Genomic DNA, 140331 nt, shown 5'->3' with positions numbered 1-140331 from the left:
GCAGCGGCAGCTAGAGACAAGAAAACAATTCCTACATCTTTGAAAGAGACGCTCTATAAGGACTTAAAAGTCCCCCCGCCCCACATCAGCCTTTGAGACCAAGGCTCTCACTGAGGCTGCTGCTCCCATTGCGTCCCCAACACCTCCGTGTTCACATTCAGTGATCCTGCACTGGCCTTTGCCCCTGGCAGCCCTGCTGCCTGGAGGCGACCTCAGCTTAACGCCATTCACCAGCCATGCGTTGGCCATTCTTTCCACTCCACTCTCTCACACGTCTCCCCCATCTGTTTTTTTTCTCTAGAACTTTCTTTGTGGACCTCCTCATCCTCCACATCTCAATTGGGAACAGTCCCTCTGCTCAGATGGGCGAGGTTCCTGGAGGGCCGGGGTGAATTGGGCACCCCCAGACTGCACAGTTCCCAGGAAAAGAGAAAAGCCTCAGAGATGGGGAGACACAGCAAGACAGTCCTGTGCAGCTCCCCACCACTGAACCCCCTCTGTTTAAAAAGTCCCAGTGGCTGTTGCAAAGCAAAGGACTCAAGGAGCCTCCATCCAGTGGGACACTGAGAAGGGGAAGATGGAGAGTGCGCGTTTGTCTAAGCAAGGGAAAACAGGGACTATGTGAGCATCAGGCACAGCCCATGCTTTAGACGTGTGATGGTGTCCACAGATGATGCCGACACCCACATCCACTTAGAGAGAGTGAACTGCTTCTCCCACAAGTGTGCTCCTCCTCACAAGCTGAGAGCCCCAGCCCCACTGTGCAGATGACACTGATGCCCACAGAGCCCCACAAACAACATGGGGTGGAGAGAAGTTCCCAGCCCACAAGGAACAGTCAAGTCCAGGCTTTACATCATTTCTGAAAGATTCCATTATTGACCCAGATAGTCCTGCATGGGTGTGGAGCCACACTCCTGTAGCCCTAGTACTTGGAGATGACAAGAGAAGGCCCCACCCTGGACAGCCCAGTGGGAGCCCATCCCAAGGAAACAAAGCCCTCAAGCTTCAATACCCTAAACTACCCAGTAACAAAACACATTCTTCGAATGTCAGAACTGTAAGAGACAGGGAGATCTGATTTGATTTTGGTGAGCCGTTTTAGTTCCCTGATACCCTTGTGAAATAGTAAGCAAACGGAAACAAGTGCTAGATGGACAGGCAGGATCACCAGGCAGCATCTGTCACTGTACCCACGAGGCGGAAGCACACCATTTGGACAAGGCCCACCAAGCATCTTTACCAGCCCCTCCTGCGGTCAGCTGTGGAGAAATGTCAAAAGCAAATGGCTCGAATGGCTCTTTCATAGACCAGTCCTAACCACAATATGATAAAGTTGGGAGCAAGCGCTTTGTAGAAACGGGAAGACGGGCTGGGGAAAGGCTCAGTGGGTTAGGAGCCTGGATCCCTGGCACCCATAGAAATGCTGGGTAGGTGTGGCCTGTAATTCCTGCACTCTGGAGGCAGAGACTGGGATCAGATGGAGATCCCCAAAGCAGGCTGGCTAGCTACACTAACCAAACCAGCAAGCTTTGGGTTAAAGTAAAAGACCCTGCCTGAAATAGCAAGCTAGAGGGAGGCCCTTACTGCCAAGCCCTACGACCTGAGTTCTATCCCTGGGGCCCACATGGTGGAAGGAGAGAGCTGGCTCCAGTGAGTTGTCTTCTGTCCTCCACATGTGTGCATCGGTACATAAGCGTGAATGCACCCGTGTACATACACACACACACACAGATACACGTGTACATTCATACACACACACACACACAGATAGATAGAATTAGCTGGACAACAATAAGGAAGATACCTGGACTTTGACCTCTGGCATGTGCAGATGTGTGTACCCACATTACCAAATGTATGAACACACACTTGCACACACATGCCAAACAAAAAAGCAGAAAGAAAATAGGAAGTTTTAAAGTGACTTTTCCAAATAACACATATGTCAAGGAAGAAATAAAGCAGAATAACAGACTTCTCATGCAGCAAGCAGAGCAGAGCCCCACTCACCAAACTGTGTGGCCCCAGAGGGTCCATCTCCCCAAGGAAACCCCAAGTTCCAGGATTTTCTTGTCTAGCTTTTTAATGCTTGTACAAAAGAGACAGATGAGACTTCCAACCTCAGAAAGTTAAGAAAAGGACAAGTCACAGAAAGTAATAGAGAGGTGATCACAAAGATAAAAGCAAATAAATAAATTAAAGAACTTAAAAGATCCAGCAATAATAAATAAATGTCAGACCCGGTTCTTTGAAACTAATAAAACAGGAAAAAAGTTGCAAGGCTAATGAAGATGCTGAGAATGTGAGAATGGGGAGGTCTTTCACTTCCTGCTCAACATTTTTCCAAGTACACAGACCGGTATAATAAGAAAGTTTCCCCAAGGTGTCAGGGAGGGGCCGACATCTGCACAGGGTTCTCTTGGAAGCTTCTGGGGACAGGGATGTGAAATTCTTCAAACCTGACTCAGGAAGTCAGACTTCTGCCCCTTCTGGGCCACGTCCTTCCTCTAGAAGGTGGGGCCCACCCCACTGCAGGCTCTGAGTGTGTGGAATGTGGAACAAGTGTCCTCATGGCCTCCAGAGCCTCTTCACGAATACAACTCTTGGACTTAGGCCTGATGTGCCTGGCTGTTCTCCCCCACCCCCAGACAAGCCTCCTTGCCCAGCCTGCTTCTTTTCTCTGTCCTGAACTTTCATTTCTGACTAATCTGTGTTCTTTTTCAAAATATTTCATTAGCATATGTCAATTATACAGAATAATGTTTCATTTTGGAATCTTCATACCTAATGTACTTCAAATGCACCACCTCTCCTTTATAATCTTCTCGTCCCCTCCCCACTGGTCCCTGTCTTCCCGATGAGCCTTCAACTCCCCCACCCCTGTGTGTGAGAGATAGAGTGTTGTGTGTATGAATGTGCATGACTGTGAGTGTGTGTGTATGTGAGAGAGACAGTGTGTGGGTTTGGGTGTGACTGTGAGTGTGTGTATGTGAGAGAGTGTGTGTGTGAGAGAGTGTGTGAGTGTGTGTGTGAGAGAGAGTGTGAGTTTATGTATGTGAGAGAGTGTGTGTGAGTGTGTGAGAGTGTGTGTATGTGTGTGAGTATGTGAGAGGGTTGTGTGAGTGTGTGAGAGAGAGTTTGTATGAATATGTGTGTGAGAGAGTGTGTATGTGTATGAGTATGTGAGAGTGTGTGAGAGAGTATGTGTGAGTGTGTGTATGAGTGTGAGTCTGTGAGAGTTTGGGCATGTGAGAGTGTGTGTGAATGTGTGTGTGAGAGGAAGTATGCGTTTGTGTTACTGTGAGTGTGTGTGCATGTGAGTGTGCGCATGTGTGTGTGACTGTGAGTGTATATGTGAGAGTATGTGTGTATGTGTGTGAGTGTGTGACTGTGAGTGTGTATGTGTGTGAATGTGTGACTGTGAGAATATGTGTGTGAGTGTGTGAGTGTGTGACTGTGAGTGTGTGTCCTATTGAGTTTCGCTAGGGTCACTTGCAGGAACATCTGGGAGTTGTATTTACAGATGCATGGGCACTTTGCCAGCATTTGTACCGCTGAAGACAATGTCTCTCCCTCCCCATCAACCATTAGCTTTGCATAAACCCTTCTGAAGGTGTGGGGTCCCACGAGCCCCTCCCCACGAGAAGACAGGATATTGACAGGTCTAGGCTGCTTAGGTGGCTGTAGCTGTTGTATCTCAAGAGTGCAAAAGCCATGTCAGGCTGGGAAGTCAGGACACACAGCCCTTCTCCAGTTTCCTGAGGTTCTCATGCTATTTCTGTCCCCTCTTGCAGGATGTTCCCCGGACATTTCAGGAGATGTTACGATGTCACATTTATGGCTGAGTACTCAGCAGTCACTTAATTCTCGGCACTGACCAGTTAGGAATCTCCACAGTTGCCACTGTCCATTGAAGAAGGAAACTTCTCTGACCACAGCTTACAGCAGCACTAATCTATGGGCACAAACATACCTACCTAGAAGGCAGTTTAATAGGTACAACACATCCCCTTAGCAAAACAACAGCAGTAGTTTCCATACTAGCACCTATGATCTCCCCAACCACGGACTTTTGACTTCATTTATAGGACTAGACCTGAATTTTATCCTGTGGAGCAGGCCTCAGTTCCAATCCGAAAGCAGATGCTTGCCTCCCTAAGAGACTTGCCACTAGTAAGTCTTGCCTGACTGGTCAGTGCTCTGGCATGCAGTGTCCTAAGCTGAGTAAGACAGTTGATGACAATTCTCCCCCAGAAGGCCTCATAGCACCCTCTGGCACTAGGAAGTCTAGCCAGCAGGAAGAGAATTTCCAGTCTATTTCTTTATTTCCTCAACCAAGGTGTCTGGTACTACAACGCCAGGTCTTTTCTCTGACACTCAACTAACATGTGACTTTCATTCTGGAATCAGTCATTCTGCAGCCACTGTGACTGCAGACATGACATGCACACACCTCCAGAAAGCAGGCTGGGTGCAGCTCAGATACATTGCTTATCCAGGGTCCTGGGCCCCACCCTCAGGGAGGGGAAGAAGCAAAGAGGGAGAGAGAGGGAGGGAGAAGAGAAAGACGTACGAGACGTCATAGATTTATCCAGAAAGTCAGGCCCCTGTCGGTCCCAGAACAGTCTCCCTTCCCTCTCATTGGTGAGAAGCAGATCAGGTGACAGCTTCACCCATGAGGAAGCCAGGACACACGGGCTGGCCACTGAAGCAGTTAATGGACTTGGAAGAACAAGAGATGGATCTGGCGCCAGATGTAGCCACAGAGGGAAACTGTGGCCACCTCAGTCAGGAAGGGAAGCAGCTAGAGAGAGAAGAGGGAATTAAAGCCCAAAGAGGGCATGGGGAAAGTCTGCAGACACAGGCAGGGAGCCACCCTGCAGAGGGCATGACCTTGGCCATGTAAGCCTTGGCCCTGCCCACCACAAGCAGGGTGTGCCTGTCCATCTTTCTATTAAAAATAGCAGAGGAAGGAAGGGGTGTGTCAACAGCTGAAGCTCCACCCACATGAGGCCTGGCTGCCCCAGAATACAGGGTAACCCAGAGCCCAGCTGTCTCCACAGGTTGGTTCCATTTTCACCTGAGTGGTGCCACTTCTGAGCACTTTCCCTGGTGGAGCAGGGCCACCAGGGACCAGCAGCTCCAAGTTTGTTCCAATATTGCTTGTTTCCTTTGCTTGACTGGCATCCCGTCTCCCGATCCCCCCCTCACCAAGGCACTTCCAGGCCAGCCGTGGAGAAAAGAGAATGTTTGCAGTCTGTAATGTAAACAAATCTGTGACCTGGCTTCAGTAGCTGGTCTCCTTAGCCACATACCAGCCATTCGCAGCCAAAAATCTGGAGTCTAGAAACGCGTGTGATGCCATCTCCAAGGGGTGCAAGAAGCCAGGCTAAAAGCAGGCGCCCATGTGCCGAGGTCACAGGAGTCAGTATGTGGTCCTCTCCTGTGCAGTGAGATAGTGTCGCCTCTCGGGTCGGAATAAGTGTATTCATGCCTTCTGTTCTCAGCCTGAGGAGCATCTCTGGTTTCTTACCCCTGGCACAAAATGATCTAGTCAAGGCACAGACAGGCTCAAGAATCAGATGACAGAAGACACCCGCAGAGCTCAGAAAAGGGGCCACTGTAGGAGGAGGGGAATATTCGGGAAGTCGCAGGGCATGGTGTCGTGCCCAGAGACTGTGGCATGTTCAGGGTAAAGTAAACCTCTGTGTGGACCAGAAAGCAGGAGCTGAGGCAGGCAAGAGATGATGGTTCAGGCAGAAGAAGCGGAATGCCGCTCTGAGACTGCCTTCCCCCTCGGGTCTGGTGATGGGGCTCCGTCAGCAGAGTGCTTCTGCAGCACACACAAAGGCCTGGGTTCAATCCTTAGCACTCCTTAAACAAAGCATGGTGCACCCCTGTAATTCCAGCACTCGGGAAGTTGAGGCAGGAGGGTCAAAAGGTCAAGGTCATCTTCAGCTACATAGTGCATGTGAGGCAGCCTGGGCTACATGAGACCCCGATTTTAAAAAATTAAAGTTAAAGCTTGGCATTGGTGATGCACACCCTTAATCCTAGCACTCGGGAGACAGATGCAGGTGGATCTCTGAGTTCGAGACTAGCCTGGTCTACAGAGCTGGTTCTAAGACAGCCGAGTTACACAGAGAAGGCCTGACTCAAAACAACAACAACACGTTTTTTAAAGCTCCTGTGACCGCAGAAGGTTGAGTAAAGAGAAGGTTGCACATGGATGTTTTTATGACAAGGCCACTGTTGTAGTCCAGGTGAGAAATGGCCAGCATATGAGCTCAGCTGGACTGGGGATGTCAGGTGACGTGTAAGTGTCCCACCAGTGTCAGTAATAGAAGGGATGAAAGCCAAAGTTACATCTTAAGTTTTAATTACTATGCCTAAGAGATCCATGAAACAAAAATCTGCAAGCCCCTTGTCCAAGGACAGCTAGTTCTTGAAATGCTGGAGGCTACTGCTTATGGGTGATAGCAAGCCACATGTTTTTCATTCCCCTAAACAAGTTTGTTTGACCCACCTATGCTGGATGTGCTTAACCACATATGGGAGGGAGGTTCACAGGCTGGAGGGAAATGCAATGAATTATGGGTTTTCCTTCTTAAGCCACTGCAAAAAGTGGTTCTGGGCCATTTTCCATGAACCTAGGTATGGATCTGGACAGAGCCCATCTACCTGGACAGTATATGATTAAAGCTTTCTTTAAATTTGGCTTTAAACTGTAGTAGTGGTCAAGTTTTCGACTGGTGGGATTAACAAAAGTAGTCTTTCAAGGATGGTGAGACATAATCTAGAGAGAATCAGGGGTCTCTGTCTCCTGGGCCAAACCTCTGCTGCCATCCTAACCTACCCATCCTAATTCATGGTCCTGCCAAGGGCTCTGCCACAGTGCTGGTCAGCAATGAAGTGACAGACTGAGGGCATCTGACAACTTTGACCCTTCTGGCTTCATATCCAGCCTATGCTTGTCTCTGAAGCATCTTGAGAAACCTTGTCACCAAGAAAGGGGTCCCCACTGACACTGATCCTGGCTCACTCAGTGGTCTTTGGAGAGTGTCTTTGCTAAGACCTGGAAGATCTTCATGTCTCTGAAGCCTCAGCACTTAAATCCCATGGATGTCCCAAGCCCTTGCTCTGACCAAGGCCAGTGCCGTAGCTCAGGAGCAATGAGGCCCTTGAGGTGGTGGGGTGGAGGGAATCATGGAAAAGGGAAAGAAAACTAGTAACTGAGATGGCCATGATGGAGTCCACCATTGAGTGGAATGAGGGACGACATGGGAGCTCTGAGGGCTGCAACATGGAAGGCCACAAGGAACCCAGGGTCGTGCCTAAATTCAAATGCAGCCTCACATTCTAGCTGAGACCCATCCCATGGTTTGTTTGCTTGTTTTTCAGTTGGTTTTAGTTTTGAAACAGGCTCTTAACTAGGTAGCCTAGAACTCGCTATGTAGATCAGGCTAGCCTCAAATTCATAAATCCAGATGCCTCTCCTCCCCAAATGCTAAGATCAAAGGGGTGCACCACCACTCCCATCTCTACCCCATTTTTCCCCAGTTGTACCCAGGCTGAGCAGAGCTTGGAGCCACAGGACTGGGGTACAACTAGCATCAAAGTCCAAATAGCAGGAAACAGCAGAGGCCAAAGGTCTACCTTCACCTTTCCAAGCTCCCGTTCTGCCATTGCCTGCTCTTGGCTATGTCCCACCAAAGGCTGTGGCCCCAGGGTGGCTATAGTCAGATAAAGGCACACTATGGACCCAGGGGGGCAAATGCAAATTATCCTGCTGGGTTCATACATGCCTGTGTACTTAGATGTGTGAGTTCAGACAAGAGTCTTAACTTTTCTGTGCTTCGGTTTCCTCGCCTATAAAATGAGAGTAGTGAAGGCCCCATCTCCAACAAGTGTTTGGGATATGAATGAGCCAATGTATGCAGCATGCTCTAGAAGGCACGTGGGCATTGCAGATGCCATGATGAGAAGCAGTCATGATTCTGAAAGGGACAGAAGCTGTAGGAGACTCGTGACAGCTGCAGGTCCTGAAGGTCCACACTATAGTAGTCCCCTGTTGGCCCTTCAGCTGAGCCACCGCTGGCTTCACCCCACTGAGCACACAGAAGACAGAAGCAGCTCCAATTCTCTTTAACAGCCTGAAGAGTCTGCCCTGGCCCAGAGCCAGACAGGACCACTCTCAGCCTCGGTTTTCCTGCGGTGCAGCAGAGAGCAAAGGACTAGCATGTGGTACTTGCCTGTGGGCTGTTCCAAGATGTCACTCTGTCCTCCCAGCACCCCAGAACTGTCTCCTCTGTCCTCAGCCCCAGGAAGCCTGTGAGTGGTCTCCAAGGCAACAGGGCATCAGAACAGCAGAGAGCATGTTGAGGATGCTCGCATTGTTGGGGGTGGAGGAAGACCACAAATTGATACCTACCCATAAGGCAAGCCTGTATCCACTGCCTACATCTGCAAACAGGCAATCACCACGTACCCACCTGACAGAATCCATCTTGCAGGAGCTTCACACCCTCAAGTCAGCTTGCTGATGGCCAAAATGAGACAAAGCAAAGCAGCTCAAACCAAGATTATTCAGCTAGTCCTTGCCTTTCATCGGGTGCTGGCCATAACAGCCAATGGTGTGGCAGCAGAAGGCTGGATTGAATTCAGAGGATTTTCAGAGCTACAAATCTCAGGTGGGTAGCTGACCACAGGCCCAGGAAAATCCTGGCATGCAAGTTCCAATTCCCTTCCCAAGACCACAGCAAGAACCTGAAGGTGGCAACTATAATAGCATGGACCTCAGGCTCTTACATGCCACAGGGGCCAACTCCTTAACTGTCTACCTTAGACGGATTGTGTCCCCTCCAAATTTCACACTGACCCTGTATCCTCACCCCATACTATATTTTCAGATATAACCTACCAGGAATAAACTTCATTAAGTAAGGTTATGACCTTGAGGTGGGCTCTGATCCAACAAACTTAGTGTCTTCATAGGGAAAATTCCCTCTTCAAGTATGTCCAAAGAAGAGATCACAACACACAGCAAGAAGTTAGGGTACCCTGGCTATGCTGCTGGCCTTGTCTCAAACTCAGGGCCTGTACAGCAGAGACAATGAGTCCATCTAAGTTATTAATTTGTGGCAGCTGGTGCCAGCTATGACCCCCAAGTGACAATTCTGCTTGAGTCTTCAGTTTTCAGATGAGGGCACCAGCCCAGGCAAGTGATGCCCAAGAGCACAGCTGTAAGGAAAGATTGAGGACAGCCCAGGTCATCCCTCTACCACCCACACTACACTCCCTGCATGGCTAAGTATGCACAACTGTTCACACCTGGCCTGTTCACACCTGGCCTGTTCACACCAGACCTGGTTTGGTTTGGTTTGGTTTGGTTTGGGTTGGGTTGGGTTGGGTTGGGTTGGGTTGGGTTTGGTGTGTGTGTGTGTGTGTGTGTGTGTGTGTGTGTGTGTTCCAACAGCAATGTCCAGCGTGTTTCAGATACTGCTGCTACTTAACAACATTACACTAAAACACAGTGTATTGGACAAGCCCCATTAGCTTTGCACATGGGTTCTTTGCGGACCACTCCCAGGAGTCAGTCCCACTTGAAGCCTCCTGCACAGTTGCAGACAGACATTGGGCAAGGCCACAGTCTACTGAGGCTGGACAAGGCTAGATGGGACACATCAAGTGCTCTGTCCACAGCCCAGCTGAACTCCTCCAGTGGCTCAGAGATGCCATTCAGAGTATCCCCACAGAGAGCCAGCAGCTGCCTGACTGCATGTCACAACACACAAGTTACAAAAGCCCACACTGAAGAAGATCCAGGTGCACCCAGATCTAAGAGAGGGGAAGGCACTGGTCAGTTTTCCCTCATCATTGTGGCAAAACACCCCACAAAAGCAACTTGGGCTGAGGAGGTACAGTTCTTCCTAGTGGGGGAGGCTTGTCAAAGTTCATGGTGACCAGAGCATGTCACAGGCCACATCAAAGCAGGAGGTGGAAATTGGAGAGGGCTCAGTTAAGAACGGGGACCAGGCCTCAAGTCCACCCTCTTTCACCAACCCTCTTTTCTCAGAAAAACCCCATCTTCCATAGGTTTTACAGCTTGCAGAAACAGGACCACTTGCTGGAGACCAAATGTCAAATCACGTCAAATACATTTCTGACTCAAACAGTAATCAGAAAGTTGAACCATGCCTCTCTGGGGCAAGAGTGTTGCAGTCACAGGCCAGAGGGTCCCATAGGAAGGGGTTATGACTAAAGCCATCTTGGGAAAGCAAAGGCCATACATGGTGCTAAAACCAGATCTGACCTGCTAAGAGAAATGACAAAGAAATTCACTGTGCCTTGTTTCTTTGCTTGTATCCCCATTAATCACCTGTCTGTTGTCATTACGTTGTCATGCCTGAGTTACTGGCAATAAAGACCTAGTGTTTGATCACATTCACAAGGTGGTTTGAGTGGGGCTCAGCTCCTCCATGGGGATGAATAAGAAGAGGGCATTCATGGCTGATGGAAGGGGCAGAGCTAGGACCTCTCAAATGACTGCCAGGGGAACCTCAAGGCTCATTGCAAAGATGCAAGACCAATGCCTGCCAGAACAACTAAAGCAGAAGGTCTGCGCACTGAAATGTATGTGACTGGAAAGTTCAGTCGGTGCCTCCAAGTCCCCAGAGACAGCCGGGGCTGAGGCTGGCATTCTTTTTTGCAGGCACCCACACATCATCTCCACCAGCTCAGGCTGAGTGTGTGATTTAACTGTATCTTTCCACCTTAGGGAGAACACCTCTGCATTCCCAAAGACTCCATTGAGCCAAGCTACTGTAGCTCATCTCATAAGTGCCTACCCCAGCTTCTGTTGGGAGTTAGCGGAACCTCTGGGAGGTAGATGTGAGGAATCAGGTCATTGGAAGTGTGTCCTTGAAGCTATATTGGTCATTTCCTGTCTCTCTTAGCTTCTTGGCCACCATTAAATAACCAACTCTGATCCATCACATGCTCCACCATGAGATCAGTGGCCTCAGTGTGAAGCTGCAAACCTTTTCTCCTTTTAAGTCAACTTTTTAGGTATTTTGCCACAGCAACAAAAGGCTGACTAACACACAAGGGTATTTACTGGGTGAAATAAAATTCACTAAAAGTTTGGGCAGGTAACAAAGGTCATTAAAATCACCTCCTACTGAACAAGACCATCAGGGACCCGAAGCTGCCATTCCCACCACAAGGTACCTCATGCTAGGTGCTCTTCTCTTCCTCTGGAGGCTACACCAAGGAGAATGTTCTTCCCCATCCTCTTCTGCAGGCTGAGACTAAACCATCACAAAGTGCTCCCCACCATAGTCAAAGGTTCTCGCCTCCCACCTCAATGTTTTGTGGCAACATTATCCCACTTAGGAATACCCAGAGCTGTCTTTTCCAAACAAAAGAATCATTGGTTCTCACAATAAGGTGTACTCCATAGACAAAAGAGCTGTTAGGCTTACCCACTGCCCACCATAGAAGGCATACATTTCTGCAAGTTGAAAAGACATCATGCACACTCAGTTCTGGACAATACCAAGCTAGCTCTTTCAATGAGCTCAAACAGAAAACTGTAATGACAAGGTTGATCAAGTATTCTTGAAGGAATAAAATTGTCCAGCAGAGAGTGGAAGCTCATTAAGGTCTGGCTCCCAGGGTGCTGGAAATGTGGAAACAGTAAGGGCACTGGCACGAGTTACTTCTTGGTTGTGTTTACAAGTCCATCAGAAATGGTAGAAAGGGCCAGACTTGGTGATACAATATATCCCTAAAGTTCTAGCACTCAGGAACTGAGACAGGAGTTCTAGGCCAATTTGGGCTACATAGTGACTTACAGGCTAGCCTGAGCTACAGAGCTAGAACCCATCTCAAAAAAACAAAACCTAACAAAATTAGTCTATGTGCTTAACAAAAGAGCCAGCCACAGTTCTCAGTCCATGAAAGCAAGTACTTAGGGGTGAAGCAGGTATTTTATATTTTGAAAGGAAATAACACAATTAGTTTGAAGGCGTTTGTACTTCAGCTTTAAATGGCAATGTTCATTTAGAGGGCATCGTATCTTTGCAAAGCTGGGGTGTTGGAGATTGCTGTGGTTATGTGTGAAAATCAATACAAACAAGAAAGGAAAGTAGCCACGTCCAGCCTGATCCTAGGCTTGACAGGCTGTGTGTGTCTGCAGCGATTAAGTTGTTATGGCATAAATACTTATTTTAAAAATAATAAAGCCACTGGAAATGGTCCTAAGAGAAAACATCAAACAAAGCAACATCTGTTTGTGAAAACTTAGGTGTGGAAGAGTGTGCTATACAATGGGTCCCTTCTACCCCCGTCTCAAGCATTGATACAGACTCTAGCCCTGATGGCTGCATTCCATGGTATAGGGCCCCCTGTCAGCTCAGCTCATGGGGTGGGCCTTTCTTCCCAGAGGAGTAGACCTTCAGAATTTCCCATTCTGTCCCCAGATCCCTGTTGCTGTAACCAAGCTCCAGATGGGGACAGCCAGGAAGTAGAAGTTACCCTCTACTAAGCCAGTCACAAAATAAAAACAAAAACAAAAAATCAAACTGCAACAATAGACCCTTGGGATTATGAGGACCAGAGTCACATAATTATTATTATCCAAAATTGGAAGCTTCCTGTAAAAATTGTAAGATTTGTAAAGAATCATAATTCACATGGCTTTTTAAATCAAGCAATCCAAACTGTGAGAGTCAGCAAAAACTGGAATTAACAGAAAATGACATTAAAGTATCATCTCTATCCTCACAGAACTGAAGGAATGTGTACTTAAGGAAGTATAAAAAGGTGTGGTGATGACAATGTATCAAACAGAGAGTATCAATAAAGAAATATAAAAAAAGTTTGGATTGGGTCTCAGGTTAGTCTCAAACTTGTGATCCTCCCGCCTTGGAGAACTGAGATTGCAGGTGTGTTCCATGTTCATTGAGCAGCGGTTCCCCTCATAGCCAAGCATTCTTTCTGTAGAGAAGAGGATAGGCTCATAAAACTTACAAGGCCCAGGAAGCTCCTAAAATTTACAAAATTCACAAGATTGACTGAGTTTAAGTCCCACATAATGGAAAGAGGGAACTGAAACTTGAAAACTGTCTTCTGACCTCCACACATGCTGGTTCATGTACATATATACACAATAAATAAATAAATGTAATAAAATTTTAAAGAGAAATAAATGTAATTCATGTAACATATCTGTTGACAGCACAAAAATTATGTATAAACAGGCATTGAGCTGCAAGGTCAATGGTGACATTATAGTAATCACAACAACTTTCCCTGGGTTTGTCACAGAAACACATTTAATATGAGAAACAAAGTATCTTAAGAAAAACAGAAACAGAGAGGGAGTCATATGGGAGCAATGACCCCTACACCATTGTAGTTAAGCTAATCTAGGTTTAAGATGATCTGAGCAGTAAGATGCATATGGTAAACTGGACCTGCTGGTGAAAGACTTTAAACCTAGCTATAGAGAAGGCTAAGGCCGGAGGATGATAAGTTCAAGGCCACGTGAACTACAGAGGGAGTCCAAGAACAGCCTGGGAAAGTTACTAAGAATCTGTCTCAAAGAAAAATGCAAAAACAGCTGGGGATGTAGCTCCGTGGTAGAACACTTGCTTAGTATATGCTTGGATTTTGGTTCAATCCCTAGAAAAATATACAATAACTACAAAAATATACAATAACCTACAGTAACTACAAAAAAAAGCCTTTCACATGACTAAAAATGAGCATACACGCCAAGACATACAGGATGCAGGCAAACAGTAGTGCAAGGGAACCGAGCAGCTGCCATGCGTGAGTGAAGAAAGGGAGATCACAAATGAAGTCCCTGTTGGTTTTTGAGACAGGCTCTCATATTACAGTCCTGATTGACCTGGTACTTACAGCAATCCTCCTGCCTCTAAATGCTAGGGTTATGAGCATGTGTCATCATACCTAGCTCTCAAAGTAATAATCTAACTTTCCTCCTAAGATACTGGAAAGAGAAAAGCAAACTAAGCCTGAAGCCCTCATCAGGAAGAGAACAGTAAAGGCTGGAATAGAAATGAATGAAACAGCCGGGCAGTGGTGGCGCACGCCTTTAATCCCAGCATTTGGGAGGCAGAGGCAGGTGGATCTTAATGAGTTCGAGGCCAGCTGGTCTATAAAGTGACTTCCAGGACAGCTAGGACTTGTTACACAGAGAAAACCTGTCTCAGGAGAAAAAAAGAAAAAGAAATGAATGAAACAAAAAATAGAAAACCCCTAGAGAGCAATCAGTGACACCCAAAGCTAGTTCTTAGAAAAGAGCAACAAATTGACAAAATTTTAGCTAAATTGTTTGAGAACAAAGGAAAGGATTCAAACTACTCGAATCAGAAATAAAAGAAGTGACATTACTTATGCCTTGAGAGAAATAAAAATTATAAAGAAATACTATGCCAATACCATATGACAAAAAAATAGATGACTTAGAAAATATATGCATTTCACATAACAAAACTACCAAAACTAATTTATAAATAAATAAACAAGCAGACTAAATTAATTAATTGTCAAAATAACCTACAAAGCAAAGGTTAGGTTCAAATTATAACAAGCTTTCTCAGACCGCCAGCCCCCAAATCATGACTTGGAGACTTATTATTATTTATGAATGTTCAGTCTTGTGTTATGCTTGTCTCACTACCTCTTATAGCTTAATTTAGTGTCTAGCTGGCTGGGCCCTGGCTGCTCCCTGGCTGGCTGGCTCCCCTTTTCTCTCTGCCCACTAGCCTCATCTATCCCTCTGCTGCCTAACTATTGACTTTTTTTTAAAGCAACCAGGTGCCTTAGGTAGGCAAGATGAAACAGCAACACATCTTTACATAGTTAAACAAATGAAGCATAAACAAAAGCTACACATCTTTACATAATCAAACAAATGCAGCAAAAACAGATGCAAAATATCTCTACATGGATGAACAATTATTCTGAAACACAAACAAAAGCAACACATCTTTGCATAGTTAAACAAATATTCCTTTGCACAGCACCAAATAGCTTCATAACTGCCAATAGTTAAAGAGGAAAAGACTTCAAGATGACAGGAGAGGAAGAGGAACCTCACACTGTTTATGGGGGCAGCATTACCTGAGTGAGATAAAGCTGTCACAGGAAAAGAGAATTACAAGTCAGGTGTGAAGGCACACACTTGCAATCTCAGAACTCAGGAATCAGAAGTGGGAAGTTCAAGAGCCCAAGGCCAGCCTTGGCTACATAAGACTCTGTCTCAAACAAACACAAATTAAACAATGACAGACTTATATCTGTAATGACTAAGGATTCAGAAATCCTCAAGAAAAGGTTAGCAAACCAGATCCAAGCATGTACAAAATAAATTATACACTATGGAAAAAGTAGATTTGTTTCAAGAATGCAAGGTTGGTTCAATATCTGAAAATCAATCAAATTAACGTAACAGAAAAATAACAAGTAACTGACATAAAATTGCACCTATTGGTTTAAGGTTTAAGTGTTTTCCCCCTAAGATCATAGAGACAAGAAAGTCCATTCTCTTATCCAATACTATCCTAACAACTATAGCTGGGACAATGTGACAGGACAAGTGACTAGAGGCATCCAGATGGGAAAGGAATAAGTGAAGTTAATCACTATTGCAGAGAACATGTTCTTATCCTAGAAAATCCTGAGAATTCCACTAAAATAAATTAAAAATAAATAAATAACACATGATTATGATACTCAAATAAGAGCTAAGCAAGGTTGCAGGATGTAAGATCAATATACAAATCTCAACTATATCATTATACATTTTCAGTGAGCAATTCAAAAATTAATTTAAGAAAACAATTCTGAAAGCCAGGAGTGATGGCATGTACCTATTGTACAGGGTTCAAAAGACTGGGGCAGGAGGATTGTTACAAATTTGAGGCCAGTCTGGGCTACAGAGCAAGTGCCTGTCTCAAAAAGAAAAAGAAGACAAAGGAGACAGTTGTGTTTATAACAGAATGAAAAGGACTAAAATTCTAAGAAATAAACTTAGCAGAAGGTTTTAAAAGTGGAAACTACAAACTATTATTTAAAGAAAATTTGAAAGATCTAAGTGAGAGATCGCCCAGGCTTGTGGATTGGGGCATACTGCTGTGCGGATATGAATTCCCTCTGTGAGACCACACACCTGCATACTCTCCAGCGGAGTTCCAGCAGCTTTCTTGTAGGAAATTCAAATGGCATTACAAGACTCGGAACAACCAGACAGCACCGGAAAGAAGGAAGTGGAACCTTGGTCTCAGAGCTTATTAAGAAACAAGAATATAATGCAGATGAAAGCAGAAAATGAAAAGACAGAAAGCGGCACAAGAGAGAGGTGGTTTGAGTAGCTAAGGATTTGTGTGTGGTCTTTGAAAAGTTTGAGAAAATAATAAGAGAAGCAGAGGGGGTGGATGCAGAGGCTGGGAGGTGGCTCAGTGATTATGAGTGCTAGCTGCTCTTGCAGAGACCTGAGCTTGGAACCCGGCAACTATACAAGGTGGCTCATAAGCACCTGTAACTAGAGTTATGGGGGATTCAGTGCCCTCTTCTGTCCTCCAAGGTCACCCTCACACATACACACAACCAATCAGACAGTCAATCAAAAATAAAAATAAAACTTTCTTAAAGAGAAAGAGGTAAGCTAAGTATGGTGACACACATCTGTCTATCATCTAGCACTTGGGAGGATCAGACAAGGAAATCTGGAAATCAAGGTTAGCCTGGGCTACTCATGGCCTTGTCTTAGAACACCATTTAGATTCTGTCTACAGTAAAAACTTGAGACACTGAATAAATTTTTATGCCTACATATCTGAAAATTTCTATGAAATTAAAGGACAACTTACCATATCTGGCACAAGAAGAAATATAGACTATTAAAGGATTCTCAACTTTCAAAGAAACTATTACAGAAACTAAAATCATAATTTAACATCTTTTCACAAAGGAAACTCAAGATCCGGGTGGCTTCACCAGCAAATTAGAAATTTGACTTAGAGACAAGAGAGGGGACGCTTCACAGATTGCTTTATGAGGCTAGACTATGCTTGATACCAGAATCCAATAAAGACATTATGAGAAAGGAAATATCACTTGAAAAAAATAAATGGAAAAATCCTGAATTAACTATTACCCAATTGAATCCAATAAATTCAATCGAAATGAATATGATCTGATCATGTTGATGCAGGTTTATTCCAAAAAATAAAGGTTGTCTCATTATGCTAAATTCATTGCATTAACAGAATGAGGTAGAAAACATAGCCCCTCCCCAGAGATGTCCAGTTTAATACACAGTTAGGTCAATTTTGATGTGTATTTAGGGTGTATGTGTACTTATTCATGGAGAGAAGAAGTAGGTGAGCATGTGTGTGGAGGCCAGAGGTGAACATGAGTCACTCTATACCATAGTTTTTAGGCAAGGACTCCCCATGTGCTCCCAGCTCATGGATTACTCTAGACTATCTGGCTAGTAGGTCCCATGATGGGTCCTTCTGCCTGGACACCTCCTCGGCACCAGTATTATAGATGTGTCCTACTACACCTGGCTTTTACATAGATGTTAGAGTTCTGAACTTAGGTTCTAGGGCATGCACTGCAAACATTTTACCAACTGTGACACATCCTCAGCCCTTCTTCTACATATTTTGTAATTCTTAGTGTTTTTCTTAAGCATTAGGCTCATCCCTCAACCCCTAGACAGTATCTAAAGCATTCCAGGTTGACCTCAACTCATTATATAGCTGAGGATGACCTTGAACCTTCAATCTTCCTGCCTCCACCTCCCTAGTGCTGGGATTACAGATGTGGACATCACATCCAGATTATGCAGTGTCAGAGTCTAAATCCAGGGCTTAATCATGCTGGACAGACATTCAGCAAATGAGTATAGCTCCAGGCAGGTTAGGGGATTTCTTGCATCTTATTTTAAACTTTCCCCTGCCTTGAGATTACATATTCCTTTATGTTAGAATATATTGTTTTGTCTTTCATATTTGGATCTTGATTCCACCTAGGACTGATTATTTTTGTGCATGGAATGAGGTTGGATTTTATTTTTAGTGTCTTACTATGTTGACCTGGACCAGCGGATCATTCTTCAGTGACAGGGTAATAGGGGAGGGGAGGACTAGGGATGAGAGAATAAAGAAGACAGGAAAGTTGGGACCAGGATGTCTTGCACAAGCTGATGAACTACACCAAGGAAAGTTTATTAAGAAATGCAGCATCTTTTTTTTTCTTTTTTGTTTCTTTTTATTTATTTATTTTTATTTTTATTTTAAATAGCTTGTTTTACATGTCAATCCCAGTTCCCTCTTCCTCCCCTCCTCCCGCACCCCCCACCATCCCCCCCATCCTCCCACCCTATTGCCAATTCCTTCCACATAGGGGATATCTAGAGTCTGCCATTTCACTCAGGGCATGGTCCAGGCACTCCCCCTAACAGTCCAGACTGAGAGAGCATCCCTCTTTGTGTTATGGACACACGATGTCTGTTAGTATTCGAGGGATAAACACTGATCCACTGCTCAGGACCCCATAGGTAGCCCAGGCCTCCTCATTGACTCTCACATTCAGGGGGTCTGGATCGGTCCCATGCTGGCCTCCCAGCTGTCAGTCTGGGGTCCAAGAGCTCTCCCCTGTTCGGATCAGCTGTCTCTGCTGGTTTTGCCAGCCCATTCTTTGCCAATTTGCTCTTCGCTCCTCTCTCTCTGTCGCTGGGTTCCTTGGGTTCAGTTCAGTGTTTAACTGTGGGTGTTTGCCTCTGCTTCCATCAGTCACTGGATGAAGGCTCCAGGATGGTTAAAGACATCAAGTTCACTATCAGGAATGGTCATTCGAGGTGGTCTCTCCACTATTGCTTAGCTTGCCAATTGGTGTCATCCCTTTAGAGCACTAGAGGTCACACTGGTGCCTGATCTGTCTTCTAACCTATGATTCCCTCTTCCCCCTATTCTACCCCCCCAGTCAACCTTCCTGTTCCCCCATGACCTACTCTCTCTTCCACTTCTCCCCCTCTCTATTTCCCAGGTCCCCTTCCCCCCCACCCCTCGATGTGTTCCCCATCTGTTTAGAGGATCTTGCCTCATTTCTCTTCTCTTGGGTACCATGCATATCTTTTAGGTTCTTTCCTGTTTCCCAGACTCTCTGTCAGTGGAAGTACAGACTGGCACTCTCCTGATCCAGGTCTAAAATCCATATATGAGTGAGTACATACCATGTTTGTCTTTTTGTGGCTGGGTTGTCTTTATATACAGCTTTGAGGAGAGAAATGGGACAAAGTCAGAGAAAACTACAATGGGATGTAGTCAGCAGGAAGCTAATCAAGCTATGGTGCACAAGGGACGCACAGGATAGCTCAAGTGTGCCAGAGACCCAGCACATGGTGGCTTTGGGATGATAACTCCAGTCTCTTTAGTGGGAAAAGCCAAGTTCCTGGAACCAAAGTCTTAACTCCTTCGAGGATCTGGCTCTAGTCCCAGCCCTAACCTTGCAAATCTGCCCCTGAGTAAGGACACAGATTGGGTCCCTTTTGTCCTTTCATCAGGGCCTCTGAGAAGGCCTTGGATCAGTCTGGCTCTAGACACAATGTAGCCCTGGCTGGCCTGGAACTCAAAATGTAGACCAGGCTGGCCTTAAGCTCACAGAGATCTACTTGCCTCTGCCTTCCCAGTGCTGGGCTCAAAAGTGTGGGCTGCCATGCCCGGCTTTATTTTAGATGCTTTTTTTTTATTCCTAGGTGTTTGACATTTATTCAAGTCAATGTAAATAGAATCTTTCAGACATTTTGCCTTGTGTTTGTCTTGCTGTTGGAATGTCCACAGGCATTTTGTTTCTAACCTGGGACTTATGTGAACTGTCTGCCTCACAGGTCCCATGACCCAGGCAACCATTATAATGTAACCCACAGATAACCCCAATTTTAGTGGTTTTCCATTCTTTACATCTTTCATTTCTTTTTTCTTGCCGTAATATGCAGGTCAGAACCTCTCATTAAAGGCCAGTAGAGGTGGCAACCATGAGTAAGCCTGAGGTCGGCGAGCAGGCTCACTAGCCAGTCAGCCTAGCCAAATTGGCGATGTCCAGGTCACTACACCATACACCGTACATGTGAAAATTAAGAATTTTGAAAATATATATGGAGCTCGTCTACAGAGTGAGTTCCAGGACAGCCTCCAAAACAATACAGAGAAATCCTGTCTCGAAAAACCAAAAAAGAAAAAGAAAAAAAATATATATATATATATGGAGCTCATACTGCCCGTAGACAATCTATTATGTAGAATATGTATTGGAATTTTAAAATAAATTTCTTTTAAGAAAAGTTAAAGTTGTTAGAGTTTCTTTCCAGCCTGGTCCCACAGCCAATTAGCCCCAAATAAACACACAGACACTATATTAATTGTTAAACTGTTGGCTGATGGCTAGGGCTTCTTATTGACTAGCTCTGTCTTAATTATTAACTCATTTCCATTGATCTGTGTATTACCATGAGGCTGTAGCTTACCCATAATCCGGCGTGTTACTCCTTTGGCAACATGGCATCTCTTCCCAGCCTCTCTCTCCCCAGCATTCCCCTCATCCCCTAGCCCTGCCTATCTTCCTACCTCTACTGGCCAATTCATCAACCAATAGGAGAAACATATACAGAAGGACCTCCCCCATCAAGTTAAACTACATTGAAAATGAGAAAGTCTATATATCAAAAGGCAGCACAGAATGGGAAACACATATAACAGATGCCGTGGTTAATAGTATAGTATTGTATATAATAGATGCTAACATCAACAATTACATAGTAATGTGTATGCCAGATAAAAGGCTTGCATCTAGAGAATGCACAGAACTCCACTAGAAAAAAGATAGAATAGCAAGACTTGAGCAGGAACTCCACCGAAGATGTTACCCAAATGGCTAACAAGCACAAAAGCTATGAAGACCCTTCAGTAAGCATGGGCATTCTAGGACAAGCCACAGTGAAGTGTCTTTACACACCTATGAGAAGGGACAAAATCAAAATACAAGACAGTAGTGGGTAGCAACCATGATACAGAGACACTAGAATGATTGTTTGGAGAATCTGTGTCTCCTCATCTAAGAAAGGTAAGTCATGTATTGGCAATTCCACTCTGGTTCTGCGCCTCATATGCACAAGAGCTCAGATCACCATGGGCTCTGCATCCATGATGGGCATGAGAAGGGTCGTAAGAGCCCCAAACTCAGCACAGGCTGTGACCCACCAACAGGAAAATAGAAATACAAGATTTATCTGCATAAGTCCTTACTCAGCAAAGAACCCAAGCAAGCTGCAGCTGCACACAGCAGCAGGTGTGGTCTCATTAGTGGGATGGAACTCATGATGCCATGCAGAGAAGGGACAGGCTGAATGCCTGTTAGTTTTTATCTTTGTTTTTGAGACAAGCTCTTATGTGGTCCAGGCTGGCCTTGAACTTGCTACATCCCCAGGGATGACCTTGAACTCTAATTCCTCCTGCCTCCAACTCCCAAAGTGCTGGATTACAGGTATGTAGCACAAATTTTAAGGCAAAATTAGACAATTGATGTTTATCATTTAGCACAGTGACAAACAGAAGGAGGCTCTGACCACCAGAATAAATGCCAGGAGATGAGGGTTGCAAAGGGGGCTGCAGTGGTTCTGTCGGGGGCTCAGGGTCAAACGGTACTGTGTGTGTGTGTGTGTATGTGTTTGTGTCTGTGAGTGTGTGTCTGTGTGTGTGAGTGTGTCTGTGTGTATATCTGTGTGTGTGTCTGTGTTTGTGTGTGTTTGTGTGTGTGTCTGTATGTGTGTCTGTGTGTGGGTTTGTCTGTGTGTCTGTGTGTGTGTCTGTCTGAGTCTGTGTGTGTGTCTGTGTATGTGAGTGTGTGTCTGTGTCTGTTTGTGTGTGTGTTTGTGTCTGTGTGTGTGTCTGTCTGTGTCTGTGTGTGTGTCTATGTGTGTCTGTCTGTGTGTGTGTCTGTCTGTGTGTGTGTGTGTGCGTGCACACGTGTGCACGCACCAGAGGTTGCTATCACTCGAGTGAGCACAGTTACCCTGGAAACATACCACTTGTTTCTTTGGATTCTGTTCTTGTTTGAAGAAGGGTCTGCTAAAGGCCATGTGCCAAGTTTGGTCATCAGCCTGTGGCATTATTGAGAATGGTGTTGCCTTTAAGATTTGACACTGGGAGTATGTCATTGAAAGGGATGTTGGGACCCTGGCCCTCTTTCTCTCTTACTTTTTTTAATGTGTAGGAGTGTTTTGCCTGTCTGTGTCTGAGTATCATATGCAAGCCTGGTGTCTGAGGAGTTCAGAAGAGGGCACTGGATCCCTGAAACTAGACAGTTACTGATGGTTTGTGAACCACCATGTGAATACTGGGAACTGAACCCAGGTCCTTTGCAAGAGCAACAAGTGCTCTTAACTGCTGAGCCACTGCTTCAGCCCCCTTCCTATTTCTTTTTGCTTCCCAGAAGCTACGACGTGAGCAACTCCCTTCACCACATACTCCTGCCTCAATCTGCCCCATCAGATCCAAAGCAACCAGGTCAACCAGCTGTGGACTGAGCCCCAAAACCTATAAGCCAAAACACCAGCTGTGGAATGAGGTCCCCAAACTGTGAGCTAAACAAACTTGAAATTGTTTTTTTTATTAGTTTTTCTTTTATGTGTGTTCATGCACGTACACTTGTGTAGAGCTCAGAGAACAACTCCATTCTTTCCTTCCACCATGTGGGTTCCTGGAGTCAAATTCAGGCACCAGGCTTGGCATCAAGTACAATATCGACTAAGCCATCTTACCAGCCTCACATTTCCTGTTTTACAACTGCTTATCTCATGTATTCAATTGAAGTGATGCAAAGCTATTCATACAGCTTCAACATTTTCATAGTCACTTGATTTTTTTTTCCTTGAGACAAGGTCTTATGTAGCCCAGGCTAGCCTCAAACTCGCTATATAGCTGAGAATGAGCTGGAGCTCCTGATTTTCCTCTACTCCACCTCCAGACTTCTGTGATGACAGATGTTAGACACCGTGTCTGGCCACAGCCACCTGATTGCTAACCTTACGTTGTTACTCTTGGCAGCAGCCCTACACTTTTAAAAAGTGCCACACAAACACTAAAGTACTAAAACAGCAGGCAGTTTGCCTTCTCTCAGTGACACAAACCTAAGATTGGTCACAAGACCCAGGGCAAGGGGCCAGAGCGGTGCAGGAGGAGAGCAGGCACTGGGCCTATCTGCCTATCTGGCCTCTGAGTCACACAGTGGCTCAGCACAGGGTGCAAATTGCAGTTTTGTAAATTGATTTCATTCCCAATGCACCAGGGAGCCTGTCACACAAAGAAACCCCAGAGCAAATTCATTTATTAATTGATTCAGCAAATATTTATCGAGTGCCTGTTTTATTCACAGAGCTGTGAACCCCTTTGGAACCTAAGAATTTATGTCACAGAGTGAGTGAATTCCCTCTCACTGGCCATGGAGGCCTGCGCTTCCAGACATTGACACTTTTTAAATGATGTTTGTTGGTCTTCTTCCTATTTCAAAGATGGTACATATTCTCTATGGAGTATTTAGAAAGGAGGAAAGACAAAGCAGAGAGCCACATTGTTTAGAAGTATGTATTCATACATGTGTGTACGTGTGTGTGTGTGTGTGTGTGTGTGTTTATGAACATGTGGAGGCCAGAAGCTAATGTCGACTTTCTTCCTCAATTGCTTTCTACAGTATTCTTAGTCAGTCAATAAAGACTAAGATGGTTTATCTCAGTACAAATGAAGTGACAGTGATGACTTGAGTTCAATCCCCAGCATCCACAGTGTCTGTGTGTGTGTGTGTGTGTGTGTGTGTGTGTGTGTGTGTGTGTGTGTGTGTGTGTAAACCTGGGCACAGTACTGAGTGCCTATAATCAGAGCATTGGGGTTGCAGACATAGGAGGATCCCTGGGGCTGGCTGACCAGTCAGTCTAAATGCATTGATGGGCTCTAGGTTCAGCTAATGGCCTTGTCTCAAAAACTAAGGTGGAAAGTGATAGAAGACACCTGATAGCAACCTCTGGCCTACATACACACACACACACACACACACACACACACACACCAAACAAATAAATAATTTTTAAAACCAGCCACGAAAGGACAAGTGCCATGTGACTCCACATGTATGTGGTCCCTAGAGACTTGGGTTCAAAGAAAGCAGCATGGTGGGTGGCAGGGCCAGGGAGATGATGGAGTTAGTGCCTAATGAGGACCCAGCTTCAGTTTGGGAAGATGAGATAGCTGCAGGACACTGTGTGCTCCACGCTGCTGCGCTGTGCAGTTAAAACAGTTAATGGGAGCCAGGCAGTGGTGATGCACCTCTTTAATCCCAGCACTCAAGAGGCAGAGGCAGACGCAGAGGCAGGCTGGTCTCTGTGAGTTCGAGGCCAGCCTGGTCTACAGAGCAAGTTCCAGGACAGCTGGGTCTACATAGAGAAACCCTGTGTGGAAACACACACACACACACACACACAGTTAAACAGAAATTGTAATGGGAATCTCATCACAGTTCCAAAGATTTTATTTATTATTTTGCAAACACCTCAAATTGAAGTCAGTTTTTTTTCTTGCAAATAGTTTTCCCAGATCAGGACTTTGTGTGGCCTTGAAAAGTATTTCAATCCTCAACAGCCCATTCTTTGGACTCAGCTGCACTGTTGGCAGCTGATTCTCAGTCTTGTCTTGCCCTTCCCCCACAAACAAAGCAAACGCTAAAGAGATGATGACTGTTATGACCACAGGAGGGTGAAGACCCAACAGAGAAACAGAAGACATAGCCCTTGGTGGGACCCTGAACAAGAGGGATCACCAGCTGTGTCATAGCTCTGAGTTTAAAAGACGCCCATGGCTAGCAAGAGTAGAAGCGGAGGCAGCCAGCCTCAGAGGCTGACTCACATTCCCACCTGGAGGCAAGAGAGACCTCTGGGGAAGCAGGAGGAACTGACCTCAGACAGGTGGTCCAGAGAGTCTGACTCCACAGATACTGCGCATGGGGTTTATACAGACCCAGGTGAGCCTTGATTGGCTGGGTGTATACAAATGAGTAAAGAGTAAGGACCAATCAATAGAGAATTTGCTAAAACTGAGGCGGGTTCTCAGTCCCAGGGGCTTTGTCTCCCCTTTCCTCCCCATTAGTTTGCTGCAAAGAGAGAAAGTCTGGGGTGTAGGGTAGGGCTAAACCTGAGGTTTCTCTGTTCCAGATGCTGCTCTGATCACAGCTACAGTCCCTCCACAGCCATCAGTGGCTGGTCTAAGGACAGCGGTTGGAGTGAGCTAATCATTGTAGAAGTGACTGGACCTAACTGTAGACTCCCTGACCCAAGCTGTCCCCGACTGATGGTTCTCACACAGTTGATGGCATGTCAAAACCCAACCTGGATTCCAGCACCCGCTAAGGCCTGTACTGCCTCTGTAGAAACTTCAAGTTGCCTCTGGGAATGGTGGATGGGGTTCTGAACCCTGTTATCACTCTCTTGGGCACAGAGAATGCTAAAGGCTGGAGGTGGAGGGAGGGTCCCCTCAGAACTGCTGCACCCTGACCCCCTGTCAGACCATTTGCACTTACAGTATTGAAAATACCACTCAAGGGTCTTCTACAGTATTCTAGCGATGCATAGCCTTCCCTTGTATGAGCACAAAGAAAGATGATTTAAGCCCCCCACCTCGTGGTTGTTTTAAACTTTTTGCTATTATAATTGTCCCTACAGGGAACATACGCATAGCTAAATCTTTACTCGCTTAATTACTACCTTGGAATAAATTACTAGATCTGGAATTGATGGTTCAAAAGACACAAGCGTGTAAAGGCTTTTTGATACATATTGCCAAATTGACCTAGCAAAAATGTACTAAAGCCTGCCCTCAGACTTGCAGCAAGGGCCATGCTCCCTTCCCTGCCTACCTCCCAGCACATGTGTGCACACGCGCGCGAACACACACACACACACACACACACACACACACACACACAGGCCCTCAGCTTAGCTTGTGCTTTTCCTTATCTGCCAATCACACAGTTGTTGTTTTTAAGCACCTTATGGTTGTGCTAGGAATGCTCTGGGTTTATTAGCCACTCATGGTTTCAAGTCTTTTGTCGGGGTTCTTTGTCTGTCTCCCTGTGGAGGGGGCTTCCTCTCCTCTCCATAATGGCCTACAGAGCACTGAGAAGTACCTGCCTTCCTGAAGCGGGTCCCAGCTGCAATCCGTACCCTCTCTGGTTGCTATGCAGATGTGCCAGTGGAGGGGACCAGTCACCATGGCCACAGATGCCCGGGTCTCCACGAGGAGCTAGCGGGGAGAGGTTGCCATGGTGATGCTACCCAAGCAGGGCCTGGCTCCCCGCCCACCATGCAAGGCTTTGAGGGCTGTGGGGAGGAAGCAGGGGGTTCCGTAGCCGTGTGCCCACAGCGCCCAGCCTGAGGAGCCAGCGGGCTTAGACTATTCCATCCCTGAACATGGAGATGCATGATAAGATAAAAGATGAAGCTGCTCATCCCAAAACTTAAAAGTCATGTCCCTCGGCCAGACCAGGGAGTCCTCAGGGCGTTAAATGAACGCTTCGTGAATAAAATTGGGATTATCTTGTGCCTGGCACAGTCACGGTGCTGTGAAGTGTGTTTAAAGGGCCGGCTTGTTAGAGTAGCATTCAAAATACACACCAGCTCTCTAAAGCGGGGCGCCTGCCTTGGAGTTGTCATCACCAGCATTCTCAAAATCAATGAGCGGGAAGTGTCAGGCCTCTTGGAGACAACCTGTCCCTCATTTTACAGATGAGTTGTGTACCCCCAAACCCACATGATGAATTTCCACCCCTCATAATTACAGCATGGGACAGCATTTAGAGATAGCCCTTACGGAAATAATTAAGTGAAAATGGGACTTTAGGGTGGCCCTAAGCCACTGGCTGGTGTCCTTCTTAAGAGGAGGTGAGGACATAGACACACAGACAGAAGGTGTCCAGAACCCACATGGGGAGATGACGTCTACCAGACAAGAAAGTCAACCTCAGAAGAAACCAACCATGACAGCTCCCTCCACCCACCTCCCAAAGAACACTCTGAGCTGTCTCCAGGATGTGGACCACAGCTCACTGCTTTGCTTACTTCTTTATTTCTTTGGAGAAACTGAGGTAGTGCTGCTCCACCTCCATAGAGAAGCTAAAAGGAAGATGTCACAACTCCTCAAATGTCCCCAGCTCTGGCTATCTTTGGCAGGCCTGAATTCTTTCTGCCTGAGGTTAGGGATATTTATATCAATTTTTACTCATTATATATTCATTCCATGATCTCACTCACATTCTCCGGATGCCTCTTTGCACTAGGCACTGGGCAAGGTGCGGGATGACAGAGCGTACAGAGTATACAACAGCCTACCCTCACCACGTGTTACCCAGTGACAGCTTCTCAGATGCTCCACGGACAGCATGGCATCTGTCCACAGGACAGATCCAGAAGGACAGGGCAGATGGAAGTAGACAGGAAAAAAAGAAAGAGTGAGCATTTGAGCCAGACACCAGAAAGTAAGAAACAGCCAGAGGGAAGGCTGGGGGCAGAGAGAACCGTGAGTGGCTGTTCCCAGGCTGCGGTGAGTGTAGGCGCCCATGAGACACCCTTGCAGTGCTCTCTGTGGAGGAGTAAAGGTCCAGGGGCCAGGAGGATAATGTCTTCAATTTGTCCCCAAGTATACTGTGCTGAGGGCCCCTCTGTCCCTTGCCAGCACTCTCCACCCCTGGTCTGCAGCAAGCATTGGTAGTAAGTGTGAAAGAGAAAACTAAATTAGAATCTTAGTTTTGATTCAGTATGGTGTGTGACCCTGAGGGAGCTGTGTGCAGCCCTATTCCTGCTTCTGGGCCAAGAGCAGCTGATTCTGTTGAAGCGGATGGGGTATTGATGACTGCCCCTGGGTTCTTGGGAAGGGGCTTCCACCGATGACAGCCCCCCGCCCTGCAAGCTCATGTTCCTTTCAGGGAAGAAGGGACATCAGAAGGAGCCCACCCCACTTAACCACTAACTGGTGTGGGTCTCTCAGACCAGGAACGAGGAACAATGCTGCAGGAATACCCAGGGGAGTCGCTGGAGTTCTCTACTCCAATCCCAGGTCCCCTCCCTAATAGCCTCCTGCAGGCAGCTCCTCTCTCTAACCTCTTTTCCCCCAGAAACTGGCTCCGGGCATATTTGTTCTAATCAGCTCCCACAGATACACAACAGATATTCAGCGTTCAGCATCCCAAGAATGGAGAGACTGTGTTTGCAGACTGCTGGACCAGGACTCGGGTAAGTTCTCTACATGCCACTCTTTCCCTAGCCTGACCTTGGGCCAGATAGGTGTTACCACTTCCCACTGAGCCGAGGATGGCCAGGGCAGCCAGGGCCTGGCAGGATGGGCTCAGCCAGCAGCTCCACCCTGGCTTCTCTGGTTGCTCCTGGTTGCACTTCCTGGGCTGCCACTTACGCTCAAAATGCTGTATGTCTCTCACTCCCATCACTGGCCTGTCTCCAGGAAGATATCCCAGGAGCCAATGCCGCTACAAAGATTTAGGTGCCCATGAAGTGTTTAAAAAGTGTCTCCAGGGAAAGCAGTCGGGGTGGGACGAGCAAGAGAGAAAGTAAAGAGGAGGGCCCTGCAGGAGCCTCCCTGCGTCCATTGCCACAGACCGGGGCAAAGTCTTCCCATGCCTACCCCCATCCCATAGCAGCCAACACCCAGGCTTCCCTGTGGCTACCTGCACTGGAGACTGCTGAAGAACTAGGAAGGGAGACGCTGTTAGTGACAAGGCCTGTGGGGATCTAGGCCAGGTAGAGGCGTTACCCTGTCAATCCTCCTCATAGCCTCCAGACCCAGGAAGGCTGCTTGGCTTGGTGTCCTCTATACCACTCTCCCCACCCCCGGTGATCTGTGCCCCTCAGGACGAGGTGGTGGGTGCTAGACTCGACTTCCCTTAGGAGGTCTGTGGTTCAGGGCTCATTTAGGGTATCGGGAATTTGTTCCTTTGGAGAAAGGTCCATAAGGGACATAGGCATCAATTCCATTCTGCCACACCTGAAGTTCACATTCAAAAACCACCACGAGATCAATCCCTCTAGGCGTAGCTTTAGACAAGCTCCTGAGCCCTGCTTGTGTGAGCTTCACTGCCAGTCGGAGGCTGACTAGAACACAGTCTTGAATCTGTCTCATTAGAAGTCACACCAGTGAGAACAGAAGACCCAGACACTGGTCACCTGCACACTGACTCCCGCATTTCACACAGGCCTGTGGTAACATTGAGCTTGGTGCTGGCTTACATTTCTTTGTCCCAACAGACATCAGCATAGAGCTGACATAGGTGGGGACAGGCAGCTGTTTTCTGTGGGTTCACAAGTGCAGGCCGGCTCCAGGATGAGGCGGGGTGTGCCGCAGGTGCTTCAGCAAGGCTGTGGGCAGGAAGGAACCTTTCTGGCCAGGAGGGATTTTGTCCCCCTCCATTCTTTCTAGAAAATGTTCAGGGCCATTCTTAACACACAATGTGTCAGGCACCCTCTGTAACGGTGGGGCTGGCACTCGGCTCCTCTCTGCCTCCCGTGTAAAATGGAGCCGCGCATTCCTCCTCACTGGGTGCTTGCTCCAGCATAGAGTGAGCTAAAACACTCCAAGGACTCAGCACAGAGCTTGGCACGCAGCAAGTGCTAAATGAGTCTGGCTATTCTTAGATCCCAGGGCTGCTGTTCTGGTGGGTGAGACCGGGAACTAAGAGCGGCTGAGCAATAGGATCACCCCGAGAGGAGCAAGTGCCGCCAACCTAACAAGATAATCCCGAAAGCACGGGGCAGGAGGGGTGCTCCTGTGCACCGGCCAGAACAGACCTGTGTCCAGACTGTTCACCTGGAGCACCATGAAGCAGGAGAGCATCAGAGAGGAGACCCAAAGCCCCAGAAGAGAGTAATGGGCCATGGAGAACCGTGCAGAGGCACGTGAGTTGTCTCCTTCCCACTCCTGGGAGCACTGACCTTCCTGTCTCCTTCTCATGCCTGGGAGCACTGACCCTCCTGTCTCCTTCTCATTCCTGGGAGCACTGACCCTCCTGTCTCCTTCTCATTCCTGGGAACGCTGACCCTCCTTCTCCTTCCCACTCCTGGGGGCGCTGACCCTCCTGTCTCCTTACCACTCCTGGGAGCACTGACCCTCCTGTCTCCTTCCCACTCCTGGGGGCGCTGACCCTCCTGTCTCCTTCCCACTCCTGGGAGCACTGACCCTCCTGTCTCCTTCTCATGCCTGGGGGCACTGACCCTCCTGTCTCCTTCCCACTCCTGGGAGCGCTGACCCTCCTGTCTCCTTCCCACTCCTGGGAGCACTGACCCTCCTGTCTCCTTCCCACTCCTGGGAGCACTGACCCTCCTGTCTCCTTCTCATGCCTGGGGGCACTGACCCTCCTGTCTCCTTACCACTCCTGGGAGCACTGACCCTCCTGTCTCCTTCCCACTCCTGGGAGCACTGACCCTCCTGTCTCCTTCCCACTCCTGGGAGCACTGACCCTCCTGTCTCCTTCTCATTCCTGGGAACGCTGACCCTCCTTCTCCTTCCCATTCCTGGGGGCGCTGACCCTCCTGTCTCCTTCCCACTCCTGGGGGCGCTGACCTTCCTGTCTCCTTACCACTCCTGGGAGCACTGACCCTCCTGTCTCCTTCCCACTCCTGGGAGCACTGACCCTCCTGTCTCCTTCCCACTCCTGGGAGCACTGACCCTCCTGTCTCCTTCTCATTCCTGGGAACGCTGACCCTCCTTCTCCTTCCCATTCCTGGGGGCGCTGACCCTCCTGTCTCCTTCCCACTCCTGGGGGCGCTGACCTTCCTGTCTCCTTACCACTCCTGGGAGCACTGACCCTCCTGTCTCCTTACCACTCCTGGGAGCACTGACCCTCCTGTCTCCTTCTCATGCCTGGGGGCACTGACCCTCCTGTCTCCTTCCCACTCCTGGGAGCACTGACCTTCCTGTCTCCTTACCACTCCTGGGAGCACTGACCCTCCTGTCTCCTTCTCATGCCTGGGGGCACTGACCCTCCTGTCTCCTTACCACTCCTGGGAGCACTGACCCTCCTGTCTCCTTCTCATGCCTGGGGGCACTGACCCTCCTGTCTCCTTCCCACTCCTGGGAGCACTGACCCTCTTCTCCATGGTGCTGGATCCCAGGGAAAGCAATCATAATCCTGGAAGGGAAAATAAGACAAAAACCTCCGCCAAGCCCTGCAGGCTTACCCCTCCCCACACTGAATGGCCTCCAAGGCAGACCTAGATCTTAGACTCTGAGGCCAGGCAGATGGTACACGGTGGCTAGCACCCATGCTGTCCTCTTGTGTTCACCCTGGCCAAAAAGGCTCATGGAGGCCCACAGAGGCTCCTCAGACAGTAGGAGCAGGCTCCGTGGGAAGAGTAAGCATGTTTGAGGACTTAGGACCTCAACAACCCCCTGCCTACCTAGGAAGCTGAGACGAGGAAGGACATACACAGAAGACAGTCCAAGGGTCTGCTGGGCTGACATGAGCTCACAGTAGCAATTTACACAATGCCCCTCCCCCTCCTTCCCATGTTCCCCTCCCCCTTCAAGCTCTCCCCTCAAAAAAAAAACACCTTTTTTTTTTTTGTCTGAAAGGCTACTACTGACTGGAGTCCCTGGTTGCTAGGTGATGAGAACTCAGTCTGGCAGGGAGAATAGGGAATAGGGCAGGGGCTGCTGGGCTTTAGTGCCCCACCCCCCAGCCCTACAGACAGCTGGGCACAGAGACCCATAGGCCCAGTGGCAGGCAGAAGCACACAATGGTAGATGCAGGCACTAGGCCCCTACAGCACAGACACACCATCAAAGAACACCCAAACAATCCCAGGCTTCTGTATATAAACACTCCCCACCACCCAGACAGACACAGCAGGAAGACAGGAGACTTGGATTCACACAAACACAGGCACAGGTGCACCCCAGATGCCTGCCACTCTGCAGAGAAGAGAGGGGCCTCTTCAGGCTGTACCAAAGCACAAAGGGACCCCCCCAGAGCAGGGACAATAGGACACCCAAGGAGAACCACATCCTCTCCCCAAGAATGCTGCCCACCCCATCCATCCCTCTTTCCACATCCTCTAGAAGAATAAAGGCCATCTTCAGTCCAGAGCCCAGACAGGCTTGTGTACCACCTTCTCTTCCTCGTTGGGGATGCTGGAAATGCCCCCTGCTCCTATGGTCCACTGATACCTTCAGCAAATAAAAGCTGTGGGACTACACACACACACACACACACACACACACACACACACACACACACACACGGTACCTGTATGTACCAAGCCTGGCTGGCTTGGAACTTGCTGGCCAGGCTGGCCTCATACTCACAGAGATCTGCCTACCTGTCTCCCAAGTGCTAGGGTTAAAGGTCACCACCACACCCAGTGAGTGACCCTGGGACTTTTACAGAGGAGACAGACACATTGTATGCCAAGAGACCCTCACTTGGGGCAGTGTCCTAAGAGGAGCATTTGAGCAGGAGACTGAAACAGTGGTGGGGAATCATCCAAAACACGGGCAAAGGCTGCAAGAGTGAATGGAACAGGCCTGAGGGAGCGGAGTGTGAGCTAGGACTCTCCTCATTGCTATGAGCAAGTATCCGACAAGAAGCAGGCCAAGGAAGGAAGGGTTTGTTGCGGCTCCCAGTCTGAGGGTGCAGTCCGTCATGGTGGGAAGTCCTGGCGGCAGGAACATGAGGCAGCTGGTCACGTGGCATCCACAGTGAGGAAGCAGGAGAGACGAACACTGGTGCTCAGCTCCCTGCCTCCTGTCCTCAGCCCAGGAGCCTAGCCCACAGGAATGGTACCACCCACCACCAGGGTGGGTTTTCCCTCCTCAGCTGAACTCTGGGAACACCTCCCAGACCTCCCAGAAGTGTGCTCCCATGGTGATTCTAAATCCAGTCACACTGAATGAAGATTGGCCATCACAGGGGAGCCACAGTGGCAGCGCACAGGGACACAACAGCCAACAGGAAGCTGGTACCCTACAAAGCTTGGGGAGTGCCATTAATTCTAGAGGAAGGCATGGGGAGTGCCATTAATTCTAGAGGAAGGCTTGGGGAGTGCCATTAATTCTAGAGGAAGGCTTGGGGAATGCCATTAATTCTAGAGGAAGGCTTGGGGAGTGCCATTAATTCTAGAGGAAGCAGGTCTAGAAGGGAAGCCTGGGTGCAGAAGGCCACAGCCTTAGGGATGGCCTTAAGGACCGAAAGGGAACAGATGTGCAACTTGGCAGGTACAGGACCAGGTGCTAGGCATGGTGGGGTGTCTTCTGTTCCCTGAATAAATCCATTCTTGGTGCCTTCCTTTGGGAGCATGCCCTTGTCTGTCAGCACAACAGTGCTGGGCAGCATGAAGCCGAGATCCACTCCCACCCTCTGAGGCCACTGCTGACAGCTCCTGCCCTGTGACCTACACTGTGGTCGGTGTCTCGCCAGAGCTGGGAAGGATGGGGGCCGTGGACCAGTTGAGGGCTGGCATAGCTGAGCAGTTGGGGCAGACCTCCAGGTAGGCAGTGCCCAGCATGTGCAGGAACTGTCGCCTGGTCAAAAGGCGAAAATACTCTAGTTCAGGAGCCTCAACACTCCATGCAGACCCAGCCACAGCAATTACACTACAAGAAAGTGCTGGAACACACCCACCACAGGCTATGAGGACAAATATTAGAATAAGTTGGCATATCAGATCATCCAAAAGTTCAGCCTCATCAGGAAGCCTGATGTATGACAGAATTGAGCAGGCCTCTCCTGGGCTCATCCTCCTTCACGTGACCTGTAAGTTGATTTGTGGATTATCATCTCCAGATTTAATTAAACTAACCCTAACAAAATGAGCAAGTGGCTTAAGAAGTGTCCTGTTTAGGGAGCAAGGGTGAAGATAAGGGACGCAGATGCTCAGTGAAAGACTCGGGATGTGACATCGGTTCTGCCATTCCCTGTGGTTCATACACATGGATGCTGACGGGCCTGGAGACCCCTGCGGTGGGGGGGGGGGCAGGCAGCTCCACTTTATATCCTACATGGCACAAACAAAATACTGAGAGGAATACATCTTGGCATCCAAGTAAACTTCCCCAGGGCAGCCCACGCTGCAGGTCTCTGGGAGGTCAAATTATTATAGTGAGTCTGTATTACAGCAATGATGAAAGTGCAGTAGAAATGTTAAGCATCTTGGGCTTTTAACTATTTTGAAAACAGTTGTAGGTTTATTACTGAAGAATCACACAGAGAGAGTTCCTGAAAACCCTCCCCTACCTCCCCCTAGTGGTAATATGTCAAATAACCAAGGTGCCCTTGAATTTATAAGAAATGGATGTTGCTATATCATGGGGGAGTAGTTTTAATGGTATCACAGATGCCTAAGAAGACACAGGTCTACCTCACCCCTGTGGTTTCTCAAAGCCCACAACTCCAGTGCAGGAATAAGAAAGCACCAAGTCACCAAACTCTGGGACTTCCCTGAAGAAACCAGCAGTCCTCTTTCAAAGATAAAGATGTAATCAGTAAGGAGAGGCTGAAGAACAGTGCCTGGCAAATCAACAGAGACCTGAACATCACCACTCCTCCTGAGCTACCCCAACTTGCTCTTTGTCCCACCCATGGATACCAATGGGGACCTCAAAGCCTCAGCTGACTGTGTCATGGCATATGCAATGTAGCACCCAGCTTATTCCCTGCACACACACACACACACACACACACACGTACACACACACGTACACACACACACAAACATGAGTGGAAAAACAGGGCATCTTATCACCAATGAACAGGGATGCTGTGGCTTTGTTCTAGACTCTGGGACTTCATGTATGTTCAGGTTGTATCTACCAGGGCAACCAGCTGTCAATCAAGTTGGGGGTTGACTTGTAACTAAGCTAATGGCAAGCTTGAGTCAAGAGACAAGACAGTCTGGGTGGCCTTGACCACAGAGTCTGAAAGGCCTGGTGCAGTCACAGTGAATCTCTGAGCTGCCCTTAGTGTTCATGGGTGGGGCAGGAGGCAAGCTAGGGCAGCTAGGCAGGAATGTTGATGCCTGAGTGACAGGGAGGAGGGAGACAGATGAGCATTATTGAGCCCGTGAATAGAGGTGACAGTGGACTATGAGGGGAGCTTCTGTCCCCCGGAGAGCCAAGCCTGGGCCTCAGAGCTGCTTTCCTGGGAGACAGCATCTTTTGTGCAGCAGAGACCCACCTCACACACTGCATCACATGCATGAGCTAACACAGCAGGAGAGCCAGGGCCCATCGCCACTGTGTCCCTGTGCTTGAGTCATCTTGTTCTGAGCCGCCTGCCTCCTGTTTAATGAATGAAGGAGACCGACTGGGGAAGCGGGGATGCTGCCTGGGGACAGCCCAAGCCTGAGTCCTTTCCCCGCCATGCATGCCCTGAAACAGAGACAGGGAAGCTGTACTCTGGTCCTGAGCTCCCAGCCAGCCAGCTCCCTGTTGGTCGGGCTCTGGGTCAACAGTGTCAGTGATGCAGATCAGGTTGGGGTGGGGGACCAGGAGGAGGGGGCTCCACTGTAGTTACTGCTGCTGTGTGAGGAGCCGCTCCTGACTTCCCAGCATTAAACAGTCCCATTTCCTCTGTGCTCAACCCTGAGGGACAGTACTTCAGACAGAGCCCAGCAGGGTAGCTCACCTCCACCACTGCAGCCCTGGTTGGGAAAGCTGAAGCCTGGTGGTGACTACAGCCACGGAGGGTTAGAGTCACTGGGGGCTTCTTCATCACACATCCCTCAGGGGGCTGGACTGGGATGCAGGCTGGTGGCGGGCGACATGTGACCTTCCTGCTTGGCAGGGGCTTAGAGCCTGCTACAGAGAAGGCAGAACCTGACCCTTGCCTCTGACCAGCATTCTGTCCAAGGAAGGCTGGCCCAGATCCAAATCCGAGGCCAGCCCTTGACAGCGAGAGGGAGGAGAGAGGACACCTTTGCGATGGATCCTGTGGGCTGGGCCATGTCCTGACCCACTTTAGGAAACGCCTCTTCATTCAGGGTCCTGTGTCTGTCCCCAGGTTCACACAGTGACCTTCCTTCTGGCCTTCATCTCCCCTGTAGCCGCCACCACTGCATTGTTGATGCAGCCCATGGCTTGGTCTGCTGGCCTCAGTCTCCCTACCTGACACTTCACTTGACACAGTAACCCGAAGAAGAGACCCGGCTCCTGGCCTGCCACATCCCCCAGAACAAGCCATCTTGTGTGACACTCTGACCTCAGAAACTACTTATGTCATCTATCAGGGATGTGACTTCTCCCTCTGCCCCAGCCCTGCACCCCACCCCTCTATTCAACCCCAGCCTTCACCAACTTGGCCAGTAGCCAATCTAACGTTCTCGGGACCCCTCTATTTCCCTGAGCCCAGACCTGGGGACTCTAGTCCTGCGATCCCAGTCATGCTTCAGTGACTCTACTGAGGGTCTAGCTTCCCTGAAACTTCTCAGAGATGGAGCCAACACCTACCAGCTGCTCATCTTCCCCTCGTGTCATAGGTCCAGGCAAGGATACAGCCTTGTCCCTGTGGAGTGCACATCCCAGGAGACTCATAGTGCATAGGCACCAAACCAGCAGATTGTGGTCGGGGTAAAGTGGCAGGAAAAGGAGCGAATGGCCCCTGTGGCAGGCTGGGAGAGGAATGGAGGAATGAGCAGGGGGTGGGTGCATGCAGAAGGGGGGCAGGACTGGGCTGGGACACTGCACCCTGATCAGTCATCCTCCAGCCCTAGCTGGCCAGTCAGAGCTTGGGAGACAAATACCCCCAGAACTGCCCCTGTGAGGGAGGGGCATACCTCATTCCAGGCAGTTGTCTGCAGCTGATCCTGCGATTTGAGCACCTCCCACAGGTGCTTTGTAATTAAGACTTCCTGGTAGTTAACTCTGGGTCGAGTTAGCCGGGTTAAACCAATACTTAAGCTGAGGTCAGTCTAGATGCTACTGTAAAGGTGTGTTTTAGACAACCTTCACATTTAAATCAATGGACTTGGAGGAACTCCGATCACTGACTACAGCACAGTGGGTCTCCCTTGACCATCAAGGCCAGAAGAGAGCAGAGGCTAATCGCCCCTGAAGGAAGGAAGACTTCAGATGCTCTCACACTGGAACAGTAAGGCACCTCTTTTCAGCTGTCCAGCTGTTGATTCCCTTCTCTGGGGAGCCATCATTTACACAGGCTTGAATAACATGAAGGACACTGACACACAGGTTCGTTCAATTAAGAACGTGAGGCTGCCTGGCAGTGATGGAGCACACATTTAATCCCAGCCCTCGGGAGGCAGAGGCGAGCTTATCTCTATGAATTCGAGGCCAGCCTGGTCTACAGAGGGAGTTCTGGGACACCTAGGGAAACCTCGTTTCAAAAAGAAATAAAAAAAGGAAAGAAAGGAAGGAAGGAGGAAATAAAGAGAGAGAGAGAAAGGGAGGGGGGGAGAAGGAAGGACTTGAGGGCGCCATGCCTGGGAAGCCAGCGATCCCAGCAGATGGGATGGCTGCAGGACCAACCATGTGGGCCTTGTAAAATAAGATCCAGGGCTGCTGTTTATCCTGAGGAGTCAGGAAGGAGGAAACCAGACGGAACATGGAGGGTGGAGGCCTATGAGGAAGGAGATGCTGCGGGCTGTGTGAGCGTTGACAAACAGCTAATAAGGCACTGACCGTGGGCTGAGAGTATGGGTGATCTGATTCTGGATATGTCTGGGAGGCTGATTCTAAAGGCCAGAGTACTGACTGTGAGCTTTGAAGCAATGAGAGAGATCAATTGGGGTGAGGACACGGTCGGAGCTTAAAGAGCTCCAGAGAATCCTGTCACAGCGGATGGCAGGAGTGGGGCAGTCGCGGCCGTCCCCCTGGCAGGGTAAAATCTGGTAACGCATGAGGAGAGGAACCACCTTCATCCTATCCACCCTGAGTCCTGTAGTTGCAGGTACCTACGTTCTAGGCAGAGCCCAGGAGAGCCTCTGGCCCAGTGAGCAAAGAGTGCAAGACCAGAGCCAAGCCAGCCACGGAACAGAGCCTGAGGAACTCAGGCGAGCTAAAGAGAGAGGACTCAAAATAATTAGTGAGCAGAGTGTGTAATTAAGTGCTAAATTGTGTGTTGCAGACTGGTTGAGCTGCAGGAGTATGGGGTGGGGGTGGCTGGGGAAGGAGGGTGCTCCTCAGACGGACAGGGTTTCCAGACGTGTGCATAACGGCAAGGGGTGGGGTCAGGTTACAGTGAGGTGGGGGGGGCGCAGGGGTGCTAAGGAGAGAACTCCCAGAGCCATGGAAGAGGAGCACAGTACATGAGCCAGGAACCCTCGGCACACAGTGCCACACTACTGGGCCTCAGGTGCCATGTCTGTGAAATATGATTGCTTGTACCTAGGGACATTAGTGGCACTCGGCTATGTTCAGGCCCACGGTGGGGTCTGGAACTGGGAATGCCAGCCAGACAAGTGGGTGGGCAGGCAGGCAAGGGAGACCTGGATGGACAGGTAAACAACTCCATTTGGCCCCCTAGACTGACCCCGCAGGACCCCTGGTACAAATCCTACACACTCTTACTGTATACCTTATCCTACTAGAGTATAAGGCTGCATGGTGGCCTGGTTTGATCGAGACTCAAGGACCCTGTATAACCCGGTGACCTCACTGAGGCTCTAAGAAGTTGGGAATGCTGGGAGAAGGCCCTGTGGAAATTACAGGCCCCAGGAAAGCGAACGTGGGAACCTCAAAGCCCAACAAGACTCAAACAATTGGAGTTCACAGTTGGGCAGGAGTGGGCCTGTTTGAAAGGCAAGCCAGGAGGATCAGGCTCCAACAGGGACAGGCAGGGCCTGCCAGGGCACCGAGGCCAGCGGCTAGAAAAGGAATCAGCATGCAGGAAGCCCCCCTTTTCAGTTCTGTGTTTGCAATGTGGCTTAGCACATGCCGCCTGTTAAACAAATGTTATGACAGGACTGCTTGAGCACCCAGAAACAGCAGTGACACTCAGCTGTCACCAAGGGTGGCCTGCAATGGGGCACTCTTCTCTAGCCAGAGCCTCCAAGGTTCACACATGGGCAGAAGGAAGACAGCATCATAGGATTCTTCCATCCCTCCAGGCATGGCCCTACCCATTAACAAGTCTTGGGATCTAAGACACAGAGCTGTCTGGCTGCAAATGATTCCCAAGTACAGTAGGCAAACCAGAGAGGAATAAGAGTTCAACTTGCGCAGGGCCCATGTAAAGACAGAGCATAAAGCCTCAAGGTGAAGAGGTTAAGATGGAGGTTTAGCGATCTGGGACAGACTTGGGGACAGAGACCCAAACAAAATGAAGGAACCAATAGGGATGCGGAAGAAGAAAATAAGCACTGAACAGCACGAGCAAAGGTCCCGGGGCCAAATGATGCCTGGGAGTTTCTGAGACTGTAAAGGAAACAGGAGTGATGGCAGGAGATTGAACACAAGGTGCCAACCTCCTGAGTCCAGTGAGGCACCTGGATCTGTGCATGGGCCACAAGGCCATTGGAACGGATGGAGCAGGAGGAACAGGATCTGAGTTCAGAATGAATATGGCTTCTTTGGGTGCTGGGGGAAAGAGGGGTGACTAAGAGCAGAAAGAGGGAGGCTGGATATCGGGAATGGGTGGCTCTACATGGGAAGTTGCCACGGGATGGGGATCAGTGTGTCTAGGGTAGCCGGAACAGGACCTCTTGACAGAGGAAATGCGGGGTCTCAGGAACAAGGAGGTCTACAGGCTTCCAAAGAACGCCAAGCCTTCTCATTCATTCATTCATTCATCTAGTCTCCACTCATTTCTCTTTTTGGGGGGAATGAGGAGGAAATGATGACGGACGTGAAGATCTGGTAAGAACATTGCTTGTCAGAGTGAGTTACTTACCCCTTTATCAACAGGGTAGTAAACAAACACACCTTCCACAGTCATTCAGAATGAAAGCAGGCAGTTCTGAGACTGGGAGAGATTTCTACCCACCAGACCTTTGATCTCTAGAACAAACACTGCCCAACCGGATGCAGGCCTCTGGGAATGCTGGGAACCAACAGAAACAGTCCAGCCCAGGTTAGCCCTACAGCCCCAGTCCAGCCCAGGCTGGCCCTATAGCACCTGGGCACTGAGTACTCTGATCAGCCAGAGTGTCAAGGGAGGGCCAGGGAGGTATTCTGAAGATGGTGACCTGTGAGCCCAGCTGAAGACGCAGCTGGGACCAGAGATGTCTGGACAACGATGAGGAGAACATGTATAATAAAGCAAACAGGGCTGGCACCAGGAGGCTGTGGGTCCCAAGAGATCTCTTACACCTCTGGGAATGTGAACTTTGCCCACCGGGCTAGGCTAGCACAGGAAAAGAACCATCCTGTCACTCAAGATGACAGAGCTCCCTGAGGCTCCTCCTACTTGGACCCCACCCAGTGCCTTTCTACGGAGTCCTCTGTCCTCTCAGCCCTAGTCCCAACGTTACTTTGAGACCGTGGCAAGTCCCCTGCTTGCTGTGGGCCTCCATGGAAGGTTTAAATTCAATCTGTTCTTTGCAGAGTCAGGGACACAGGCACATGAACCAGCAGCCCTCGGAGGACTGTATCCAAGGCCGTAGCGCAGCTGAACAGCCAATTTCACTATCTTTAAACAAAGCTTCCAGATGGGGCGCTGCTGTCTGTGGGTGCGCTAGCCGGCTGCTTCAGTGATCCACTAATTGGGTCTCCAGGGAAGGGGCTGAGGAAGAGCAGCCTCTACCCCATCCATCGGTCCATCCGCCCGTCCATCCATTCACCGAGAGTCTACCATGTGAATGGGGATACTAAGGGGTTATTGTGGTTAATGGGAAGACAGCATTGCACAGATGGGCCAGCTGGCCCACCGTGCCTACACAGGGAACAGTCCCCAAAGCCCATAGGGCAGAAAGTTAAACTGGATTGATTGGCAAAGAAGGATCATCTCCCAGGAGATAAATTTTAAGCTGAGACCTGGCAGGTGAGATGGGACCAGCGGGCCACCATGGGGAAGGAACTTCCAACAGGCGCCTGTAAAACAAGGTTGAGAACAAATCTAATCTTAGAGGGATTGAAGTGCTGTATTTGGGCTGATGGGTATGGCCAGGAGGAGGAAAAGACAGGATACCAGCAAGTGCCTGTGAATAGGAAGAAAGGCTTGTCACAGCTAAATTGCTCCCCCTGCTGGACAGGGCTGGGTTGACCAACAATGTGTTCAATTGCTGAATTGGGAACCTAAGGGTCAGCTTGGTTGGACCCAACCCAGAAAACTTTTTTCTTCTACCTGAAAAGTCTGGAAAAACCTGGATCTATTGCCAGCTCTCATGAACTGGGCAACTGAAATGGGAGGTTGAAGCAGGATGGAAAAGTCGAGGCCAGCATGAGCTACAAAATGAGCCTGTCGAAGAAACCAAAGTCAATGAGATGAAACTTCATACAAGCGGGTCACTTTCCAGGACCTCTTGCACTGTCTGGCTGAGGTGGTCTGGCATCACACGAGGCCTCATCTGTCTTCTGTGTCCAGCCTCTGGGCCACCTCTCTGGGACCCTCCATGGCCAAGAGTCCCTTTCTAAGCTGAAAAGGGACTCCCACCCCACACACACACACACCATTCCAAGGCTGTCTCTTCATCTCCCTGCCTACAGACCTGGGAACAAAACTCTTTAGGATATGACTAAATTCGGAAACCTCCACAGCCAGGCTCCATGGGCCAACTGAGGCTCAGTGGGACTCAGAATCACCCTGTCAGGCACCCCGGATGACTTGCAAGGCATAAAGAAAAGCATTCTTCCTAAGCCTTGGAGCTCTTCCATTTACCTGTGTGATTCTGGGAGTGGCTGAGCTCTCTGAAGCTCTGGGTCTTCATCCATAAAGACCAGCTCCCAGCAGTGGCCTCAGTGTCTACCTTCCTGGGTGATGAAGCCAGGTCAGGAAGGGCCGTGGAGTGGTGCCAGGGTCTATCTGAAGGTGACAGGCAGCCTAAAGGATTGGAACCCATGCAACAGTGGCCCCCAGCCCATCAGTCCAGGCCACTCGATTCAGCAAGAGAGAAGGACCCAGACTGGAATGACGGAGAGGGGAGAAGCAGCCAGGGAGGGAGGGGCTAAGCAGTAGTATACAGCGCAGGCCAGGCCAGAGCTGGGATGAGAGGGTGGGTGGGGACCAGAGAGCAGATGTGATCTGGCGTCCCAGGAGGGGCATAGGAGGGGTACAGGATAGAGTAAAGACTGAAATCTAGGCAGGGAGCTTGGGCACGACACCGTGAGATGATGGAGGACACAGCTGAGCTCCACAGCATCTGGGCTATGCATCTCAGAGTGGGGCATTCACAAGGGTCTCCCTCTCCCTGCTTCTCTCTCTTCTCCCTGCCCTGCTCTATCCCCTCTTTATGTCTTCTTTTGCTTTGCCTGTCTCCTTGGAGTCTGGTGCCACAGCACCCCCTGCTGTCCTCACACGGCACTGCCTCCAGTCTGTTCAAACCGCCTGCTTTCTGTAACCACATCACCCTCTCTGGATCATGCTTCCTGAGGGACACAGCTCCAAGGCCAGACTGGTGCTGTGGTGGGAGCCCAGCCAGAGCATCTGGTTCTGGAGGACAAGGCCTGGGGTCCCCACCTGTGCACCAGCCACTGTGGTAGGGCAAGCAAAATGCAGGCGCCCCAAGACTCCAACTGTGCTAGATAATTAATCCACTAAACCCTCCTCTTCCTCAGCTTCCCTCCGGCACCTGGAGCAGAGTGCTGCATACAGAAAGAGAGTCTCTGCACGCAGAGGTGGCTTCTCGCTTGGTGTCAGAGCTGGAGAGTGGCCATGGTAAAGCTGGGCTTGGGGAAGGACAGCCCAGGAACTGACTTCAAATTTAAAACACACTTATAAAGCAAAGGAGGAAATAAGTCACTCCGCAGATGGGAAACTGCAGTCCTTCCCAAGCCTAATGCGAGGTCAGCACAGAAAACAGCCCCACAGAGAAAAAACAAAAGCCAAGAACCAGCAGAGACCGGTAGCAGAAGGACTGCAGCCTCCAACAAATGGCCCTGAGTTGGACAATCCCTGTCTCTGCAAATGATGAGTGAACCAAGGGATATGCAGGCACCATTAGTCACCATCAGAACTGCAGAGTGACCTCAGGTGTGCCTAAAACACCATGGAAACAGAGCCCTGCTAGGCTGCCAGGAACCACCAAGGACGGACCCAGCAGAAGCTGACCGCTCCTGCAGACTCCGGCCGCCTCCACACCTGCATCGCAGAAGCTAGGGCATTGTCACCTTGGAAATGCTGACAGCACCCTGCCCGGGAGCTGGTGTTACGTAAGTTCTGCGAGGTCACAGGAGGAGGGCCTCTGGCTGTTGAGGGCCACAAGCACCAAGTACAGCAGAGAACTCCAGGCTCTATGCTCAGAAACCTCTCAGCTGGCTAGAAAACCTCCAGAAATGAGGCCCATCCCTCACAGGGTGGCTAGACTCAAAGCCCTCCTCACACTCAGGGAGGACCCACCTCCCCGCCCCATACCATCCTCAGAGTCCAGTTGCTCTATGCTCCAGCAAAAACCACCAAGACCCCATGGTCTTAGGCTATTCGTTGATGTGGTGGCTCCTACTGAGTGAGTGACACAGCCAGTCCCCTTTCCTCTCTAAATCAACATAAGTAACCTGTCCTCTTTCACACAGAGACGAGGCCAGGATCCCCTAACTCTTCCCTGACTCCATGGTTTAGTCACAGCATTTGGTTTTGCCTAAATTGGGCATTCTGGGCAGACCCTAGGCCTTTACATATTATTCCTTCTGCCTGAGAAGCGCCTATGCCTGCATTTTCTCTCCTCTATCACTTTGGAGAGGCTCGCTGCCTACTCCAGCTAACAGTATCCTCTTTCCACCCCCCACCTTCTCATCCAGTCTATTATTTGCCTATTATCTGTGATCTCTAATAGAACACAAACCCAGAGGACAGGGGCCCTGTCTGTCCCATATACCACCAGAGCCTAGTGTCTAGAACTGTGTCTGGCACATAGTAGTTATTCAGTAAACATATGCAAGGGGGCAGGTCTGACGGGGGCTGCATACAGGACCACAGTGGGGGTCCAGCTGTAAGCTCTGCAATCCCCAGCATCCTTTTAGGCCCCATGCATTGACAGCCCCTGCTTTTGTGTCCCTTCCCCTCCCACCAGCCTCCACGGGCAGAGACGAGACCAAGAGGTCATGTGTCTCCTAGAGACACACTGGGGTGGGGGTGGGGCTCAGTTCAATAGTAAGCAGTGTGATACCTAATCACTCTGATCCTGGTGCAGGACAGTCTCGGGGAGGATCCCCAGTAGTCCAGCTAGCCCCACAGACAACTAGCATTGCAGCCAGACAGAACAAAGAGGCAGAGCCCAGAGGGGGCCACTCACAACCACGGACTCCCGACTCCCTCACACTGTCTCAGCCCTTCTGAAGGCCTGGCTACCCACAGGACTTGGACAGAAGGGGCCTTGAGAACAGAAGCACAGATGCAGGTGCTGTGAGGTATTGGTGAGTGGAGGAGGGGGACGGACGAGCAGGTGCTCGGCTGCTCCTGTGGATGCCTCTGACTGGTGCTCTCCTGAGCATGCCTGTGCTGTCTTGTCTTTTGCTTTTAATGTAGACTCTGCAACAGAGGACACACACCAAGCAAAACAGGTGAGCAGTGGAAAGGACCCCCCCCAGCCTGGATCCCACACTTGGCTCCCATTCCCAAGGATAAGCACACCCACCGGATCCTTGCAAGACGTATTTCTGCATACAGAAAGGCAGGGCCACGCACGGACACATGTGGCTGTGCTCTCCAAGCTCGGTTCTGCTTGTTATATTGCTGCACTTGGTGCATCCGGACACTCTTCGTCATCGGAGTTTATCGTGAACCCCTGTGGTGATTCTCCTGAAAGCCCCTGTTCCACAGCGAATCCCCTCTTGTTGGACATTAAGGATACTTCCAGCTCTAAGCTTTTACAGATCATATCTTGATATGCCAATCTTTACACATGCCTCATTTTGCAAGCTGCTTTTCTTTTTTGCTCAATAATAAACGATGCTTATCTTCCCGGGTAAACAGCCCTGCCATTCCTTTGAGAGCTGAATAACATGCCATTGTGCTTTCTAGCCAAAGCAGATGTAACCACTCCCTTACTGAAGTCTAGACTGTTGCCAGCGTTTTGTTATTACAAGCTGCTCTGCAGGGACATTCCTTCAAGCTAAGCCTTGGCACACGTCCTTAATTCTCTCCTCGGCCATGTGCCCAGAGATGGAATTTATAGGTCAAAGGGTATACACTTATTTTTTTGGTGCCATATTTTTAAATCCTTTGGGAGAGAGAGAGAGAGAGAGAGAGAGAAGGAGGGAGGGAGGGAGGGAGGGAGGGGAGGGGGTGGGAAAGAAAGAGAGAGAGAGGAGAGAAAGGAGGGAGGGAGGGGGAGGGAGGGAGAGAGAGAGGAGAGAGAGGAGGGAGGGAGGGGGGAGGGAGGGAGGGAGGGAGAGGGAGAGGGAGGGAGGGAGAGGAGAGAGAGAGAGAGAGAGAGAGAGAGAGAGAGAGAGAGAGAGAGAGAGAGAGAGATCTTCACATCTTCATGGGCTAGGGTATGCCTCTGTAGAGTCCTGTATTCCTGTAGGTGTGCTAAGCTTTCCTGTGGTTTTGCATAGGGCCTGTGTGTGCTTTCTCTCCCTGCCTTTAAAACTGCTGAGCCATATTCTGCTCCTTCCTCGTGGGTGGGAGCAGACAGAAGTCTTTCCCCAGTCTAGAAGCTTTTTCCCTGAGCAAAATGTGGGTGGAGCTGTAGATCTTCCTGGAGTTCCTGGCTGACCTGAGCAGCCAGAGTGGAAAGCCGTCCCTAGCAGGGAGTGGTGGTATGTCTATAACCACAGCTGCTCAGAGGCTGTGTTGGCCCAAGACCCATGACATACATCTCACCAGGAGGAAACATTACCCATACTCAAGCAGAGGAGCCTGGTTCAAAAACTAGAGGTAGGAGTTCCAGGCCAGCCTGGTCTATAGAGGAAATTCCAGGCCAGACAGTGCTACATAGTGAGACCCTGTTACAAAACAAACAAAAAACCTAGAGGGCAACATCCAAAGGCACCCAAGTCAGGAAAGACTGAAGAATGTTCCAGATTAAAGAGAAGCTGGAGGTGAACCAGCTCAACTCCAAAGGGCCTGACTTGATGCCTTAGGCATTAGAAGCATCACTAGGCCCACTGATCAGGCAGGGCCTGAGGGTTGACCTGGGCGCCTCCCATTGGTGTCACTGCCTGCGGTAGGTGGTGGTATTGGAGTCATTGGAGGGAAGACCCACCTCTCCCTGCACTCTCTGGTCTTCCAGCCTGCCTGCGTGTTCTCTGCTCAAACACAGCCTCCCTTTGGCCCAAGACAGACAGGATAGGACCAGAGGGACTGGATCAATGACACTGTGGCAACCTCAGCCACCAGGTGGGCAGCCTAAATAGTTCTGAGAATAATGAGACAGAGGAGGAGATTCCACTGACCCTGCAGTGCTGGGCAGGTGTCAGGCATTTCTAAAGTCACCATTGTTAATTATAACTCCTCTAGGTTCTTACTGTCAGCACATCCTTCTGATGTCTATGTTCCTGCAATTTGACTCCCTGCTTAGCAGCTTTTAGATTCTCCATGGCTTCTCTGAGCAAAAGGCAAAAAGACTATCAGATTACCCTTATACACTGAGAAAACTTCGCAACAACTGCAGCTGCTTGCTGCAACTCTCGGAAGTGCAGCTTCAACCACAGCTGTTTCAGTATAAGACTTTTGTTATTACAAGTCTTGGTGAACTCTAGGCGACTCTGAAACCATTTCTTCCTAGAGGCCAGAGGAGGAAGACTACTTTCTCTGGTGGCCTGGAAGAGGGACTGCTGTGACTGTGGCTGTGAATGGCCCAGACATAAACTTCCCTAGATGTGATTGGAGCTAAAGGAGTAAGGCCCAAATTCAACCCTTCATCATGTGAGGCTGGCTGTGATTGGTGCTTTTCAACCCTTCATCATGTGAGGCTGGCTGTGATTGGTGCAAACACAAGCTGTCATTTACATGTGAGGTTAGTCTGAGCCATGCACTAGCCTCAATTAAGGTTTTAGAAACAGGCTGTTCAACTCACTTGGCTCAGTGCTAAAAGAACAAAATGTGTGTTCCAATAAGGTGGTTCCCAGTGACAGCCTGTCCTGAGCTCCCCACTCAGGACTAGTGACAACGCCAGAGCTTGCTTGCTTCCACCTGACGAAGCCCCTTTATCAACAGCATCCCAAGAAGCTCTCCTGGATTGAAGAAGCAGGCAGAAGGCACACAGCAGCTTCAGTCTGTACCCTGTGGACTCTGGTGCTGGGTTGTCATGTTCTGGCCCCATGGGTCTAAAGGATAGTTCTACCCTTGGCAATCTTGAAAGGCTTTGATCTCAAGACTCCTTTACATTGTTAAACACTGAGGACCTTGGTGTCCATTCTCACTGTCTACATTCATGACACTCGTTGTTAAACACACTTTTCCTTTTGTTTAAGGAAAGGTCTTATGTAGCCCAAACTGGCCTCAGGCTAGTTATATAGCTGAGGATAACCTTGAATTCTTGATCTTCCGCCTACAGCTCCCAAGTGCTGAGATTACAGGCATGGGTCATCATACCTGGCTTAAAGACTTTTTAAAAATAATTTTTAGGCTGGACAGTGGTGGCACACGCCTTTAATCCCAGCACTTGGGAGGCAGAGGCAGAGGGATACCTGAATTTGAGGCCAGTCTGGTCTACAGAGTGAGTTCCAGTATAGCCAGGGCTACACAGAGAAACCATGTCTTAAAAAATGCTACTACTACTAATAATAACAATAATTTAAAAAATGCATTAGTTGCTGGGCATTGGTGGTGCACACCTTTAATCCCAGCACTCGGAAGGCAGAGGCAGGTGGATCTCTGTGAGTTTGAGGCCAGCCTGGTCTACAGAGCAAGTTCCAGGACAGGCTCCAAAACAATACAGAGAAACCCTGTCTCGAAAAACAAAACAAAACAAAATACATTAGTTAACTAATTAATTTACTTATTGTGTGTGTTTGCAAACATACCATGGTACACATACAGAGGTCAGAGGACAGCTTAGAAGAGTTACTTCTCTCCTTTCACCATGTGAGTCCCAGTGATCCAAATTAGATTGTCCAGCTTGGTGGTAAATATCTACTGACCCATCACAGTATCCTCTAACATAGATTTTAAAATGATTGTTCTGGTGACAGTCTTACTTAGGTAGTCCAGGCTGGTCTTGAATTTGAAATCCTCCTGCCTCAACCTCTCAAGTGCTAGGATTCCTGGTGTGCCACCACACCTAGCCCAAGAGACTTTTAAAGGGCACTCATACATTCTTGCTCATCCTCCTAGCTGCCAGAGTTATGATGTCAACACAGAATGTGCCTAGAAAATTCTACTGGACATCTGTGAGAAAATGAGAAGACAGGGGCTGTCTTACATTATTTAAAAATGGTAATGATTTCAAAAACTCCTTTGAGGGTCTGGAGAGATGGCTCAGCGGTTAAAGAGCACTGGCTGCTGTTTCAGAGGTCTTAAGTTCTTTTCCCAGTAACCACATGGGAGCTCAGTAACCACATGGAAGCTCACAACCATCTATAGTGGGATCAGATGCCCTCTTCTGGGACAAAGTTTTACATGCAGACAGAGCACTCAGACATAAAATAAATAAATACATCTTTTAAAAAAACAATAACTCCTTTGCAAGGTCTCAGGACCCCAGTTTGAGAATTCCTGGTCTGTGTCATGACCCTGCTTCTAAATCTTCAGGGACTGTTAAAACCACTGGGGAGAAAATAGCAGCATAAGTGGCACTCAGATGTGTAAACTATGACCACGGTGACTTTGTTCCTCAGAACAACACCCAGAAGGGCTTTCAAGGAAGTCAGATGCAGAACGTGTGTCACAGCGGTGTCATAGCACCCCTTGTTATCACAGTTACCAAACAACTCAAATTGACAGGAGAATTGACAAGTAAATGATGCCATTTATGTGACAGTGGCACACAGGCGTCTTGAGCGTTAGCACCAGTCCCTAAATCAAAGCCAAATGAGCCAGCAAGTTGTGGGAGGTGATTCAGAACAAACCGGTTAGGTACACTTCAAAAGCAGACATGACAGAGGTGGCATGTTGTGTACACACACGCACACACACACACACACACGAGAGGGGGGTTTCAGTTTCCTGCTGTGGGTCAGATTGGAAAAGAAGGGACAGACACAGGTTTTTCCACTGTACCCATGATGCTTCATTCCTAAAATCACTGCTTCAGGACCCAGTGACAATGGGAAAGTGTAGGACTCCAGGCAGGAGTGGTGTGAACCACACCAGCCTCTGAGCCCATTCCCAGTCCCGACAGCCGGATGCCAGCTGTCTACCTAACTAACATCCATCTCTTTCCTTTCTTATGGAAAATGGCAGTCCCTTAAAACAAGTCAGACAAGCCCAGCTACCTTCATAGTGACTCTTTTAGCCACTTTTGGCCAACAAGGGGTTGTGGCCAAACTCTTCTCATGTACAAGGTGTGATTGGGGTAGCATTCAGACACTGCAGGACTAGACAGTTGGAGTCACTGTCCTGTGCAAGACATTTAGGACTTAGGACAGCAGGGCACAATACAGAGGGGCCTAGGTCATGGGTGACATCATGGGGCCCCTATGCCAGCCTGGACCTCAGGCTGTCTTCTTGACTGGAGTCAGTGTGGTCCAGCTGGGGTCTACTCACAGCCATGCATCCTCGAGCACTGCTCACACGGGAGCACCGCTCACACGGGAACACCGCTCACATCGGAGCACCGCTCACATCGGAGCACCGCTCACACCGAAGCACCGCTCACACCGCCCACGCTGGACTGTACCTCCCAAGCTTATCCCGAATATGTTTGCTCACTGAAGACGCAATGGCATGCCCTCCACCTCACTTCTTCCCCCTTAGCATCTCTAAGGAGGAAGCCTTCCTAGGCACAGCAGAGCTCAACAGGACCTTAGCATGTGAGCCACTCAGCCTGCAAGCAGCAGGATCTAGCTGTGTGCGAACAGGGCACAGTTAGATTTTTTTGGACATCTACAGGCCTCTGGTTTACTTCAAGCCAGCTGGACTTGGGTTCTTGCTCCTCGTATGCAGAGAAGTCCAGCTGATGGGAGAGCAGTAGCAGGGTGGCCTTGGTCCAGGGAAGTCGTTCTCAACCTTCCTAACATTTCAACCCCTCAACACAGCTCCTCAAGGTGTGGTGACCCCCAACCATAAAGCTATTTCATTGCCACTGCATAACTGTCATTTTGCTACTGCTATGTAAATATCTGATATGCGGGATATCTAATATGCCATCCCTATGAAAGTGTCGTTTCAACCCCCAAATGGGTGTGACCCATGGGTTGAGAACCACTGCTCTACAATAAACCTGTCATTGTGCAGTTTGACCCAGAAACCTGCCACCCAGCTCTCCTGTGTTGTAAAAGAAACTGAGAAACACAAATTGGTGAAGGAAATTGATTTCTTTACAGTGTGGCCAAATGGTGAGGGTCTAAGCTCCTCCCTATTCCAGCCTCTGTACCTGTGGCTACATTCAAGTCATGAGTCAAAGGCTGGAGCAGGTGTCTCTAACCTGACAGACAGGGCAACAGGTTCCTTCTTGGGAGGGGACCTAGACATCAGGAAGCCTCCTGCTCTGTTAATTTATTCAAGTACAGGCTGAGGAAATGGGGGTCTTGAAGAGTCCCCATCTAAAAAGAGAAAGGAACTTCAGGGTTTTCAAGGATCCTCTCCACCAATTCCAGGCCTGACAGAGGACTTTGGCCAGAAGTCCCTTCCTTTGATCTAAGTCCACTCAGTGTGAAAGGTGAGCTTGGGGGGGAGGGAAGGCCCAAGGGAGGGCCCCGCAGGGCAGCTGTGTCTGAATATCTCCCTCCCCCAATGGGGGGGGTGGCTGCATCGCAGAGTCTCCGTGCTTGTGCTTTGGAGCCTCTCAACCTTGCCTTAAAAAAAATCTTCCTCAAAAAAAAATCTTCCTCTTGGTGCCAAATAATGGCATTTCAGCATTTAGCCTTGAAAACTCTGAGCCTTTTTTCTTGCTCCTGAAGAATCCACACCAAGATAAGAAAGAAAAAAATTTCCACTTCGCTACAGCTGCAAAAGCAGCCACACTCAAGAGTCACAAAATGGGCTCTGATCAAGCGAATACATATATATATGTATATATTCCCCTTCAGTGTGGAGAACAATGTGAAAGCCCGAAGCCCGTTCTAGTTGTGCTGGAATAGCTTCATCTTGCTGGAAGGGTAATTTGCACAGGGCCTTTAAGATGCCTTCAGTCTCGTCCTCCGAAGCGTGTGATCGTTGAGACATCTCATATGATCATCTCCTGCCCCGCTAATAACATCTAATTTGGCATCTGCTGTTTTCTGAAATCTCTTTGTCAAGTCTTAAGAGGATCACTGCCATTTGCACGGATGGAAATAATTAGTAAATACTGAGATGTTGTTAGTTGCCTTATCTGAGCCAAGACTCCCAGGGTCTTGCCTCATTTAAATCAGCACTGACCTGGGTTCTGCCTCCTGCCCCACCCTGCCCACCCCCATTCCCACCCTTTGCTCACCTTCAAGCCTGCCTCAGTGTTCATGTCTTGTCAGGTGGAGCCGGAATCCTCAGCTTGCTTATCCCTCTCTTCCACACCAGCTGGGCTCGTCCAGGTTCAAGCGGTAAGAGCCCAACTCAAACCAGCTTGTGCTAAAAAGCTGCTATGCTGGTCCTTGTGCCTGACCATCCCAGCTGGGCCCTACTTGGGCACAGGGGGATCCAGGTGTTCAAATGCTGATTGGTTCCTGCGCCCCACCTTTGCCCAGCCCTGGCAGGATTGCTGTGGCCCTGGATGGCTTCCTCCTCCAAGAAGCAAAATTATTCAGCAAACACCTTACATTCTGAAGAAATTTCCAGATGCACCTTGACTGGAAATTTTGATTGGCTGAGCCTGATGTGCCCATCATTCCCTAGGGAGGGATGCCACTGCTTAAGACCGTGGTGATCTCTGTTCAGTTTCCCAGAATCAATTGTGTATACCCCCCTGAGCATGCCGTGACTTCACCTTGCTAACTGGATGTCAGCAACAAGCAGACACTACAGATAAAGGCTTTCTTTGAGCTGGAAATGTAGTTCAATAGAGAGTTTGCCTAGCAAGCACAAAGCTACTGCTACCTCCCACTAGCAGAATTTCTTGGTGAAGTTGGGGCAAGGGTTCCATTGTGGTCAGTCTTCCATAAGAGCAGTCAGCTCTGTGGTGCAGCAGGCTGGAGTGTAGCTTTAGGAGGAAGGAACGAACACACCATTAAAAGCTGCTAGGACAGCTGGTTGGGTTGTACCTTCCCTAAGCCTTTGCTGGCACTGAATGTTTCCTATGAATGGTTGACAATACTGAACAGGTCTGCCCACCCCCTTAGGCTTGTGCCTTGAGCAGAGAAATGTCAGTCAGCTGCACCTCTTGAGCAGCCTGGACTTTGAGTCCTCTGCAGAGGCCTGAAGGAACCACTCTGTGACTGCAGCTACTGACTGCTAAGCACCAAGCCAGCCCTAACAACAGTGTGAAACAGCCTTCCTGGGCACCACCACCCTAGGGTGACCTGAGGAGAGCCTGTAGCCATTTCCATCAAGACCAGAGGGGATGCATTTCCACTGGTGGCCAGCATGAAGGACTTTACACCGATTGATGCAGGGAGCCTGGCAGCCCCCCTTCTGGCTATGGGTTCTCTACCAGCCATGACTGCTCCTCACCTCACAGGAGCAAGTGCTGGTGGAAGCAGAGACACCAGATAGGTCGGTAGAGGGCAGAGCGCCAAGGCCTATGGAAACAGAAGAGAAACTGTTTCTGGTCACTGAAAGACTTCTACACCAGGGCATTCTCTGGCCTCAGGAGCCAAAGGCTGTTAGAACCAAGGCCTCTACTTGGGTGTGAGTCTGGGGGCCCTGTGCCTGATACAGTAGCAGCTATGAGAGCTGAGGGTTCCGATCCCCAAGGCTCACACGGGAGCCACAGCTCCAGTAGATGTCATTAACTATCACCATGAGATGCTGCTTAGAGAGGAAGGAACGTTGAACTCTCAGAACAGAGCAATGAACCTCCGGCCTCAGTACCTGGAGCTACAACCTCTGCCCACTGAGGCTGAAACCATAGGGCTTTTAGTTCTTTGAACTTGTGGCCTCTGGGGATTGTGGGTCTATTCCTGAGCCTTCAGCACCAAGGTCCTAAGTCTGCCAAATACCAGAAACTTCTTTCTTTGTACTCATGACATCCTTCTGAGATGTTCCATGGCTGGACAGTCTGTGGGCCGTGTCCTTGAGGACTGAGTGGTGCCCGGAAGCAGCTGCCTCCAGTGCCAGCAGCCTGGGATGTGTCACCCTAATACCACATGGTGACATTTAAAGCTTACCCATGTACAGGGGCTGCAGGACTGGCCCCAGACAGGTGCAGAGGACATGAGGATTGGGATGGGGATAGAGAATCCCAGTCTGGGGTTCACATTCTGGGAATTTTATTTGGAGGTGGGAAAGGTCTGTTGAAATTCTGAAAGCTGATGGTTTTAAAGGCACTGTACGGGTCTACAACATACAGGGCTAGCCTTTGAACCAAAGAAGAAGGCATGGGAAACTTCCAGAAGGCCCCTTTGCACTGGTGACCCATGAGCTATCATCCTGACTATCTGAGAGTCCTGGGTCTATGGGGCCTATGGAGTGGGGTTTGCATCCCTGTAGTTGGAGATTCATCTCCTTGGGGTGGCTTTGAGTTTTCTAGCTCTATTCAAATTGCCTTCCCCAGAACACCACTGGTCCCAGCCAAATGGAACTGATTCTGTGCTGAGAGGCTACCTAAGGAGATCTGACTGCAGGGGCTCTGCACACACCTCACAGCAGGTTAGCAGCTGAGGCCTCAGAGCCAAGTGATATGAGAAACCAAATGCTAGGCATGCTCTGGAGGCCAGCCCAGGCCCTAGCCTCAGAACCACTCACATAGCTGCTCCCCTTGTCACCCAGGACGAAGCTGCTTGGGAATGGACCATGGAGAGATCTAAACAAAGAAGCCACCCTCTTCAGTCACTCCCCTTCCCCACCTCTGCCCCCCGTCCACCCTCCCCTGGCATGATCAGTCTGAGGGACAGAAAAGGGCCCCTGTCAAGGCCACACTGGAGGAAGTAGAGGTGGAGACTGAGAACCAATCACCTGCTGTCTGCTTCAGTGTGTATATTGGGCTGGGGATGCAGCTCAGTTAGCATAGTGTTTGCCTAATGTGCATGGAGCCCTGGTTTCCATCCCCAGCACTGAATGAAATGGCTGTGGTGTCATACCTGTAATTCCAGCACTTGGAGAAGTAGAGGTAGGAGGACCAGAAGTTCAGGGTCATCTTCTACTGTATAACGAATTCTAACCCAGTCTAGACTGTTTGAGATCCTGTCAATAAGTGAGTGAATGAATGGATGGATAAATAAATAACTAAATAAATGACTGAAGAAATGGTTCAGTGGTTAAGCACACAGGCTGCTCTAGCAGAGGGCCAGAGTTCAGTTACCAGCGCCCTCATGGGACTCACAACAGTCTACAACTTCAGTTCCAGGGCATCCAACATCCTCTTCTGGCCTTCACACGCACTACACACATGTGGCAAACACCCGTACACATAAAATAAAAATAAGTACATATTTAAAAAAGAATAAATAGGACCAGGCATGAGGGCACATGCCTTTAACCCTTCAGTTACTTATGTTACAGCTCTTATACTTACAGTGCTGGGACCCTGGGTACATAGTATCAACTAGTGTTCAGTTCCAGGCCTGTATGGGGATCCCCAGCTCTTAAGAATTGTAGAGCTGAGCTTTGGTGGCACACGCCTTTAATCCCAGCACTAGGGAGGCAGAGGCAGGCGGATCTCTGTGAGTTCGAGTCCAGCCTGGTCTACAGAGTGAGTTCCAGGACAGCCTCCAAAGCAATACAGAGAAACCTTGTCTCAAAAAAGAAAAAAAAGAATTGTAGAGGGGTAGAGGGGCTGGAGAGATGGCTCAGAGATTAAGAGCACTGGCTGCTCTTCCAGAGGCCCTGGTTCAGTTCCCAGTAACCCCTGGTGGCTCACAACCATCTGTATCGTGACCTCGTGTCCTCTTCTAGCTGGCATGCATACATGCCAACAGAACACTGTATACATAACAATAAATAAATCATAAAAAAGGAATTGCAGAGACAGGGACTCCTCCAGTGACGTGGACTTGTAGTTTCTCACAGCCTTCCATCTTCCTTTACTCTCAGCTCTCCACCATGACCACCCTTCTGCCATCTTGTCTCCTCTGCTCTCCACAAGTCCTCAGTTGCCTTCAGAGCTGCTGCTGAAGCTAGTCTTGTAATGACACCAGGGGCAGCACAGGATGCTCACCATACTGAAAGAGTGGCAGCCTTCATAGGTGTGTGTGCTGTCGGCACCAACCACAGCCCAGCCCTTCCTGTTCATAAAGGGCTTTACTCACAACATACAAACGAGGGACCACTTTGTCCCCAGTCATGGAGTCCCTCATACAAATGAGGAACCATTTTTGCACCAATCACTGGCCTTTTGCTGCTTTCCCTCTGGTCTGGATGAAAATGGCTGCTGTGAGGGTAAAAAGCTCTCACACAAGGGACTTCAAACAGTGGCCCTAGCCTTCAGGAGCCTGAGTGATTTGGCAGTGAGCAGCGGCAGTTGGCTTGGAGAATTCATCCGCAGAGAGTTCAAAGCAGTAGGTGCTGGCATAAACCGCAGTCAGGCTGGCTGCTTGGCCGACAGTCTTTGCCCAAGGCAGGCTCTTCAGAAAGACAAGGCAGGCACAGCATGAGACTGGCAGCCTGGTGTGTTGGCTAAGATTAGGTTCAAATGTGAGGGGAGAGCCCAATGTGTTTAAACAAGATAGCCGTTTATCTTGCTCATTCCAAAAGCCATTGGAAAGCTGAATTCCAAGGCCATGGCAGATACATGACTGTGTCAGGGATATCAGTCCCTCTATCTTGTTGCATGAGAGGCTTCTGGTCTCAAGTTAACCTGTGGTTCAAGATGGCTACTGTTACTACAGCCATTACAAGGACATCTCCATGAGCTGGAAAGAGCCCAGTTCCTCTGTTTCAGAGTGTAGCTTGCCCATTCCATCCCACTGGCCAACACTTGGCTGCTGGACCCCAGATCACTCTAGGGCGGCTAGAAAGCACAGGCTTCAATAGGCTTCAATTAGGGACAGTTGTGCATCCACCACCAACCCCCAAAAGAAACATCAGGGCTTCTGTTATAGTAGGGAAGAAAAATAAGACCATATCTGGGAGGATAACGTAGTCCCTGAAGAAGACTGATTAAAACTAATTTAACTGTGAATTCTAGCAACTGCTCATGCATAAATCCCCACAGACCAAATTATAAGGATTTGCAGTTGTACTGTTCATTGTGGCAACATCTAGTCTCTCCAGAGTGCTTGCTGGTCACGAGTGAGCACCCACACGTGGGCTCCCAAGAAGGAGGCCTTCTCCCATCTGCCTGGAAAGACCACCACAGCCCACTGTGATGGGGCGTGAGCAGCTGCGAGCTTTCACGGTACAAAGGTGAAATGGTAGCTTCCTGAAAACCGATGTAGACAGGCTAGCCCCGACACCCGATTCCAGATCACCCAGCCCCTGCCCTGTGTGTGGAGATAAACTCAGGGTCAGAAGGGGAAGGTCACCTCCTGTCAGACATCTCAACCTGCAAAAGTTTGCTTTGTTTTGATCTTCCTTGTGTGAATAGTGTCTGTATTTATTTTTTAAAAAATCTGGAGAGATGGCTCTGGGTTGGAGCACAGGCTACTTTTATAGAGGGCTGATGTCTTAGCCAAGCTTTCTATTGCTGTGATGGACACCATGACCAAAAGCAACTTGGAGAGGAAAGGGTTTATTTTTCTGATACTTCCATATCGAAGTCCATTATCCAAGGAAGTCAAGGCAGGAACTCAAACAGGTCAGGAACCTGGAGGCAGGAGGTTATGCAGATGCCATGGAGGAGTACAGCTGCTTACTGGCTTGTTCAACTTTTTTTTTTATCATTATTATTATTATTACACATACCATGTTCTGCCAGAAGAGGGCACCAGATTGAATTGTAGATGGTTGTGAGCCACCATGTGGTTGCTGGGAATTGAACTCAGGACCTCTGGAAGATCTTAACCTCTGAGCCATCTCTCCAGCCCCCCCCTTTTTAAATTTCAACCTTTTGTTGTTGTTGTTTATAGACCCTCAGCACCACCAGCTGAGGAGAATCTTCACTTACAATGAGCTGAACCCCCTCACATCAACCACAATTAAGAAAAATGCCCTACAGCAGTGATTCTCAACCTGTGGGTCACAACCCCCAAAGGGGTCAAATGACCCTTTCACAGGGGTTGCCTAAGACCATTGGAAAGCACAGATATTTGCACTGTAATTCACAACAGTAGAAAAATTACAGTTATAAAGTAGCAACAAAAGTAATTTTATGATTGGGAGTCACCACATGAGGAACTTTATTAAAGGGTTGCAGGTTAGAAAAGTTGAGAACACTGGTCTACAGGCTTGCCTGCCTACCATCTGATCTCATGGAGGCATTTTCTCAGGTGAGGCTCCTTCCTCTCAGATGACTTTAGCTTATGTCAAGTTGGCATAAAACTAGCCACCACAGCCCATGTTGGTGCACGCCTTTAACCTCCGTACTCAGGAGGCAGAGGTAGGTGGATCTCTGTGAGTTCGAGGCCAGCCTGGTCTACAGAGCGAGTTCCAGGACAGTCTCTAAAAAACAATACAGAGAAACCCTGTCTCGAAAAAACAAAACAAACAAACAAACAAAAAAACTAGGCACCACAACTGAGTTACCCATTTTGAATTTTTCATAAAGCCCTGTAACTCCTCAAGAAAGCCAGTAACAGAGAGGGAGGACTGATGACCAAAGGGATTAAGACTGGGCTGGTTTAACCCCCAGAAACAGCTGACCTGACAAAGGTTAACTCTTGAATCCCAGGCATCAGCCTGGGAATCCAGCATGGGACTGATCAAGACCCCCTGAATGTGAGTGTCAGTGAGGAGGCCTAGGTAATCTATTGAGCCTTGGGCAGCAGATCAGTACCCATCCCGAGTATACACACAGACTTTGGACTCCCATCCAACAATGTGAGGCGCACTCTCACCCTGAACTCTTGGGGAAGGGTCTAGGCCCTGCCCTATATGAAATGACAGACTATGGACACCCCCATGGAGGGCCTCACCCTCCCTGGGGAAATGAGGGGATAATGGGGGAGTTGGGGGGAGGGCACCGGAGGAGGGGAGGAAAAGGGAGAGGGACTTGGAACTGACTTGTGAAGCAACCTTGTTTCTTATCTAAATTTAAATTAAAAAAAAAAAAGCCCTGTAACTCCAGCTCCAAAGAATCCAACGCTCTCTTCTGGTCTCTATGAACACCCCCATTCCCCACCCCCACAGAATATACCCACACAGACATACACACATTCACATAAATAAAAATAAATCATTTTTAAGTTGGCATCTGCCTCAGCTCTGTAGTGGTTCCCTCTGTACTCTAACAGCTTGCTCAGTGACAGCTCTGACAAGCAAAGTTTGCTACTGTGAAATCAAAGCCTACTCCTCCCCACCACACTACACACACACACACACACACACTGGCAGAGATGTGAACCCACCCAGCTCTGGACTTGACTGCAGGATCCTCAATAGTTCCAACAGCTGCCATCATTTCATTAAGAGCAAGCTATCTGTACCTCAGACCAGGCTCCAATGTAAGTCATGGGACTCCATGTAAGCCACCAAGACTCCCAAGCCACAGGGCTCCCATGTAGACCACAGGGCTCCATGTAAGCCACCGGGCTCTCATGTAATCCATGGGGCTCCCATGTAAGTGACGGGACTCCCAAGTAAGCCACCAAGGCTCCCATATAAGCCACGGGGCACACTTCCAATTGTAGCACTTGGAAGAAGTTCCCAGAGATTCTGGCGGTGTGGTCTGTCCTCTCACCAGCAGGATTGAGGCTCACTGAGCATACCAGGTCATCTGCAATGCTCAGACCAGCATTGCCCTTCTGGGCCTGGGTCCCTAGAAATCTTACCACATGACAAGATGTTAGGGACTGTGCCCTTGCCACCCTCATGGCCTGAGGGCCAGAAACTGGGACAGGTAGGGACCCAGCTGAGCTGAGATCCACTCTAGGCTTGACAACGACCTTGGCAGACTCCTGCTCGGGGACAGTTGGAGGTCACCAATCACATTGATCCCTTTTTCCACACCAAGCCTTGTAGAACATCCTACAGATCCAGCACTTTTTTGTGTATTTTTTTTATGTGTATGGGTGCAAGGATGTCTGTGCAACACATGTGTGCCGGGTGCCTAAAGATGTCAGAAGAGGGCAGATGCTCAGGGATTGATGCCAGATGGTTTTGAGTCACCAGAGGTACTGGGAATCAAATCCAGACCCTCTGCGGGAGCAACCAGTGCTCTTAACTGCTGAGCATCATTCTAGCCCACTTCCAGCACTTTCTTCACCTGTTCCTCCCAGTCACCATGATACTCTCAGTCAGTATCAATCAACGCACTGTTCCAGAGACGAAGAATGAGTTTCCGTGGCAGATGACTGGTGGCACACAGGTCAGATGGGTCTCTCTGTCCTTGCTTTACAGATGACATAACTGCAGGGGGTGGCCTGAGATGACAGCTTAAGGAGCCGAGAGTGGTAGGGACCACAGGTTCCACCGTCTGTGCTGAACATGGCAGGGAGACCTCGGCTCCCCAGAACTCCCTCTCCAGGCTGGTCTCCTCACCTCCAACAAATGACAGTGGCTTGCCTCTCCCCTGCCCTGGCAGTCAGTTTTGGGGACATCCCCTGGTGGGGGCCTCCCTGCCACTTGTATGGCCCTGCTAGCGAAAGGCACCAGCCCACGTCTACTATTCTTTTTGCTTTTATTAAAAAATAGATCAAGAAAATATACACACTGAAGCCCTGTGGCTAAAGAGGCTGAGAGCTTTGGGGAAGGGACAGGGGACAGGCAGGCAGGACCCCAGCAGGAATGTAGTGCCGGGAAGGCAGGGGTCCCAAGCTGGAACACAGGTGGCAAAGGGGAACTGGGGGTAGAGAACAGGAAGAAGCCTGTGACCTTGGGTGCAGGGACAGAGTTCCTCAACTGCACTCTGCTCCACGCGGGAGCCCATGTGTCTTACAGGCCTCCCCGATGCCCAGGTGCCCTCAGGCATTGATGGCTTTCCAGCGCTCACTGTCTGTGCTGTTGATGCTGCCTGTGTGGCAGGGCATGGAGGCAATGTCATCTAAGTAAGCCATTCCAGCAGAGTCAAACTGTGTGCTGGAGTAGCTGGCTGCTGAGACCCCCGCAGGTCCTGCAGACTCTATGCCCTCGCGCCGAGCCACTGCGTAGGGTTGGGGCAGGTGCATGTCTGGCTCTTCAGCCTCATCCACTTGGCATTTGTAGGAGAAAAGGATCTTGGGCTCTGAGCTGGTGAGAGTGCAGAAGGTCACTGGAGTCAGGAGGAGCAGAGTCCGGACAGAACCATAGCTCATCCGTAAGAACCTGCAGGAACCCTTGAGCGCACTGAGATTTGCTTTGAAGCTGGTCCCACTCACACCTGAGAGATGGGACAAGTTTCTATACCTCCCCACCCACAGGGTATCAGCCTCGATGGGTGACAATAAACTAGCCTTCACCAAGTCTGGCCAAGTGTGACCCCCATGCCTGCAGTATGACTACCTGCTCATTAACCTGGTCATCAACTTCAGGGTAGGTAGAAGAGGCTCAATAGAACAGCAGCCTGTGCATATGGGAGCAAGCAGCAGCCTGATGTAGCCTCACCTTAGGCTCCCTAGACCTTCCCAGAGACGGTCCATGTCCACCACCCCAGCCCGGACAGGAGAGCAAACTCCTGCCTCACTCCTAGGTGGGCGACAGTCCCTGTCATTGTATCCGAGCCTCTGATGTTCCCCCCATGCACCTATGCACACAATACATCCTCCTTCCAACTGGGGCTCACTGTGAGTTCACTCACACCTGCTTTATTCTCCCGGTGTTTCTGAGGTAGAGCAGGGTCTGTAGTGCTTGCTGACAAAACAGGTAATAGAACAGCACCACTAAACTGCATCCCTATCTCTGGGAGGTGCAGCTGCCTGTGCCGGCTACACATCCGGGGAGAGAGCATCTGCACAGATGCACCAGTGTGCCTGCCACTCAGTGCCCTCTTGTACCCACCTCCCTGCCCATGCACACAGTAGCTGCAGGCTCAGCCACATTCGAGCCCAGAGGTCTGACCATCACTCACCCAAAGAAGCCACGGAGGAAGGCCACATAGATGAGCGGGGCGAAGAAGCTGAAGTATAGGAAGGTAGTGGCATCCACACAGCTGTGGTAGGGAGCAGGTCAGCACGGCCGGGGCTGTGGCCCTGCCCTGACCCAACGCCCTGCCCAAGACAGTGGGGACCCCTTCTGCCACAGTGGTAGCCACTCCACCCCGTACCTAACCCGCTCCCATGGTGGGCACCCTCTTACCAGAGGCCCTCAATGATGTTGGCGCACAGCAGAGCACTCCCCAACCCCTGCAGCAAGTTGAGTGTGGCCAGGATGCCTGCATACACGTAGAAACTCCTCCGTGCTGGGGGGCAAGGGTCATGAGCTTCTGAACCACCCTACACTTAGGGCCCAGGTATGAACCTTGGGGTTCTTCCCCCACCAGGGACCCCCAGCTGCAGGCCGGGAGAAGGCCAGTGTCCTCATGACCCTACTCCAGCAGGTACTCACAGGGCAGGGATACACGCTCCTTCAGTGGGGTCTTGGGGAGAATTACCACCAGTGAGTAGACCTGCAGAGACAGGGGTGACAGGGAGGCCGGGCCAGGCCAGGCTACTTCACCTGCCCCCAGGGAGCACGCTAGACCTCACCAGGAAGAAGAAGCAAGAGCTGACCAGCCAGAACTGGCGGCCACCATGTCCATAGATGTTGAAATCCTCAGCTGAAAGATGGGAGTCGGGGTACAGGATCTCCAGGGTCCCCTGTAGTAGATAAGAAGGTCAAGCCTGCCACTGAAGCCTCTCTTGGCTTTCCCTTGCAGAGCCCAGGGCACTCCAGCGTGCCAAGTCCTGCTCCAGCCATGCTCACCCACATAACTCCAGGTGCAGTTCACCCTGGCAGAGTCCCTTGTGGACAGAGCCTTCAAGGTGCAGCCTACCCAGCCTAAAAAAGGCCCACAGCACATTCTCTCAGGCTGCCAGCTCTCACACGTCTTAGCCTTTCCTAGGCTCACGATGGTCTGTGTCCAAGGGAAGTTGGCCCTGCCTAGTCCATGTGACTCCTTGGGAACACTTACAGTTTAGAAACATGACCCTTGACACCACCACCGCCACCACATACCTGGGTGACCGAGTAGGCCAGAGACAGTACTGTGGTGATAGCCAGCACCCGCTTGATGCTGGACTTGCTCTCTAGGTGACCTGTAAGGCACAAGGGTGAGTCAGTCTCTCCTCCTAAGAGCCATCTCTAGACAATTGCAGGAAGGAAGGGTAGGGAGAGCAGGCCCAGGTTAGAAGACAACCCTGCAGCATACATACCAAAGGCAAGGCCCAGGATGATCACACTCAGCTCAATGGCTAGCAGGAAGAAGCGGGTGATCTCCCACAGGATCTGAGCAGAGAGGCACAGGGTCAGCTGGGGGAAGGCTCCACACAGCCAGACATCCCTGAGTCTCTCCAGCAGAACCAGGGTACAGAGAATACATCATAGCCTCCACCAGGCTGGCCTCCACCCTCTACCCCGCACCTTGTCAGCAACTGTCGCAGCATCAGAGGCACTGACTGTCATAGAAACCACAGCCCTGGCAATGCCTACCAGAGCTACCACAAACACCTGCAGGGCAAGAGAAGAAGAGAGCGTGGTGTCGGAACCCACAAGGCTTCACTTCTGCAGCATCCACTCGAGATGGGGAGGCTTCAGCTAGACAAGGGATGGGACACGGTGGGTCAGTGAGACATACAAAGGCATGTTTTAGCACAGGGCTCAGGCACGGAAAACTCCACTGCTGCCCATCCCAAACCCTTCCAGTTCCCTGTGGTTAGAGAACCAGGCAGCTGGGGCTCAGACCTAGCCCTACTGCTCTCCTGCTGTGACCTTAGGCGAGTGACAGCCATGTCTCCTTGAGTGCTCACCACTCATCTTTAGTGGGAATCTCAGAGTCTAACCACAGAGGGACCAGGGAGCCACTCAGCTCTCAGATGACATCTCAGAGTCTCCATATGGTGTATTCCAGGCAATCAGGCTCCTCTCCATATGGAGAAAAGAACCCCACACCCTGGAGTGGGAGATACACCCAGGGAGGTCACCCTTAGACCCTCTGCCTCATGTACAACCTTGGTCCATATCCCCAAAGCAGCATACACAGGGCCCACCAAGGGCTGAGACTAGAGGCTGTCTCCTCAGGTAAGCCTGCTGCAAAGACAGTGTGTAAGTGGAAGAATGGAAGGCTGTGTGGGGCTGCTGTGGACACTTTTCCTCACCCAGCATTCATTCTATCCCGCTAGTAACAGTTTGCCATTTTCCCATAGGGATCACTTGCCTCCCTCAGTCAGCATGGTCTGCTGGCCTGACTCAACCTTTCCCTTTCTGTGCTAGCCTATTATTGGCTCAGGTATGAACGTGGGATCCTAGTGGACCAATCCAAGGACAGGCTAGCAGCCTGGAAAGAGGGACTCCCTAGTGCAGCTGGAAAAGCCAGGTGAGTTCCCAGCTGTCCTTGGCATCATCTCTGTGGGGAGAACCAACTGCTGTAGAGAGAACGAGGTACAGCTCCTGGATCCAGCCATGTCTGAAGCCATTTCCATTATGGAAGCAATCCATTCATTTCCCTTTGGTGCTTAAATCAGAGACAGGCTTTCTGTCACTGATTAGGGGAAACTCACCAAGATGTAGAAGGTGATAAAAATGGGGCTGGAGGTGACACGGATCTTGGCCCGAGCTAAAGGAAGCTTCCAGAGCAGGAAGATGAAGAAGAGCACATTGGGAATCAGCAGCAGGAGGTCCCAGTACCGGACCCTGGCAGGGGCACAGAAGCTGGCTCACTGATGAGGTAGGTACACAGTTCCCCCAGGCCATAACAGCCCCTGATAGCGCACCCACAGCCTGCCCTCAGTAGGGCCAGGAACCTACCTGGAGGAGCCGATATCCTCATAGAGCAGTAGCAGGCATTGGTGGGGCTCACTGATATTGGATGCTGCAGGCGGTGGCCACGCTGTGCTTCCATTGGCCTCCTGCAGGCTGGCCATTCCACCGGCAGTGGCCCTGAAAACAAGCCCATGTAGTTAGGGCACAGGGCCCTGGCCCTCCTCTCTCAGACTAAGGCTTCCAGGGAAAACCAAAGTGGCAGTGCCACCTACAGGCCACATTTGGGACTCGCTGACAGGAGACTAGAAGGCTGAGGGGGCCTCTTGCTCTGGACAGAACCTGGAGCCTCCTCCCAGTTTTACCCAGATAGTCCCTCCAGGTTCCAGAGATGAAGGAGCTCAGAGCATGGCCTCCTCCTGCTCTTGCTGCTTGGCCTCCTGGTGCTTCGGTGTCCTCTCTGGAGTGACACTGAGAATAGTATTCTCTTGGTGAGGCCACGCAATGCAGACTGCCTCCAGCAGGACTGTATTGGGAAGGCTGAATGACGTGACTGCAGCTCCACCTTGCAAAACCCACCCACCATCTGATCTCTGAGGCAATGCGGCCACTAAGGTCCTCAGGGGAACCTCTCTGCTGCACTGGAAAGGGAGATGCAGTTGGAGAGGACCCCTGGACGCATAAGGAGGTCTCTAGGATAAGGCCTGGAACAGTGGTACAAAGAAGGCCGAGGCAGTCATTTGAGGCCAGGCTACAAGGAGAAGCTGGAGGCCAGAAGAGCCCAGAGGCCAGTGTCTTTGTGGCCACCTGGTAGGAAAGTCTGGCATTCGGCCTGGAGGACCAGAGAGCTAAAGGGCCTGGGGTCCCTAGAATGCCTTGGAAGAAAGGGACTAATGGTGGCCAGAAAACCCTAAATAAGGAATCTTGGTGAGAAGATTCTCTGGGGATGGCAGTAGGGCTTCCTGCAGGACAAGCTGAGCCCCAGGACTCATGGGTGGCAGTATTAGGTCAGTGATCTGAAGAAAATTTCCTCTTTCCAAAACAGTCAGCAGTCAGGCAGGAGGTGTGCACAGGTGAAGCAGTGTCAGCCTTTGACCACAAGATGGCAGTAAGAGAAATGAGCATGAACTGCTGGCAAATGAATGGGCCTCCCAAATGAGATGTGGGTGGATCCAGACTCAATAGCGCCACGCCTAACCAACGCCGAAACATAGCTGGGATTGACTTCGTAGACTGGGGTGGCACACTAGCCCCAGGCACTCCACCTAGGCGTGGGTGCACAAGCGTGTACACTACCAGAAAAGCTTTGGAAAGCTTTTCACAGAAAGACTGTGTCCTGGTGACCGATCTGTGGCAGGAGTGGCCAAGAGCTTGGCACGCCTGTGGGTTCACTAATAGGGGCAGGGCTTGGGGAACTCGGGTGTATTCTCATTTTCAGGGCCTTTACACTCCAGTGCTACTTCTGTTGAAGGGACAGGAAACCCCTGTGCCCAGGTCCCCCACTCTTCTCTGCAACAGGCCAGCCCCTGGCTCTCTGATTTGGTACACCCCCAGCTTGCAGATGGGGAAACTAAGGAGGTAAGTGGAGACCCCCAAAAGAAGCTGGCTTCTTCCTGACCGTGACAAAGGTGAACGGAGCCGCCATCCTTTCTCTTGGGCCCTGCCACTTGCCCAGATCTGACCAGGCATGCATCTGGTATGCCTAGCGACTCACTGGGTTGCTCAGACATGACAGGGACACTACCCTCTTGAGGTCTTCCTCCCAGGGACGGGAGGAGAGCAGGCACAGACGCTTGTCCTTAAAAAGCAAACGTCTGCTGGAGACAAGCGTTGAGAAGACAGCAGAGCGGGACACAATGACAACAACGCAGCACAGACAGGGCAGTCCCCGGTGTCCACACGTCTTACCAGCAGAGCCCTGGATTTCAGGCTGCTCTCCCCAGCTTCCCTTGCAGGAGGGACTGGCCACGTGGACACCAGCAGAGTGTGACTCGCCAGTTTCAGGTCGTGCCCTTCTTCCTTCCTGTTGGCTGGAATATGGATGTGAGGGTGGGAGCACCAGCAGCCATGTTAGACATTAGAAGCGTGTATTGAAGTCAAAAGCTAGCAAGGAAGATATTCCATGGGTCCCTCCACGCACGCCCTAGGCTGCTTCCACAGGCTGACAAACAAGTAGAATGGCCCTCTACCCAGTTATCATGGGCTTGCTTCATAGCTAAGGCTGAATCCCAGAGCACATAACAAAGTTGATTTAGGTCAGTCAATATGATATGCAACTGAGTAGTCAGTCTTGGAAAACTCTGGAAAAAGAGCAATCCTTGGAGAGAACAGCAAATACAAAAGCCCTGCGGTAAAACTGGACTTGGTCTAGGATGAAAAGGAATAGGCCGGGCAGCTGGGAAGATGGGCACAGTTGGCAGAGCTGGATCAGATGGAGTAGCACACCTACAAGCAATGTAATTTCACTCCCTGAGGACTGGAAAGGGCAGAGCGCGGAGAGCCAGCAAGAGGGCCCCACTTTCCTGAGGGTGCTCAGCACCCCTGCTCTGTCCAGGGGTTTAGATGTGGTGACCTCTACACAGCACAAACGTCAGGAAATGTAAGTGTATCCAAGCCTGGCCAACCAGAAAGTCTCACGCTGGCCAGTGAGATCTACCCTGCTGAGATCAGCAGGCCAATTGTGACTCTGCGCTGGAGCTCTGGAGAGAAAGCTAACAAAGGGGAGAGCCACAGGTAGATAGAGAGAGAACCTTTGAACTCCTAGGAACGCCTGTATTCAGTTACACACGACACCCATCCTTCCCAGCCATAAGACGCCCAAATCCCCTTCACTTCCAGGGTGTTTGAGGTTGACCGATCAATTTCCCAGACATATCAGATGTTTGTTTCTGTATTTTGCAATGCTGGAGACTGGACCTATGTTAGGCAAGCACTGGACCACTGACCTACATCCCTAACCCTCCTTTTGAGACAGGGTCTCCCTACATTGCCCAGCCTTGAACCTGTGATTGTTCCTGCCTCAGCCTAATAGCAAGGGTGACAACAGGCCTGTGTCCCCAGGCCTGGTTCCCAACTCCTGTAGGTTATGGAATTGGCAAGCCAAGCTAGGATGGCATTCCTGGTCCTGCCTCTTGCTTGCTATGTGACCTTGGATGAGTCACTTCCCTCCTGAGTGTCACAGGATAATCATAGCTAGTTAGCAGGGTGGCTGTGATAGTCAAAATAAGGCAAGCTATGAAAACGTCTACGGAAGCCACACAGGCAATAGATGACTCTCCTACAGGTTGAAGGAAGGAGTGCTGGGCGAGGGTGTGGGGTCTGCCCATGGACCTAGGTGCCTTTAGAAGGTCTAACGACTATGCGGGAAGGAGACCAGAGAACTGGGACTACAGAACTGGTAACCCAGCCCCGGGAGTCACAGTGCTCAGAGGTGTGGCCACCTGCTGCCCATAGTCCAGCTATCCCCTCCAGAGCCTGGCACCCTGGCAAGTTCTATACCTAGTAGTACCTCAAGATATGCGTCTCTACCTGAACAAGTGGACACTGCTGAGCAGGCAGAGCCCCATCATCTGCCAGACCAAACTCCCAACCCAGAATTTTCCTGCTCCAGCCGTACTGGGGCTAGGAAGCAGTCAACAACACTGCACTGCCGTGATGCTTGTGCTCCTGAAACAAGTGAAGAGATGATAACAAACACGCTAGGACACGCTTCCAGTGCAGACCCGCGCCCTGCGCTTCCCTCCTAAGAACACTGGATATGCACCATCAGAGTCCCCATAAAGGAAGGAAGGGCAGGTGTGGCCAGGGGACCCAAAGGCCCCACCCCCTACCCTAGGACCCAGGGCTTCTCCTTCCCCAGACCTCCTGGCCTTGGGCACACTCCACAGAGAAGTGAAAAGAGCTAGCCCACCAGGAAAAAGAGGAAGGAGAAAGAGCTGACTGAGTCGTCTTGAAAGAGCAACAGAGGACCCAGGGGAAGCCAGCAGGGAACTGAAGTCAGGTTTCTCCCACCTGTGAACCTGCAAGGGCAGCTCTGACCTCAGAGCATCCCCCAGAGGCCAGGCTCCTGCCCCCGGCTCAGACCTTACCTTCCTCCCACTCTCCGTGGCTAGACTGCTGGGCCTTAGACACCCCCTCAGCACACACACCAAGGGCCTTCTCTTCCTGACTGGGCAGAGGCTAAGAGAGCCTGTCTCTCCCATCTGTGCAATGGGATTGCCCAATCTTCTGACATCTTGTATGGGGCCCCTACCCAGTGGGAGGGAGGTCGTGCAAGCAGCCCCAAACACTAGATTCTCTCCCTTACCTCCCGGGTTGCAGGGCCTCTAAATCTAGCAGCAAAGCAGCATGGGAAATCTCCAGAGGATAGAGGCTAAGTTCAAGGCTTCTCTCTGAACCTGTCAGCCTTGGTGACAGAGAAGAGACTCTGTCCTAAGGGGCCAATGTGACCACCAGGAAGAAGGGACAGTCCAGGGAGCCTGGCCCCTGCCAATCCTCGCCCTTTTCTACCCACCAACTTCCATCTCACCTACCTCGGGGGCCTTTGCGCTTCTTCCCCCGTTTCATCTCCTTACTTGACCCTGGGGTCACCTCCCCCTCCAGGTGGACTTTAGCATCTCTAGCCCACCTGGGTGTTCTTTCTTTTTTTTTTTTTTTCTGGGTGTTCTTTCGATGTGTGTTTTGTTGTTTTTTAAAGACAGGGTCTCATGGGGCCCAGGCTAGCCCCCAACTCAGCATGTAGCCAAGGCAGGCCTTGAACTTCTGATCTTCCTGCCCCCAACTCCCAATTCCTCCACCACCACCGAGCTCTTCGGTGTGCTGTTTATAGTACTAGGCCTCCATTGGCAGCAGGTGTTTTTACATGCTTTCCGTCTGTCTGTCCGAGGCCTGGTGACCCAACCCCCTAGAACAGGGCCCGCACAGAGTTAAGAGCTCAACAAAATGCTATGACGCGCACAAATTTCCAGCCCAAAGCAACCGGACTGGACAAGGATTGAGGGTCAGTGTCCCATATCCCACAGCCCCTCCTCCTTACGGAGCTAAGAGCAGTCGCCCCTTCCTTCCGCAAGGCCAGGGAGGCAGAGGCAGAGCCCGGGCTCTCCTTTCCGACTACCGCTGAGCTTGGGCTGCACCCGGAGCTGCCCGTGTCCAGCTCCATACAGGGTCCGGTCCTGACCGCTAGGGTTCCCAGAAACTTCCCAAAGGTGTCCTGCGGCTGCACCCCTAGTGGCACAGGGACAGGAGGGGACAGTAGGCCCGAGCCCGAGGAAGGAGCGGGGCTGGGCCACCCCATTAGCTTAGCGCAGCAGGAGATGAAGACCCCGCAGCGTTTACCTGAGCCGGGCCGCGCAGGCCGCGGGACTCCGACCCCCGGAAGGCTGCGAGACTCGGGGAGCGTCGCGCAAGAGCCGCGGCTGAGGTTCTCCTCGGGTCGGTCGCGGGAGGCCGGACGCCGCCAGTGCGCAGTACCCGCAGAGCCCACAGGACCCGAAGACTCCCGTGGCCCTCCCGGGCAGCAGCGACTGGCCGGCGCCCTGGCTGGTGTTTTTCGTCTAGGCAAAGCGGCGAAAACAGTCACGACCCCTGTTTGTGGAACTCAGTCCCGCCCCCGGCGTCCAGCAGCCAATCGTAACGGACTCCCTCCAGAGTGGAACTGGCCAATAAAATTCCTCAGAGGGGGAGGCGGACCGCGGAGCTCTTAAAGGGACTGCAGTAAACCTGCAGTTGCAGCGAAGTGTGAGTGACAGAAACTTCTACCGGGAGAAGAATCTCTGCCCTGCTCACTCCTAACGCGTTTCGGGACAGCCCACCGAGCATGCTCTGGCTTTGCCATGCATCTTCCTGCGGTCGGCTCTGGTCCTCCGATCGGTTCGCCCCACCTCTCCGAAGGTGGAGCCTTGGGGACCGGCGCCCCGCAAAAGTGACCTCTGGTCACCTGGACCAGAGCGGAGGGAAGAGGGGGCGGATCTTCCTCGGACGCCGTGTGCTTGCCCACTTCAAAGGGACCTGGCGTTTACAGGGCCCCAGGCCCCCTGTCCCAGTTATCCTGAAGGCTGGGTGCTATTAGTCGCGTTTTCCCGAGGGCACCTGACGTTTCTTGAAGGGGTTAGGAATGTGTCCAAAGCCATCGGCCAAAGGAGTGGACATACCAGGTCTCACGCATAAGCAGGTGCCTTCCAGAGGGACGCCCTTCCCCGGGCGCCTCCCCCGGGCGCCTCTGAGGTGTGCGACACCTTCAGGGCAATGTGGAGGCCTGGCCTTATTTCAGGCCACCTCCTGACATCTTGCACAACTTGGGCCAGCCATCTGAGCTTTCCTGTAGACATTCAAACTTGTGCCCCGCCTACCCCGCCGGGCCTCTGCGTCTCCTCACATCCTGTCTTCACGGAGAGCTTCCTGATCTCTCCCTCAAGAGATGCTATTGATAGGCCTGCCCCTTCTCAGGCATCCGGTGGCCCAGGACCCAGCCCATAGTGTGTCCCAGCAGCACCCTGAGGGGTGAGTCAGTGCTGGCGAAAGGTGTAGGCACCTGTTTATTATAGGATCCCAGGATCACCCAGGTCAGCACAGTGGAACTGGAATGAGGACAAGGATTGAGGGTCGGTGTCCCATATCCCACAGCCCCTCCCCCTTAGAGCAGTTGCCCCTTCCTTCCGCAAGGCCAGGGCGGCAGAGGCTCCTCCCTGAGACTTCCAGATGAGGTCCACTTGTCAATTTTGGTTTTAGCTGGAGAATCTGGCTATAGGTCAGCAGTTGTCACAGTCATAGTGAACGGAGAAAAATCACAAGAGTTCTCAACTTCTTACCAAGACAATACAGTACCCTGCTTAGAAATAATGGCAAAAATGTGTCCTAGGCCCTCCTTGGCCTCCAGGAGTCAGGACACCACTGTCCTATACTTACAAGGAGAAAGGCCACAAGGTTTGAACTCAGGGCTTCTGCAAGGGCAGAGCGTGCTCTTAACTGATGAGCCTTTTCTCCCATGCCCGTTGCTCCCCGCCCCCATCAGTCACATTAGGCAAATAGGGAGCCAGCGGTAGGATTGCATGCCTGTAATCCCAGCGCTCCAGAGGCTGAGACAGGAAAATCACCTCACATTTGAGGCCAACCAGGGCTACATAACAAGACAGTGTCTCAGAAAAACAAAACAATATGCTATTCTGCATTCCTACTCTGGAATTTTGGGCTTCCTGTGTCTAGGAGATTTTATGGCCTTTGTGGAGTAGCCGAGGTCATCAAGGACCTCTTCTCCTCTGGCAGCAGAGGCAGTAGTTCCTCCGTTGGGGTGTCCCCAGCACACAGAATAGTGTGGTGTCCAGGAAGACACAGGACTGGTGATCTATCAGGTAGTATTCCTGACTTGCACCAGTGCAGGATGGGAACAGCTGTGCCAGTCTTCAGAACCTAAAGCATGTTGGGGCACTGGGACCCTCCCTATGTCTATTCCATTCATTGTTCTGGTCTGGAAAATTACAAACCATGCCTCTCTCCATCCCCATTACAGGAAGGGGATAACCTACCTTCTGGGTCCTTCCAGGCCTGTGGTGACTCCATCAGGCCTGGCAGAACGTAACTCTGGTTTATCTTGTCCATGACACCCTGCTAGTAGGAATGGGTGAGCATAGAGTGGCAGGCCAGTGGTGACTGGTGAGATTCTGTGAAGGGAGGAGGTAAGTGCGTGAAGAACTGAGTGCTTGTCTTCATTGGAGCTCATACGGGTATAGTAGGCTAGGGCAGACTCGGTCATCTTTTCAAAAAACATTCTAGGGAGGAGGGGAGGGAGAGGGAACGGGGATTGACATGTAAAACAAGCTATTTAAAATTAAAATAAAAAATGATTTAAAAAACATTCTGTTATGGTGACAGAATGGGCCCTTGGCTTTTTTGGAGTCTCTTTCATCTAGAAGCATTCACTGGCGTGAATGTTGCTGTCATCTGCATGGCTCCAGGTGGCACAGTGGTTTCCAGCTTTGGGGGAGGCCACCAGCAGGAGAAGGGCTGTGGGTTCCTGTCTCAGAGGCCACTAACCCATCTCCCCAATGCCCATCCTTTAGCACCTAGGGGTATCTCTTGTACCATGAGACCTGAAGATCCCACCTTCTGTGGTTCCTTCCATGCTTCCCCTGCCTGCTCCACTCTAGGTCCTGTTCAGAGTTATTCGTGCCCAAGGCACCAAGAACTATTCAGGCTGTACTACATAGAGCAGAAATCCCATCCTGGTGAGATCCAGCTGTCTAGGACCGCAGGAACAGCAGCCGTCCCTCACTGGAAGCATACAGCCTATCTTAACCCACCTCAACAGGTGGTAGCTACTGCTTCACACAACACCTGCCCCTCAGAATGACCTCATGTCAAAGCAGAGCTCCAGCTTTAGACAGACGGGAGATCTGTGATCTGGGCTCTCCCACCCCATCACAAGTTGTGAACCAAGGGTCACTATCCCCTCCAGCCTGCACTCCACGGCTTCACACTACACCCTCCCACCTGGAACACCCTCCCTGCGTCTTTGCTCTTTGATAAAAGCCCACAGCAGCTTGAGCGCATGAAGGATTGAACTCCAGAGCTTTGTAAGAAGTTAATATCAAATCAGGAAGAAATCAGAAAACAGTCTCAGTTACATCAAGTGGCCATACTGACACCAAGGTCTCATGGCTAGGAGGCCGGATCGGTCCTTAGAGCCACCAGCGACCCAAAGTTCAGCTCCATCACTTAATGGTGACAAACCCTTTAAGCCGAAGTGTACAAGCCGCCTGGGTGCAGCCTTTTGAAAGCGGTGGGCCGGTCTCCAGGGAATAGGGCGGGACCTCACTTAATGTAGGCGTGACCAAACGTTCTAGCCCTCCTCCCGTCCTAGATTGACGCGGACGTCGTGACGTCTGGCTCCTTTCGGAGCTTCCCGGGCAAGAGCGGATCACGTGATCCAGTTTTCGCGCGAAAACCGGTGGCTGCTGGTCCGGTGGAGCGAGCGCAGAAATGGCGGTGAGGAGCGGACTGGTCGCGGGCGGGCGGTGTTCAGGGGCCTCGGCCTGCTTTGCCGGGTCTCTTCCTCCAGTGGCAGGCCTGAGCGCGGGGCTACCTGCTCTAGCCCGGGACGGGTCGTCTCTGCGCCCCTTACGTGTCCCTAGGCCTCCGGTCTCCATGCACTTTGGGTGGTGAGGGTGCAGGGAGTGGAACTCAGAACCTCCCGCGTGTAGGGAAAGCGCGCTACCATGTAGCTCCATGCACCCGGATCCACATGTCTTGAAATAGGGTTTCACAGTCGGGCGGTGGTGGCGCACGCCTTTAATCCCAGCTTTCGGGAGGCAAAGGCAAGCGTATCTTTTGAGTTTCGAGGCCAGCTTGATCTACAGTGCAAGTTCCAGGACAGCCAAGACACAGAGAAACCCTGTCTCGAAAAAATAAAACAAGAAAGAAAGAGAGAGAAAGGATCTCACTAGATCACCTAGGCTGATCTTGAACTCAGCCTGTAGTGCAGATTAACCTTGAGCTTGGCATCATCAGGCTGACTCCTGGGTATTCGGGATCACATACTTGTGACATCAGACATGGCTTCCCTGCTCTTAGTGTTAGGGGCTCACGACTCTGGCTTGTTAAAGAGTAAAGGTCTGTTCTTTCCTTCAGTTGGTGTTCCTTGATGCCTCTTAATCCTTAATCCTTGTCCCAGCACCCAGCATATTGTTGGGGTTCCAGTAGATTATAAACGACTTAAAAAAAAAGCTACATAGCCCCTTTGGGTTTTTTTATAAGAGGTGAGTGACCCAGTATGTGAGGAGATGGCCCTTGAATTGGTTCAGATCGATGCAGGCAGAGGGCCGCCCAGCAAGTGGAAAGGACTCAAGGCTGAAAGGCTTCCATGTCCTTGAGAACAGTGTCTGGTGCACAGGAGACAGCCAGCCAAGGGGGAAGACCCCATGGTAACCAGGTGGGTGTCAGCCTGTGTCCCTGCGGTGTCTGATGGCAACCTTTCTTGCAGGAGTCTTCTGAGTCCTTCTCGGCTGCATCTAGCCCTGCCCGGCGGCGGCGGGTCAGTGACCCCCTCACCTCCAGCCCTGGCCGCAGCTCCAGACGTGCGGACGCCCTCACCTCCAGCCCTGGCAGAGACCTCCCCCCATTTGAGGATGAGTCTGAGGGGCTGCTGGGCACTGAGGGCCCCGTTGAGGAAGAAGAGGATGGCGAGGAGCTCATTGGTGATGGCATGGAGAGGTACTTTCGGTCTCTGTTGTTGCTAGCTGGTGGTTTAGCAGAAGGACCCTCGTGTGTGGTGACCTGGCCTTGGGGACACATGAGTGTATACACTTGGCGACTTTGAATGTGTCATGGTTCAGGTTGGGGAGAGACAGGTTCACCAACCACTGTGAAGATCCATTTAGCTAACTATGTAGAGCTCAGACTAGACCCTAAGGCCCAGGCAAGCCCCAGCTCAGGGGAAGGGAGGGACCCATAGAGTCTGATCTCAAGAGGCATGCCAACTCAGAAAGATGGGAAGTGGACTGCAAGTGTTTCTCTCTGACTTTCCCAACACACTGCGTGGTGCGTCTGAAAATGAAGGTGTAGCGGCAGTCAGACCCTGACCCAGCATGCGTCAGGCTCTGGGTCAGGGTTCAGGTTTATATACAGACTTACTGAAGGTGGAGGCTGGCTGCTAGGAAGCTCTGCCAGTCAGTACAGTCAGATCCCTACTTCACAGCTGGGATCAGGTACCAATTATATGGCACCTAGGAGCCTTGTGGCACGCTCCTTTTGTGCCTGGGGGATATCTGTGGGGTGGGAGCCATCAGAGAGACTGTCAGGGGTCTTCTGCCTCATTCAGCTCTTTGCTTTAAGCAAAGACTAGGTATGTGGTGTATGTCCAGCTATGAGAGGAATTGATCCAGATCATCCTGGGCTCAGGGTCAGGGCTTCTCCCCGGAGTTCTCTCCCTGTCTGTCTTCACTCTCGTGTTCAAACCTCTTTAAAGTGAGAAGACCTTGGGGAGGGTCCTAAAGATGTCTGAAGACTATCTGATGTAGTGACAGTTCGCAAAGAAAGAAGCTAATTTCTGTATTATAAGCCTTATCCTTGTACAGCGCAAGTGCTGGGATGTTTAGTGCATGCTTTCTGAGCCGGTTCCCGGTGCCCCGCTGAGGTCCCTCCTGCCTGTGGATCCCAGTTCCCAGCGCCATCGCCGCCACCTGGCTCACTCCTCTTCCTCTCCATAGCTCTTCAGTTTGGCCTGAACTGGGGTTGTATGATACTTGTCCTTTTATGCCGGTGTTTCACTCAGCACAGTGCTTTCAAAGTTCAGTCCTTTCTGAAAAATGTACGGGTGAAGTTTTACCTACGGTAGATCTGTGTACCACATGCACAGAGGCCAGAAACTGTAGTTAATACATGTAATACATGGCTGTGAGCTGCCGTGTAGGTTCCCTGAATCCAGGTCCTTTGCAAGAGCAGCCAGTACTCTTTACCACTGAGCCATTTCCAGCCCCTCAACTTTCTGTTTGTTTTTCTCTGTGTAACAGCCCTAGCTGTATACTTTGTAAACCAGGCTGGCCTTGAACCCAGAGATTTACCTGCCTCTGCCTCCCAGAGATTAAAGGTGTGCACCACCACACCCAGCTACTTGTTGTTTTAGTATTGTCTTTTTTTTTTTTTTTTTTGATTTTTTTGATTTTTTGAGACAGGGTTTCTCTGTATTGTTTTGGAGGCTGTCCTGGCACTCACTCTGGAGACCAGGCTGGCCTCGAACCCACAGAGATCCGCCTGCCTCTGCCTTCCAAGTGCTGGGATTAAAGGCTTGTGCCACCAACTCCTGGCTAGTATTGTCTTTTAAAACTATTTCACTACATTGTTCATTGTGTGTGTGTGTGTGTGTGTGTGTGTTGCCACACATGCCATGGCACGCATGTGGAGGTCAAGAGACAACTTGCTGATCTTTCTCCTTCCTCTGTTAGGTCTCAGGGACTGAACTCACATTGGAGTTTGGAGATAAGTCTTTAGCCATTGAGCTGTCTCATTAGTCCAGAAATGCTGTCTTAGGCATAAAGGTTTTGAAATTCTATGAGATCCAGATTGGTTGGTGTGTTTTGCTATAGATTAATTGGAATGTCACTGTTTTGGGTGACTGAGATCCTCTGGGGGTTGGAACAGACTTTGCTCAGAAACCACTGGTGAATTCTGAAAAGGCGAATAGACTTACTTGATGCGACTTTGGTAATGTGAGATTGATTGTTCTGAGAGTTTGAGAACATTGACCAGAGGAAGGGGGCAGCCTTACCGGTCACCCTGAGGAAGAGAACTCCAGAGGTCCCTTTCCCTGGGAGATGCTGGCTCTGTGGGGAGGCCCTGAGGAAAGAGCTTGCAGCCTGTTGGACTGTAGAATCACATCACCCACTCAAAGACGAGATGGCAGTGGGACTCTGGGACTCACGCACCACAGGGAAGAAGCTGTGTTAGACAGTACTTCAAGTACCTAACAAGTGGTCACTTGGAAAGAGACTGCTTGATGGTCTTGGAATAACTCAGAAGGTTGAGCCAGTGAGTATGAGCTTTTCAGGCAGCCAGTCTGTCTGGGTTTTTGGAAGGGGTATGCTCAGGTGGCAAGAGGACACAAGGCAGGTATAACCCCTGGACCCACTGGGGTCAAGGTCTTGGCTTCCTCTAACTCCATTTTCTTCTTCTTTAAGGATGTGTGTGTGTGTGTGTGTGTGTGTGTGTGTGTGTGTGTGTGTGTGTTTTGAAATGGTTTCTCTGTGTGACAGTTCTGTTTTGTTGTTGTTGTTGTTTTGGTTTTTCGAGACAGGGTTTTTCTGTATTGTTTTGGAGGCTGTCCTGGAACTAGCTCTGTACACCAGGCTGGCTTCGAACTCACAGAGATCCACCTGCCTCTGCCTCCCGAGTGCTGGGATTAAAGGCATGCGCCACCAAGGCCCGGCTGTGTGACAGTTCTGGCTGTGGTCCTGGAACTCACTCTGTAGACCAGGCTAACCTCAAAGTCACTGAGAGTTCTTTCTGCCTCCCAAGTGCTGGGATTAAAGGCATGTGCCACCACTGCCCAGGTTGAGATTTTTTTTAGATGACTTTTTATTTTATGTGCATTGGTGTTTTGCCTGCATGTATGTCTGTGTGAGGGTGTTGTCAGGTTTTGAGCTGCCATGTAGGTGTTGGTAATTGAACCCAGGTCCTCTAGAAGAGCAGCCAACGCTCTTAACCACTGAGCCATCTCACCAAACCATAATTCCTTTTTCTTATTGGGAATTAGCAGCTCTCTGGAGAGCCCCATTTCCTGCCCCCTCCTTAAACTAAAAATTGTGTATACTTGAGTGTCTGTGTGTTTATGCATTTGAATGTGTAGGTGCCTTCAGAAGCCAGGAGGAGGAGTCAGATCCCCTGAAGTTGGAGGTACAGGTTGGGTTATATGAGTCGGGTCCTCCGCTGAGCCCTCTCTCCTTTTTTATAAGATACATAACAAGGTGTCTTCATTTTAGTGTGTGGCTCAGTGGCATTCATCTGAGTTACTGTGTAGCCATCACCATTGGCCATCTCCAGAACCTTTTATCATCTCAGAACTGGGTCTCTGTTCCCCATAAACGCTGTCCCTCCACCCACTGATTCACTGAGTCTGTGAACCATATGGTAATGGTATGGCTTAGTCCCCTGGTGTGAGATCCCCAAGATCATCCATGCTGTAACACCTGTCTTAGTCCCTTCTGGTTTGGTTTTTGTTTTTTTTTTTTTTTTTAATTTTCGAGGCAGGGTTTTTCTGTAGCTTTGGAGCCTATCCTGGAACTAACTCTTGTAGACCAGGCTGGTCTGTAACTCACAGAGATCCACCTGCTTCTGCCTCCTGAGTGCTGGAATTAAAGGCGTGCACCACCACCTCCCGGTTCCCCCTTCTGTTTTAAGGTTGAGTAATGACCTACTGTGTATTCATTGGCCACCCTGGGATTTTATCCCTAACCCATTTATTGGAGTTTCTTTCTGTTTTCCCCACCCTTAAAAGTAATCATAGATTTTCTTCAGAATGTCCTTAGTAGTCATTTTAATTCTAACTCATGAGATCCTTTCTTCTCACCCAGGTGTCTTCTCCTGTTCTCATATTGGTGTTAATTTTTAGAGTTTGGTTTTCACTGTGTGTCCTTGACTGGCCTCAAACTCTCAGAGATCCACCTGGCTGTGTTTCCTGGGACAGGGAGTAAAAGGGTATGCACTACTACACCTGGCAAAGATGGTTTCCTTTTCTTTCTTTTTTTCTTTTAAACTTAAAAAGTTATTTTATGTGTGTGCACCACATGGTGATTTCAGAAGCCAAAAGAAGGCTGCTGTGTGGGTGCTGGGAATGGAAACCAGGTTCTTGATAAGCAACCAGTGCTCTTAACCCCAAGTCATCTTTTCAGCGCCTTTATTTTTGTTTTTATATGGTCAAGTATATCTGTGCGGGTACACACATTAAGTGCAGGTGCTGGGCAGTGTGTGAGCGGGGTGTGGTGGCACACACTTTTAAACCCAGTTCTAGGACAGCCAGGGCTACACAGAGAAACCCTGTGAGAGAGAGAGAGAGAGAGAGAGAGAGAGAGAGAGAGAGAGAGAGAGAGAGAGAGAGAGAGAGAGAGAGAGAGAGAGAGAGAGAGAGAGAGAGAGAGAGAGAGAGAGAGAGAGAGAGAGAGAGAGAGAGAGAGAGAGAGAGAGAGAGAGAGAGAGAGAGAGAGAGAGAGAGAGAGAGAGAGAGAGAGAGAGAGAGAGAGAGAGAGAGAGAGAGAGAGAGAGAGAGAGAGAGAGAGAGAGAGAACAGTGTGTACTCTTAACCACTGAGCCATCTCTAGCCCCATATGTGTTCACACTGTTACGAGCTGACTTGATTAGCTAGTTAGTGCCTTGCATTTCCACTGGGGTTGTGGATTTTAGAGGTTCTCCCATAGTTGTTATCCAAAGCCCATATTCTATTGTGTTTATTGGGTTTTCTTAGTCTTCACCCTGTTACAAGTCCCCAGTTTCTCATAAAGCCTTTATGAGCGGATGAGATGGCTCAGCGGGTACAGGATCTTGCTACTAAACCTGACACCACCCGGAGTCCATCCATAGAACCCACTCATACAAGCTGCCCTCTGACCTCAAACACGTATCCCCCCCCACATACATTAATATAGAAAGCAAAAAGTATGTATAAACAGGTCTCTTACAGAGGACACAGTTTGATTCCCAGCTCCTGTTCCAGGGGATCCAACACCCTCTGGCCTCCATGACACTGTTGGACAGGCATGCATACAGACAAAACACCCCCACACATACATCAAACACACATTGTAAAACAAATCCCCAGTTTGTTCTTGGCTGTGACCGTTTCATGCTTAGAGATTTTTAAATGGTCTCATTTGATACTTTCCTTGGTAATTTTCTCAAGACCAAGCTGGGTAGTGCCTTGGGGAAGAGACTGCATTAGGGGAATCATTGACCTCATCCATCAACTACCACCAGCAGGCGGTGCTGTGACTGTGGGACTTGTTCTGCCCAGACTCACGGGTGGCTGGATCCTATGGCTGTGCACCTCAAGCACACAGATGGAGTCCCCAAATAATGTTCTTCAAACTTCCAGCCTTCTGTTTGGAGTCTCACTGTCTGTTGTTGGCCTCTCTTAGAGACTACCGTCCCATTCCTGAGCTTGATGTCTACGAGGCAGAGGGATTGGCCCTGGATGATGAAGACGTGGAGGAGCTGACGGCCAGTCAGAGGGAGGCAGCAGAGCGGGCCATGAGGCAGAGGGACCGAGAGGCTGGCAGAGGCCTGGGCCGCATGCGCCGGGGGCTGCTGTATGGTATGTCTGGTGGGCATCCCAAAGGGGCCACTTGGACCTCTAGAACCTCAGGAAGTGGGGGTGGCATGGGTAGCAAGTGTTGTGGAGAGGATACTGGGAGAAGCTTGCTTACATGAGGGTCTTGCTACCCAAGACAGTGACGAGGAAGATGAGGAGCGGCCTGCCCGTAAACGCCGCCAGGTAGAGCGCGCCACAGAGGATGGTGAGGAGGATGAAGAGATGATCGAGAGCATTGAGAACCTGGAGGATCTAAAGGGACACTCAGTTCGTGAGTGGGTGAGCATGGCAGGACCCAGGCTGGAGATCCATCACCGCTTCAAGAACTTCCTGCGCACCCATGTGGACAGCCACGGCCACAATGTCTTCAAGGAGCGCATCAGTGATATGTGCAAAGGTGTGTTCCAGATAGGCTGGGGTGGAACACAGGGTTACAGCTCTGGTCTTGACTGAGGTGCGCCTCAGTCTCAGCACTGAGGGGTGATGTGGCCTGTCGCCTGTATCCTGCCATCAAGGCTGCTCCTGCTGGCTTTGTTGTAGCACACTAAGCACATTATGCACAGGAACGTTTAGTGACAAGGACAGAACCAGAGGCATCCTGTCAGAGGAACCCAGGGTTTCCTATGTCTGCACCAGAGCTGGGCTGTTTGGGGACATGCTTAAAAATGTACTAGAACCCTGTGGGGTTTTTCTTGTTTGTTTTGTTTTGTTTTTGCAATGTCAGATTGAACCCAGGGCCTAGCATATTCTAAGCATGTGCTCTGCCACTGAGCTACTCCCCAACCTCTGCATTACAACTTTGGTGCAAAAGTGGTCACATTTCTGTGTGACAACATTTGCTTTAAAGGGTATGACAGCGTGGAGCTATGGTAGCCCCTCCAGAAATGGCTATAGTTCTTCTATAGGTTTTTTCCATGACCTGCCTATTCCTCCTGGGTATGACATCCCAGAGATACGCATGTTGTTAATATATCACTTGGCTCTCTTTTGCCCAGCCACAGGTATTGGGCCTAGGGTGCAAGCTGGACTTTCTGGCCTACTCAGGTTTGGTTTGGGTGGAGAGCTTTGGCCATCAAGGTTCTAAGACGTTAGCTACCTTCATGGCCCTAGGCTATGTCATCATTCGAACCCACCATCTCCCTTAGAGAACCGTGAGAGCTTGGTGGTGAACTATGAAGACCTGGCGGCCCGGGAACATGTGTTGGCATACTTCCTGCCTGAGGCCCCAGCTGAGCTGCTGCAGATCTTTGATGAGGCCGCCCTGGAGGTGGTGCTAGCCATGTACCCTAAATACGACCGCATCACCAACCACATTCATGTGCGCATTTCCCACCTGCCTCTGGTGGAGGAATTGCGTTCACTGAGGTGAGCAGGGGTGTTGGAGAGTTGTTCGTACAGCCAATCCACTGTGCCAGTAAAGCAACCTTGAATCAAAGGACAGAGTCGGCAATTGGCTGACACGGATTAGCCATAAAGTTCTTGGAGGATTTAGGAAGACAGCTAGGGAAAACAGGAAGAAAGGAAGAAAGAATTCCATGGAGTTTCCGGGGCTGGTGGTTTGGGGAAAACGGAGAGAAGGTTAGCCAGTTCTGCTTTCTTTGGGTTTTCCAGGTCTTTAATCTCAGTATCTGACTCCCAGGTTTTTATTACATTGGAACAAATAGGTAATCTGGCAGCCTCATCTGGCACCCCACGTTGGGCGCCATGTGTAGCAGTACTTTCTCATTGGGACTGCCAGCTCAAAAATGACAAGGAGAGTTTTATTAATTATGAAAGCTCGACCTTAGCTTGGGCTTATTTCTAACTAGCTCTTATACCTTAAATTAACCCATTTCTATTCATCTACATGCTGTCACTTAGCTCAGGGATTTTACCTCTCCTCATGCATGCCCTGCTTTCTCTCCATCTTCTCTGGGGTCTCTCCCCTGCCTAGATTCATCTCATCTTCTTGTCTGCCCAGAAGACCCACCTAACCTCTTCCCGCTTAGCTGTTGGCATTTGGGTCTTTATTAAATCAATCAGAAGATGCCTTGGCAAAGACACATCTTCACAGTGTACAAAAAAGATTACTCCACAACACGGGGAGAGAGCGGGGCCTACTTCCGAGAGTGGGGTAGGAAGTACCCCACAGCCTCTGATGTGCTTGCTACCTCCCACACCTAGGCAGCTGCATCTGAACCAGCTGATCCGTACCAGCGGCGTGGTGACTAGCTGCACTGGAGTCCTGCCCCAGCTCAGTATGGTCAAGTATAACTGTAGCAAGTGCAACTTTGTACTGGGGCCTTTCTGCCAGTCTCAAAATCAGGAAGTGAAGCCTGGCTCCTGCCCTGAGTGCCAGTCTGCTGGGCCCTTTGAGATCAACATGGAAGAGGTGAGCAACCCAAACCTGTCACATTACCTTTGATGTGCAAGACCTAACCCATCTCTGGGACCAAGAGACCTAAAGGCAGTTAAACATGCCAGAATTAGCTAGATTGGCCTCAAGACTTTAAGAATTCAATATGTTTGAAGCTAGGTGATCCTGTTTGGTGTATTTGTGGTCTCTAAAGAAAGGGGTAGACAGGGCCTACTTTTCTTCCTGTCCACCCCAATAGAGCATCTACTTGCCCATCACATGTTGATTTGTTGGTAGAGCCTGGCTGGCACCTGGTGCCCTTTGAGGGGGTCTCCAGGGTTATAACCACCTTGGATCCTGCAGATCCCTGTTTGGGAGACTCACACACCTCTGCTCTGAAGTCTTGGGTACATCTGCCTTCATCTGAAGCTGGAGATCATGGTTCTTGTGAGGATGCCTGCTGCCCCTTAGTGCCTGGCTCCTAGAACGTTAGCACTTGTCGTGCTTTCCATAGTTCTGAGCTGTCTTTAGGGCCACCTGGACAGGAAGCTGCCTGTGACAATGTCAAGTCCAGGTCTGCTTCACTTGAATGACCCAGCTCCAAGGCTTACTTAGCTGTGCCTCTCCGTCTTTTGCAGCCCCACTTAGCCATGTTACAAACTTGGACACTAAGCTTTTCTAGTTGGGATTAGCCCTTATTTGGGTCTTAGTTTTTATTACATCCTGGGGGGGGCGTGGTTCCACAGTTCTCATCTTGTGGAACAACAGATGTTCAGAGATTTGGATGGCTAAGGTCACCCACTCAGAAGTGTGCTAAGGATCAGGCAAACATAGATGTGATTGTGTGCTTTTGCTTTTGTTTTGCTTTTGTTTTTTGGGATGGGGCTTATTGTTTAGTCCTGGCTGGCCTCCAATTCACAGACATCCACCCGTCTTCGCCCCCTGAGTTCTGGGCTTAAAGTTATGGTGACGTCACCATCACCTGACATTGTGTACTTTAAGCCCCTGTGTCTTACATATCAGTTAGCTCTGGGTTCCTGTAACCAAACACCTGACGTAAATGACTGGAAGGATTAGAGTCATGCTTGACCCCGTGACTTTGGGGCCTGTGTGTGACAGTGATGACGTGTGGTACAGCAAACTGCTTACCTCCCATAGTCCCCTTCAAGGCCATGCCCCTAGGACCTAAGGCCTCCCACAAGGCTCCTCATCTCTCACACATGGACTGAAGCATCAGTGCCTTCTACAGATAGGCCATCGGGAACATTTGCAGACTGTAGCATGTTGTCTGTTTTCTGGACTGTAAGTGAACTAGTGGGATATTACAGCACATGGTACACCTCCACCGTGTGGTCCTGCTCTGCTATTGGGGTGCTGCTGTAGGTGCTCATACAAATGAGCCAGCTTGATCCTCGTAAGGTCATGCTTCAAGCTCAGTATTCTGCCAAGAATTGCACCGCTTATGACTGCGCTAGTGTGTGGACACAGGCAAATCTAGGTTCCAGGGAGTAGAACAGAGGCTAGAGCCCAGAAGAGAAAGACACTGCCCAGGGATGGCACTGGGTGACAGTTGTCCCGTCCTTGGCCTCTGTGGCTCTCGTGTCCTGTTTATCCTTTGGGGACTGCAGCCAGGTGGGAGCACGTGGGAAGGCTGTGATTTGCGGAGAATAGTTGGCCATGTGGGGACCATGATATTTTCTGTTCCGAACAGACCATCTATCAGAACTACCAGCGTATCCGCATCCAAGAGAGTCCCGGCAAGGTGGCGGCTGGCCGGCTGCCCCGCTCCAAGGATGCTATTCTCCTTGCTGATCTGGTGGACAGCTGCAAGCCAGGAGACGAGATAGTGAGTGGATGTTGTCAGGAACTGGTGGGGTCTGCTGTGGCCAGTGGGGGTGGGATTAGTGTTCAAAGTGGGGCTCAGCCTGGCACTAGCTCTTGAGTCAGGAGAAGAACTTTTCTCCAGCTCTGTCAGAGTGGTGGTTGTCACTCAGCTTTGCTGTAACAGTATCATAGAGGTACAACATGTCAGCTTGGAGAAGGAGACATTTAGTTTTAGTCCATGGTCTTGGGCCTGTGGTTGTGGCTGCACAGTGCAAAATTCTAAGTGGTGAGGGAATGTGGTTGCTCACCTCCATGGGCCCAGGATGAGAGAGTTGGGAGCAAGGAGTTGTGTCAGGGTCTAGGGTAAGGGCACACCTTAAATGACCTCACTAACACTTTGCAGTTGTGCCAAGTTAGGATGAAGTCTTTAATGCATACTCGCCCACCCCATGGAAAACACAGCAGGACAAAGCTCCTGTTTCTATACTTCCTGGGTTGCTCATCTCGTTTGCAGCATACGGAGCTTGGAGTGGGGGAAGTAGCATGAGTGTAGACCCTACTGTGGGGATACCAGGTTGCACCCTCTGACATGTGACCTTCCCCTCCCAGGAGCTGACTGGCATTTACCACAATAACTATGACGGCTCACTTAACACTGCCAATGGCTTTCCAGTCTTTGCCACTGTCATCTTGGCCAACCATGTTGCCAAGAAGGACAACAAAGTAGCCATCAGTGAGCTAACCGATGAGGATGTGAAGATGATCACCAGCCTTTCCAAGGACCAGCAGATTGGAGAGAAGGCAGGTGGCTGGGCAGGGGTACACCAGGAATCTCTGGGAGCCAGGCACTTTATCCCCAAGGCTGGGTCTCTGAATATTGGCATTAGGGTGGGGGCGGGAAGAGCCTGCACCCTGCTCTGTCTCTGGAGGCTGGAAGTTCAAGATTGAGGGTCCACTTGTGGTAAGGGCCTTCATGACAGAAGAGCAGAGGCTTAGCTCCTTTTGACTGGAGCCCACTGTATGTGGCACTGAGCCCTGCTGGCCTAATTACTTCTTCAAGGATCCCCTGATAGGGTTGTGCTAGAATCTTCGTTTCCAATACATTCACAGCACTGTCCTCTGCCTGCTGCCTTAGCTGTCAGTCATGGCCAGCCTTGCTGCTTTGAGCCTCTCAGACAGGTTTTATTTATGGCTATATCAGTGCTCTAAAGGAAAGAGTCTGTCCTGGTTTGCTGTCTATAGCAAGACTATGACCAAAAGCAGCTTGGGGACGAAAGGGTTTATTTGGCTTTTCACTCACCGATTATAGTCCATCACCAAGAGAAGCCAAGGCAGGGACTTAAGTTTCGTGCCTGCCTGCTGGGTTCCAGTCTCATGGGTCTCCCTCTGTTCCTCAGATCTTTGCCAGCATTGCACCCTCCATCTATGGGCATGAAGACATCAAGAGAGGCCTGGCTTTGGCTCTGTTTGGAGGAGAGCCCAAGAACCCAGGTGAGCCCCTCTTACCAGCTCTCCCTGCAGGGATTACAGGGCTCTGTTTTGTTTTTAAACATCAGAGTTAGCAAGAGTACTGCATGGGCCTCTGATTAAGTCCACAGGAGAGGATTCAGTGAGCTTGGACTCTGCTCACTGTGGTCTACTATAATGGGCTATGTCTCTGCTGGTTAGCTGTGGTCTAGTCCCAGGCTGTGATTTCACCACCATCTCAGGTGTGCAGGGCGCACTCAGGGTTTTGTGACGCATGTGCTATTTTGGCTGTGTCCCAAAGCTCCATGGTTCAATCCTCTGGACTCATCTTACTAGGGCTTGGGGCTGGGTACCCCCTGCAGAGACCCGCCTTTGATTTGCTGAGGAGCAGGTAGGGGATCCAGCCTTGTCCTCTGACCCTCCTTCTTGCCTACCCACATACCTTCTATCTCCATCCCTGCCTTCCTCCTCCAGGTGGAAAGCACAAGGTTCGAGGTGACATTAACGTGCTCCTGTGTGGGGACCCTGGCACAGCAAAGTCTCAGTTCCTCAAATACATCGAGAAAGTGTCTAGCCGTGCCATCTTCACCACTGGCCAGGGTGCGTCAGCTGTGGGTCTCACTGCATATGTCCAGCGGCACCCCGTCAGCAGAGAGTGGACCTTAGAGGCCGGAGCCCTGGTTCTGGCCGACCGGGGCGTGTGTCTCATTGATGAGTTTGACAAGGTAGGTCTCTGGGATGATGGGCTCTGGGGCTGAGCTCTCGGTGGTGGGAGGGCTTTATTAGAGAGTGATGAGGCCTCCTGTGACGCTCTGTTGAGTAGATGAATGACCAGGACAGGACCAGCATCCACGAGGCCATGGAACAGCAAAGCATTTCCATCTCCAAGGCTGGCATCGTCACCTCGCTGCAAGCCCGCTGCACCGTCATCGCTGCTGCCAACCCCATAGGTATGTCTGCTCTAGAATGCAGAGTGTGGACCTGAAGATGTCAGTAGACACAGCTCCATTCCCTAAGTCCTACCAGATGGGGACCCAGGAGAAGGACTTGGGACCCCGGGGTGATGGTGCAGCAGTTCTTGTACCATCCTTGGATGCCGTCAGATACTTTGTTCAGATGGGGCTGGGGCTGGACTGGGACTTTGCATTGGACCAGCTCTGGTTCTGATGGAATCGGACAGTGCCTGTGATCCCTTCCTCTTGGGCCCACCTCTGCCTGGGAGGCATTCTGGTCCCGGAAAAGCATCCACAGCTCGGGGTCGGGGGGAGTGGGGGATGGATGAATGTGCTGACAGAGCTCGCCTCCTTGTGTTTCAGGGGGCCGCTATGACCCTTCACTGACCTTCTCAGAGAATGTTGACCTCACAGAGCCCATCATTTCCCGCTTTGACGTCCTATGTGTGGTGAGGGACACTGTGGACCCAGTTCAGGTACACCCCTACATCCCTGGTGCCGCCTGTGGGTTCTGGGCCATTGCCTGTGCTGTGTACTGGACACCGGGTTGGCAGTGTATGGACACTGCCTCATATCCAAGTGTCATCCTGACGTCTTACGGCTTCCCCAGGCCTTCCCTGGCTGTCTACCCAGTCTAATCACAGACCATACCCTGTCCTATAATCCCTTCCTCTGGCTCTGCCCTCTGACCCCAGGGACTGCTGTTGCCTATTTGCCTGCCAATTAAAAGAGTAGATTGCATGGCACCTGTCTTCCCCACAGAATCTTCTTTGTGGCCACCATATGTCCCGCATCCTCCCTGCACCTGCTGGGAGGGGGATAGCTGTCCAGCTGTGCCCTCGCCAGCTCTGCAGCTGCTGTCTTCATGCTTAATGAACCCATGTGTCTGCTCTCCCTCTAAAAGGCAGCCCTGGGCTTTAAATGTGCTCTTCCCCCTAGGGTGCCTCCCTCACCACCATCACCAAGTGCTCCTTAGTTTGTCCTGTGGTGAGAGGCCTCTTGTTGACTGGATTCTCCTTGGTTCCATTACTCTTATCTTGTTCTTTCCTTAGCTTGTTACTTTCTGTTATTTTTTGTATTGTTTTTGATGGTTTGGTTTTTGAGACAGGGTCTCAACTCCTAAAGAGCATTCAAGAAATCCTCCTGTCTCGGCTCCTGAGTAGCTGGGATTGTCTTCAGTGCACAGCTGTCTCCTGGCCCCTAAGCCTATGGCTGCCCGCCATGCTCATAAGCTTGCCTAGCCTCAAACGTGTGTGGCAGGCACTCTCTCTCTTTGCTGTGTGTAGCTTTCCCTGTCTTCCTAATCCCACCTTACATCGCACCCCATCTCCTGTCTTAGGATGAGATGCTGGCCCGCTTTGTGGTTGGCAGCCATGTCAGACACCACCCCAGCAACAAGAAGGACGAGGGGCTGACCAACGGCAGCGTCTTGGAGCCAGCAATGCCCAACACATATGGCGTGGAACCCCTGCCTCAGGAGGTCCTGAAGAAGTACATCATCTATGCCAAGGAGAGAGTCCACCCAAAGCTTAACCAGATGGACCAAGACAAAGTGGCCAGGATGTACAGTGACCTAAGGAAGGAATCTATGGTGAGCTGGGGGGCACAGTGCTGCCTTTCTGACCCAGACATGGGGCAGGATCAGAGCAGGCAGTGTTAAGAACCTCTGAGGCCTGGCATTGCTCTATGGTGATTGCCTACCTTATATGGATAGGATCCTTGTTCCATCCCCAGCACTGGAAAAAAATATGGCTTTCCATATTTCAATCATTGGGTTACAGTTGGACCTTAACTGTGTGCAAGAGGGCCATAGTCTTTGATTGCTTAAGTCCTGTATTAACATAAACCTTACCCAAATCAACATGAGAGCTGTGCTGGTTTGGGCTCTCTGTTTTCGTATGGAACTGCAAGGCCACCGACTGTCTTACCACATGTAACCAAGATACCAGCTGGGATTTTTTGCTTGGGACTGTTTTTTTCTTTCCGTTTTGATGTTATCGCGATCTTCAGAGCATTCAGCTTGGTTCCTACAGAAACGATGGCTTCTCTCATCGTTGTTCTAGATCACATAATGTTCAGTGTAAACCGGGATAACAGAGCAGAAGGATACGAACTAGATAAGGGCAGAATTGCCAGTGGCGCTAGTGATGACCAGAGGCCTGTTTTTGCTTCTGGCTGCCTGGCGTTTAGTCCATTCTGCCTCTCCTCCTGAGAAAGGCCCACTCTGTTCTCTGCAGGCAACGGGCAGTATTCCCATCACGGTGCGCCACATTGAGTCCATGATCCGCATGGCAGAGGCCCACGCACGCATGCACCTGCGGGACTATGTGATGGAAGATGATGTCAACATGGCCATCCGCGTGATGCTGGAGAGTTTCATTGACACACAGAAGTTCAGTGTCATGCGTAGCATGCGCAAGGTGGGTGTGGCTGAGGCCGGGATGGAGAGGCTGTCTCCTGGAGCCTTGGTTAGCTGTGGCCTGGGGATAGCAGGAGCTCCTGCCCTGGTGGCTCAAGCTGTGAAGGTGGCCTGACATGACCTCTGCCCTCTTCCCGCAGACCTTTGCCCGGTACCTCTCCTTCCGGAGAGATAACAATGAGCTTCTGCTCTTCATACTGAAGCAGCTGGTGGCTGAGCAGGTGACATATCAGCGCAACCGCTTTGGGGCCCAGCAGGACACCATTGAAATTCCTGAGAAGGACTTGGTAGACAAGGTGTGTAAGAACTGGGCATGGCCAGGGCTTGCTGCTCTGCGGAGTCTGCAGCCATCTTGAGTGTGCCGGCAGGTAACGGCAGAGGAGCTAGACGGGGGTACCGGGGAGCAGCGACCTTGTCCAGGACCTGAGAAGCTGATGAAACTCAGGGTTGGAGCTCTGAACCAGCGTAGCCCTTCCAGAGGTGAGGGGTGGCATCCTCCCCTGCTAATGGCTCTGATGCTCTTTCTCCAGGCCAGGCAAATCAATATCCACAACCTCTCCGCCTTCTACGACAGTGAGCTCTTCAGAATCAACAAGTTCAGCCGTGACCTGAAACGCAAGATGATCCTGCAGCAGTTCTGAGGCCAGCACCAGACCTCTGTGTCTGCACAGACACAAAGCCCACTTCCACCATCGGCTCAGCGCTCGGTTGGGGTGATAGCTAGATGCACATCTTCACCATGATCCCCTGGGCCCAGGCTGTGGTGTGAAATGACTGTATTTATTCTGCTCACCTCTAGAGAGCTCTTCTTGGTAGGACCCTCTGCCCAAGGCTCAGCAGCCTCCCAGAGTGCCTAGTAGCTGGTGTTCAGTGGCTGGGGTGTGTTCAGGTGACAGACTTTACCATGAGTTTTGTTTCTGGACTGTTTCTTCCCATTTTAGCCAAAGAGCAACTTAGAGGTATTTGTAAACTTTTCTAGAGCATTCTGAGAGCCTGTGTTCCTGTTTCTTCCCACCTAACTGTGCCTTTATTCACTTTTTGTACAGTATTTTGTCTCTGTAGTTTATTTTTTAGTAAAGTTGAATACAATCTAAATACTGCTATTAATTTCGATTGTGGTTTTAATGTGACTTTCCAGGGCTTCTTTGAAGCCTTTTCTGCTTGCCCTCAGTTTCAATAAGACATAGGTCTGGTTACATCTGCTTTGTAGATGTGCCCTGTACTTTGGGTTTAAATATCTCCCTTAATAGTTATTGCTAATGTAAGTTCATGTTTTTTAATTCAAGGTCTCACCATGTAACCCTGCCTGGCCTGTAATGGAACTTGAGATCTTCCTGCCTCTGCGTCCCAGGATTAAAGGTGTGCACCACCAGTCTGGCTCATGTTCTCCAGTTTGGAGCCTTGTGGGAGGAAGTGAGATTATTGGACCCCAACATGCCTTTCTTTGTTTCCAGACCACTATGAGGTCAGAGAGTCTCTGCCACTATGAAGTTCTTTCTCAGTACACTTAGAGCCAACAGCCATGGGCATGTCTTTAGAATGACCCCAAACCTTATGTCCTTATGAGCTGATTATCTTTGGTACTTGGTCACAGAAACAGAAAGTTGACCAATACAAGACACAGCTGTTACAGCACACAGACTGACATCTTTATAGTAATGAGCTCTTGTGTTCAGATAAGGTACATGTTTATCCATTGTTCCTGGTTCATAGGAAGCTGCAGAGCCTTCTCCATTTAGATTCTATGCATCTGGTTTGCTTCTTTCTGGCTTTTAATTGTGCTGTTAAGACTGGGTGGCTTCTCTTTTTACGTAGAAGAAGAGTCAGAGCCCCATTCATATCCTGCGAGGGCTGCACTGAGCCACACACATGCCTCCTGCATGGTACTTTCCAGTGGTTACCATGACAGGGCAGACTGTCTCCTGTCCAACCTTGAACTCAGCAGATTCATGAGTTTTGCAAAGTATTTTTTTCCATTAATTCCACCTGCTTTCTTTATCCAGTTAGCTCTCACAGGGTGTTCAGCATTTTGGGTTTTGGCAATGCCCTTTTCTGTTCCTCACTTGGTCTGTCAGGGCACACTTGTAACACACCCTGAAGTCTGGTTATTGACTGCAGGTTTCTGGGAGATCCTCTTTTGGGTCATGGCAGTTTCCTTTTCATTTATATCCTTGCAGGAGTTTTGTTCTTTTTTTTTATAGAGATGTCGAGTTTATATTGAGATTAAGAGTTGTGTCTGTTTCTCATACTCTACCAGCCATGTCCCTGAACAGCCCTGCCATTCTGTGACAGTAATGCTTAGGATGAATGGCTGCAGGTGACATCCTGTGGTTTTAAGTGAGGCTGTGACTGCTGGGTGAGACAGGCCAGGCCTTGGGCGGTGCATTTCCCTTTGCTGCTTTGGTGTTAGGGTTTTCTAGTACAGAGTGAACTGCGACTCTCGTGGGCTTTGCTCTGGAGACACTGTTTTGTGGGTATTTGGCTTCCAAATGGACTTTAATACTTTATGAGGGGTAGATTTCTCATCTCCTTTGTTTCCCCATTTGGTCCCTTTAGCTTTTCTACTACTGGGATGAATTTTGCTAAATATAAATTGTACTTAAAACATTCATTTAGGGGCTGGGGAGAGTGCTTAGTTTTTTTGTTTGTTTTGTTTTGTTTTTTTCCAAGACAGGGTTTCTCTGTGGCTTTGGAGGCTGTCCTGGCACTAGCTCTTGTAGACTTGGCTGGTCTCGAACTCACAGAGATCTGCCTGCCTCTGCCTCCCGAGTGCTGGGATTAAAGGCGTGTGCCACCACACCCCCACCCCTGGCCTAGTGCTCAGTTTTTAAGACACTGAGGACATGAGTTATTCTCAGAACCTACATAGAACGCCAGGTGCAGTGGTGTGCTTGTGGCAGGACTGGAGAGGCAGTGACAGGCAGTTCTCTGAGGCTCAGTGGCCAGCCAGATTACTCTCCTTGGGCAGTTCCAGACCAGTGAAAGATCCCATCCCAAAAAGAAAAACAACGGGGCTGGGGAGATGGCTCAGTGGTTAAGAACACTGACTGTTCTTCCAGAGGTCCCGAGTTCAATTCCCGGCCACCACATGGTGGCTCACAACCACCTTGAATGAGATCTGGTACCCTCTGCTGGTATGCAGGCAGAAGGCTGTATACACAATAAATAAATAAAATATTAAAAATAAAGAAAAGAAACAACGGAAGGTGCCTGAGGGGGGACACTCCAGGTTGTCTCTGGCCTATACACAAGAACACATAAGCACTCATGTAGACTTTCACTATTTGTGCACGTGTGTGTGCATGAGTATGTGCTGCAGGTGTGCATGAGTGCAGGTACAGATCAGAAAACAACAGTCAGGAGTTGGTCCTCCTACCATTGGTTCCAGGAATCAAACTTGATGGGTTGTCAAGCTTGGTGGCAAGTAACCTGCCAAGCCACCTCACCAGCATCATTTGCACTTAGTTTATCAATAAGTCATGCTTTTATTTTAAAATCAAAGTTGTACTTTTTACTGTTTTCTAATGTCTCTGATACTATAGGTATTCTGATTTATTTACATCCCGTCTCATACACTCACATACTCATTTATTTTAAAGCAGGGTCTAACTGTAGCCCTGCCTAGCCTGGAAAGAGATCCTCCTGCCTCTGCTTCCCAAGTTCTGGAATCACAGGCATACGCCACGATGCTATATTTATTTTTGAGACACGCTCTTATTCTGTAGCTCAGCCCTGACCTGGAACAGCCTCAACCCCCTGAGTACTCAGATTACAAGCATGAGCTGCTGTTCCTGGCTTTCCTTTGTATTTTTTAAGTAGCTTCTTAGGTTGAACGTTTAGTTCATTTTTTGTTTGTTTGTTTATTTGCGGCTTTTTTGAGACAGGGTTTTGTAGATCAGGCTGGCCTTGAACTCAGAGATCTGCCTGCCTGTGCCAAGTTCTGGGATTAAAGGCAGGTGCCACCATGCCTGCCTTCACTTTTAACCTTTTAAAAAATAAATACATGTGTTTGCAGTTATAGTATACCTGCCAGTATTCAGCTGCATCCCTGGACTTCCACACACAACGTTCTCATAGTATGAATTTTTGAGAAGACTTGAGGTTTTCCTATGATGTGCTGTAACTCAAGAGCTATTTAGAAGCGCATGCATTTGGGTCTGTGGTTTCCTCCATTGATTAAATCTCATTTGCTTCTGTGCGGGCTAGTTTTATGTCAACTTCACACAACCTAAAGTCACTGGAAAGGAGGGAGCATAGATTGAGGAAATGCCTCCATAAGATTGGACTGTGTGTAGGAAGATGGACATAGTGGTACAGTCCTTTAATCTCAGCACTTGAGAAGCAGAGATAGGCAAATCTGATCTGTCTGGTTCAAGGTCAGTCTGGTCTACAGAGTGAGTTCCAGGACAGCTTAATAAGTGATTGATGTGGGAGGGTTCAGCCCATTGTGGGTGGTACCATCCCTGGACAGGTGGTTCTGTAAGAAAGCAGACTGAGCAAACCATGGGAGCAAGCCAGTAAGCAGCACCCACCCATGGCCTCTGCATCAGCTTCTGCTTCCATGATCCTGCTCTGTTTGAGTTCAAGTCCTTCAGTGATGTGGAAGTGTAAGCTGAATAAACCCTTTGTTCTCCAGCTGGCTTTAGTCATGATGCTTCCTCACAGCAACAGAAACCCTCACTGGAACTTCTATACTTTTAAAAAATATTAATTTTGTGTGTGTGTGTGTGTGTGTGTTCCCTTTGCTCTAAGGAGGGGAAGCGGGTATCTCTGCCCAGGGCACCAGGTTGTCTTGGGGCTGGGATAGTGTTTCCAGAGATGGTCGAGCTTAAACTGTGTTTGTAATTAACAAGAATGATCTGGAAGAGATGCAGGTCAACAGTGTTCATAAAAGAATAGCACAGTGAAGTCTGGTAAGGAGCAGGTTGGGGGAGATGCTGACTGGCTGTCTCATCTCTTTCCCAAACTAGATTGTCACTCTAACAGCTCTTCTTCATATTGTTCCCACTGAGCAATGTCCATTAGGTTCAGACAGTTCAAACTGCAAGGCCATTAACTTTCTGGCCATTTCATTTTAGTCCTAGCATCCCATGTATGGTAATTAGAATATATTTAGCCCCATAAGCTCATAGGGAATGATACTATTAGGAAGTGTGGCCTTGTTGGAGGAAGTGTGGTCTTGTGGAAGAGGTTGGATAAAACATACCTTTAATCTAGACCTTGAGACTGGAAGGAAGGCACACCTTTAATCTGGGCCACACCTGTTAGAAGTATGTCACTGGGGGCAGGTTTTGGGATCTTTTTCTCAAGCTTCACTCTTTGACAGTCCACTTCCTGTTGCCTTTGAGTCAAGATGGATGAGTTGCTGTCCATCATGGTGTCTCTTTACAGCAATAGAAACCCTAACTAAGACAACATGCCTGTGTCCTCTGGGTGGCCTGGCTTTGCACAGAAACTATACAAAGTGGTTTTTCTCTAACTGAGTTTGTGTTTAAAGTAAAGCACCAAAAATAATCAGTCAACAAACACTAGGTCCTATTGGTTCCATCTCAGTGTTCCAGTGATTTAACTCACAGATTAGCCTAGTTAGACTTCCATCACCACTCCCCACCCCCCAGATACCAGCAACAGCCTCCTCCATGGTCACTGATGGTTTGCTTATTTTGTCTCGAGTGCCTGCCACTACAATTCAAAGGCCTAATGGGACCATGATTCCTATTTTAGAAATGAGTTTCTAACAGGACAAAGTCTACACTTACCCTGACACCCATAACCCTTCGTTCTGTAGGGCATGACCCACCGTCACTGCCCATCAGATGATGTAGGCTGGGCAGTCAGGTTGGCCTCAGGCTAGGCAAAGGATAAGAGTGTCTGCAGTCCTGTATTCCAATTGTTGCCACTCTCCCTGGGATCCTTAGGTTAGCCACTTCTTGTGTTCAGGGTCCTCATATTGAAGGATAAACTACAGAACTGCTAAATGCCACCCATCTCTGTCTTGTGCACTCCCCCAGTGATGATGCTCATTCCCCTGGATGTGACAGACCATGTCCACTCTGTTCTTTCCCTTGGAACTCATGTCTTGCCCTTACTGCCTCAAATCCTGTTTCTCTAAATAGACTACAAGATCCAAGTGCATCTATCTGTCTAATGACACCCCCTGCAGTGATCAGTAAATATAGTTTACAAAAACATCCAGCATAGGTCATGGCACAAGCCTTTAATCTCAGCATTCAGGTGGAGGCAGATGAATCTTTGTGAGTTCAAGGTCAGTCTGTTCTATACTGGGAGTTCTGGGCCAGTCAGGGCTACAAAAATATAAATAACTTTTTTTTATCTTGTAAAAAGGATTTTGACTTCTAAATGTATTAGTTTTATTTTATGAATATGAGTGTCTTCTGAATGTGCATCCTGTGCATGCATGGCATCCACAGAGGCCAGAAGAGATTGCCAAATCCTCTGGAACTGGGGTTAGTACTAGTTCTAAGCCATCATGTGGGTGCTAGGAACAGAACCCAGGTTCTCTGCAAGAGCCAGCAAGCGTTCCTGACCAATAAGCCAATCTCCAGTCTCTTCATTGTGTATGTGTTTCTGTGAATATATGACATGTGTGTACAGGTGCCCACAGGGGTCAGAAGAGAGCATCAGATTCCCTGGAGCTGGAATTAAAGGCAGCAGTGTGGGTGCTAGGAACAAATCTGGGTTCTCTGGAAGAGTAGCAAACTCTGCTGAACCGTGTCTCCAGTGCCTCTCCCCCGACACTAACGGTAGCTTAAACAGGCCCAGTCTTAACCTTGGTCCTCCCTAGTGCTACATGAATGTGCTACCATGTCTGGCTACAATCTGTTATTTTGCACAAGTTTTTCCCTAATTTACTGCATATAAAATAAAAATCCCACGAAATTATGGGTGCTGGGCAGTTATGCTCCAATGGGTGCTTTCATTGTTCACTGAGGAAGCAGGTTTCTCCCAAACCCAGCTTGTCCAACATTCCTCCTATGAGTGTGCTCTACAGAAGCAGACTGAGGGCTTCCTTCAGTTGTGACACTGGCCCCACATGTTGAGGAAAGTTCCTGCTCTCCTGAGACTGAGGAAAAGCAATGCCTGTCTTGTTTGCCTCCATCATGCTTGGCACAGGAGTGAACTTGATGTCAAGGAAAGCACAGACTAGAGAGAAAGGCAACTCTCACAAGATATCTGGTGACGGGGACGAATCTGCTCATGCTGTGAGAGCCAACTGGAAGTTGGAGCCTAAACTACATTGTAGTGGCTCAGAGGTTAAGAGCATGAACTGACCGGGATTCAGTTCTCAGCCCCCATATGGTGGCTCACAACCATCCGTGGACATCAAGCATGCACTTGGTGCACATACATACAAGCAGGCAAAACACACATAAAATGTAAAATAAATAAATTACACCTGGCACAGAGCAGCTCTCTGTTCTTGCCCAGGTTCTCTGCCAAAGCCTAGTCCTCCCTGGCCTTCAGAACTCCGGGCCACGTGCCCCAACAGACCTTTTTGCTGGCCTTGCTTCTCTCCTTCACTGCAGCTGGCGGGTCTGCTGCACAAAGCGTGCGGGACGGGGTTCCTGGGATGTCCCCCAGTGGCAAAGTGCACAAGGCTGAATGTGCAGGTGCGAAGCCAGACTCCGCAGCAGGACCCCGCCCCCTAGCCATCCACTGCATCGATTGGGCAGCTGGGAGCGTGAGCGACGGGTGTGCCGGCCAACGGGGCGCGCGCGCGCCACCGCCTTCGCTTTGCGCGCCCCCGACGCCGGCCCGGGCGCCGCGGCGCTGCGGCTGCTGCGGGCGGCGACGCTGCACCATGGCCCGGCCGCTGCGGGCCGCCCGACTGCCGCCGCCGCTGCTGTTGCTGCTGGCCGCGGGTGAGTGGGACCGGGCCGCACCGCGAGGGCGCAAGGCGCACAAGGCCGGTGCTGGCAGCGCCGCAGAACAAAGGCTGTGGGGCGCGCGGGGTCGGCCGCGCGCGGGGAGGCGGCGGCAGCACGGGGCCTGGAGCGGGGGACACCCCCCCACAAGCGCCGTGTCCAGGGAGCTGGATGCTCCGTGCCACGCGCGCGCTCAGGGACGGCGGTGGTGGGGCCGCTCCACGAAGGTGCCCGCGCCCCACCCCTCGCCAGGTGACAGGTGACAGGTGATCAGTTTGCGGCCACCGGGCAGAGGGGCGTGTGCGTGTGTGGGCGCGAGGGTTCAGGGAGGCGCAGCAGGGAGGCGAAAGCGCACGGGTGACACCCTTGGAGAAATCCTATCGTAAAGGTACAGCGTGTCGTTGTCGTCGTCGTCCCCCCCGCGTGGGCCGGGGATGCCGGGGGGCTGAGAGAGAGCTGCGTGGCCGAGGTGGATGTTTACATGTACGTGGAGCTTGCCTGGGAAGGCGTGTGCGTGTCGTTGTGAACGCGTGTCCTCGACTGCGCGGGGCAACTTTATTAGGAACTGACAAAGGGGTAGGTCTGAGACAGCCACTGCCGCCACACGGGGCTGTGTGTGAGACTTGGTACGTGGTTTTCCATTCAGTAGTCGCACCGGGTACCTCGTTAGTGTGGGTGTGTGACAGGTCGGGGCCCGAGGCAGGTAAGAAACGGATATGTCTGTGTGAGAGAGAAAGAGACTGCTTCCCAGGGTAGACATGGGATTCAGGGGTGTGTGCGTGTGTAGGGGGCGGGCACAAGAGCTTGACAGGCTCAGAGGCAAGCCACCACCACAGAAGGGGAGGGGGGAAGGCTGATGCAAAGGTGGGTCAGATCAGGACAGAGTAGAGCTGCTTCTCACAGAAGGGTGGAACTGGGACCCCATCCTAAGGCTGGTGTGGTGTCGGAGCAGGGTGCTGGGCCGGGTGGGCAACAGGACTCAGTGAAGAGCCCCGAGCCACATCCCCTCCAGTGGAGACAGGCATGGGACTGTGCTCAGGCAGTTACCCCACCAAGACCCACCCTGTGCAATGCATGCAAATTCCAGGGGGGGTCTGTGTGAGGGCAGGAGCCAACCTTGCTTGATACGGACATGTGATGGCCCTTACTTTGGGACTGTCAATGGTAGAACCCCAGGAAGATGTCTGGGGAGTTAAGGTAGGTGATCAAGGTTGTGTGTACCTATAATTCCAACACTTGGGAACCTAAGGAGGCAGGACAATTGGGTGTTCAAGGCCAGTCTGGGCTGCAGAGCAAGACCCTGTCTCTAAATAAATGATTACATACAAAATAAAATAAGACAAAGAGACTGAGAGGGGCTGGCCCCTCACACGTCCGTGCCCACCGTGAGCAGGCTGAGTTAGCAAGAGCACGTTTTCACCCCTGGAGACGAATAAAGGAACTAACAACACGATGGGGGAGGTGTCCGTTGGTTTTGGCATCAGACATCTACACAGATCACCTGCGTCTCTGCATATGCGCACAGTCAGCCCTCTGTGGAAGGTCTGCTGTCTCTTTGGGTTGGAGTCACACCAGCCCTGCCAGCAGTACAAGTCAGGACCCAGGCCTGGCTTTCCTGGCCTTCATCCTAGTGGCCAGTGGGATGACAGTCAGGCCCCTCCCTCCTCTCTGGTGCCACACTCTCCATGCATGCCTCTGCCCCTGTGCGGGCACGTGTGTGTCTTTCGGTGTGCCTCTCTTACACCTTTGTGTAGGAGAAAGCTTCACTTGAGTGCTGCTTCTTCACAGCATGCGTCCGTGGAGTGGCGGCGGGGGGTGGGGGAGGGTGGCGGGGGTGGGGGAGGGTGGCGGGGGTGGGGGAGGGGTGGTGCTCCAGCATTGCTGTTGGGCTGCCACTCTGGGCTGTGGGGGCAGAGTGGCAGATACTGCCCAGCCACCTCCCATGCTGGTGTCTGCTAAGGGCTTAGGGGGATCTGACTTGAAAGCTGCTGACTCGGGGAGGGCCGTGCGCAGCTGGTGGCAGTCAGACGAGATTGCCGGGACTGAGTGGGACGGGTGCAGGGAGGCTTCTGGGGCCTTGCCTCTCTTTGACCCAAGATGCCTGCCTGTTTCCTTGGCCCCCTTTTCTGGGCTCGTTTGGCTCTGATTTCCCTTGAGGCTGATCCCCCTCATCCCGTCCTGTGTGCCGTTTCCTCTCTGCCTCCCTTTGGGGTGACGGAGTAACAGAAAATGCAGTGAGCTCAAGGAAGAAAATTAATCACAGAGGGGGCATGATTCCGGGTGTTAAGTCAGGTGGGGTCTCCACTGAGGCAGACTAATTATTAAATTAAGATCAATTATCTGAAGAGAGGACAGGGCTCACCTTCTACTCTGGTGTCCTCTCGTGGTGAGCAGGTCTGAGAAGCAGCACACCCCCCCCCCCACACTCGAGCACACACTTTGCTGGAGTAATTACACTACCGAAGCCTTTGAAAACAGAGGTCTCTACAAAGACAAAGCAGTTATCGAAAAGAGTATGCCTTCCAGAGAATGAAAATTGGTTGGGAAAGAGTGAAAACCAGGGAGATATCAGGTCCCCCCCTCTTTTTTTAAAAGTGAGATTTCGGTCTTTGTTAATGCCTGTAAACCACCAGGAAAGGTGGGTGAAGAGGAGGAGATCCTGGGGGTGGGATCACTGCTGGATGCTGGAGTGCAGACAGAGTTGGAGAGTGGAGGCTCCCACCTGGGGCATGGAGGTGTCAAGGTGCAGACCCGGGGTGCACCCAGCCTCAGTGCTCTGCATACAGACCTGGCTGAACGAGAACCATCTGCCCCGCCCCCACCCCCATGGGAGTGCACAACTCTACTACTATCTTAGGGGCAGCTAGCTGAAGTGCTGGGCAGTTCTAGGTCCAGCTGACTGTAGTCACACTTAAGTTGATTTGTTTGTTTGTTTGTTTGGTTGGTTGGTTGGTTTCGTTGTGGTTGTTTTGTTTTCCAAGACAGGGTCTCACTATGTAGCTCTGGCTGTCCCGGAACTCACTGTGTGGATCAGGCTGGCCTCCAACTCACAAAGGTCCCCCTGCCTGGAATCAAAGACACGTGCCACTGCATCCAGCTAAGTTAGGTTCTGAGGAGGTAATGCAGAGGCTCTGAGGCGAACAGGTCACATCTCTTCAGGATCCATGTGGAGTATGAGTCCTAGATTCTTGAGGAAGACTAACTTTACTCTCTCCTGCTGTCGCTAAAGCTGTCTTTCCTATCATTCCTGCTGAAACAGTGTGTGGATAAAAGCTTTATTCCTCATGGCCTCAAAGTGTAGCTGCTCAGGCACCCTGGGAACCTGTACGATATTCGGGGTTTAATTAGCACACACATCCCTCATCACCTGACGTTTTCCTCTTCCTGGGATGCATGAATGAGTTTTCTCCAGATTGGTTTCTCTCATTTGGCTCCTTGCCATCCCTGCTCCCCAGCCCTGGGGAGGCTGTTCTGCAAACGAGGGCTGCTGTAGCAGCTGGTATCTTTATACAATTCAGATCCATCTCTCCCCCAAACTGCTAGTTTCCCTGCAGGCAGAGACTGTCCAGTGTCCATCTTTGTATCACCAGGAAGGGCTTGGCATGTCACTTGGCCCAGACCAAAAGTCCAGGAGTGACCACATGATTCTGTGGCCTACCTTCTTGTGTGAACTCTACCTCCAATAAGACGGGACGTTCCTCATGAGCCAGTCTTGGTTTTAATTGGCACTGGATGGACAGGATTCTGAGAACCTGTTTAGGTTTTTTTAAAATTAGAAAATAAGTGTTGAATAAATAAGGGCAGTTTATAGAAGTGTTTCTAAAGAGGGCCCTGTGGACCTGTGAATACGAGATGCGTGGTGGATCGTGTTGTTCCAGAGGCACTTTGTGAAAGGCAGAGCCCTCCACCTAACCTCAGCTTAGGTTTGCTGTGGGAACCCCAGGCAGAGTGTCTGAAGGAAAGGGTACCTTCCAGTCCTCAGCCCTTCTTCCTTCCTTGGCACTTACATCCCTTGGGATAGCTATGCTGTCTTGGATATTGTTTTAAGCAGCTCAGCCCAGCAAATAATTGCTTCCCAAACCTCCTTCACAGAACATCTGCAAGACCTTCCTGTGGGGAGAAGCAGCTAATTACAGCTCTTTCTATTAACTCAATCCCATGCGTCCTCAGTGATTCCATCTGTAAAACAGGAGGGTCCGACCCGATTATTATTTATTCACTCAAGGGCTTGCTGATCCCTGGTGTGTATCAGAAGCTAGACACTACAGTGTCAAGGGACACACTGAATGCTTACTGTCCGTGGGGGTGGGGGGGCACAATTCGATTGTTACCAATGGGTAAGCAAACTATAGGGCCAAGACTGTGATAACAAAGAATGGCACCCTGCTAGGCACGTGACCAGGGAAGGTTGCTCAGAAAATATCTGAGACTGGGAAGTCAGCTCAGTGGATAAGAGTAATTGCTGGGATTCTAACTCAAGCATGAAGACTTGGGTTAGAATCCCAGCACCCACAGAAAAAGCTGGGCATGGCTACACCTGCCTGTAATCCCAGGTTTTGGGGCAGAGAGTGGTGGGTCTGGAGTTTGCTGGCCAGTGAGAGACCCTAGCTCAGGGGAATAAAACAGGAAATGGTAGAGAAAGTTCATCTGACATTCTCTGCCCTCTGCATGTGCATGCATACTCACACACTCACATGCATGTAACATGAATGAGAGAGAGAGAGAGAGAGAGAGAGAGAGAGAGAGAGAGAGAGCTGTGTCCAGAGAGAGAGAAGGGGGGGGGAGAGGGAGAGAGAGAGCTGTGTCCAGAGGCAGGAATAAACTAGGCAGGTGGGGAAACTGGAGAGATGGCTCAGCAGTTGGGAGCACTTGCTGCTCTTACAGAGGACCTGGATTCAGTTCTCAGCACCCACACTGAGGTTCACAACTCCAGCTCCAGGGGATCCATTGCCCTCCAGCTTGACTCCATGGGCACTGTATGCATCCATGCAGATGGTACTTGCCGGCACACATTCCAGGAAAGTAAAAATAAATCTTTAAGAGTCGGGTGGGAAAGATAGAAATAAAGGGATAGTCATGCAGAAGGCATAGCACGTATGAAGAAAGCAAAGGAGGTTGTTATGTCCTGGAAATCTCTAGGAACTCGGTTTAAAGCACAGGGCATGTGATTGTGACTGTGGAGAGTGGAGAAGAGGTACCAGGGTGTGTCCATTGATGGTCACTTTGAAGGATCTGACTGGGTCATCTTTGTGATGGGGTTGGCAGTAGGTACAGATTTGGCTGTCAGAAGGCTGTTCTGAGTTTTGCTATTCAAAATGTGGTCTGTGGACCAACAGCATTACTCATCCAGGAACACTGGGTGAGTCATATGTACCCTTGGGCCCTGGTGGCACTCTGTTTCAGAGGGTAGTGTAGCAGAGAGATGTACGCAGTGAGAATTGGTAGGGAACCCTGAAATACCTAAAAGATCTGCTGGGGACCATCTCTGGAGAGAATTGGTAGGAAGGAATCAGGGATATTCATGGGCCAGCATATTGAGGGGTGGAGCTTGGAGAAGGCCCTCCACCTTCTCAAGATGTTGGCCTTTGAGTAGACCCAATTCCTTCCTACCAAAACTGACCTTTCGAGCTGTGAGCAGTGTGGCCTCCTTCCAGCCATGTGGCCTTGACTGCTTTGTTGCAGTGCAGCGTGTGGAGTATGGGGTGTGAGTGCTCCTTGGGGAGCACCCCTGCTCACCCTGCAGACGGAGATGAGGGACGAGCATTCCCAGCTGTCCCAGCTTTACTCCCCTCCCAGCAGCACTTCCTGCTTGGCTGCCTTCCTTCTCTTACAGTCGGCTAGCACAGGCACCATGGTACCACTCTGCGGCAGCTGCTTTAGGCCTCTTATGTACCTGTTACACTGTACTGGGATGATCTGGCTTCCTTGGCACTCTGAAGACCTGGAACTATATCTTCCTCGTTGCTGTATCTGCCTGGCCTTTGTATAATGCCTGGTGCAAAGCTGGCATTTACAAAAGGGACTTTTGGGTGAATGAATGGGTGAATGAATGGAGTTCAGCTGCTCAAACCGTATTTTGACATGAAAGAACTCCATTTATAACCTTTCTCAGTGTACCAGTGGGCTATGTCAAATTTGGGGCTGTATAACAAATCACCCCCAAATTTCATTACTTAAAACAGAACTTGTTGGGATGGCAAGATGGCTCAGTAGGTGAAGGCATTTGTCACAAAGCCTGATGACCTGATTTCAGTGTCTCCAGGCCACATGGTAGAAGAGAGAGCTGACTCCCTAAAGTTATCCTTTGATATCCATGCACATGCACACGTGTGTGTGTGTGTGTGTGTGTGTTTGTGTATGTGTGTGTGTATATATACACACACACACACAAACACACAAAGAGAATGAATAAATGTAAAATTTAGAACAATAACAAAAAAGCTCCAGAAATTCCTTTTGCTATTATTTTATTTTATGTTTATGGGTGTTTTGCTTGCATATATATCTGTGTACCATGTACCCCATGTGTGTCTGGTGCTGGCAAAGGCCAGAAGAGGGCACTAGACCTCCCAGAACTGAGTTATAGATGGTAGTGAGCCATGTGGGTACTGGAAATTGAACCCATGTTCTTTTCTTTTTTTTTAAGATTTTATTTATTATTATGTATACAGTGTTCTGCCTGCATGTCAGTCAGAAGAGCATACCAGATTTCATTGTAGATAGCTGTGAGACTCCATATGTTTGCTGAAACTAAACTCGGGACCTCTGTAAGAGCAGTCAGTGCTCTTAACCTCTGAACCATCTCTCCAGTCCTTGAACCCATGTTCTTGACAAGAACCACTGGGCCATCTCTTTAGTCCCAAGCCTCAGAAATCCCCAAACTAGACGTGATCCCCAAACTAGAAGCTTCAACCTGGGAGCTTTCTAGAGTTTTGGATTCTTGGGGCTTGTCAAAGAACAACTGGGCTCAAAGCCTATCCGTGACTTAGCTTTCTGTGTAATTCACACACCACCACCACCCTGTGAGTCCTTACTGGCTCAGGTTTGAAAGGGACTGGTTTTGAACAAACTCCGTTTATTTAGCTCGGGACTCTGGGCTGGCAGTGCAGCTGGAATCTGCGGGCACTTCCTATCTCAGCCAGACTCCTTCAAGTTCCACATCAGCTTGTCCTGACTGGCTTTGTCACACGGGACTTTCAGCTGGGACACTGCTAACCTGGCTGTTTTCTACATGGGCTCTTGTTCTAGATCAGGGTAGCCTAGGCAGGTTGGCCAGAAATCCTAAGAGAATAAAGCTTGCAAAAGCCTTGAGGCCTACCGTGAAGATGGTGGAGTGTCTCAGGTCTGAGAGTGGGGACTCAGCCTCAAGGGAAGAACTGAAAAGTTGTATTTCAGAGGTGTGCCTTCCTTCCTGGAGCCAGAGCTTCAGAGAAGAGCCCTTCACCCGGGTGGTTTCTGTGTTGGACCCAGCAGCCTGACTCAAAACCATCATTGGATGATATTTCTCTTCCCCATAATATCAGGACTAGAAAAACAACAAGAGATGTTTTAGGGTCTCCTTATGATGGGATCAGAGTAGAAGGAAGGACTCATGGCATCCTCTTCTAGAAACCAAGGAGAACCTTAGGAGAGGTGGGCACCAAGAAGATGCCGGTGGTTCCCTCTGGCCTCTAGATGTCTTAAAGCCATGAGTATGCCCTGTCCTCTCCGATGTGTGAGTTGGTAATGTGGATACATGAGCATAGCTTCAGCTTCATGAAGCCAGGCCCGCCTGGCAGCCTTTGGCCTTGGACCTAGTATCTGGGACAGCTAGAGCTGCTCTGGAAGAGGTGTTATGATTCCCAACTTCAGAGCCAGAATCTGCCCAGCCACAGGTGGAGCATAGCAGTATCTCTGGGTCCTATCTTCCAGCAGAGCCCCCTTCCCAGGTACAACAGCTCGGTGTGAGGCCTGTGGACGAGCTTGTTGAGAGTGGACTGTCTCCGAGTCACAGAGAAGAAGGGACCAGCAAGTCAGCTCTTGTCCTGCCATCCTGTCCTGCTCTCCTGTCCTCACAGTCAGCCCTGAGTTGGTTCTGAGGCCACACGAGACAGTGATGAGTCCTGCTACTCATGTCAGCCGTTTCTCTCCTCCCTTCATTCCTCTCTCTCTTCCTCCCTTCCATTTGGGTGTTTTGAAACAAGATCTCACCATATAGCCCAAATTGGCCTCAAACTTATAATCCTCCTGCCTCAGCCTCCAGAGTGCTGGGATTGTAGGTGTGAGCTCAGCCTTTTCGTAGATGCAGCCTGTTGTCTGCTCTTAGGGCTCTCTGGCTGGGGGACATCCTGAACCTCTGTGCTTTCTTCGAGTCCCTGTACAGCAATGCACACAGTCCTGGGTGACTCACTGGGATAGATAGCTCCGCCCACCTGCATTAAGTGCCCCTCCTCCGGGACTGGGGGCTTGGAGTGACTGTCCATGCTTTACAGTGGACACTAAGGCTGGACTGGTGGATGAACTTGGAGCCCCTCAGCTCAGGCAGGGAAGACAAGTTTAAGTTGGTTTGCTTGGTACCCTGCCTGCCTCCCCTTCCGGCCCTCTTCCTCCCTACTAACCCTACCCAGATGCTTCCCTATAGGTCACTGTGCTCTTCCTGGTCCTGGGATGACTGACAGGTACATAATATGCCTGACATTCTCCCAGTTACTGGTGGGATGCTGTGGTCCTTTCCCTTCCTTCAGCAGCCAAGCACTGTCCTCCTCATCAGGGGTTGAGGCGATTAAAATTCAGATACTGTTTGTAAAGCATTTTGCACATGGCCCTGAAAATATGAGGTCTTGTTTTTATTATAAACATCACTGAAATCTTCCCTTCATTATAGTCACAGCAGGTCACAGTCCACATCCAGTGCAGGGGTGGGGGTGGGGGAGGGGGTTGGACCTGCCCTCCCCACACCACTGGTGTTTTTAGTCTGAGGAAGGATGCACAGGGCGTGTCCATCGACTTCTGGTCTTCTAGGTGAGGAGGTGAGACCTGGGGTCCTTGAGTGACTTCCCAAAGCATGTAATGAATGGCATGACCAAGCTAGCAGTGAAATTGGTCAGTAGTACAGATCTGCTGTTCTCAGTGACAGAGGGAAAGAGGATGACCTTTCTAATTTGTAGTCTGGTCTTTATTTTGTCTTGATAAATCAGGAGGGCCCACAATTCTAAATAAACACACAGAATTACCAGCACTGGTAAGTTTGCCCTGCAGCCTTGCATGGTGGGGTTATTAAACTGCACCCGGGAGACCTGCTGTGATGCAAAATTACAACACAGGCTGGGATGCAAACTTAGAGAGCACTGTCACATGCAGTGTGCCTGCAGTGTCTGGCAGTGCTACCAGACTGGGCAGAGGAACTCCCTGAGCACCCTGGGGATGAGGGGAGCAGGGTCATCAAGGCCTCACTCCTTGCTGGCCCTTTTGCCGCTGTCTCAGGCGAGGCTGGACACATTACAAGGCATCTCAGGTCCCCTTGACGCCTCAGTGCTGAGAAGTGTCCGTCTTTGTGGTATGTCTTGCCAGTCCTTGTTGCCGCCATTCCTTCTGATGTCTGGCTTTGTGTTCACAGGAGTTTCCCTGGGCGCCTGTGCAGTCAGCATGGATGAGCCTGGCCCTGAGGGCCTCACTTCCACATCCCTGCTTGATCTTCTGTTGCCTACTGACTTTGAGCCACTGGACTCAGAGGAGCCCAGTGAGGCCATGGGCCTGGGCGCCGGCCTAGCCCCGGGCTCGGGCTTCCCCAGTGAGGACAGCGAGGAGTCCCGGCTCCTGCAGCCACCACAGTACTTCTGGGAGGAGGAGGAACTGAACGGCACCAGCCTGGACCTGGGTCCCACTGCAGGTAGCTGTGCTCACATACCGTACTCAGGAGACCAGGAGTGACCCATGGTGGCAGGGGCTGTGGGGCAGTTTGTGCTCCAGTCCTTTGCCCTCTGGTGTCCTCCAGGCCACCATCCGTCTGCCGTCATGGCCACATCTCTGAGACTAGGTTTCTCCTTAATAATAGCTACTGTTTACTGTGGCCTAGGCACCACGCTGGCTACATACAGCCTGGGGGCTGGTAACCAGTGCGTGGATCCAGCTGCAGCGCTTAGACCCTGGCCTCTGCAGTGACATTCTTGGCTTGTGGGGTCCCCCTTTGAAGGCTAGGAAAAGAGAGCTGTGGTGTCAAAATTCAGCCACAAATCTTTCTAAACAATGACATACTCAGTAGAGTTATACTTTGTGATTTAGACAGAATTGGTTAAGAGTGCTGGCTGCTCTTCCAGAGGACCTAGGTTTGATTCCCAGCACCCACACATGGTGACTCACAGCTGTCTGTAATTCCAGTCCCAAGGTCTGGTGCCCTCTTCTGAACTCCCATGGACCAGACACACACAGTACACAGACAGCCATACATGCTGGTAAAATTCTCATGCACATTAAAATAAAATATAAGTCTAAGTCTAAAAAAATTACATTAATATTAGTGCTGTGTGGTAGCCATGTCTTTAATTCCAGAATTTAGGAGGCAGAGGCAGAGGCAGAGGCAGAGGCAGAGGCAGAGGCAGAGGCAGAGGCAGAGGCAGAGGCAGAGGCAGAGGCGGGTGATGTCTGTGAGTTCCAGGTTAGCCTTGTGAGTGAAACTCTGTCTCCAAGGAAGGAGGAGGAGATGAACACCAGAAAATTAAAAGATAAAACAAAGTTAACTCAAAGGAAATAAAGCCACCCACAGCCTAAGAACAGAAAACTGAAAAACTAGAACCATAAGGAACATTGTATTTTCATTTGAGATATTTCTTAAATGTATTTCCACATTATTCATTATCCTTTTTACAACCTGATTTTTTTTAGGAATTTCCTTTATTTTCATTTTACGTGTATGGGTATCTTTCCAGAATGTATTTCTATGCACCATGTGGGTGCCTGTTGGCCAAGTAGACCAGAAAATGGGAATAGATTCCCCTGAGACTGGAGTACAGGCAGCTGGAAAGCATCATATAGGTGCTGGGAATCTGACCAGGTCCCCTGGAAGAGTGGCTGGTGCTCATGACCCCCAAGCCCCCTCTCTGCCCCCCACCCGATTTTTCACAGCTGTGTAGTCAGTTGCTCACGCATGGTTGTCAGATGGCCCGAGAGCCTCCCTGTTTGGTGTCCAGGCTTAGTTGCAGCAGCAAATGTTCTTATAGTTTTCCCACTCTCCGGGCTTTTTCCCTAGGATAAGGTCTAGAAATCACTAGGTCAAGAGATGTCCCACCCAGCAGCAGAAGACAGGGAACTCAGAGAGTCCCAAGAGACAAAGCAGTGGATTTTCAAGAGTCTGGCAGGGTGTAGGAGAATCACTGGGAATCCAGGGCAGGCCACAGATGCATGCCTACCCTCAGGTACAAAGGAACCAGAAGGTGACCACCCAGGATCCCGTCCGCAGGTGCCTCATTGTCCTTGCTCCCTGCCTCTCACTGAGGAGCCTATCAGAGACAGGACCATGAGAGCCCAGGGCTGTGACTGATCAAGTCAGCCTGGGGCAGCAGCCGAGGAGTTTCAGACAGTCGGAAGGCAAGTGGAACGGCTCTGCCATCAAGTGTGTGGGTCTTTACAGGGGCTCTGGAAACCTTCCCAAAATGACCTCCAGGGACATCACTTTTTCTCCAGCACTCGACAGAGGAACCGAGTTCTGGGTCTTGAGATGTTTCCCACCCTGAGTTCAGTTATCCAGCTATGATGTCCCAGGCAGTCCCTACACTCAGGCAGCTGATGCAGGAGGACCATGAATGGAGGCCAGCCTAGACTAAATAGCAAAACCTGATCTCAAAAAAGCCAAGGTCTGGAGATGAGACTCAGAAGTGGATCATGCACAAGGACCTGTCTTCCATCTCTAGAACCCCATGAGGGGAGGATTTTGCTCAATTTGATAGGAAAAAATTACAATGGTCTTTGTGAATGGCCTGACAAACTTAATATAGAGTGTATATTCATTAATAATATATACACCTTTAAATATCTCTCTCTATATATGTGCATGTATATATTCTGAAATAGATGGTATTTTTTAAAGATTTACTTATTATGTATACAGTATTCTGCCAGCATGTATACCTGCGTGCCAGAAGAGGGCGCCAAATCTCATTACAGATGGTTGTGAGTCACCATGTGGTTGCTGGAAATTGAACTCAGGACCTCTGGAAGAGCAATCAGTGCTCTTAATCTCTGAGCCATCTCTCCAGCCCTGGTATAATATATTCTATACAATATATTTTACATATAGAAATATCAAATATAATTTTCAGGGTTGGCGAGATGGCTCAGTGGTTTAGAGCATTGGCTGCTCTTCAAGAGGAACAAGGTTTGATTCCCAGCACCCACATAGTGGCTCACAACCAGTCAGCTGCAATCCCAGTTCCAGGGGATCCAACAGACATGAAAATGATGCAAATACATGAATGTGTCCAAAACATTCATACCCATGAAGCCTGGGGTAGTGGAGAGAAAGCGGGTTCTGCCATTCCAACCCTGCCCACTAACAGCAACCTGACATCAGTGGAAAACGCAAAGCCAAAGCCCCATTTTCTCCTCTAGGACATGGGGTCCTCACCTTGCAGGGTCTTCCCCAGCAGGTAGAGTGGGGAAAGGGCCCGTCCAGCCGGTCTCTTCCCGGGGCTGACAAATACATGCTGAGTCTAGAATCTGTCGAAGCAGGATCTCGATTTATTCCAACAGGCAGGAACTTATATAGGCCTGAGGTAGGGGATGGGAATCTTAAGATAGGGTAAGGTGACCTGAGGAGTAAGGGCCAATAGCATCCCACCAAGCAGGCAGATAGCTCAGGGGGCAATCTTGCATCAGGTCTGGCTGAGTCACCCCCACGTGGAGGTTACAGGTTAGAGACAGGTCGCCAAACTCTAGCCAGGCTCAGGAGCTTACACTGGGCCTCGCATCAGAGCCTTTCTTAGGCCCAACACAGCTAAATGATGTGACGGGTTCCCATCACTCAGTACAGTGTTTGGCAGTGGGAGGTGCTCTGTAAATGTTTGCTGCTCTTACCACTTCCACAGGTTTTCCCTACTAAGGTGCTCATTCTTTTCCTGCCACTGTGAAATCTTTGTATAGAAGAAAGAAAATATGTCTGTGCCATTTACAAGCAGAAACATTTTTACAGTCTGTCAATTGCTTTTTTTAAGTTTTAAAGATTTAATTTATTTATATGATATATATTTTATTTATATGATATATATTTATTTTATTTATATGATATATATATACGTATATATATATATGCCTGCTTTTCTATGTGTACCATGTGTGTGCAGTACCCAAGGAATCCAGAAGAGGGCATCATATCTCCTGGAACTAGAGTTACAGGAGGTTGTGGTCTATCTATGTAAATGCTGGGTATCTAACCCCAATCTTCTGAAGGAATAACCAGTGCTTTTAACTGCTGAGCTGGTGCTCCAGCCCCTTGAAAATGGTTTTAAATGTTTTTGTTGCTTTCTGCTGCTTTGTGTTTAGAGAAGTCTTTCCCTCCCTGAGATATCCACTGCTCTCCTGTGGTTTTACACTTTTATATTTAACTATTTTAGTGTACAGTGGGAGGTAAGGGCCCATATTAGTGATCAAATACTTGCTGAGAAGCAATCTATAGGAGGAAGGATGTTTGGGCTCAGAGTTTAAGGGGATACACCCCACCATGGTGGGTCCATGGTAGCAGGAATGTGTATCTGGGATACCTTACTTGTTCACCTCTTGAAGGAACAGGAGTAGGAAGGAAATGTTCAAGCCTGCCTCTAACAATCCTCTCCCACCAGATAGGCTCCACCTCCTAAAGGTTTTACAACCTCCCAAAATAGTGCCATCACCTGGGGACCAAGTGTTCACATGGGAGTTTGTGGGGCCATTCCCATCCAAACCACCAGAGGGCCTCATTTCCTCTTTCTGTGTATGTGACTCATCATTTTAGCAGCCCCACCCTTGTCCTATCCTGGGCAGTAGGATGCCCTGGACCTCTAAGGCTCTTCCTGCTATAGAGAGGCAGGCAGACATGCTTGGGACTGACCCTGGGGTCATGGCAGGGTCAGAGTCCAGGGAAGGTTGTGTCTCCTTCCTGGGCTTCTCCCAGCCTCTTGACAAGAAGTCTAACCACCACCCACTGCATTCAAGCTGCGTCATGTTTCTAAGTCCCTGTACGGCTCACTTGCCCTACTGTCTTCTCATCTGAGTGATGGTAATACGGTCCTTACACAGCAGGAAGGGAAGACAAAGGCAGGCAACTGCACCTCGGGCCTCTGCTGGTGGCCCTGCTGGTGGCCTTCTCTCTCCCTGGTGTCTTGCCTTTCTAAACCACATGATCCCAAGGAGTAGCCCACTTCCGTGTAAACACTCCTGGGTGAACCCTGGTAATATACAATGTAGTCTCTACATCCATCCCACCAGAAACAGGTCTCCACAGTGCAGTCCCACTCCCTCCCCTGCCCTCTCCTGCTGGCAGAGCTGAGCTGATGGGCTACCCGGGGCCTCTCCTGTGACTAGCACCAATCCTAGTAGCCTTTCTAACGGGCAGTGGCTCAAGCCTGCTCCTTAAGCCTCTAGCTCTATTCTTCCCATCCCATCAGCCCCGGAAGCTCTTATGTACCCTGGCTTCCTAGTTGCTAGGTGACCATCCTTCACTGCCCAGCTCAACAGGGGCCAGTCACTCTGCCCATGGCAGATGCTGGGGCTGTGATGCTGATGGTGCCTTGTCCACGGTATGTAGCTTGGCGGTTAACGGGGCTAGTGTCCTGTCGTTAGCAGCCCCTAAACAGTTTCCTTGCACTGCCTCACAGGCATTACTGAGAGAGGGATTCAGTGGGTATAGGATAGGGTCTATGCTGGCAGTGGGTAGGCAGGCTGATATTCAGGAGGATCCAGAGGGCGGGTATCACTCATCACTATTGCCCTGTACCACTCTTCCTCCTGAGGAGTCAGAGTCCTACACCCCAGGCTCGAAGAGGTTAGCTGTCTCAGAGCTGTTCTTCACGTTGGATGTCCTTCCAGAAGAGCAGGCAACAGAGTAGGGCGGGGTCGAGGTGGGAGCATCTCCACACCCCCAGCGAGCTCAAGGTGGCGTTAAAGCAAGGCCAGCTCATCCCCAGCTGCTGGTGAGAAACAGTAGCTGTGGTTTTGTCCACAGCTAGCTACTTTCTGTTATAGGATTAGAAGGTTCTGGAAGCCAGACCTCCATGGTGGAAAGGTTCCACTTAGGAGGGCTTTGGGTCTCACAATCCTGTGGCAGAACAAAGCTGGAGAGGGGCAGGCCTGAGCTGCTGTGTGACACTCATGTGTGACAATGACACTAAGCCTTCCAGAAGGTGGAGCTCCAGCCCTAGCCCTTTATTGAGGGCCCACCCTTAGTGCTGTTATAACCACAGTTAAACCCTCTGCTTCCCCTTAGGTAGCCAGAACTCACAATCCTCCTGCCTCAGCCTCCTGAATGCTGTGGTTACAGGTGCACAGCACCCACAGCTGGCTTCTGGGCAATACATGTCAAAGTGGGTTTCAGAAGGGTTATTCAGACCATGACGCATCTCAGACTGCCCTGCTCTCACTCTGCACATGTCCTTTTCCGTAAGACAGAATCTGCATCAGGCTCCAAGGTTCTAGGGAAGAAGTCAGAATCCTGCCAGAGAGGGGATGGATGGCCCTGGAGGCCATCAGCAGGGAAATCCCAATCACACAGATTCACAGGCTTCTGTGGAAAGGGACTCGGTGGGCTTATGAAATAAGGAACAGACCCACAGTACCAACAAGAGATGCAATGTGCCAGCCTGGACTGTCTGGGCCATCCTGCTCCATCTTGTTCTGTTGGCTTTAATCCAGGCAGCCTGCCCAGAAAAAGTCATTGTCCTTTCCTTTAGTGACCACCATAGAAAGTGAGCTCTGCATTCCCAGGACCAGGAGAGGGTCAGATAGGTTCTGATTGGGTCCTGAACCTCTGCCTGTCCTGCCCTAAGACCAGGATTCTCTGATCGGCAAGGGCTAAGGTAAGCTACTCCTAAAATCAGAGGGTGGGGGTCCCTTAACTCCAAGAAGAGGGGAGGCATGTCCCCAAAGGAGAAGGGGGACAGTGGAGGGGCATGAACAGCAGTGCCTTGGGTAGAGACATGAGTCATACGGGCTCTCACTCTGAGCATCTCATGGACTGCAGATGCAGGGCGGCCACCATCACTGTTTTATAGCTAAGGAACTGGGTCAGAGATTTAAAAGTGGCACTATATTACCCCGGGAATAAGTGGCAGAGCCAAACCTCAAATCAGCCACCCTTCCCTACATGGAGTCGTTCTTACTAGACTTCTTTAATTACGCCTGCCTGGCATGGAGCTTGTGGAAACCAGACTCCAAGGCAGCTGTCTGCTGGGGCCTGGAGTGGTTTTCTACCACAAATCCTCACTGCACCATAGCTGCTGCTGCGCGGTCTGACCCTGCATTTACTGTACTCGCGGGAGTCCGTTCACTGGGATGGACAGGCCCATAAGGCAGAGCCAAGTGCTGAGGGGAACACACTTGCACCCTGGGCTGCAGGAGTAAAGCTCTTCACTTTCATGCTTGTAATAAACACTAGCATATACATCCTTTAAAATGCAAATAAAAGAAGAAAATAGAATTGGCCCACATTCCCATCACCTAAAGTTACCAGACAGTATCGCGTTGGTGTCTCTTCAGACTTTATTTCCCTTATTGGAAATAGATTTTTTTTTGTTTTTACGAGACAGGGTTTCTCCCTATTGTTTTGGAGGCTGTTGGTCCAGCCCGGCCTCGAACTCACAGCAATCCGCCTGCCTCTGCATCCCGAGTGCTGGGATTAAAGGCGTGCGCCACCACCGCCCAGCTTGGAAATAGATTTTTAAAAGGCTTTGGCCCTAGACAGAGCTGTGGTACACACACCTCTGGGTCCAATCGTCAGCATCAATGTCCCAAGCCGGCCAGTGCTTCGGCAACTCCGCAGTGAGGGCTCATGGTGTCCAGGGTACCGTGAGGCACTGTCCTCAGCAGCACCCGCCTTCCACTGCAGAGAGCCGGGGAGGGGGGTTTGCGGGGCTTTGCTTTGGAGTCAGAGTCTCATTCAGTATCACAGGGGGGCCTTGAACTCTAGCAATTCTCCTGCCTCAGCTTCCCAAGTGCTTGGTAGAGGTCAGCACTGAGCCACCGCATCTGTGGGCTCTAAGCTCTCACTGTGTGACCTGAGCTGTGGCAGGTCCTGAAACATAGGTGTGAACCCCTTGATTGATCCTACGGGGCTAGAGTTCAAGGGTTAGAATTTTAAATTGTATTACACTTTTACACATTTATTTTGTGTTTTTGCATGTTCACGCGTAAGCGAGCATGTTTGTGTGTGTGTGGAGGTCAGAAGACAACTTTCTGGAGTCATTTCTCTTCTTCCAGCTTGTGGTCCTGGGAATAAGACTCAGGCTTGGTGGCAAGTGCCTTCACCCATTGACCCATCTAGATGCTATAGGCTTTTTTCTTTTCTGTGCTGGGAATGGAGCCTAGGACCTCTTGCATGTGACGCCTGGGCACCATTGAGTGGAACTGCAGCCTTGGCTTCTATTTCTTCAAATACTGTTGAGGCTGGTCATTAGAAAGTCGGGTTACTCATTTTGATGGCCTCTCTCTTTTGCCCCTATGTTCTATACAAATCTCTTTTGGCTTTAGTGTATTTCCATGCTAACACTCGGTTGAATTGCTGGCCAAAAGGTGCGCTAAAGGGACAGTTTTCAGGGATTTGACATTAACGGGAAGGGACATTTAAAGTGAACTTTCAAGGTCTCTGGCCCTGTTGCCTGTTTTAATGGAGGTCCCAATCCATTAATATTTCAGCTAATGCCAAATGTCTTTAGTGCGAACACTCTGCCCTGGGGAGAGGGACCACTGTCCACGGAGGGAAGTGGAGGAGGGACATACGGCATGGTATATTTAGAAAGCAAACACCAGCACAGCGCTGAGGTTAAGAGACAGAAATAGAAAGGAGGAGGGAGCAAGCCACGGGGGAGAGCAGGGTTCACAGAGCGAGCGCCGCCTCCGCCTCCCTGTGAGCGCAGCATCTCCAGGAGCTGCCAAGGGGAGCCTTCCTTCTCTTCTGCTCCAGGGGGCCCCCGGCTGGCGCATCACACACCGAGGCCAGAACTCACCCCACAGGCACTGTTGGATCTCTGCCCTTAGCTTGCTCTTACATTCAACTGTGTTGAATCCGGGTGTGGTGGCACACACCTCTAACCCCAGCGCTCAGGAGGCCAAGGCAGGCGAATCTCTGAGTTCAAGACCAGCCTGGCCTACAGAGTGAGTTCTAAGACAGTCAGGGCTACATACACAAAGAAACCCTGTCTCAAAAAACAACCACAAAACAAAACAAAAAAACCCATGGGGTTTCCAAAGACAGGAATATCAACAGGGAAGCTTGAACATAAGAATAAGTCTAGTTGTTTGGATCCAGGATAAAGATGGTGAAATTGGAAGCAATTCAGAGAATATGTAAATTTCTCCCCTCAACCCCGCCCTAGGACACTTAACAGGTGGTTCTCACTAAATAAAAAAGAAATTGGCCTAAGATACAAAGCATCCCAGTTGGGATAAAGAAGATAGGAAGAAAGAAGAGACAGCCGGAGAGAACGGCTTTTTAAAGGAAGCCAGGAAAGTTCCAGAAGGCAATTAATTGCAGCCAGTTACCCTGCCAGAGGCTGGGACTTTCAGCCCATGTGGCTGGGACCCCATCCTGGTGGTGACTGTCACAGCTGTCCCTGCAGCCACTGCTCTCTTTCAGTGGGTACCAGGGTCTGTAGAATGACTGTAGGAGATCTCTGGGAAGGCAAAAGCAGGCGTTCACGTTGCTACAACAAAAAAGCAACTTGAAGGAAGGGAGGGTTTATGTGACCCACAGTTAGAGGATGCAGGAGACATGGTGGGGAGGGCGTGGTGGCAGGAGGCTAATGCGTCTGGCCACATGCATCTGGCCACACGCGTCTGGTCACGTGTCTGGTCATATGTGTCTGGTCACACGCGTCTGGTCACACGCGTCTGGCCACATGTCTCTGGTCACGCGTCTGGTCATATGTGTCTGGTCACACGTGTCTGGCCACACGCGTCTGGTCACGCGTCTGGTCATATGTGTCTGGTCACACGTGTCTGGCCACACGCGTCTGGCCACACGAGTCTGGTCACATGTCTCTGGTCACACGAGTCTGGGAGTCTGGTCACATGTCTCTGGTCACACGAGTCTGGTCACATGTCTCTGGTCACACGCATCTGGCCACACTGCTGTGCAGTCAGGCATGCTTCAGCTGAGTTCACTGTTTCCTTTTAGTCAGTCCAGGACTCCTGGCCATGGGAGAGCCTGGCCAGGTGTAGGTCGGTTCTTCCCAGCTCATTAGGCCAATTTAGACACTCCCTCTCATTTGTCATGCTATGATGTCATCTTGGGAACACTATGACACCGTGGAGGGTGGGTATGGGGGTACATAGACCCAGGCCATTTCCTGAGGCGAGGACTCCCAGAGCTATGGCTCCTGCCTGTACCTCTGAAGCAGCCACGTCTGTGACTCAGCCCCAGCTTTATCCTGTGGCTGTGGTCTGAGACAGGAACGCAGTGGACAGGGAAATAACAGCTGGTCACTCCCCTTCTTATGGGGGGGTCCTGAGTCTGGGTGTTGAACCAAGTGACTCTGAAGTGACTTTAACTCCACAGAACCCAGAGCTCCACAGTGTTGACAAGCTTCTTCACACTCAGAGGCCATGTTTTCCCCACCTGAGAAGCAAGTCCCCAGTCTGTAGGATTTGGAAACCACGTTGTTTAGGACCTGAGTACTAGAACAGTTAGTTTCAAAATAAAGCCACCAGGTGGCGCTGTTCCATAGCAGTTTCAGCAGAAAGTCTCTAAGCCTTTGTGTCTTTTGAGACTGCTTAGGGAGTGTCTGATCATTCGGGGTCCGCTCTGTCTCGTGACCTAGCTTGATCTTATTGGGATGGGTCAAGTCTGAGAGATCATTCACCTCTCTTCTGTGGATGATTTCTTGGGCACAGGCATCCTGGGAACAACCCTTTGTCTCCTGGGCAGCCCTACTGGTCGGTGTGGCTGCATCTAGGTGCCTTGGGTACTCTGATGTGTCAGGCAGGCAGCTTCAGGGACCCTAGTGACCTGAAGCCAGGTGCCTGGAGCAGATGGACCAAGACAATCTGAGCCCGCCTGGAGCTGCTGCAGTTCACAGACTCGGCCCTAGAGGGCGACGGCATGCTGTGTCTGCAGCTCCTCCTCTGGCAGTCATAATTATTTTTTATTTGGCTAGTTCTTTGAAATGCTAGTGGTGGCACGGAAGAGCCTTGTGCCTCCTAGGCAAGGGTCTGCACCATCTCCACTTCTTTCCAGAATTCTTTCATCCTCTGCCATAGGTATCCCCTCTTGATTGCGTTTTCATTTACTAACCCGATTTTCATCCCAGCCTAAATCATTCCGCTCTGCCAGACCCTCTACTGCCTTCTAGCAGTCTCACCCCACCGTGAGGCTCAGCAAAGCCACTAGATCTCCACACAGTCCGTGAGGCCCCAACTCGTCTGCTCTCTAGGCAGTGATGGACACCATGGCCAAAAGCAACCTGGGGAGGAAAGGGTTTCATCACACTCCGTCCTTGAGGGAAGTCAGGGCAGGAGCCATGTAGGAAGCTGCTTACTGGCTCGATCCCCATGGCTTGCTCAGCCTGATTTCTCACATAATCCTGGACCACCAGCCCAGGGGTTGCCCTGCTCACGGTGGGGCTGGGCCCTCCCACACCAATCACTAATCAAGAAAATGCCCCACAGAAACGGCCGCAGAACAATCCAATGAAGGCAATTCCTCAGTTGAGGCTCTCTCTTCCCTGTGACTCTAAATTTGTGTCGGGTTGTCAGAGACTGCCCAGCACACTGCTGAATTAACTTAATTCTCCTGCGACCTATTCAGCTCTCACATGCTATCAAACACCGCTCAGACCCGATTCCCCCAGTAAAGCCTGTCCTTTCCCTGCTGTCTTCCAACGTCTGGCATTCATAGAGACCTCGGCCAATGATCACTAGTGTCTGCCAGGGACCAGTTTCCCTTGCATTGATTTATGTCATGTGACTTGTCTGGAGGGACAGGTAGCTACATTACTCAGTTCCTCTGCTTCCATAGCACTCACACCGATCCATGCCCCTTCCCACAAGGCACCATTCTCTCAACACCTCACAAGCCAGGCTGTGGGGAGCTCGTCTTTCCTGGGTCCTGCAGTCCAGCGGCAGCACACTCCTAGTCTCCGTAGGTTCCTGCAAGCTGTTAGTAAGGCTCTGTCTGCATGGTGACTCTTAGATTTTTCCCTTCCCCTGGTTTAGGGGCTGGACCCAAGGGCTGTCTTCTCTCTCTTCCATCTCCCTCTCCTCTTCCCTGTCCGAGTCTCCCCCGCAGTTCTCAGGGAGAGCGCTTTAGCACAGATGTAATTCATATTTCCTCTGTGTTGTGTCTCGCCATGTGTATAGAACAGCAGCCAATACTGCCAGCCCCCCCCCCCATGCCAAATCAGAGGCTAGCACAGAGGACCGCGTCCGCGTGTCCTTCCCTCACTGTGTTCTTCCCTTAGGCAGTCCTTTCTGGGCAGATGGGTTAGCTTCAGCGGCCCGTCTAAACAGCGTACGGCACTCCGCTACCACAGGCTGCCCAGGCTCCCGTCTCGTTTGTGCTTCTGGCACAGATCCAATACATTCCCTAGTGCGTTATCTGTCTTGGGGCAGACCCCGTTTAGCACGGAGCCACATCACCCCACGCCGGATTGGGGGAGACATTCACGCTGGGATTCCTCAGGACATGCCACTCTAAGGGAGAAGCCTCAGTCTGCCTGACTCATCACAATGCCACTGCCCTCCCCCAAACTCGACTTTGGCTTATTTGTGCCCCTGTTTCTGAGGGAGCCAACAGATCAGAGAAATGTGTCCACCCAAGCCCTGATGAGTTTAGTTGGGGAACTCGAACAACTACACCACGGAAGAGGAGTCTCCGCCCCCAGCAGTTGTGAACTGCTTATGTAGTCTCAGAGTGGGGCGGGGACTCCGGGGCCTCATGCGACCTACAGAGCAAAAGGTGAATGGGCTTGGTATTGTGAGTCTACCGCTGGTAGTCACAGCCACTTTGGTTTCAAGACAATAGGCCTCTCCCTCGATGCTGCCCCACCTACCCCATTGGGGGATTACCTTAGTGGCCGAGCCCATCTGATGGAGCCTGGAACCTCTCCAGGTTGCTGCCTTGCTTGCCACTGGCTGCGCCAGGCATTCCCTGATAGGTCTTTTGACCCTCCCTCTGGACTCAGCGTCTCTGTCAGTGGCCACAGTGCTGTCATCATAAGCTGCCATTCCGCGTCAGCTCTGCCCCTCAGGGGCCTGTCCTGAGCCTTTCCTTCTCTCCCCACACCCATTCTCTCCGCTTCTGTGTCTCCTGAGGCACCAGGCTTGCCCGACTTGCACTTTTCACTGCCAGGCTTGATGGTCCCAGTGAGCTCCGTGACTGGGAGGGTTTGGTGCTGTGTGTCCTGAGCGCCCTTGCCTCTCACCAGGGCTCCTGTGGTGGAGCACCTTCCTGCCCTCTTCAGTTATGGTTCATGCGCTGCATTTTGATTTTCAACACATCTAGCAATTCTAAGTTCTCCCTTGTATTGAAGCTTTGTGTGTGTGTGTGTGTGTGTGTGTGTGTGTGTGTGTGTGTGTGTGTGTGTTTAGACAGGGTCTTGCTGTGTAGCTTAGGCTGGCCTCAAACTAATGACAATCCTGCTTCAATAGGCATGTTCCAGAACACTTGGCATACAGTTTTTTAAAAGCTATTAATTAGTTTATTCCCAAGGCTCAGGCTAGCCTTGAACTTGCTGTTTAGCTGAGGCTAGCCTTGCACTCCGGATCCTCCAGCTTCTGACTGTGGAGCACTGGCTTTACAGGAACATCCACTGTGCCTGGCTGTAGCAAAGCGTTCTTGTTCTCTCATGTTCATGGTTTTGGGGGGGTAGCTTTCTCTTGGGTCTCTGAAAGTGAGACCTTCTTGTTGTTTCCTGTTTGCTGCTTTCACGCGGCTCTCCAGGCCAGCTGCTTTGTTCCTCACGCTGTCTCTCAGGACTGGTTCCCCGAATGTCTTGCGAGTCTTTGTGGTTCTCTTGAGCTTTCAGTGGTGACACTAGACTGCTTCCTTCCAGGTGCCATGGGTTTCCACCGTCTATGTGGTTCCTGTCCCCTGGCGGTCATAGATGCTTCCTTGTGTGGGGAGCTGGCTACCTCTCTACCAACTGTGTGCTGTGCAAAGATGGAGGACGGGGCCTTGAGGGACCTTGAGCAGATTCCTCAAAACACACACATAAGAAACAGCAGCTGGATAGTCTAACCGCTCATTTATATTGCTATGATGGCTCAGATTCTAAGTCAGATCTTCTTTGTTGCTATTTTGTTTTTTGAGACAGTGTCTAATTCTGTAGCTGGCCTGGAACTATGTGGCCTAGGCTGACCTAAATTCATGGCAGTCTTCCTGCCTCATGCTAGGATTACAGGAGTGAGCCACCATATAAGTTATTCTTTTTACTACAAGGAAACATTTTTTTTTTGCAATTATTTTTCTCAGATCTCTCTAGATTCTTTTTTTTTTTTTCGAGACAGGGTTTCTCTGTGGCTTTGGAGGCTGTCCTGGAACTCGCTTGGTAGTCCAGGCTGGTCTTGAACTTACAGAGATCTGCCTGGCTCTGCCTCCCGAGTGCTGGGATTAAAGGCGTGCGCCACCAACACCCGGCTCTCTCTAGATTCTTGTTCTATTTTTACCAACTGTTTCCTAGACCTACAATACTACTTCTACTCTGAGATTTATTGTCATGACAGTCTTCTTGTGTTTCTTAATTTCCCATGTCTTTATCTCCCCCTAGAAAACATCCTTGAATAACTCTCTGAGAATCATGGAGAGTAAAACGCTTAAGTCCTCGAATGTATAGTTGCTTATAAAATTCCCACTTCAGAATAAACTTCTGGTCTGGGAACATAGCTCAGTGGTAGAGCACTTTCTAAGCATGTGTGAAGCCTGGGGTCCACCCCGCCATGAGACGGGGGAGGGAGAGAGTGAGAGAGGGGGGAGGAAGGGAGAGAGAGAGCAGGAGTATATGTTCATGTGTGTGCATATGGTACCTATGCATATGTGTGAACATGTTCATGTGTGTGCATTTGGTAACTATGCATAAGTGTGAACATATTCATGTGTGTGCATTTGGTACCTATGCATATGTGTATGCATATAGAGGCCAGATGTTGTTATTGGGTGTCTTCCTGGATCATTCTCCACCTTATCACTATTTCCTTTTTCTCTTTTGAAGTGGGGTCTCTGAATCCAGAGCTCAATGATTTGGCTAGGCTGAATGGCTAGTAAGCACCAGGAATCTACCTATCTCTTCCTTCCCAGCCCTGAGATTACAGATGTGCATCCTCAAACTTGGCCTTAAAAAAAATGTAGTTTTATAAGTGTTGTGTGTGCTTGAGTATATGTATGTGTATCACATTGCAGTACTCACAGGGGGCCAGAAGAGGGCACTGTATTTTCTGGACCTTTCAGGCAGTTAGTTGTAAGCTCCCTGATGTGGGGACTGGGAACTGGACTGCTGTACTGTGGAATAGCAGCTAGTGCTCTTAACTTCTGTCTCTCCAGTCTCAGTCCTCTCTTTTTATGTGGGTGTTGTAAATTCAAACACAAGTCCTTGTGGTCGAGTGGCAAGCCTCGTGTCTCTGCTTTACACAAAGACATAAACAAGCCACCACGTCCAGCTCCTGTTACTATGGAGATCCTTACTGCCATGTCCCCCGTGCTATGATGGTCTGTACTCAAATTATGAGTCAAAGCACATCTTCCCTTTAGGTTTCTTCTGGTCAAGTTTTTGGTCCCAGTTTCCTTCAGCCTCATCGTACTTTGCTTGGGAGGCTTTATCTGTTTTTGTTTTGTATGTATGGGTGTTTCGATTGCAAGTGTGTCTATGCTCCACGTGTGTGCAGTACCCTTGAAGGACAGAAGAAGACGCTGGATCCTCTGGGGCTGCAGTTGTAGAAGGCTGTAAACTGCTGTCTGGGAATCTAACCAATGGTCCAAGCCATCTCTCTAGCCCCTAGATTTGTATTTTGTATTGACATAAGGGGAAAGGTGAATGGCCAGTTCCCTGTGTCCTCATGGGCTGGCTTCCCGCTCCTCCTCAGCTCACTTCCCATTCGTGTCCAGGCTGCCAATCATCTGGCATCCCTGCAGCCTTCCATCCCCGAGGGAATGTCACTCTTTATCCTCAGTCCCACTTGAAGCCACTGCTTGTGTAAGGGTCACCCCACCCATGGCTGACGAAGCCTGCGAGTTAGCTCTCCGTCTTTCCTCAGACTACATCTTCCCAGACCTGACTGAGAAGGAAGCTTCCATGGAAGATCCAGGCCAGGCTCAAGATCTGCCAGACCTTCCCTCCATCCTGCCCAAGACGGACCTTGCTGAGCCTCCCTGGCATATGCCCCTGGAGGAGGAGGACGAAGAGGAAGAGGAGGAAGAGGAGGAGGAGGAGAGGGAGAAGGAGGAAGCAGAGGAGGAGGAGGAGCTGCTTCCTGTGAGCGGGTCCCCGGAAGGAACCACCGTGCAGGCCCACGACTCTTTACCTAGCACCAGCAGCACCAGCAGCCAGGGTCCTGGGGCCACCAGACACAGGCAGGAGGATTCTGGGGACCAGGCCACATCAGGCATGGAGGTGGAGAGCAGTGTGAAGCCCACCTTGTCAGTGCCCTCAGTTACCCCAAGTACAGTGGCCCTGGGGGATCAGAACTATAGCCAGGAGTTTCCAGGCACCGAGTGGCCAGCTGGGGGGCTGGGAGTGCAGTCTGAGGTCACCCAGGGAGCTGGTGAGGAGGCCACTCCAGGAGCACCTGACTTAGATGGCCAACAGTGGGCACTGCCATCCTCCTCATTCCCACAGACAGTGGCTCCAAGTGGGACTGAGGTCCCCAGTGAGGGTCACCTTTACCCTAGGACCCCAGACTCCTTCCCACCTGAACCCCACGACACAGAGTCAACCCCTTCCTCTGCTACCTGGGGACAAGAAGGTCTCAGTGAGCAGCCCCTGGAGGGTCAGGCAGCTGAAGCTCAGTCATTAACACCGTGGGACTCTACTCAGGTAAGACGGACAAGCTGCCTTCCCTCTGTGTAAGAATACCTACTGTCCCCTGGACATGACAAACAGTGAAGCTTCTGGACCTGCCAAGCCTCTCTTGTCATCTATGACGCCTTGTTTAGTCTTATGCACGTGGGGTGGGCTCCCTGGCATGGCAGTTCCGGAGGACGTGGTTGTCTTCAGACCTCAGGCCTGCACCTCCTGCTCTCCAGAGGTCTCTCCTGAGGCCTCGGCGCCCTGCCTTCTGTTTTCTGCACAGGTGATCTGCAAGGACTGGAGCAACCTGGCTGGGAAGAGCTACATCATCCTGAACATGACGGAGAACATAGACTGTGTGAGTGCTGAATTGCCCGCGTGCTGAAGGGGCAGAGGGAGGCGCCACAGTAGGGCTCTTGCTGGAGAGAGGCCAGCCCAGTCCAGAGCTGAGCCAGCGTCTGCCACTTAGGGAAAACCAAAGGGAGGTCTTTCCTACTTGAAAATTCTAGGGCTCTTTTCATCCTTGCTTCTGTAGTTTTGGGTTTTGATTTTTCTTTCTAGCCCAGGTTAACCCCAAATATACTATGTAGCCAAGGGTGAGTTTGAACTCCTGATCCTCCTGCCTCCACATTCCCAGTGCTTGGATTGCAGGGCCTGGTTTTATCCAATGTTAGGGACCAGACGCAGGGTCTCATGCCTGCTCGGGTAAACACTTCACCAACTGAGCTGCACCCTGGCCGCTCCCTCCTCCAGTTTGAAGGGACTTTTTGTTCCTGTGCGCTGCATGCCTTACTCCCTAAGGAAGTGGACACCTGTTCTTTTCTTCAGTAGGGTTTTGGTGAGACACGATGTTGCCATATTGGCCAGGATAGCTTAGAATTTCTGGGTTCAATCAAACTTCCCACACTTACCTTCCAAGTGCTGGGAGTACAGTCAAGCACCATTGTTGTACAACAATGTCTTTTTTTTTTCGGTTTTTTGAGACAGGGTTTCTTTGTGTAGCTTTGGAGCCTATCCTGACACTTGCTCTGTAGACCAGGCTGGCCTCGAACTCACAGAGATCCTCCTGCCTCTGCCTCCCAAGTGCTAGGATTAAAGGGGTGAGCCACCAACACCCTGTTCAACAATATCTTTTTATAAAGCATTGTTTTCATATGGGGTATAGAGACACATGCCTGCAATGCCAGCACTGTGGTAGCTGAGACAGGGGAGTCAGAGGCTCAAAGCCAGTTTGAGCTATATAATGAGATCATGTCTCAAAAAGGGTGTTTACCCCCATCCTAGTTGCCTTTTGTTTAAAAAATGTTCTTAAGGTTGGTTGTTGTTCATAGCTCTCTGGGGAAGCATTAAAAGGCTGGTGTGTGTGTGTGTGAGAGAGAGAGAGAGGGAGAGAGAGAGAGACAGACAGACAGACAGACAGACAGACAGACAGACAGAGACACAGAAGTGCCCTCAAAGTCTTGCATAGCTCATGTGCTAGGCCATCAGTCATTGAGCCAGCCATGCATGGGCCCCTGATGGGATGTGAAACCTTCATGTGATCAAGATGGTGTCCTGTCTTCTTCGGTTGGGCTGGTAAGACATCCAGACAAAAAGCAACTGGAGGAAGAAAGGCTTTTTGGCTTTATACTTTCAGGTTACAGTCTGTCACTGGGGAAAGTCAGGGCATGAACTAAAGCAGGAACTCAAAGCAGAACCCATGCCAAGTGATGGTGGCTTTTTTTTTTCATCCCAGCCCTTGGAAGGCAGAGGCAGGTGGATCTCTGTGAGTTTGAGGCCAGCCTGGTCTACAGAGCGAGTGCCAGGACAGCAGAACCCTTGAAGGAACACTGCCTGCTTGCCGCCATCCCCTGCCCCCAGGCTCACACTTAGCTAGCTTTTTTTTTTTATACATCCTGAACCTTCTGCCCTGGGGAAAGGTGCAACCCACAGTGACTGGGCCCTCCTGTATCAATTAATAAGACAACCCCTCAACTGAGGTTCCTCCTCTCAGACCTCAGGCTGTGTCAGGCTGACAATACTAGCCAGTACTGTGGATCCTAGGCTGGTGGCCTGGCTGTACTATTTCATTTGGAAGTCTCTAATGTCAGTGGCATTAGGTCTTTCCTCTTGGGGTGACTAGACTGTTCCACTAGAAACATGAAGAGCTGTTGTCAGTGTTCTGGGAGCCAGGGCAGGGCAGAGGTTGGGCATCTCCATGTAATAGATATACTTACATGAACACCAGTGCTCATTAACTCAGGATTGCAGGACGGATGACTCCCCACACAGTCCTTCCTGCTGGACATCTTCTGTCACTCTGTTTTACTCTCTTGAAAATGAAAACATGAACTCCCAGAGCTAGGGTGTGGCTCTGTGGTTCTGCTCAGCACACTCCAGACGTTTGGGTTATCCCTAGCATGGTGTGTGTATGGGGGCGGGAGTTAGAAAACACAACAGAAAAGAGAAGATGCACTTCTCCAGGCAGAGAGATGGTTTGTTATTGGTGTATCCATCTCCAAGCACCACTTGTAGACGTCGTATCTCTCTCATCCAGTGATCCATCATTTCCCTTTTCACCTGTGTGTGTCAAAAGTGGTGGGCCACACTCAGCCCCTTGTCTTCAGGAAAAGATGAGGAGGAACGCGCCTGCTGTCTCTCAGAGATGGTTTTATGAGGGGCAGCTAGGGTTTCAGAATTTTGCATTTGAGATCCGCAAGAGTGCTGCAGACCAGCCAGTTTCTCCTACTTTCTACCTAAGACACAGGGGCCGGAAGGGAGCCAGCAGAGATGAACAGGCACACGTGCAGAGTGGTGAAGCAGTAAATGCCAAGCTGATCTTAGAGCTCCAGATGCCAAGAGAACCTTTGCTCTAGGATGGAGGGTCCAATCCTGCGCCTGGCACAAGAAGTGCTGGGAAGAGAGACATTTGGGTCTTCATCAGGGAGGACCAGAGAGTTCTGGCCTTTGCTTTAGTGAAAAGGGCTGGATTATTACCCAGGGGGACAGCTACTATCCCAGAATCTGTGACTGAGTGACTCCAGGGTGTTAGCCCACATCTCAGATGGGGAAGCTGAGGTTCAGAATGTTGCTGAAGGTCAGAGCTAAGAAACCACAGCATTTGAACCCTGGTGCATTTATTTCCAAAGCCAGGGCTTTAGCTAACTCTAAGTCTGGCAGACTTTTCTACACTGTAAAGGGTGGCTGACACGTGTGGCAGAGTAACTGAGGGCTGCCAAGTCCCAGAACAGCAGGCAGAAGCCTGTCCTGCACTCCCACATAAGTGAACACTCGACCTGGGCTTGCCTGACTGTTGTGTGCCAGAACTGCTGACCAGGAAGATGGGGCGTGTCTAGACCTGAGCTGCACTGGGCATTCACCATGGCAACAGGGAACAAGCCCAGTATAAAAGTCAAGTTGGCATGACAACCAAGGGATAGGTTCATCTATGCCTCAAGTGTCACAAGGAAGGCATGTTTTCTGATAGCCCAGCTCCCACAGCACCCTGGAGAGCTGAGCATCTGGGAGGAGTCTAGCTGGGACTCTTGGAAGAAATGGACTCGAGGTTTTTCACGGAGGGAGAAGCTGCTGAAGATGATCTGAGGGCCAAAGGAGGGTCTCTCTCACAAGCGGCAGGCATGGGTCTCGAGGCGGCAGCCTGGCCTCTAGTCCTGCTATACTAAGTTCCTGTGGAGGGCTTGGTTCATTTTCATGTTATATTCTGTAATTATATTTGACATGATCATCTGAACAGTGTGGTAGAATCTGAGGGGAAAGAAACCGCCTCACCTCGCCTCACCCTAGCCCCTTTGACCTGTTCCCAGACTACTCTTAGCCATTCCTATTGGTTTCTCAAGTCCCTTTTGTAAAAGCACTCCTGTCACTCTTTCCAGGCTTAGTGCTGGCCACACGGTGAGATGACCAGCAGAGGAACCCCGCCCCCTGCTCTCAGCCTCCCTGTTCCCTGGTGGCTGCTGTGACTTAGTGTTGTGTCTCCCCCAGAACTGTACACTTGCCACGGGCATCATTGGCCTGCTTCCAGAGGCCTGGACACTGAAAACCCCATCCATGTCCCCTCCACCCGAGTGAGTCTGGGGCAGGCTCACACCTTTACCATGGTACCTGCAGATACAAGTGAACCAATAATCTGTCTATACCCTGCTCTCAGGTGGTCCTAGAGCTGACCAGGCTAGCCAGAGGACCATCTAGGTCTTTGGGAGGTGGGTTGAGGGTAGATGGGGTCAGGATACCACCGTTCCTTGAGCTTGGTTCCTCTGAACCCCTAGGAAGTGTTTCGGCGGCATCGGGGACTACAGCTCCTAGCCCTGGTGGAGGAGGTACTGCCACGTCACCGCAGTGGCCACCGTGGGGACTGGCACATCTCTTTGAGCAAGCCCAGTGAGAAAGAGCAGCACCTGCTGATGACACTTGTGGGAGAGCAGGGTGAGCTGTCCACCACAGGCTCATACTCGGGGCTCAGGAAAGGATAGCGTTGTAGAGCCAGATAGCGGCATGCCACTGTAGGACTCTGGGTGGAGTGATGCCTGGGTTCTGACGGTGCAGAGACAGCTATGAACATCACACACTATGGGAGGGGGACTCTTGGGCTGTACAGGTTACAGCATCACACCTGTCATATGGTGTCAATCAAGATCAGTGGGAAAAGGCCAGCAGGGAACATACACGGGCCCTGAGTCTCTCTGTGATTGGAACCAGAAGTGTAGCAGAGGAGGCGCAGATAGGATGTCCCAGGAAGGGGTTGGGTCATGTGGAGACACCTCAGGGGTGCTCTGGTGATGATGGCGTTTCTTCTAGGGGTGGTGCCCACTCAAGATGTCCTTTCCATGCTGAGTGGCATCCGCAGGAGCCTGGAGGAGGTAAGTGTACCAGGACTTGGTGGCCACTGCAGCATTTGTTCCCGTTCCTGATCTCAAAAGTGCTGAGAGAATTCACAGCCTGCTCCAGGGGAGAGGTGTGCCTCAGGGCGCTGCCCCACCACCCCCATATAAAAAGCATGTGCGGGAAACCAATTGAACAAAAGGACTGCACACCCTCAGGCCATAGTGAGAGTGGCCTTGGGAGCTGGGATTAAGTAGGACAGTGTCTGAAGTATCATGCAGAAACTAATGGAGGGGGGGAAACAAGACAGGCCCTGTCCCTACCAGTCCCCTCCAGGGGAGCCCGAGGCAGTGGAGGATGCCTGGAACTGGGGAACATCCCTCCATTGTTAGAGCTGGCCCTGGTTAGGTGTGGTCTTCTGGCCCCCCGCTAGGCTGCAGGACATACAAGCTGGAGGTCCTGCCCGTTTTCTCTCCCTGACCCATGACCTGTTCAGTCTTCCCTTTGGAGGGTCTCTGCAGTGTTTGACAATACCCAGATGTCACAATGCAAAGGTGCTACGTGTTTCTGGACTATAGACAATGTTTACAAGGTCCAGACTACACCGGGTTCTCCCTTGTTCCCCTCTTCCACTCCGTGGTGTATAAGGATTAAAGGAAAAGAGCTGAAGCCCTGAGACCACCAGGTAGCAAGGACCAAGCCTGCTGCTGCCCTGCCTGGATGACTCCCAAAGCTCTTGTCAGCCTTGGAAACCTGGGCTTGAGCACAGAAGGGCAGTGGAGACTGGCAAGGCTTTCACATAGTGCAGGGAAGAGCTCTCTGGTAACAGCCCCACCTCCCTTGGCTTCCTTGTACCCGAAGCTGCTCTGTCAGGAGCTTAGCCTTACAGGGGAGGAGCCCAGCCCGGCCAGAGCAGCGGAGGCACATGCCACCTGTGATCTTCACACTGGCAAAGGGCAGAAGTTGGGCGTCCCCTTTGTGGGCTACAGCTGGCATCCCTCAATGGCCCCCAGTGATGCCAAGCTGCCTGAGTGACACCACCTAACCGTACGGTAGAAGCAATGTTTCGGGACACCAACTTTGAGGGGTGAATTTGAAAGTCTCCCAGATGCCTTTTTGTTTTGTGTAATTGATGGGGAAGGGTGTGGGTCCCTATCAGTCATCATGGAGAACAGCCTCAGTGCTGGGCAGAGCAGAAGTCAGTGAGGATGTGAGGGAGCTTAGATGTGGCCATTGGAAGAGCTTGGAGGCTTTTTTTTTTTTTTTTTTAAGATTTATTATGTAGCCAGTGTTCTGCCAGTATGCATGCCTGCAGGCCAGAAGAGGGCACCAGATCTCATAGATGGTTGTGAGCCACTATTGTGGTGGCTGGGAACTGGGCTCAGGAAGAGTGCTCTTAACCATCTCCAAGCCCCCTGGGGCTATTCTTAGATGAACCGAACCAATAGAGACAGAATAGTATGCCCTTCAGCACAAGTCCAGGCCTCAGGCCTGTCAGGGGCTCCAGCTTCACCCTTGCAATGTTAGTAATTGTCAGGACTTCTGCTGAGGACCTATCCCCACTCCCGCCCCTCAGATTGGCATCCAGAACTACTCCACCACCAGCAGCTGCCAGGCTCGGGCCACTCAGGTGCGCAGTGACTACGGGACGCTCTTCGTGGTGCTGGTGATCATTGGCGTCATCTGCTTCATCATCATTGTGCTTGGCCTACTCTACAACTGCTGGCAGCGTCGGCTGCCCAAGCTGAAACACGTGGTGAGTAGGCCGGGTAGGGCTTGGGAAGGGTGGAGCGCTGCCAGCATCTGCCAGCGCCATCAGCAGCCTCGCCTGGGGGCCTGCACCAGCTCAGTTGTGCTCACTGCCAGGCTGGGCCTGCACCTCCCTGAGGCTGGTACTGCGGCTTTCTTTGAGAGAGGGTACACAGTGGGGGGCAGGGTGCCAGTCTCACCAGAGGGTCCCTCCTCTGCTCCAGCTTCTATCCCCGCCCCCCCCCTCGCTTCAGGGCGCGAGAGCAGAGGGTTCCTGCAACCTGCAATAAGAGGAGGAGGTCAGGTCCTGGTCCTGAGTTTCCGGGAGTCTCATATCTATAATGGGTTGTTGGGAGGGATCAAGTGACACTAGGGAAGTCACGGGGTTTATGGTGCAGAGAATTAAGGCTCGAGCTGCAGAAACTGTCTACTGGGCCCCCAGAGAGCACCCTGGGGGCGTGTCGTGGCCAGCTACCACGTGTGCCCAGCTCTCTCTCCCGCTGCCGCAGTCGCACGGCGAGGAGCTGCGCTTTGTGGAGAACGGCTGCCACGACAACCCCACGCTGGACGTGGCCAGCGACAGCCAGTCGGAGATGCAGGAGAAGCAGCCCAGCCTGAACGGCGGTGGGGCTATCAACGGCCCGAGCAGCTGGAGCGCGCTCATGGGCAGCAAGCGCGACCCTGAGGACTCGGACATGTTCGAGGAGGACACGCACCTGTGAGCGCCGGGCCACGCGCAACTGCGCGGGACTACCCGACGCCGCGGTTCCGCGCCCCTCCTGGCCCTGCAGGGCCACTACGCTTCCCCACCGCAGCAGGCGACCACGGCGCAGCTCCCACCCCGTCCCGCCCGGCCCCGAGGGCGGCCCGCTCCCCGCGCCCGGACTCCATTAAAGCCGCCAAGACACGCGCGCCGCTCCGCCTCCACGCCTGTTTCTTGCTTCCCGAGGGCGGCGCTCGGCGGGTGTTAGGGACCGGGAAGAGTAGGCGGGGCCACGGGAGGTCATCCGGGTGGGTGGGGGTGGGCAGGCAACCGTGGAGTCTTGGGCGTGGCTAGATCGTGTGGGAGGAGTCTAGGGAATGTATTGTCCTCTGGGTGGAACCCAGGCGGGGTGGGGCTGATCCTGAAGCCGGCAGGGAACAGCCCTAGTAGAGGAGGCGCCCGCATTGTGGGCGGAGCCTAAACCGTACAGGTCTCATGGTGGATGGGCGTGGTTAAGGGTCTGTCCTCAGGGCTGAACCGGGGCTAGATGGGTGGGGCCTGGAACTGCCCTTCGGGTGAGGCTCTTCTGGGGAAGTCGGGCCTTGGTAGTGAGCTGTCTTCTGGAGAATGGGCGGAACCTGGGGGTTTGAGTTGTCCTCTAGGCGTGTGGGTGGGGGTCCAGGCTAGAGGTCCCCCTAGAGGCTAAGTGGGTGTGGCTAAGGTTAATAGGTGGGGCCTTGGTGAAAGGTCTTCTGGACGCGGAGGTGGTGATTAGGCTGCGTGGTCCTCCGGACGCCAGGCGCCGCTGCGGGGCCGCAGTCGGGCATTGCGAGGGGCGGGGCGGTGAGTGTTTACATCCGGCCCGGCACAGAGGTCTCCAGACATCGCTCGGTCGGGGGTCCAGCCTTCCTCACCATGGACACCAGCGACCTGTTTGCCAGCTGTAGGAAGGGGGACGTGGGCCGTGTGCGGTGAGGACCTGCAGTGCTGGAGGCGGGCGGGTGTCCGCAGGGTGCGTCGGGCTTAGGTGTGCGGGGCAGGTTCCGTGGGGCTCCCGAAGCTGACCGAACTCGGAGAGATCGTGCTCCAGGTATCTTACCTAACTCGGCGCTGGGAAACGACTCCCCTCCACGGAGGTATCAAGAGATGCAGATGCTCCTGATGCAGCCAGTACGAGCCTGGCACCGAGTCCTAGTCTCTCTCCGCGGTCAGGCAGGGAGGAGAACGGATACTGGCCCTCGCTGTCTTTTGATGGACTCCTTTCTCACATGACCCGTCTATCCAAATTCTCCGGCCCTCATCAGAGGAGGCCAGGCTGCAGCTCTGTCCCAAAGCCTCCTTAGGCCTGTCCCCAATACCAGATGCCACCTCTCAATGTAACCGCAACTATGAGAGCCCAGGTCCTGCCTTGATGTCTTCCTTGGGCTGCCACGTCCCGGTGATGGCCTCCGAGTTCATGACCTCTTCTCAGCATCTTAACAATTGTTCTTTCCACTTCTTCCCTAGATCTGTCCCTGTCTCCTGCTCTCCATTGCCAGAGTGCCTGCACCAGCTTTTCTCTGGCTTCTCTGCCTTCACCTCCCCAGGCTGAAGTAGGGGCCCATCACCTTTTCTCTCCCAAATGTTACAAGACCAAATTCCTCAGCCTTCTTAACCTGGGGCTGGCCTCTGTCCCTGAAGCTCTCACCCAACTCGCAGTTGCTGATCCTTGCAGGCCTGTGCACTCCCAAGCCGCACCCTTCTCAGAAGTATCCCTAGCCCAGAGCAATGTGGCCTCCTGCCCCTACTTGGTCTCCTCTCCCAGATTAGAAGCAGTTCTGACCCAGGCTCTGAACTTCCTGCCCAGGTACCTGCTGGAGCAACGAGACGTGGAGGTGAACGTTCGGGACAAGTGGGACAGCACCCCTTTGTGAGTGTGATCTGGTGGGTAAGCTGGGTGGGTAGGGTGGGCCTAACCTACTGACAGCTGCCCCCTTTTCCTAGGTACTATGCCTGCCTCTGTGGGCATGAGGAGTTGGTGCGCTACCTGTTGGCTAATGGTGAGAGAGAGTCAGGGTCTGACTGTATGTAAGCTCTGATACCTTGCTACACATTTGCATTCACCCTTGATTTCTTGCTAACACCCGAAAGCCAATGATTTATTAAAGCTTGCCTGAGGATTCAGAAAGCAAAGTCAGCCTCAAGCTGTAGAGATCAGGCATCGATGATACATATCTTTAATCCCAGCAACCAGAAGCTAGGAAGTGGTGGTGCACACCTTTAACCCTAGGACTCATCAGGATTAAGAGGTAGACAGATCTCTGTGAGTCCAATGCCACCAAGTTCTACACAAGATTGATCTAGTCTTAAAGAGAAACAGCTCACACAAAGATGATCTCAGCACCTGAGATCACACACCTTTAATCCCAGCACTACAAGGATAGAATAGATAGCATCAGGATCTTAACTAGTCAGTATCAGACATTCATTCTCCAGCCACACTGAGGATAGGAAGACATTGAGTCTCCAGCCACACTGAGGAGAGGCAGCAGTGTGAGGTTTGGTGGAGCAGGATCATCTGAGGTAGAGTAAGAGCTAGTGACCAGCTGCTTTGCTTTTCTGATCTTCAGCTTGAAGTTTGAACCCCAATATCAGTCATTTATTGATTGTGCCACAGGTACTCTTTAACCCTCTGCCCATTCCCCATGTTACCCTGGACCATGCCACCATCCGTTTGCTAAACTGATCTCTTGCCCCACCTATAGTCTGACCCCCATGTTGCAGGCAGGGGGATCTTTTCCATAGCAGAGCTGAAGGAATTTCGGGAGTGTTTGGTAGGAAAGCTGTTGGGCATGGTTGCTCACACTTGCAATCCAGTCACTGGGAGAGAGGAGAGTTGAGGCAGGGGGATTATCTTAAGTTCAAAGCGAGCCTATTGTGAGACCTTGTTTCAAAAAACAATAAAAAGGGTAAAACCGGACTTGCCTGTGAAACTCCACAGGCCCCACTCCTTAGGTCTCCCACGTGCTGGCTGCCCATGGTTTCTGAGTGCCCCACTAGACCTAGCCATTCACCAAAGGTCTTTTCAGTTGCAGCACCTCCTGCTTAGACCGGAATTCCTAACCTAAATCTGTGCACCTCTGGCTTCATTCAAGGCCCTGTACCTAGCCACCCACTTGCCATCACAACCTCCCTGTATAGCAGCCACCTCCATTGTCTCCTTGGTCTTGTTTTGTAATAATGGTGGCTGTTGCATACTAAGATGCTCATATTCCCCACTGGCGTAGGTTCAGTTGCGGCAGAGATCTGCCAGTCAGCAAGATGGCTGTAGACAGAGCCAGCCATTCAGTCTGCACTTAGGCTACACATCGACTGATACGTACTTGTGAATATGCTTACATCTAAGTGCACGGATTGTGTGCCCTTGGCCTTCACGAGGACTCAAGGGTTGCCTGGGACACCTTGGGAAGGAAGGGCCTCCAGGGCTTCTGGATGCTACTTGTGGGAGCTGGGGAGGAGGGGAAGGCCGGAGATAGTGTCCCTTGACTTTGACTGGTGGGCATTGCTTCTTAGGAGCCCGCTGTGAGGCCAATACTTTTGATGGAGAGCGGTGTCTCTATGGGGCCCTGAGTGACCCTATTCGCCGTGCACTGCGCGACTACAAACAGGTTACTGCATCCTGCAGGAGGCGGGATTACTACGATGATTTCCTGCAGCGGTGAGCTGAGGGCGGAGCTTGCAGCACTGTTGGGGTTGCTGGGCACTCTGGGTGGGTTCAGGTGGGCAGGGTGTACTAAGTAGTCTTGATGTACTCCCTTTTACCTGAGTGATGCATCCCTTCCTGGCTTTCCCCAGGCTTCTGGAACAGGGTATCCACAGTGACGTGGTCTTCGTGGTACACGGAAAGCCGTTCCGGGCGCATCGCTGTGTCCTCGGTGCGCGCAGCACCTACTTCGCCAACATGCTGGACACCAAGTGGAAGGGCAAGAGCGTTGTGGTTCTCAGGCACCCCCTGGTGCGTCTGTCTGCCTTGGCAGAGAGTGCTGACTTCTGAGCGAGTACTTAGCTCGCTGGGTGGTAGCGTCTGATCTCTCATTTCTGCTCTGCCCACAGATCAACCCAGTGGCCTTTGGGGCTCTGCTGCAGTACCTGTACACAGGTGACTGACCCCCTGGGCTGGGACAGCAGCACACCCAGAGTGGCTCTGAGCTGACATGCCCCTTCTAAGCCACTCACCGTTGGGGAGGAGGAGTGTGCCCAGCAAGCATCCTGACTCTGGTGGTGCATTGACTTGCTTGCTTGGCAAGAACATATCCCATCCACAAACTGAGCAGGTCTTAGGTCCTTCTGCATGAGGAAACCAGGACACTGAGTAGGAATCATCCTAGGTCCTGACCCATCCCCCTGCACCCCCAGGCCGCCTAGACATCGGTGTGGAGCATGTTAGTGACTGTGAACGCCTGGCCAAGCAGTGCCAGCTGTGGGACCTGCTTGAAGACCTGGAGGCTAAATGCGAGAAGGTGTCTGAATTCGGTGTGTACAGGGTCTCAGTCCAAGGTCTTTGTACAACCAGTAGTGCTGGTCGAGTCTCTAAATCCCTGCTGTCCTTCTCCCAGTGGCTTCCAAGCCCGGCACGTGTGTGAAGGTGCTTACTATTGAGCCCCCTCCAGCAGATCCCCGGTTGCGGGAGGATATGGCACTGCTGGCCGACTGTGCCCTGCCACCTGAGCTTCGGGTACTGAAGGGGCATGCTGGCCTGGTGGGCAGGAGGGGTGTTTAGGGGTGGGGCCGTGGAGGGCAGCCCCACATTGCCGGGTTCCCCTCCTAGGCCAGCCTGGGACGCTGCTTCCCTTTCATGAACAGCTTTGCTCTCATGGGTTCTTACCTATTCCCAGGGCGACCTAGGAGAGCTGCCCTTCCCATGTCCTGATGGCTTCAGCAGCTGCCCTGATATCTGCTTCCGAGTGGCTGACTCCAGCTTCCTCTGCCACAAGGTGCCTGTCCCCCTCCTGTCCCTGCTTGGGCTAGCTCCCTGGGGGCAGGTCCAGGCCCAGTACTTTCTGAATCTTCTCTCTCAGGCTTTCTTCTGTGGCCGCAGCGACTACTTCCGGGCTCTGCTGGATGATCACTTTCGAGAGAGCGAGGAACCTGCAGCTTCTGGGGACCCCCCAGTTGTCACCCTGCATGACATCTCCCCAGATATCTTCACTCATGTGCTGTACTATGTATACAGTGACCATACTGAGGTGTGACACCCAGTGGGAGGACAGTGGGGAATGGAGCCCTGGGCTGTCAAGGTCCTTGGGGTTCTGGGCTCTTGGGTCATCCCTGCCCTTAGCTGCTCTAGAGTTTGTGACTCAGGCCTGTAAATGGCAGCAGACAGTGCCAAGGTCTGTGTGCACTGTAGCAGGGCAGGATGCAGGAGAGAAGTATGTTTTCCATTGGTCTGAGAGGCCAGGTGGCTTGCTCGGGACCAGATATCCCTCTGCCTTCTCCAGGGCATTCCTGCAGATCTTTCTGCAGAAGGTAATGTTTCGGGCCTGGTGGGCCACGTCGTATCTGCAGGGCTGCTCCGCTGGGCATGCCATGCTCCAGGAAAGTTCTGTGTAGGAATGGTGGCCCTGACCCTCAGTCTGTGGCTCCTATCCTACCCTGGCTTTGTCCTCTACAACTGAGAAGGAGCCACAGGAATGTGTGTACCTGTACCACTTCCTGTTGATCCCAGTCCTGGCCCTCCAGCCCCCATCAGCCTGCCACCCCCCCCCTCCCACTAGGCTCTGCCACCGGCCTGCCACCCCCCTTCTGCTGATTTCCCTCACTTCCTTTCTCATGATCTGCCACTCACGCTGCGGTCGAGTCTGTCATCCTGAGTCACAAGTTCCCTCCTGAAGAAGCTTTGAACCCCAAGAACATTCTTAATAGCTCAGAGTGGGGATCAGCTTCCAAACATGGCCTAACAGTAGATTAGTCTCTTGTGGGCTATGTGATCCTAGGCAAGTTCCATGCTGCTCAGTGCTTCAGTGAATCCCAGGAGGAGATGGGAGCGAAATGTGTTTCCTTGAGTCTTGTGCATGTGACCGTATGACCACAGGTCAGTTAGACAGCAAGGTGGCAGCCTGAAGTGTAGTGGCATAGTCCTTTGTTTTTTTCCCCTCTGCTCAGTGCCTGAGCTACCCAAGGTCGGGCTGAAGCTGGACCTTTGGTCTTTCTCAGCCAAGGCCTTAGCTGTCCCCTGCTCAGTTCTGAGTGGTCTCTCACGGTGGGGAAACCATGCCCATGCTTGTGAACTAGAAATGGAAATCTCCAGCTCACTTTACTAAACGTTTTTCAAGGTAGGCATGGCTATCTCTACTCCACGGATGAGGAAACAGAGACAGATGTGAAGGGACTTACCTGGAATGTCACAGCTGGATGTGAGAACTCAAGTCTATGACTGAGCCTATATGCTTTTCCTGGAAGGCCTGCAGCCCTAATCACTGGTCTGCCTTAGGCATGGGACCCTCTCCCCCCAGGTTCTTTTTTCCATTGCACCCTCTGGATCTGGGCCAGGCTCCAGAGTTATGTCACTCTTTCCCACTGGGGCCTCCAACCTGGTCCCTGGAAGCCTTGTTGATCACTGGTGTCCCTTTGTCCCTTCTTGTTCCCCAGCTGCCTCCTGAGTTGGCCTATGACGTGCTGAGCGTGGCTGACATGTACCTTCTACCCGGCCTGAAGCGGCTTTGTGGCCGCAGCCTGGCCCAGCTACTGGAGGAGGACAGTGTGGTGGGTGTCTGGCGCATAGCCAAGCTGTTTCGTCTGGCCCGGCTGGAGGACCAGTGTACTGAGTACATGGCCAAGGTCATTGAGAAGGTGGGCAGAGAGGGGAGGCTGTGAGGGCAGGATACGGCCTGCGCAGGGATACAGCCTGCCCTGAGCCTGTTCTTCTGTAGCTGGTAGAGCGAGAGGACTTTGTGGAGGCCGTTCGCGAAGAGGCAGCAGCTGTGGCCGCCCGGCAGGAGACAGACTCCATTCCACTTGTCGATGACATCCGCTTCCATGTGGCCAGCACAGTCCAGACCTACAGTGCCATTGAAGAGGCGCAGCAGCGACTGCGGGCACTTGAGGACCTGCTTGTGTCCATTGGCTTAGACTGCTGAGCCCTTGCCATCAGCAAGCCCTGCAGCTAGGGTTCCCATGGTGACAAGCGTGCACAGTGTGTGCATACAGCAACTGTTGCTCTTGCACGCTTGGTGGCATTACAGTGTGCAGAGAAGACCCATTGGGCTCCTGGGGACCTCACAAGGTGTTCTTGGGACGAGCCTCCTCCCCTAGTGCACAAATAAGCCCCAAGATTGGGGGCTGGCACCACTCAGGGAAAGCTGGGGTATGGTAGGCTTTGAACTCAGTCCCCTCTCCCCCAGGACCCCACCTCCTTCCTCCTGGCCCTCACCCAGCCCTGGCTTGCTTCGGGTTTTTCCATGTACAGGGTTGGACAGGAAACTGTGTGTGTGTGTGTGTGTGGCAATAAAGCTTGAATTCACTGTGGAGACCTGAGCCTGTGTTGGGGTGCAGCTTGGGAGGTCAGGCTTTGGGGAGTGGAGCTGGTAAGGAGGGGATGCTGGGACTGTGGGTTGGGGGTTTGGGCATTCTCAGCAAGGACATTTCAGGGAGGATGACCCAGAGGCTTGGAGAACAGATTCTGAGCCAGTCAGGCCTTTACCCCTGCCACTTAACCACAGCAGGTGTGACCCTGTGGCTTAACGACACAGACCAAGACATCAGAGAGATACAGTATTCCCTGTTGGCTCTTAGGTCTAGGGACTATCGACCCTTGCTTTGGTGCCAGTCTTGGACAGCCTATGCTTGTTACCCTGCAAAGCTATAGATCTCCCTGTCTTTGTGCTTGTCATTTTCCAGAACATTTTTCCCCCTTTCCATCATCAATGCCGTATCATTTGTTTTGCTCTTTATTGGTCATTTGGAGGGAGAGCTGAAGCCACCAGCTGGGACAAGTTGCCTTCCGTCAGGCTTTCAGGCAGAGTGGTGCAAAGATCGAAGGCAGACTCTCCAGAGCTCACCACGGGCAGAGGGGAAGACAGGGTCTCACTGGCTCGGCCTGTGTACCTGTCCCTATCAGTGTCCTGGTTGCTACTGTGTTCCCCGCTGGGGAGATGAGTTCAGTGGTTACCTGAGAAGGCTTACGGCCACCCCTGGTCTGTGCTGAGTCTGGGTGTTTGTGAAGCACATGCAGGAACCACCTGCTGGGAGGTACCAGCCAAGCAGGGGTGTGGCAGTGACTTGCATCTTTAAGTTTGTACTTTGAAGTACCAGGGACAGGGAGGATGGGAACTCAGGCCACAAGCAGTTTAGGACGTGTGGGCTTAACTTCACAAGGTAAAGGAAACGCTTTAAAATAACGTGCATTTCTTCCCACGTGTGATTAACGTTTAGGTCCATCTTTTGAACAGGTGTTATTTGAAATCAGAAAGTTTCCATTTCCCATCAGATGTTAGTAACATGAGCAAAGGAATTTTTGTTGTTTTGAGACAGAGTTTCTTTGTGTAGCTTTGGAGCCTGTCTTGGAAATCGCTCTGTAGACCAGGCTGGCTTCGAACTCATAGAGATCCTCCTGCCTTTGCCTCCCGAGTGTTAGGATTAAACGCATGGGCCGCCACCGCCTGACTTTGAGCAAAGGAATTTTAAGTGCCCCAGAATCCATATTCTCCAGGTTTATTGATGGCACCGTAGGGTCACCAAGGAGCCAGGCTGTGGGTGAGAATGATGACAAGTTCCCCAAACACAGCACACATGCCCAGTTTCTCAATTTAGCGTAAGGCAGAAACCCAAGTGTTGTAAGTAGGAGACACCGGCCTCGCTACTGTTAGGCAATGGAATCCTTCCTGCTCTGCCCAGATAGCAACTGTGAGCAGGTGAGATGGTCTCCAGTGGGCTGTCCCAAGGGGCTAGGCTGGCAGAGCCAGAGGGTGCAGAGAGCTGGGTGCTTCAGGCTATAGAAACCAGAGTCAGGACTCCAGGGTCTCAGGTTGGGGATTCATTGCTCTGGGCTTTAGCCCACAGTGGCCTGAGTAGCATGTAGGTCTTGATAGTGTTGCTGCCATCAGCTGGCCAGGGTCCTTCTGCTGCGTCTACCCAGCTAGAAGCCATAGGAAAGGAGACGCTCTTCTGGTGTTGGTCTCGGTGGTTCTTCCTCGTGTTTGGCGGCAGCAGGCAGCAGCAGGCAGTACCCACTGTCCCTGCAGCTCTTGTGTGCACCTCAGAAACCTGGCTCCTCCGCTGCTGGCAGCAGCCAGTGTTGCACTCTTGTGTAGCCTGGCAAGTCTACGTTGTCCCTTAAACACTGTCTTGGCTCAAGGTTTGGGACCTTTGGCCCTGAAGCCAGTTTCTGGGAACTCCTCTAGTGACCTGGCCTGTGGTTTCTCTTTCCCGGTTCCTTCCCGATTTTGTTGTGCCTCAGTCTCTGCCCGTGATGGTTTCTGCTCTTCCTGCTCCTCTTCCTGCCCTGGCAGCCCTTGAACTAACAGATCAGCTGCTGCTTCCGTTGCGTCCTTTTTGCATCATAGCCTGTTGACTACTTGCTTGTTACTGATGCTGCTGTGATTTCTGTTATCAGCTCAGCCCACACTACTGACCATAGACAAGGAAAGACCACTTTAAAGAAGCCCCTTCCTGGAACTAATACTACACCAGCAGGGTAGGGAGCACCGGAGGGTCTCCCTGCCATTCATGAGTGAGCCTGAGCAGCCTGCTTATACTGCTTGAGGAGAGCTATCTGGGCCAACCACAGCCTTGCCTCCGCACCAGACACTGCAGTCCAATCTGTTAGGCCACCAGGGGAATTTGCTCCTCTGGTTTAGATGGCAATGGCTACAAGAGTCATGTAGCGCTCACCCAGGCTCACACAGCCCTGGCTGAAGCTGTGCCTTCAGGAGCTGGGACACTCCTATGTGCCTGATTGGGAGGGAACTTGCATAGTTGTCTTAAGGGGTCTGTGG

At 50.8% G+C, this 140331-nt stretch overlaps 4 protein-coding genes and 1 long non-coding RNA gene across 13 annotated transcripts; 4 read left to right on the top strand and 1 right to left on the bottom strand.

Moving 5' to 3' along the window:
• The first annotated feature begins 27935 nt into the window (after positions 1-27935).
• Positions 27936-45156, top strand: LOC110341066. Of its 4 annotated transcripts, XR_005874205.1 has the most exons (3): positions 29655-30043; positions 42807-43400; positions 44713-45156. It is a non-coding gene; the product is annotated as an uncharacterized LOC110341066 (long non-coding RNA). The 4 variants fall into 4 exon arrangements; XR_005874207.1 differs by lacking the exon at positions 29655-30043 and adding an exon at positions 27936-28369 and having other exon boundaries at positions 42807-45156; XR_005874206.1 differs by having other exon boundaries at positions 29545-30043; positions 42807-45156.
• Positions 45157-60059: 14903 nt separating this feature from the next.
• Tpra1 (transmembrane protein adipocyte associated 1) lies at positions 60060-69871 on the bottom strand. 3 transcript variants are annotated; one of them, XM_013114219.3, is made up of 12 exons: positions 69601-69869; positions 66175-66296; positions 64315-64446; positions 64068-64200; positions 62932-63018; positions 62724-62796; positions 62527-62606; positions 62058-62168; positions 61918-61978; positions 61669-61771; positions 61442-61522; positions 60060-60624 (listed from the first exon to the last, which is right to left on the bottom strand). In XM_013114219.3, exons 3-12 carry the CDS (start codon positions 64428-64430, stop codon positions 60360-60362), a joined length of 1110 nt encoding a protein of 369 aa, XP_012969673.1. In that variant the 5' UTR covers positions 64431-64446; positions 66175-66296; positions 69601-69869; the 3' UTR covers positions 60060-60359. The 3 variants fall into 3 exon arrangements, with proteins under 3 accessions (XP_012969673.1, XP_040593712.1, XP_021083438.1); XM_040737778.1 differs by lacking the exon at positions 66175-66296 and having other exon boundaries at positions 69601-69871; XM_021227779.2 differs by lacking the exons at positions 66175-66296; positions 69601-69869 and adding an exon at positions 64632-66165.
• Positions 69872-73142: 3271 nt separating this feature from the next.
• On the top strand, positions 73143-90146 carry Mcm2 (minichromosome maintenance complex component 2). The gene is made up of 16 exons (XM_005071241.4): positions 73143-73245; positions 74240-74469; positions 79881-80056; positions 80190-80450; positions 81199-81418; positions 82217-82424; positions 84100-84234; positions 84822-85013; positions 85610-85703; positions 86154-86404; positions 86503-86629; positions 86996-87108; positions 87972-88223; positions 88870-89052; positions 89192-89347; positions 89582-90146. Exons 1-16 carry the CDS (start codon positions 73240-73242, stop codon positions 89690-89692), a joined length of 2715 nt encoding a protein of 904 aa, XP_005071298.1. The 5' UTR covers positions 73143-73239; the 3' UTR covers positions 89693-90146.
• Positions 90147-96822: 6676 nt separating this feature from the next.
• Podxl2 (podocalyxin like 2) lies at positions 96823-130569 on the top strand. The gene is made up of 8 exons (XM_005071149.3): positions 96823-96934; positions 106533-106805; positions 122339-123117; positions 123374-123448; positions 127356-127512; positions 127885-127946; positions 129485-129664; positions 130167-130569. Exons 1-8 carry the CDS (start codon positions 96874-96876, stop codon positions 130377-130379), a joined length of 1800 nt encoding a protein of 599 aa, XP_005071206.2. The 5' UTR covers positions 96823-96873; the 3' UTR covers positions 130380-130569.
• A 372-nt stretch (positions 130570-130941) lies between these two features.
• Positions 130942-137863, top strand: Abtb1 (ankyrin repeat and BTB domain containing 1). Of its 4 annotated transcripts, none has more exons than XM_005071146.4 (12): positions 130942-131331; positions 132207-132269; positions 132344-132399; positions 133913-134057; positions 134195-134354; positions 134453-134498; positions 134756-134872; positions 134956-135074; positions 135235-135333; positions 135418-135585; positions 136988-137188; positions 137269-137863. In XM_005071146.4, exons 1-12 carry the CDS (start codon positions 131276-131278, stop codon positions 137473-137475), a joined length of 1437 nt encoding a protein of 478 aa, XP_005071203.1. In that variant the 5' UTR covers positions 130942-131275; the 3' UTR covers positions 137476-137863. The 4 variants fall into 4 exon arrangements, with proteins under 4 accessions (XP_005071203.1, XP_040593173.1, XP_040593174.1 ...); XM_040737239.1 differs by having other exon boundaries at positions 131210-131331; positions 131867-132269; XM_013114242.3 differs by lacking the exon at positions 130942-131331 and adding an exon at positions 131887-131952.
• The last annotated feature ends 2468 nt before the right edge of the window (positions 137864-140331 follow it).

The sequence above is a fragment of the Mesocricetus auratus genome, unplaced genomic scaffold (genome assembly GCF_017639785.1).
Source record: "Mesocricetus auratus isolate SY011 unplaced genomic scaffold, BCM_Maur_2.0 Super-Scaffold_100676, whole genome shotgun sequence".
Lineage (NCBI taxonomy): Eukaryota > Metazoa > Chordata > Mammalia > Rodentia > Cricetidae > Mesocricetus > Mesocricetus auratus.
This window is presented reverse-complemented; position numbering and strand designations above follow the sequence as displayed.

Bases quoted from the DNA above. Each gene is read 5' to 3' on its own strand.
- Mcm2 (XM_005071241.4), top strand. The intron at 85,014-85,609 runs GCAGGTGGCTGG...TCTGTTCCTCAG, and splicing joins ACCAGCAGATTGGAGAGAAG to ATCTTTGCCAGCATTGCACC. The intron at 87,109-87,971 runs GTACACCCCTAC...CTCCTGTCTTAG, and splicing joins ACACTGTGGACCCAGTTCAG to GATGAGATGCTGGCCCGCTT.
- Abtb1 (XM_005071146.4), top strand. From the start codon at position 131,276: ATGGACACCAGCGACCTGTTTGCCAGCTGTAGGAAGGGGGACGTGGGC. The intron at 134,355-134,452 runs GTGCGTCTGTCT...CTCTGCCCACAG, and splicing joins TGGTTCTCAGGCACCCCCTG to ATCAACCCAGTGGCCTTTGG. The intron at 135,075-135,234 runs GTACTGAAGGGG...ACCTATTCCCAG, and splicing joins CCCTGCCACCTGAGCTTCGG to GGCGACCTAGGAGAGCTGCC.
- Tpra1 (XM_021227779.2), bottom strand. From the start codon at position 64,852: ATGGTGGGTGGGTTTTGCAAGGTGGAGCTGCAGTCACGTCATTCAGCC. The intron at 63,019-64,067 runs GTGAGTTTCCCC...CTTGCCCTGCAG, and splicing joins TTATCACCTTCTACATCTTG to GTGTTTGTGGTAGCTCTGGT. The intron at 61,523-61,668 runs GTAAGAGGGTGC...TCCCTACCACAG, and splicing joins AACATCATTGAGGGCCTCTG to CTGTGTGGATGCCACTACCT.
- Podxl2 (XM_005071149.3), top strand. From the start codon at position 96,874: ATGGCCCGGCCGCTGCGGGCCGCCCGACTGCCGCCGCCGCTGCTGTTG. The intron at 96,935-106,532 runs GTGAGTGGGACC...TTGTGTTCACAG, and splicing joins GCTGTTGCTGCTGGCCGCGG to GAGTTTCCCTGGGCGCCTGT. The intron at 127,947-129,484 runs GTAAGTGTACCA...CCCGCCCCTCAG, and splicing joins TCCGCAGGAGCCTGGAGGAG to ATTGGCATCCAGAACTACTC.